The sequence below is a fragment of the Bombus affinis genome, unplaced genomic scaffold (genome assembly GCF_024516045.1).
Source record: "Bombus affinis isolate iyBomAffi1 unplaced genomic scaffold, iyBomAffi1.2 ctg00000083.1, whole genome shotgun sequence".
Classification (NCBI taxonomy): Eukaryota; Metazoa; Arthropoda; class Insecta; order Hymenoptera; family Apidae; genus Bombus; species Bombus affinis.
The window spans coordinates 670,882-815,060 of record NW_026108831.1 but is presented as its reverse complement, the minus strand read 5'-3'; the positions used below and the strand labels follow the sequence as shown (position 1 = coordinate 815,060).

Below are 144,179 nucleotides of genomic sequence, written 5' to 3'. Positions count from 1 at the left end.
CTCGGGCTGGTGCGAATGTTTCAATGTCCGTATGTGCCAAACCGTTGGTTTGTGACACACCTTTACGCGTCTCTCGCTCGCTGCGCTCGCACGAAAGCTATAGCCTAACCTAAAACCAATCCATCTTCCGTTCATTATTCGATATGGTGGCGACATATTTCAAAATTGCGAACGTGTGGGATCGGTTGTGAGGTTGGACTAGATTTTTACGAGCGAGCGGAGCGAGCGAGCAACGGTTACAATTTCCAAGCTGTACATATACCATATATTGTCTTGCATATATTTCGTGTTTGTACCTAATTTTGTCAGCCATTTCGGACATCACGTTGCACTGTACTATGAGGAAACGGTACTAATTATGTGAAACTATTGGTAAACCGTAAACATTTGTCAGAAGGCAATAGGATAAAGACTTCCGGCTCCTCGGGCTGGTGCGAATATATCAATGTCCGTATGTGCCAAACCGATGGTTTGTGACACACCTTTACACGTCTCTCGTTCGCTGCGATCGCACGAAAGCTATAGCCTAACCTAAAACCAATCCATCTTCCGTTCATTATTCGATATGGTGGCGACATAATTCAAATTTGCGAACGTGTGGGATCGGTTGTGAGGTTGGACTAGATTTTTACGAGCGAGCGGAGCGAGCGAGCAACGATCACAATTTCCAACCTATACATACACCTTATATTGCCTTGCATATATGTCGTGTTATTACCTAATTTTGTCAGCCATTTCGGACATCACATTGCATTGTACTATGTGGAAATAGTACTATTTATGTGAAACTATTCATAAACTGTAAACATGTGTCGGTAGGCAATAGGATAAATACTTCCGGCTCCTCGTGCTGGTGCGAATATTTCAATGTCCGTATGTGCCAAACCGTTGGTTTATGACACACCGATACGCGTCTCTGGCTCGCTGCGCTCGCTCGAAAACTATAGCCAAACCTAAAACCAATCCATCTTGCGTTCATTATTCGATATGATGGCGACATATTTCAAATTTGCGAACGTGTCGGATCGGTTGTGGGGTTGGACTAGATTTTTACGAGCGAGCGGAGCGAGCGAGCAACGGTCACAATTTCCAAGCTATACATATACCATATATTGTCTTGCATATATTTCGTGCTTGTACCTAATTTTGTCAGCCATTTCGGACATCACGTTGCACTGTACTATGAGGAAACGGTACTAATTATGTGAAACGATTGGTAAACCGTAAACATTTGTCAGAAGGCAATAGGATAAATACTTCCGGCTCCTCGGGCTGGTGCGAATATTTCAATGTCCGTATGTGCCAAACCGTTGGTTTATGACACACCGATACGCGTCTCTGGCTCGCTGCGCTCGCTCGAAAACTATAGCCAAACCTAAAACCAATCCATCTTGCGTTCATTATTCGATATGATGGCGACATATTTCAAAATTGCGAACGTGTCGGATCGGTTGTGGGGTTGGACTAGATTTTTACGAGCGAGCGGAGCGAGCGAGCAACGGTCACAATTTCCAAGCTATACATATACCTTATATTGCCTTGCTTATATTTCTTATTATCACCTACTTTTGTCAGCCATTTTGGACATCACATTGCACTGTTATATGTGGAAATAGTACTATTTATGTGAAACTATTCATAAACTGTATGCATTTGTCAGTAGGCAATAGGATAAAGACTTCCGGCTCCTCGGGCTGGTGCGAATGTTTCAATGTCCGTATGTGCCAAACCGTTGGTTTGTGACACACCTTTACGCGTCTCTCGCTCGCTGCGCTCGCACGAAAGCTATAGCCTAACCTAAAACCAATCCATCTTGCGTTCATTATTCGATATGATGGCGACAAATTTCAAATTTGCGAACGTGTCGGATCGGTTGTGGGGTTGGACTAGATTTTTACGAGCGAGCGGAGCGAGCGAGCAACGGTCACAATTTCCAAGCTATACATATACCATATATTGTCTTGAATATATTTCGTGCTTGTACCTAATTTTGTCAGCCATTTCGGACATCACGTTGCACTGTACTATGAGGAAACGGTACTAATTATGTGAAACTATTGGCAAACCGTAAACATTTGTCAGAAGGCAATAGGATAAAGACTTCCGGCTCCTCGGGCTGGTGCGAACATATTAATGTCCGTATGTGCCAAACCGATGGTTTGTGACACACCTTTACGCGTCTCTCGCTCGCTGCGCTCGCACGAAAGCTATAGCCTAACCTAAAACCAATCCATGTTCCGTTCATTATTCGATATGGTGGCGACATGTTTCGAATTTGCGAACGTGTGGGATCGGGTGTGAGGTTGGACCAGATTTTTACGAGCGAGCGGAGCGAGCGTGCAACGGTCACAATTTCCAAGCTATACATATACCTTATATTGCCTTGCTTATATTTCGTGCTAGTACCTAATTTTGTCAGCGATTTCGGACATCACATTGCTCTGTACTATGAGGAAACGGTACTAATTATGCGAAACTATTGGTAAACCGTAAACATTTGTCACAAGGCAATAGGATAAAGACTTCCGGCCCCTCGGGCTGGTGCGAATATTTCAATATCCGTATGTGCCAAACCGTTGGTTTGTGACACACATTTACGCGTCTCTCGCTCGCTGCGCTCGCACGAAAGCTATAGCCTAACCTAAAACCAATCCATCTTCCGTTCATTATTCGATATGGTGGCGACATATTTCAAATTTGGGAACGTGTCGGATCGGTTGTGAGGTTGGACGAGATTTTTACGAGCGAGCGGAGCGAGCGAGCAACGGTCACAATTTCCAAGCTATACATATACTTTATATTGCCTTGCTTATATTTCTTATTATTACCTACTTTTGTCAGCCATTTTGGACATCACATTGCACTGTTATATGTGGAAATAGTACTATTTATGTGAAACTATTCATAAACTGTATGCATTTGTCAGTAGGCAATAGGATAAAGACTTCCGGCTCCTCGGGCTGGTGCGAATGTTTCAATGTCCGTATGTGCCAAACCGTTGGTTTGTGACACACCTTTACGCGTCTCTCGCTCGCTGCGCTCGCACGAAAGCTATAGCCTAACCTAAAACCAATCCATCTTCCGTTCATTATTCGATATGGTGGCGACATATTTCAAAATTGCGAACGTGTGGGATCGGTTGTGAGGTTGGACTAGATTTTTACGAGCGAGCGGAGCGAGCGAGCAACGGTCACAATTTCCAAGCTGTACATATACCATATATTGTCTTGCATATATTTCGTGTTTGTACCTAATTTTGTCAGCCATTTCGGACATCACGTTGCACTGTACTATGAGGAAACGGTACTAATTATGTGAAACTATTGGTAAACCGTAAACATTTGTCAGAAGGCAATAGGATAAAGACTTCCGGCTCCTCGGGCTGGTGCGAATATATCAATGTCCGTATGTGCCAAACCGATGGTTTGTGACACACCTTTACACGTCTCTCGTTCGCTGCGATCGCACGAAAGCTATAGCCTAACCTAAAACCAATCCATCTTCCGTTCATTATTCGATATGGTGGCGACATAATTCAAATTTGCGAACGTGTGGGATCGGTTGTGAGGTTGGACTAGATTTTTACGAGCGAGCGGAGCGAGCGAGCAACGATCACAATTTCCAACCTATACATACACCTTATATTGCCTTGCATATATGTCGTGTTATTACCTAATTTTGTCAGCCATTTCGGACATCACATTGCATTGTACTATGTGGAAATAGTACTATTTATGTGAAACTATTCATAAACTGTAAACATGTGTCGGTAGGCAATAGGATAAATACTTCCGGCTCCTCGTGCTGGTGCGAATATTTCAATGTCCGTATGTGCCAAACCGTTGGTTTATGACACACCGATACGCGTCTCTGGCTCGCTGCGCTCGCTCGAAAACTATAGCCAAACCTAAAACCAATCCATCTTGCGTTCATTATTCGATATGATGGCGACATATTTCAAATTTGCGAACGTGTCGGATCGGTTGTGGGGTTGGACTAGATTTTTACGAGCGAGCGGAGCGAGCGAGCAACGGTCACAATTTCCAAGCTATACATATACCATATATTGTCTTGCATATATTTCGTGCTTGTACCTAATTTTGTCAGCCATTTCGGACATCACGTTGCACTGTACTATGAGGAAACGGTACTAATTATGTGAAACGATTGGTAAACCGTAAACATTTGTCAGAAGGCAATAGGATAAATACTTCCGGCTCCTCGGGCTGGTGCGAATATTTCAATGTCCGTATGTGCCAAACCGTTGGTTTATGACACACCGATACGCGTCTCTGGCTCGCTGCGCTCGCTCGAAAACTATAGCCAAACCTAAAACCAATCCATCTTGCGTTCATTATTCGATATGATGGCGACATATTTCAAAATTGCGAACGTGTCGGATCGGTTGTGGGGTTGGACTAGATTTTTACGAGCGAGCGGAGCGAGCGAGCAACGGTCACAATTTCCAAGCTATACATATACCTTATATTGCCTTGCTTATATTTCTTATTATCACCTACTTTTGTCAGCCATTTTGGACATCACATTGCACTGTTATATGTGGAAATAGTACTATTTATGTGAAACTATTCATAAACTGTATGCATTTGTCAGTAGGCAATAGGATAAAGACTTCCGGCTCCTCGGGCTGGTGCGAATGTTTCAATGTCCGTATGTGCCAAACCGTTGGTTTGTGACACACCTTTACGCGTCTCTCGCTCGCTGCGCTCGCACGAAAGCTATAGCCTAACCTAAAACCAATCCATCTTGCGTTCATTATTCGATATGATGGCGACATATTTCAAATTTGCGAACGTGTCGGATCGGTTGTGGGGTTGGACTAGATTTTTACGAGCGAGCGGAGCGAGCGAGCAACGGTCACAATTTCCAAGATATACATATACCATATATTGTCTTGAATATATTTCGTGCTTGTACCTAATTTTGTCAGCCATTTCGGACATCACGTTGCACTGTACTATGAGGAAACGGTACTAATTATGTGAAACTATTGGCAAACCGTAAACATTTGTCAGAAGGCAATAGGATAAAGACTTCCGGCTCCTCGGGCTGGTGCGAACATATTAATGTCCGTATGTGCCAAACCGATGGTTTGTGACACACCTTTACGCGTCTCTCGCTCGCTGCGCTCGCACGAAAGCTATAGCCTAACCTAAAACCAATCCATGTTCCGTTCATTATTCGATATGGTGGCGACATGTTTCGAATTTGCGAACGTGTGGGATCGGGTGTGAGGTTGGACCAGATTTTTACGAGCGAGCGGAGCGAGCGTGCAACGGTCACAATTTCCAAGCTATACATATACCTTATATTGCCTTGCTTATATTTCGTGCTAGTACCTAATTTTGTCAGCGATTTCGGACATCACATTGCTCTGTACTATGAGGAAACGGTACTAATTATGCGAAACTATTGGTAAACCGTAAACATTTGTCACAAGGCAATAGGATAAAGACTTCCGGCCCCTCGGGCTGGTGCGAATATTTCAATATCCGTATGTGCCAAACCGTTGGTTTGTGACACACATTTACGCGTCTCTCGCTCGCTGCGCTCGCACGAAAGCTATAGCCTAACCTAAAACCAATCCATCTTCCGTTCATTATTCGATATGGTGGCGACATAATTCAAATTTGCGAACGTGTGGGATCGGTTGTGAGGTTGGACTAGATTTTTACGAGCGAGCGGAGCGAGCGAGCAACGATCACAATTTCCAACCTATACATACACCTTATATTGCCTTGCATATATGTCGTGTTATTACCTAATTTTGTCAGCCATTTCGGACATCACATTGCATTGTACTATGTGGAAATAGTACTATTTATGTGAAACTATTCATAAACTGTAAACATGTGTCGGTAGGCAATAGGATAAATACTTCCGGCTCCTCGTGCTGGTGCGAATATTTCAATGTCCGTATGTGCCAAACCGTTGGTTTATGACACACCTTTACGCGTCTCTCGCTCGCTGCGCTCGCACGAAAGCTATAGCCTAACCTAAAACCAATCCATCTTCCGTTCATTATTGGATATGGTGGCGACATATTTCAAATTTGCGAACGTGTGGGATCGGTTGTGAGGTTGGACTAGATTTTTACGAGCGAGCGTAGCGAGCGAGCAACGGTCACAATTTCCAAGCTATACATATACCTTATATTGCCTTCCATATATTTCGTGTTATTACCTAATTTTGTCAGCCATTTCGGACATCACATTGCACTGTACTATGAGGAAATAGTACTATTTATGTGAAACTATTCATAAACTGTAAACATGTGTCGGTAGGCAATAGGATAAATACTTCCGGCTCCTCGGGCTGGTGCGAATATTTCAATGTCCGTATGTGCCAAACCGTTGGTTTATGACACACCTATACGCGTCTCTCGCTCGCTGCACTCACTCGAAAACTATAGCCTAACCTAAAACCAATCCATCTTGCGTTCATTATTCGATATGATGGCGACATATTTCAAATTTGCGAACGTGTCGGATCGGTTGTGGGGTTGGACTAGATTTTTACGAGCGAGCGGAGCGAGCGAGCAACGGTCACAATTTCCAAGCTATACATATACCATATATTGTCTTGCATATATTTCGTGCTTGTACCTAATTTTGTCAGCCATTTCGGACATCACGTTGCACTGTACTATGAGGAAACGGTACTAATTATGTGAAACTATTGGTAAACCGTAAACATTTGTCAGAAGGCAATAGGATAAAACTTCCGGCTCCTCGGGCTGGTGCGAATATATCAATGTCCGTATGTGCCAAACCGATGGTTTGTGACACACCTTTACGCGTCTCTCGTTCGCTGCGATCGCACGAAAGCTATAGCCTAACCTAAAACCAATCCATCTTCCGTTCATTGTTCGATATGGTGGCGACATAATTCAAATTTGCGAACGTGTGGGATCGGTTGTGAGGTTGGACTAGATTTTTACGAGCGAGCGGAGCGAGCGAGCAACGGTCACAATTTCCAAGCTATACATATACCTTATATTACCTTCCATATATTTCGTGTTATTACCTAATTTTGTCAGCCATTTCGGACATCACATTGCACTGTACTATGAGGAAATAGTACTGTTTATGTGAAACTATTCATAAACTGTAAACATGTGTCGGTAGGCAATAGGATAAATACTTCCGGCTCCACGGGCTGGTGCGAATATTTCAATGTCCGTATGTGCCAAACCGTTGGTTTATGACACACCTTTACGCGTCTCTCGCTCGCGGCGCTCGCTCGAAGACTATAGCCTAACCTAAAACCAATCCATCTTCCGTTCATTATTCGATATGGTGGCGACATATTTCAAATTTGCGAACGTGTGGGATCGGTTGTGAGGTTGGACTAGATTTTTGCGAGCGAGCGGAGCGAGCGAGAAACGGTCAGAATTTCCAAGCTATACATATACCTTATATTGCCTTGCATATATGTCGTGTTATTACCTAATTTTGTCTGCCATTTCGGACATCACATTGCACTGTACTATGAGGAAACGGTACTAATTATGTGAAACTGTTGGTAAACCGTAAACATTTGTCAGAAGGCAATAGGATAAAGACTTCCGGCCCCTCGGGCTGGTGCGAATATTTCAATATCCGTATGTGCCAAACCGTTGGTTTGTGATACACATTTACGCGTCTCTCGCTCGCGGCGCTCGCTCGAAGACTATAGCCTAACCTAAAACCAATCCATCTTCCGTTCATTATTCGATATGGTGGCGACATATTTCAAATTTGCGAACGTGTTGGATCGGTTGTGAGGTTGGACTAGATTTTTTCGAGCGAGCGGAGCGAGCGAGCAACGATCACAATTTCCAACCTATACATACACCTTATATTGCCTTGCATATATGTCGTGTTATTACCTAATTTTGTCAGCCATTTCGGACATCACATTGCATTGTACTATGTGGAAATAGTACTATTTATGTGAAACTATTCATAAACTGTAAACATGTGTCGGTAGGCAATAGGATAAATACTTCCGGCTCCTAGGGCTGGTGCGAATATTTCAATGTCCGTATGTGCCAAACCGTTGGTTTATGACACACCTTTACGCGTCTCTCGCTCGCGGCGCTCGCTCGAAAACTATAGCCAAACCTAAAACCAATCCATCTTGCGTTCATTATTCGATATGATGGCGACATATTTCAAATTTGCGAACGTGTCGGATCGGTTGTCAGGTTGGACTAGATTTTTACGAGCGAGCGGAGCGAGCGAGCAACGGTCACAATTTCCAAGCTATACATATACCATATATTGTCGTGCATATATTTCGAGCTTGTACCTAATTGTGTCAGCCATTTCGGACATCTCGCTGCACTGTACTATGAGGAAACGGTACTAATTATGTGAAACTATTGGTAAACCGTAAACATTTGTCAGGAGGCAATAGGATCAAGACTTCCGGCTCCTCGGGCTGGTGCGAATATTTCAATGTCCGTATGTGCCAAACCGTTGGTTTATGACACACCTTTACGCGTCTCTCGCTCGCGGCGCTCGCTCGAAAACTATAGCCTAACCTAAAACCAATCCATCTTCCGTTCATTATTCGATATGGTGCGACATATTTCAAATTTGCGAACGTGTCGGATCGGTTGTGAGGTTGGACTAGATTTTTTCGAGCGAGCGGAGCGAGCGAGCAACGATCACAATTTCCAAGCTATACATATACCTTATATTGCCTTGCTTATATTTCTTATTATTACCTACTTTTGTCAGCCATTTTGGACATCACATTGCACTGTTATATGTGGAATTAGTACTATTTATGTGAAACTATTCATAAACTGTAAGCATTTGTCAGTAGGCAATAGGATAAAGACTTCCGGCTCCTCGGGCTGGTGCGAATGTTTCAATGTCCGTATGTGCCAAACCGTTGGTTTGTGACACACCTTTACGCGTCTCTCGCTCGCTGCGCTCGCACGAAAGCTATAGTCTAACCTAAAACCAATCCATCTTCCGTTCATTATTGGACATGGAGGCGACATATTTCAAATTTGCGAACGTGTCGGATCGCTTGTGAGGTTGGACTAGATTTTTGCGAGCGAGCGGAGCGAGCGAGCAATGGTCACAATTTCCAAGCTATACATATACCATATATTGCCTTGCATATATTTCGTGCTAGTACCTAATTGTGTCAGCCATTTCGGACATCACATTGCACTGTACTATGTGGAAATAGTACTATTTATGTGAAACTATTCATAAACTGTAAACATGTGTCGGTAGGCAATAGGATAAATACTTCCGTCTCCTCGGGCTGGTGCGAATATTTCAATGTCCGTATGTGCCAAACCGTTGGTTTATGACACACCTTTACGCGTCTCTCGCTCGCGGCGCTCGTTCGAAAACTATAGCCTAACCTAAAACCAATCCATCTTGCGTTCATTATTCGATATGATGGCGACATATTTCAAATTTGCGAACGTGTCGGATCGGTTGTCAGGTTGGACTAGATTTTTACGAGCGAGCGGAGCGAGCGAGCAACGGTCACAATTTCCAAGCTATACATATACCATTTATTGTCTTGCATATATTTCGAGCTTGTACCTAATTGTGTCAGCCATTTCGGACATCTCGCTGCACTGTACTATGAGGAAACGGTACTAATTATGTGAAACTATTGGTAAACCGTAAACATTTGTCAGGAGGCAATAGGATCAAGACTTCCGGCTCCTCGGGCTGGTGCGAATATTTCAATGTCCGTATGTGCCAAACCGTTGGTTTGTGACACACCTTTACGCGTCTCTCGTTCGCTGCGCTCGCACGAAAGCTATAGCCTAACCTAAAACCAATCCATCTTCCGTTCATTATTCGATATGGTGGCGACATATTTCAAATTTGCGAACGTGTCGGATCGGTTGTGAGGTTGGACTAGATTTTATCGAGCGAGCGGAGCGAGCGAGCAACGATCACAATTTCCAACCTATACATACACCTTATATTGCCTTGCATATATGTCGTGTTATTACCTAATTTTGTCTGCCATTTCGGACATCACATTGCACTGTACTATGAGGAAACGGTACTAATTATGTGAAACTGTTGGTAAACCGTAAACATTTGTCAGAAGGCAATAGGATAAAGACTTCCGGCTCCTCGGGCTGGTGCGAATATATCAATGTCCGTATGTGCCAAACCGATGGTTTGTGACACACCTTTACGCGTCTCTCGCTCGCTGCGCTCGCACGAAAGCTATAGCCTAACCTAAAACCAATCCATCTTCCGTTCATTATTGGACATGGTGGCGACATATTTCAAATTTGCGAACGTGTCGGATCGCTTGTGAGGTTGGACTAGATTTTTGCGAGCGAGCGGAGCGAGCGAGCAATGGTCACAATTTCCAAGCTATACATATACCATATATTGCCTTGCATATATTTCGTGCTAGTACCTAATTGTGTCAGCCATTTCGGACATCACATTGCACTGTACTATGTGGAAATAGTACTATTTATGTGAAACTATTCATAAACTGTAAACATGTGTCGGTAGGCAATAGGATAAATACTTCCGGCTCCTCGGGCTGGTGCGAATATTTCAATGTCCGTATGTGCCAAACCGTTGGCTTATGACACACCTTTACGCGTCTCTCGCTCGCGGCGCTCGCTCGAAAACTATAGCCTAACCTAAAACCAATCCATCTTGCGTTCATTATTCGACATGATGGCGACATATTTCAAATTTGCGAACGTTTCGGATCGGTTGTGAGGTTGGGCTAGATTTTTACGAGCGAGCGGGGCGAGCGAGCAACGGTCACAATTTCCAAGCTATACATATACCATATATTGTCTTGCATATATTTCGTGCTTGTACCTAATTTTGTCAGCCATTTCGGACATCACGTTGCACTGTACTATGAGGAAACGGTACTAATTATGTGAGACTACTGGTAAACCGTAAACATTTGTCAGAAGGCAATAGGATAACGACTTCCGCTCCTCGGGCTGGTGTGAATATATCAATGTCCGTATGTGCCAAACCGATGGTTTGTTTCACACCTTTACGCGTCTCTCGTTCGCTGCGCTCGCACGAAAGCTATAGCCTAACCTAAAACCAATCCATCTTCCGTTCATTATTCGATATGGTGGCGACATATTTCAAATTTGCGAACGTGTGGGATCGGTTGTGAGGTTGGACTAGATTTTTGCGAGCGAGCGGAGCGAGCGAGAAACGGTCACAATTTCCAAGCTATACATATACCTTATATTGCCTTCCATATATTTCGTGTTATTACCTAATTTTGTCAGCCATTTCGGACATCACGTTGCACTGTACTATGAGGAAACGGTACTAATTATGTGAGACTATTGGTAAACCGTAAACATTTGTCAGAAGGCAATAGGATAAAGACTTCCGCCTCCTCGGGCTGGTGTGAATATATCAATGTCCGTATGTGCCAAACCGATGATTTGTGACACACCTTTACGCGTCTCTCGTTCGCTGCGCTCGCACGAAAGCTATAGCCTAACCTAAAACCAATCCATCTTGCGTTCATTATTCGATATGATGGCGACATATTTCAAATTTGCGAACGTGTCGGATCGGTTGTGGTGTTGGACTAGATTTTTACGAGCGAGCGGAGCGAGCGAGCAACGGTCACAATTTCCAAGCTATACATATACCATATATTGTCTTGCATACATTTCGTGCTTGTACCTAATTTTGTCAGCCATTTCGGACATCACGTTGCACTGTACTATGAGGAAACGGTACTAATTATGTGAGACTATTGGTAAACCGTAAACATTTGTCAGAAGGCAATAGGATAAAGACTTCCGGCTCCTCGGGCTGGTGTGAATATATCAATGTCCGTATGTGCCAAACCGATGGTTTGTGACACACCTTTACGCGTCTCTCGTTCGCTGCGCTCGCACGAAAGCTATAGCCTAACCTAAAACCAATCCATCTTCCGTTCATTATTCGATATGGTGGCGACATATTTCAAATATGCGAACGTGTGGGATCGGTTGTGAGGTTGGACTAGATTTTTGCGAGCGAGCGGAGCGAGCGAGAAACGGTCACAATTTCCAAGCTATACATATACCATATATTGCCTTGCATATATTGCGTGCTAGTACCTAATTGTGTCAGCCATTTCGGACATCACATTGCACTGTACTATGTGGAAATAGTACTATTTATGTGAAACTATTCATAAACTGTAAACATGTGTCGGTAGGCAATAGGATAAATACTTCCGGCTCCTCGGGCTGGTGCGAATATTTCAATGTCCGTATGTGCCAAACCGTTGGTTTATGACACACCTTTACGCGTCTCTCGCTCGCTGCGCTAGTTCGAAAACTATAGCCTAACCTAAAACCAATCCATCTTCCGTTCATTATTCGATATGGTGGCGACATATTTCAAATTTGCGAACGTGTGGGATCGGTTGTGAGGTTGGACTAGATTTTTACGAGCGAGCGGAGCGAGCGAGCAACGGTCACAATTTCCAAGCTATACATATACCTTATATTGCCTTGCTTATATTTCTTATTATTACCTACTTTTGTCAGCCATTTTGGACATCACATTGCACTGTTATATGTGGAAATAGTACTATTTATGTGAAACTATTCATAAACTGTAAGCATTTGTCAGTAGGCAATAGGATAAGGACATCCGGCTCCTCGGGCTGCTGCGAATGTTTCAATGTCCGTATGTGCCAAACCGTTGGTTTGTGACACACCTTTACGCGTCTCTCGCTCGCTGCGCTCGCACGAAAGCTATAGCCTAACCTAAAACCAATCCATCTTCCGTTCATTATTGGACATGGTGGCGACATATTTCAAATTTGCGAACGTGTCGGATCGCTTGTGAGGTTGGACTAGATTTTTGCGAGCGAGCGGAGCGAGCGAGCAATGGTCACAATTTCCAAGCTATACATATACCATATATTGCCTTGCATATATTTCGTGCTAGTACCTAATTGTGTCAGCCATTTCGGACATCACATTGCACTGTACTATGTGGAAATAGTACTATTTATGTGAAACTATTCATAAACTGTAAACATGTGTCGGTAGGCAATAGGATAAATACTTCCGGCTCCTCGGGCTGGTGCGAATATTTGAATGTCCGTATGTGCCAAACCGTTGGTTTATGACACACCTTTACGCGTCACTCGCTCGCTGCGCTCGTTCGAAAACTATAGCCTAACCTAAAACCAATCCATCTTCCGTTCATTATTCGATATGGTGGCGACATATTTCAAATTTGCGAACGTGTGGGATCGGTTGTGAGGTTGGACTAGATTTTTACGAGCGAGCGGAGCGAGCGAGCAACGGTCACAATTTCCAAGCTATACATATACCTTATATTGCCTTCCATATATTTCGTGTCATTACCTAATTTTGTCAGCCATTTCGGACATCACATTGCACTGTGCTATGAGGAAATAGTACTGTTTATGTGAAACTATTCATGAACTGTAAACATGTGTCGGTAGGCAATAGGATAAATATTTCCGGCTCCACGGGCTGGTGCGAATATTTCAATGTCCGTATGTGCCAAACCGTTGCTTTATGACACACCTTTACGCGTCTCTCGCTCGCGGCGCTCGCTCGAAGACTATAGCCTAACCTAAAACCAATCCATCTTGCGTTCATTATTCGATATGATGGCGACATATTTCAAATTTGCGAACGTTTCGGATCGGTTGTGAGGTTGGGCTAGATTTTTACGAGCGAGCGGAGCGAGTGAGCAACGGTCACAATTTCCAAGCTATACATATACCATATATTGTCTTGCATATATTTCGTGCTTGTACCTAATTTTGTCAGCCATTTCGGACATCACGTTGCACTGTACTATGAGGAAACGGTACTAATTATGTGAAACTATTGGTAAACCGTAAACATTTGTCAGAAGGCAATAGGATAAAGACTTCCGGCTGCTCGGGCTGGTGCGAATATTTCAATGTCCGTATGTGCCAAACCGTTGGTTTGTGACACACCTTTACGCGTCTCTCGTTCGCTGCGCTCGCACGAAAGCTATAGCCTAACCTAAAACCAATCCATCTTCCGTTCATTATTCGATATGGTGGCGACATATTTCAAATTTGCGAACGTGTCGGATCGGTTGTGAGGTTGGACTAGATTTTTTCGAGCGAGCGGAGCGAGCGAGCAACGATCACAATTTCCAACCTATACATAAACCTTAAATTGCCTTGCATATATGTCGTGTTATTACCTAATTTTGTCAGCCATTTCGGACATCACATTGCATTGTACTATGTGGAAATAGTACTATTTATGTGAAACTATTCATAAACTGTAAACATGTGTCGGTAGGCAATAGGATAAATACTTCCGGCTCCTCGGGCTGGTGCGAATATTTCAATGTCCGTATGTGCCAAACGGTTGGTTTATGACACACCGATACGCGTCTATGGCTCGCTGCGCTCGCTCGAAAACTATAGCCTAACCTAAAACCAATCCATCTTCCGTTCATTATTCGATATGGTGGCGACATATTTCAAATTTGGGAACGTGTCGGATCGGTTGTGAGGTTGGACGAGATTTTTACGAGCGAGCGGAGCGAGCGAGCAACGGTCACAATTTCCAAGCTATACATATACCTTATATTGCCTTGCTTATATTTCTTATTATTACCTACTTTTGTCAGCCATTTTGGACATCACATTGCACTGTTATATGTGGAAATAGTACTATTTATGTGAAACTATTCATAAACTGTAAGCATTTTTCAGTAGGCAATAGGATAAAGATTTCCGGCTCCTCGGGCTGGTGCGAATATTTCAATGTCCGTATGTGCCAAACCGTTGGTTTATGACACACCGATACGCGTCTCTGGCTCGCTGCGCTCGCTCGAAAACTATAGCCAAACCTAAAACCAATCCATCTTGCGTTCATTATTCGATATGATGGCGACATATTTCAAATTTGCGAAAGTGTCGGATCGGTTGTGGGGTTGGACTAGATTTTTACGAGCGAGCGGAGCGAGCGAGCAACGGTCACAATTTCCAAGCTATACATATACCATATATTGTCTTGCATATATTTCGTGCTTGTACCTAATTTTGTCAGACATTTCGGACATCACGTTGCACTGTACTATGAGGAAACGGTACTAATTATGTGAGACTATTGGTAAACCGTAAACATTTGTCAGAAGGCAATAGGATAAAGACTTCCGGCTCCTCGGGCTGGTGCGAATATATCTATGTCCGTATGTGCCAAACCGATGGTGTGTGACACACCTTTACGCGTCTCTCGTTCGCTGCGCTCGCACGAAAGCTATAGCCTAACCTAAAACCAATCCATCTTCCGTTCATTATTCGATATGGTGGCGACATAATTCAAATTTGCGAACGTGTCGGATCGGTTGTCAGCCATTTCGGACATCACGTTGCACTGTACTATGAGGAAACGGTACTAATTATGTGAAACTATTGGTAAACCGTAAACATTTGTCAGAAGGCAATAGGATAAAGACTTCCGGCTCCTCGGGCTGGTGCGAATATATCAATGTCCGTATGTGCCAAACCGATGGTTTGTGACACACCTTTACGCGTCTCTCGTTCGCTGCGATCGCACGAAAGCTATAGCCTAACCTAAAACCAATCCATCTTCCGTTCATTATTCGATATGGTGGCGACATAATTCAAATTTGCGAACGTGTGGGATCGGTTGTGAGGTTGGACTAGATTTTTACGAGCGAGCGGAGCGAGCGAGCAACGGTCACAATTTCCAAGCTATACATATACCATATATTGTCTTGCATATATTTCGTGCTTGTACCTAATTTTGTCAGCCATTTCGGACATCACGTTGCACTGTACTATGTGGAAATAGTACTATTTATGTGAAACTATTCATAAACTGTAAACATGTGTCGGTAGGCAATAGGATAAATACTTCCGGCTCCTCGGGCTGGTGCGAATATTTCAATGTCCGTATGTGCCAAACCGTTGGTTTATGACACACCGATACGCGTCTCTGGCTCTCTGCGCTCGCTCGAAAACTATAGCCAAACCTAAAACCAATGCATCTTGCGTTCATTATTCGATATGATGGCGACATATTTCAAATTTGCGAACGTGTCGGATCGGTTGTGGTGTTGGACTAGATTTTTACGAGCGAGCGGAGCGAGCGAGCAACGGTCACAATTTCCAAGCTATACATATACCATATACTGTCTTGTATATATTTCGTGCTTGTACCTAATTTTGTCAGCCATTTCGGACATCACGTTGCACTGTACTATGAGGAAACGGTACTAATTATGTGAGACTATTGGTAAACCGTAAACATTTCTCAGAAGGCAATAGAATAAAGACTTCCGGCTCCTCGGGCTGGTGTGAATATATCAATGTCCGTATGTGCCAAACCGATGGTTTGTGACACACCTTTACGCGTCTCTCGTTCGCTGCGCTCGCACGAAAGCTATAGCCTAACCTAATACCAATCCATCTTCCGTTCATTATTCGATATGGTGGCGACATATTTCAAATTTGCGAACGTGTGGGATCGGTTGTGAGGTTGGACTAGATTTTTGCGAGCGAGCGGAGCGAACGAGAAACGGTCACAATTTCCAAGCTATACATATACCTTATATTGCCTTGCTTATATTTCTTATTATTACTTACTTTTGTCAGCCATTTTGGACATCACATTGCACTGTTATATGTGGAAATAGTACTATTTATGTGAAACTATTCATAAACTGTAAGCATTTGTCAGTAGGCAATAGGATAAAGACTTCCGGCTCCTCGGGCTGGTGCGAATGTTTCAATGTCCGTATGTGCCAAACCGTTGGTTTGTGACACACCTTTACGCGTCTCTCGCTCGCTGCGCTCGCACGAAAGCTATAGCCTAACCTAAAACCAATCCATCTTCCGTTCATTATTGGACATGGTGGCGACATATTTCAAATTTGCGAACGTGTCGGATCGGTTGTCAGCCATTTCGGACATCACGTTGCACTGTACTATGAGGAAACGGTACTAATTATGTGAAACTATTGGTAAACCGTAAACATTTGTCAGAAGGCAATAGGATAAAGACTTCCGGCTCCTCGGGCTGGTGCGAATATATCAATGTCCGTATGTGCCAAACCGATGGTTTGTGACACACCTTTACGCGTCTCTCGTTCGCTGCGATCGCACGAAAGCTATAGCCTAAGCTAAAACCAATCCATCTTCCGTTCATTATTCGATATGGTGGCGACATAATTCAAATTTGCGAACGTGTGGGATCGGTTGTGAGGTTGGACTAGATTTTTACGAGCGAGCGGAGCGAGCGAGCAACGGTCACAATTTCCAAGCTATACATATACCATATATTGTCTTGCATATATTTCGTGCTTGTACCTAATTTTGTCAGCCATTTCGGACATCACGTTGCACTGTACTATGTGGAAATAGTACTATTTATGTGAAACTATTCATAAACTGTAAACATGTGTCGGTAGGCAATAGGATAAATACTTCCGGCTCCTCGGGCTGGTGCGAATATTTCAATGTCCGTATGTGCCAAACCGTTGGTTTATGACACACCGATACGCGTATCTGGCTCGCTGCGCTCGCTCGAAAACTATAGCCAAACCTAAAACTAATCCATCTTGCGTTCATTATTCGATATGATGGCGACATATTTCAAATTTGCGAACGTGTCGGATCGGTTGTGGTGTTGGACTAGATTTTTACGAGCGAGCGGAGCGAGCGAGCAACGGTCACAATTTCCAAGCTATACATATACCATATACTGTCTTGTATATATTTCGTGCTTGTACCTAATTTTGTCAGCCATTTCGGACATCACGTTGCACTGTACTATGAGGAAACGGTACTAATTATGTGAGACTATTGGTAAACCGTAAACATTTCTCAGAAGGCAATAGAATAAAGACTTCCGGCTCCTCGGGCTGGTGTGAATATATCAATGTCCGTATGTGCCAAACCGATGGTTTGTGACACACCTTTACGCGTCTCTCGTTCGCTGCGCTCGCACGAAAGCTATAGCCTAACCTAATACCAATCCATCTTCCGTTCATTATTCGATATGGTGGCGACATATTTCAAATTTGCGAACGTGTGGGATCGGTTGTGAGGTTGGACTAGATTTTTGCGAGCGAGCGGAGCGAACGAGAAACGGTCACAATTTCCAAGCTATACATATACCTTATATTGCCTTGCTTATATTTCTTATTATTACCTACTTTTGTCAGCCATTTTGGACATCACACTGCACTGTTATATGTGGTAATAGTACTATTTATGTGAAACTATTCATAAACTGTAAGCATTTGTCAGTAGGCAATAGGATAAAGACTTCGGCTCCTCGGGCTGGTGCGAATGTTTCAATGTCCGTATGTGCCAAACCGTTGGTTTGTGACACACCTTTACGCGTCTCTCGCTCGCTGCGCTCGCACGAAAGCTATAGCCTAACCTAAAACCAATCCATCTTCCGTTCATTATTGGACATGGTGGCGACATATTTCAAATTTGCGAACGTGTCGGATCGCTTGTGAGGTTGGACTAGATTTTTGCGAGCGAGCGGAGCGAGCGAGCAATGGTCACAATTTCCAAGCTATACATATACCATATATTGCCTTGCATATATTTCGTGCTAGTACCTAATTGTGTCAGCCATTTCGGACATCACATTGCACTGTACTATGTGGAAATAGTACTATTTATGTGAAACTATTCATAAACTGTAAACATGTGTCGGTAGGCAATAGGATAAATACTTCCGGCTCCTCGGGCTGGTGCGAATATTTCAATGTCCGTATGTGCCAAACCGTTGGTTTATGACACACCTTTACGCGTCTCTCGCTCGCTGCGCTCGTTCGAAAACTATAGCCTAACCTAAAACCAATCCATCTGCCGTTCATTATTCGATATGGTGGCGACATATTTCAAATTTGCGAACGTGTGGGATCGGTTGTGAGGTTGGACTAGATTTTACGAGCGAGCGGAGCGAGCGAGCAACGGTCACAATTTCCAAGCTATACATATACCTTATATTGCCTTCCATATATTTCGTGTTATTACCTAATTTTGTCAGCCATTTCGGACATCACATTGCACTGTACTATGAGGAAATAGTACTATTTATGTGAAACTATTCATAAACTGTAAACATGTGTCGGTAGGCAATAGGATAAATACTTCCGGCTCCTCGGGCTGGTGCGAATATTTCAATGTCCGTATGTGCCAAACCGTTGGTTATGACACACCTATACGCGTCTCTCGCCCGCTGCGCTCGCTCGAAAACTATAGCCTAACCTAAAACCAATCCATCTTGCGTTCATTATTCGATATGATGGCGACATATTTCAAATTTGCGAACGTGTCGGATCGGTTGTGGGGTTGGACTAGATTTTTACGAGCGAGCGGAGCGAGCGAGCAACGGTCACAATTTCCAAGCTATACATATACCATATATTGTCTTGCATATATTTCGTGCTTGTACCTAATTTTGTCAGCCATTTCGGACGTCACGTTGCACTGTACTATGAGGAAACGGTACTAATTATGTGAAACTATTGGTAAACCGTAAACATTTGTCAGAAGGCAATAGGATAAAGACTTCCGGCCCCTCGGGCTGGTGCGAATATTTCAATATCCGTATGTGCCAAACCGTTGGTTTGTGACACACCTTTACGCGTCTCTCGTTCGCTGCGCTCGCACGAAAGCTATAGCCTAACCTAAAACCAATCCATCTTCCGTTCATTATTCGATATGGTGGCGACATATTTCAAATTTGCGAACGTGTCGGATCGGTTGTGAGGTTGGACTAGATTTTTTCGAGCGAGCGGAGCGAGCGAGCAACGGTCACAATTTCCAAGCTATACATACACCTTATATTGCCTTGCATATATGTCGTGTTATTACCTAATTTTGTCAGCCATTTCGGACATCACATTGCATTGTACTATGTGGAAATAGTACTATTTATGTGAAACTATTCATAAACTGTAAACATGTGTCGGTAGGCAATAGGATAAATACTTCCGGCTCCTCGGGCTGGTGCGAATATTTCAATGTCCGTATGTGCCAAACCGTTGGTTTAGGACACACCGATACGCGTCTCTGGCTCGCTGCGCTCGCTCGAAAACTATAGCCAAACCTAAAACCAATCCATCTTGCGTTCATTATTCGATATGATGGCGACATATTTCAAATTTGCGAACGTGTCGGATCGGTTGTGGTGTTGGACTAGATTTTTACGAGCGAGCGGAGCGAGCGAGGAACGGTCACAATTTCCAAGCTATACATATACCATATATTGTCTTGCATATATTTCGTGCTTGTACCTAATTTTGTCAGCCATTTCGGACATCATCACGTTGCACTGTACTATGAGGAAACGGTACTAATTATGTGAGACTATTGGTAAACCGTAAACATTTGTCAGAAGGCAATAGGATAAAGACTTCCGGCTCCTCGGGCTGGTGTGAATATATCAATGTCCGTATGTGCCAAACCGTTGGTTTAGGACACACCGATACGCGTCTCTGGCTCGCTGCGCTCGCTCGAAAACTATAGCCAAACCTAAAACCAATCCATCTTGCGTTCATTATTCGATATGATGGCGACATATTTCAAATTTGCGAACGTGTCGGATCGGTTGTGGTGTTGGACTAGATTTTTACGAGCGAGCGGAGCGAGCGAGCAACGGTCACAATTTCCAAGCTATACATATACCATATATTGTCTTGCATATATTTCGTGCTTGTACCTAATTTTGTCAGCCATTTCGGACATCACGTTGCACTGTACTATGAGGAAACGGTACTAATTATGTGAGACTATTGGTAAACCGTAAACATTTGTCAGAAGGCAATAGGATAAAGACTTCCGGCTCCTCGGGCTGGTGTGAATATATCAATGTCCGTATGTGCCAAACCGATGGTTTGTGACACACCTTTACGCTTCTCTCGTTCGCTGCGCTCGCACGAAAGCTATAGCCTAACCTAAAACCAATCCATCTTCCGTTCATTATTCGATATGGTGGCGACATATTTCAAATTTGCGAACGTGTAGGATCGGTTGTGCGGTTGGACTAGATTTTTGCGAGCGAGCGGAGCGAGCGAGAAACGGTCACGATTTCCAAGCTATACATATACCTTATATTGCCTTCCATATATTTCGTGTTATTACCTAATTTTGTCAGCCATTTCGGACATCACATTGCACTGTACTATGAGGAAATAGTACTATTTATGTGAAACTATTCATAAACTGTAAACATGTGTCGGTAGGCAATAGGATAAATACTTCCGGCTCCTCGGGCTGGTGCGAATATTTCAATGTCCGTATGTGCCAAACCGTTGGTTTATGACACACCTATACGCGTCTCTCGCTCGTGGCGCTCGCTCGAAAACTATAGCCTAACCTAAAACCAATCCATCTTGCGTTCATTATTCGATATGATGGCGACATATTTCAAATTTGCGAACGTGTCGGATCGGTTGTGAGGTTGGACTAGATTTTTACGAGCGAGCGGAGCGAGCGAGCAACGGTCACAATTTCCAAGCTATACATATACCCTATATTGTCTTGCATATATTTCGAGCTTGTACCTAATTTTGTCAGCCATTTCGGACATCACGCTGCACTGTACTATGAGGAAACGGTACTAATTATGTGAAACTGTTGGTAAACCGTAAACATTTGTCAGAAGGCAATAGGATAAAGACTTTCGGCTCCTCGGGCTGGTGCGAATATTTCAATGTCCGTATGTGCCAAACCGTTGGTTTGTGACACACCTTTACGCGTCTCTCGCTCACTGCGCTCGCACGAAAGCTATAGCCTAACCTAAAACCAATCCATCTTCCGTTCATTATTCGATATGGTGGCGACATGTTTCGAATTTGCGAACGTATGGGATCGGTTGTGAGGTTGGACCAGATTTTTACGAGCGAGCGGAGCGAGCGTGCAACGGTCACAATTTCCAAGCTATACATATACCTTATATTGCCTTGCTTATATTTCGTGCTAGTACCTAATTTTGTCAGCGATTTCGGACATCACATTGCTCTGTACTATGTGGAAATAGTACTATTTATGTGAAACTATTCATAAACTGTAAACATGTGTCGGTAGGCAATAGGATAAATACTTCCGGCTCCTCGGGCTGGTGCGAATATTTCAATGTCCGTATGTGCCAAATCGTTGGTTTAGGACACACCGATACGCGTCTCTGGCTCGCTGCGCTCGCTCGAAAACTATAGCCAAACCTAAAACCAATCCATCTTGCGTTCATTATTCGATATGATGGCGACATATTTCAAATTTGCGAACGTGTCGGATCGGTTGTGGTGTTGGACTAGATTTTTACGAGCGAGCGGAGCGAGCGAGCAACGGTCACAATTTCCAAGCTATACATATACCATATACTGTCTTGTATATATTTCGTGCTTGTACCTAATTTTGTCAGCCATTTCGGACATCACGTTGCACTGTACTATGAGGAAACGGTACTAATTATGTGAGACTATTCATAAACTGTAAACATGTGTCGGTAGGCAATAGGATAAATACTTCCGGCTCCTCGGGCTGGTGCGAATATTTCAATGTCCGTATGTGCCAAACCGTTGGTTTAAGACACACCTTTACGCGTCTCTCGCTCGCTGCGCTCGTTCGAAAACTATAGCCTAACCTAAAACCAATCCATCTTCCGTTCATTATTCGATATGGTGGCGACATATTTCAAATTTGCGAACGTGTGGGATCGGTTGTGAGGTTGGACTAGATTTTTACGAGCGAGCGGAGCGAGCGAGCAACGGTCACAATTTCCAAGCTATACATATACCTTATATTGCCTTCCATATATTTCGTGTTATTACCTACTTTTGTCAGCCATTTTGGACATCACATTGCACTGTTATATGTGGAAATAGTACTATTTATGTGAAACTATTCATAAACTGTAAGCATTTGTCAGTAGGCAATAGGATAAATACTTCCGGCTCCTCGGGCTGGTGCGAATGTTTCAATGTCCGTATGTGCCAAACCGTTGGTTTGTGACACACCTTTACGCGTCTCTCGCTCGCTGCGCTCGCACGAAAGCTATAGCCTAACCTAAAACCAATCCATCTTCCGTTCATTATTGGACATGGTGGCGACATATTTCAAATTTGCGAACGTGTCGGATCGCTTGTGAGGTTGGACTAGATTTTTGCGAGCGAGCGGAGCGAGCGAGCAATGGTCACAATTTCCAAGCTATACATATACCATATATTGCCTTGCATATATTTCGTGCTAGTACCTAATTGTGTCAGCCATTTCGGACATCACATTGCACTGTACTATGTGGAAATAGTACTATTTATGTGAAACTATTCATAAACTGTAAAACATGTGTCGGTAGGCAATAGGATAAATACTTCCGGCTCCTCGGGCTGGTGCGAATATTTCAATGTCCGTATGTGCCAAACCGTTGGTTTATGACACACCTTTACGCGTCTCTCGCTCGCTGCGCTCGTTCGAAAACTATAGCCTAACCTAAAACCAATCCATCTGCCGTTCATTATTCGATATGGTGGCGACATATTTCAAATTTGCGAACGTGTGGGATCGGTTGTGAGGTTGGACTAGATTTTTACGAGCGAGCGGAGCGAGCGAGCAACGGTCACAATTTCCAAGCTATACATATACCTTATATTGCCTTCCATATATTTCGTGTTATTACCTAATTTTGTCAGCCATTTCGGACATCACATTGCACTGTACTATGAGGAAATAGTACTATTTATGTGAAACTATTCATAAACTGTAAACATGTGTCGGTAGGCAATAGGATAAATACTTCCGGCTCCTCGGGCTGGTGCGAATATTTCAATGTCCGTATGTGCCAAACCGTTGGTTTGTGACACACCTTTACGCGTCTCTCGCTCGCTGCGCTCGCACGAAAGCTATAGCCTAACCTCAAACCAATCCATCTTCCGTTCATTATTGGACATGGTGGCGACATATTTCAAATTTGCGAACGTGTCGGATCGCTTGTGAGGTTGGACTAGATTTTTGCGAGCGAGCGGAGCGAGCGAGCAATGGTCACAATTTCCAAGCTATACATATACCATATATTGCCTTGCATATATTTCGTGCTAGTACCTAATTGTGTCAGTCATTTCGGACATCACATTGCACTGTACTATGTGGAAATAGTACTATTTATGTGAAACTATTCATAAACTGTAAACATGTTTCGGTAGGCAATAGGATAAATACTTCCGGCTCCTCGGGCTGGTGCGAATATTTCAATGTCTGTATGTGCCAAACCGTTGGTTTATGACACACCTTTACGCGTCTCTCGCTCGCTGCGCTCGTTCGAAAACTATAGCCTAACCTAAAACCAATCCATCTGCCGTTCATTATTCGATATGGTGGCGACATATTTCAAATTTGCGAACGTGTGGGATCGGTTGTGAGGTTGGACTAGATTTTTACGAGCGAGCGGAGCGAGCGAGCAACTGTCACAATTTCCAAGCTATACATATACCTTATATTGCCTTCCACATATTTCGTGTTATTACCTAATTTTGTCAGCCATTTCGGACATCACATTGCACTGTACTATGAGGAAATAGTACTATTTATGTGAAACTATTCATAAACTGTAAACATGTGTCGGTAGGCAATAGGATAAATACTTCCGGCTCCTCGGGCTGGTGCGAATATTTCAATGTCCGTATGTGCCAAACCGTTGGTTTATGACACACCTATACGCGTCTCTCGCCCGCTGCGCTCGCTCGAAAACTATAGCCTAACCTAAAACCAATCCATCTTGCGTTCATTATTCGATATGATGGCGACATATTTCAAATTTGCGAACGTGTCGGATCGGTTGTGGGGTTGGACTAGATTTTTACGAGCGAGCGGAGCGAGCGAGCAACGGTCACAATTTCCAAGCTATACATATACCATATATTGTCTTGCATATATTTCGTGCTTGTACCTAATTTTGTCAGCCATTTCGGACGTCACGTTGCACTGTACTATGAGGAAACGGTACTAATTATGTGAAACTATTGGTAAACCGTAAACATTTGTCAGAAGGCAATAGGATAAAGACTTCCGGCTCCTCGGGCTGGTGCGAATATTTCAATGTCCGTATGTGCCAAACCGTTGGTTTGTGACACACCTTTACGCGTCTCTCGTTCGCTGCGCTCGCACGAAAGCTATAGCCTAACCTAAAACCAATCCATCTTCCGTTCATTATTCGATATGGTGGCGACATATTTCAAATTTGCGAACGTGTCGGATCGGTTGTGAGGTTGGACTAGATTTTTTCGAGCGAGCGGAGCGAGCGAGCAACGATCACAATTTCCAACCTATACATACACCTTATATTGCCTTGCATATATGTCGTGTTATTACCTAATTTTGTCAGCCATTTCGGACATCACATTGCATTGTACTATGTGGAAATAGTACTATTTATGTGAAACTATTCATAAACTGTAAACATGTGTCGGTAGGCAATGGGATAAATACTTCCGGCTCCTCGGGCTGGTGCGAATATTTCAATGTCCGTATGTGCCAAACCGTTGGTTTAGGACACACCGATACGCGTCTCTGGCTCGCTGCGCTCGCTCGAAAACTATAGCCAAACCTAAAACCAATCCATCTTGCGTTCATTATTCGATATGATGGCGACATATTTCAAATTTGCGAACGTGTCGGATCGGTTGTGGTGTTGGACTAGATTTTTACGAGCGAGCGGAGCGAGCGAGCAACGGTCACAATTTCCAAGCTATACATATACCATATATTGTCTTGCATATATTTCGTGCTTGTACCTAATTTTGTCAGCCATTTCGGACATCACGCTGCACTGTACTATGAGGAAACGGTACTAATTATGTGAAACTATTGGTAAACCGTAAACATTTGTCAGGAGGCAATAGGATAAAGACTTCCGGCCCCTCGGGCTGGTGCGAATGTTTCAATATCCGTAAGTGCCAAACCGTTGGTTTGTGACACACATTTACGCGTCTCTCGCTCGCTGCGCTCGTTCGAAAACTATAGCCTAACCTAAAACCAATCCATCTTCCGTTCATTATTCGATATGGTGGCGACATATTTCAAATTTGCGAACGTGTGGGATCGGTTGTGAGGTTGGACTAGATTTTTACGAGCGAGCGGAGCGAGCGAGCAACGGTCACAATTTCCAAGCTATACATATACCTTATATTGCCTTCCATATATTTCGTGTCATTACCTAATTTTGTCAGCCATTTCGGACATCACATTGCACTGTGCTATGAGGAAATAGTACTGTTTATGTGAAACTATTCATGAACTGTAAACATGTGTCGGTAGGCAATAGGATAAATATTTCCGGCTCCACGGGCTGGTGCGAATATTTCAATGTCCGTATGTGCCAAACCGTTGCTTTATGACACACCTTTACGCGTCTCTCGCTCGCGGCGCTCGCTCGAAGACTATAGCCTAACCTAAAACCAATCCATCTTGCGTTCATTATTCGATATGATGGCGACATATTTCAAATTTGCGAACGTGTCGGATCGGTTGTGGTGTTGGACTAGATTTTTACGAGCGAGCGGAGCGAGCGAGCAACGGTCACAATTTCCAAGCTATACATACACCTTATATTGCCTTGCATATATGTCGTGTTATTACCTAATTTTGTCAGCCATTTCGGACATCACATTGCATTGTACTATGTGGAAATAGTACTATTTATGTGAAACTATTCATAAACTGTAAACATGTGTCGGTAGGCAATAGGATAAATACTTCCGGCTCCTCGGGCTGGTGCGAATATTTCAATGTCCGTATGTGCCAAACCGTTGGTTTAGGACACACCGATACGCGTCTCTGGCTCGCTGCGCTCGCTCGAAAACTATAGCCAAACCTAAAACCAATCCATCTTGCGTTCATTATTCGATATGATGGCGACATATTTCAAATTTGCGAACGTGTCGGATCGGTTGTGGTGTTGGACTAGATTTTTACGAGCGAGCGGAGCGAGCGAGCAACGGTCACAATTTCCAAGCTATACATATACCATATATTGTCTTGCATATATTTCGTGCTTGTACCTAATTTTGTCAGCCATTTCGGACATCACGCTGCACTGTACTATGAGGAAACGGTACTAATTATGTGAAACTATTGGTAAACCGTAAACATTTGTCAGGAGGCAATAGGATAAAGACTTCCGGCTCCCCGGGCTGGTGCGAATATTTCAATGTCCGTATGTGCCAAACCGTTGGTTTGTGACACACCTTTACGCGTCTCTCGTTCGCTGCGCTCGCACGAAAGCTATAGCCTAACCTAAAACCAATCCATCTTCCGTTCATTATTCGATATGGTGGCGACATATTTCAAATTTGCGAACGTGTCGGATCGGTTGTGAGGTTGGACTAGATTTTTTCGAGCGAGCGGAGCGAGCGAGCAACGATCACAATTTCCAACCTATACATACACCCTTATATTGCCTTGCATATATGTCGTGTTATTACCTAATTTTGTCTGCCATTTCGGACATCACATTGCACTGTACTATGAGGAAACGGTACTAATTATGTGAAACTGTTGGTAAACCGTAAACATTTGTCAGATGGCAATAGGATAAAGACCTTCGGCTCCTCGGGCTGGTGCGAATATTTCAATGTCCGTATGTGCCAAACCGTTGGTTTGTGACACACCTTTACGCGTCTCTCGCTCACTGCGCTCGCACGAAAGCTATAGCCTAACCTAAAACCAATCCATCTTCCGTTCATTATTCGATATGGTGGCGACATGTTTCGAATTTGCGAACGTGTGGGATCGGTTGTGAGGTTGGACCAGATTTTTACGAGCGAGCGGAGCGAGCGTGCAACGGTCACAATTTCCAAGCTATACATATACCTTATATTGCCTTGCTTATATTTCGTGCTAGTACCTAATTTTGTCAGCGATTTCGGACATCACATTGCTCTGTACTATGAGGAAACGGTACTAATTATGTGAAACTATTGGTAAACCGTAAACATTTGTCAGAAGGCAATAGGATAAAGACTTCCGGCCCCTCGGGCTGGTGCGAATATTTCAATGTCCGTATGTGCCAAACCGTTGGTTTGTGACACACCTTTACGCGTCTCTCGCTCACTGCGCTCGCACGAAGGCTATAGCCTAACCTAAAACCAATCCATCTTCCGTTCATTATTCGATATGGTGGCGACATGTTTCGAATTTGCGAACGTGTGGGATCGGTTGTGAGGTTGGACCAGATTTTTACGAGCGAGCGGAGCGAGCGTGCAACGGTCACAATTTCCAAGCTATACATATACCTTATATTGCCTTGCTTATATGTCGTGTTATTACCTAATTTTGTCAGCCATTTCGGACGTCACATTGCATTGTACTATGTGGAAATAGTACTATTTATGTGAAACTATTCATAAACTGTAAACATGTGTCGGTAGGCAATAGGATAAATACTTCCGGCTCCTCGGGCTGGTGCGAATATTTCAATGTCCGTATGTGCCAAACCGTTGGTTTATGACACACCGATACGCGTCTCTGGCTCGCTGCGCTCGCTCGAAAACTATAGCCAAACCTAAAACCAATCCATCTTGTGTTCATTATTCGATATGATGGCGACATATTTCAAATTTGCGAACGTGTCGGATCGGTTGTGGGGTTGGACTAGATTTTTGCGAGCGAGCGGAGCGAGCGAGCAATGGTCACAATTTCCAAGCTATACATATACCATATATTGTCTTGCATATATTTCGAGCTTGTACCTAACTTTGTCAGCCATTTCGGACATCACATTGCACTGTACTATGTGGAAATAGTACTATTTATGTGAAACTATTCATAAACTGTAAACATGTGTCGGTAGGCAATAGGATAAATACTTCCGGCTCCTCGGGCTGGTGCGAATATTTCAATGTCCGTATGTGCCAAACCGTTGGTTTATGACACACCTTTACGCGTCTCTCGCTCGCTGCGCTCGTTCGAAAACTATAGCCTAACCTAAAACCAATCCATCTTCCGTTCATTATTCGATATGGTGGCGACATATTTCAAATTTGCGAACGTTTCGGATCGGTTGTGAGGTTGGGCTAGATTTTTACGAGCGAGCGGAGCGAGCGAGCAACGGTCACAATTTCCAAGCTATACATATACCATATATTGTCTTGCATATATTTCGTGCTTGTACCTAATTTGTCAGCCATTTCGGACATCACGTTGCACTGTACTATGAGGAAACGGTACTAATTATGTGAAACTATTGGTAAACCGTAAACATTTGTCAGAAGGCAATAGGATAAAGACTTCCTGCTCCTCGGGCTGGTGCGAATATTTCAATGTCCGTATGTGCCAAACCGTTGGTTTGTGACACACCTTTACGCGTCTCTCGTTCGCTGCGCTCGCACGAAAGCTATAGCCTAACCTAAAACCAATCCATCTTCCGTTCATTATTCGATATGGTGGCGACATATTTCAAATTTGCGAACGTGTCGGATCGGTTGTGAGGTTGGACTAGATTTCTTCGAGCGAGCGGAGCGAGCGAGCAACGATCACAATTTCCACCTATACATACACCTTATATTGCCTTGCATATATGTCGTGTTATTACCTAATGTTGTCTGCCATTTCGGACATCACATTGCACTGTACTATGAGGAAACGGTACTAATTATGTGAAACTGTTGGTAAACCGTAAACATTTGTCAGAAGGCAGTAGGATAAAGACTTTCGGCTCCTCGGGCTGGTGCGAATATTTCAATGTCCGTATGTGCCAAACCGTTGGTTTGTGACACACCTTTACGCGTCTCTCGCTCGCTGCGCTCGCACGAAAGCTATAGACTAACCTAAAACCAATCCATCTTCCGTTCATTATTCGATATGGTGGCGACATGTTTCGAATTTGCGAACGTGTGGGATCGGTTGTGAGGTTGGACCAGATTTTTACGAGCGAGCGGAGCGAGCGTGCAACGGTCACAATTTCCAAGCTATACATATACCTTATATTGCCTTGCTTATATTTCGTGCTAGTACCTAATTTTGTCAGCGATTTCGGACATCACATTGCTCTGTACTATGAGGAAACGGTAGTAATTATGTGAAACTATTGGTAAACCGTAAACATTTGTGAGAAGGCAATAGGATAAAGACTTCCGGCCCCTCGGGCTGGTGCGAATATTTCAATATCCGTATGTGCCAAACCGTTGGTTTGTGACACACATTTACGCGTCTCTCGCTCGCTGCGCTCGCACGAAAGCTATAGCCTAACCTAAAACCAATCCATCTTCCGTTCATTATTCGATATGGTGGCGACATATTTCAAATTTGCGATCGTGTCGGATCGGTTATGAGGTTGGACTAGATTTTTTCGAGCGAGCGGAGCGAGCGAGCAACGATCACAATTTCCAACCTATACATACACCTTATATTGCCTTGCATATATGTCGTGTTATTACCTAATTTTGTCAGCCATTTCAGACATCACATTGCATTGTACTATGTGGAAATAGTACTATTTATGTGAAACTATTCATAAACTGTAAACATGTGTCGGTAGGCAATAGGATAAATACTTCCGGCTCCTCGGGCTGGTGCGAATATTTCAATGTCCGTATGTGCCAAACCGTTGGTTTGTGACACACCTTTACGCGTCTCTCGTTCGCTGCGCTCGCACGAAAGCTATAGCCTAACGTAAAACCAATCCATCTTGCGTTCATTATTCGATATGGTGGCGACATATTTCCAATTTGCGAACGTGTGGGATCGGTTGTGAGGTTGGACTAGATTTTTACGCGCGAGCGGAGCGAGCGAGCAACGGTCACAATTTCCAAGCTATACATATACCTTATATTGCCTTCCATATATTTCGTGTTATTACCTAATTTTGTCAGCCATTTCGGACATCACATTGCACTGTACTATGAGGAAATAGTACTATTTATGTGAAACTATTCATAAACTGTAAACATGTGTCGGTAGGCAATAGGATAAATACTTCCGGCTCCTCGGGCTGGTGCGAATATTTCAATGTCCGTATGTGCCAAACCGTTGGTTTATGACACACCTTTACGCGTCTCTCGCTCGCGGCGCTCGCTCGAAAACTATAGCCTAACCTAAAACCAATCCATCTTCCGTTCATTATTCGATATGGTGGCGACATATTTCAAATTTGCGAACGTGTCGGATCGGTTGTGAGGTTGGACCAGATTTTTACGAGCGAGCGGAGCGAGCGTGCAACGGTCACAATTTCCAAGCTATACATATACCTTATATTGCCTTGCTTATATTTCGTGCTAGTACCTAATTTTGTCAGCGATTTCGGACATCACATTGCTCTGTACTATGAGGAAACGGTACTAATTATGTGAAACTATTGGTAAACCGTAAACATTTGTCAGAAGGCAATAGGATAAAGACTTCCGGCCCCTCGGGCTGGTGCGAATATTTCAATATCCGTATGTGCCAAACCGTTGGTTTGTGACACACATTTACGCGTCTCTCGCTCGCTGCGCTCGCACGAAAGCTATAGCCTAACCTAAAACCAATCCATCTTCCGTTCATTATTCGATATGGTGGCGACATATTTCAAATTTGCGAACATGTCGGATCGGTTATGAGGTTGGACTAGATTTTTTCGAGCGAGCGGAGCGAGCGAGCAACGATCACAATTTCCAACCTATACATACACCTTATATTGCCTTGCATATATGTCGTGCATGTACCTAATTTTGTCAGCCATTTCGGACATCACGTTGCACTGTACTATGAGGAAACGGTACTAATTATGTGAAACTGTTGGTAAACCGTAAACATTTGTCAGAAGGCAATAGGATAAATACTTCCGGCTCCTCGGGCTGGTGCGAATATTTCAATGTCCGTATGTGCCAAACCGTTGGTTTATGACACACCGATACGCGTCTCTGGCTCGCTGCGCTCGCTCGAAAACTATAGCCAAACCTAAAACCAATCCATCTTGCGTTCATTATTCGATATGATGGCGACATATTTCAAATTTGCGAACGTGTCGGATCGGTTGTGGGGTTGGACTAGATTTTTGCGAGCGAGCGGAGCGAGCGAGCAATGGTCACAATTTCCAAGCTATACATATACCATATATTGTCTTGCATATATTTCGAGCTTGTACCTAATTTTGTCAGCCATTTCGGACATCACATTGCACTGTACTATGTGGAAATAGTACTATTTATGTGAAACTATTCATAAACTGTAAACATGTGTCGGTAGGCAATAGGATAAATACTTCCGGCTCCTCGGGCTGGTGCGAATATTTCAATGTCCGTATGTGCCAAACCGTTGGTTTATGACACACCTTTACGCGTCTCTCGCTCGCTGCGCTCGTTCGAAAACTATAGCCTAACCTAAAACCAATCCATCTTCCGTTCATTATTCGATATGGTGGCGACATATTTCAAATTTGCGAACGTTTCGGATCGGTTGTGAGGTTGGGCTAGATTTTTACGAGCGAGCGGAGCGAGCGAGCAACGGTCACAATTTCCAAGCTATACATATACCATATATTGTCTTGCATATATTTCGTGCTTGTACCTAATTTTGTCAGCCATTTCGGACATCACGTTGCACTGTACTATGAGGAAACGGTACTAATTATGTGAAACTATTGGTAAACCGTAAACATTTGTCAGAAGGCAATAGGATAAAGACTTCCTGCTCCTCGGGCTGGTGCGAATATTTCAATGTCCGTATGTGCCAAACCGTTGGTTTGTGACACACCTTTACGCGTCTCTCGTTCGCTGCGCTCGCACGAAAGCTATAGCCTAACCTAAAACCAATCCATGTTCCGTTCATTATTCGATATGGTGGCGACATATTTCAAATTTGCGAACGTGTCGGATCGGTTGTGAGGTTGGACTAGATATCTTCGAGCGAGCGGAGCGAGCGAGCAACGATCACAATTTCCAACCTATACATACACCTTATATTGCCTTGCATATATGTCGTGTTATTACCTAATTTTGTCTGCCATTTCGGACATCACATTGCACTGTACTATGAGGAAACGGTACTAATTATGTGAAACTGTTGGTAAACCGTAAACATTTGTCAGAAGGCAATAGGATAAAGACTTTCGGCTCCTCGGGCTGGTGCGAATATTTCAATGTCCGTATGTGCCAAACCGTTGGTTTGTGACACACCTTTACGCGTCTCTCGCTCGCTGCGCTCGCACGAAAGCTATAGACTAACCTAAAACCAATCCATCTTCCGTTCATTATTCGATATGGTGGCGACATGTTTCGAATTTGCGAACGTGTGGGATCGGTTGTGAGGTTGGACCAGATTTTTACGAGCGAGCGGAGCGAGCGTGCAACGGTCACAATTTCCAAGCTATACATATACCTTATATTGCCTTGCTTATATTTCGTGCTAGTACCTAATTTTGTCAGCGATTTCGGACATCACATTGCTCTGTACTATGAGGAAACGGTAGTAATTATGTGAAACTATTGGTAAACCGTAAACATTTGTGAGAAGGCAATAGGATAAAGACTTCCGGCCCCTCGGGCTGGTGCGAATATTTCAATATCCGTATGTGCCAAACCGTTGGTTTGTGACACACATTTACGCGTCTCTCGCTCGCTGCGCTCGCACGAAAGCTATAGCCTAACCTAAAACCAATCCATCTTCCGTTCATTATTCGATATGGTGGCGACATATTTCAAATTTGCGATCGTGTCGGATCGGTTATGAGGTTGGACTAGATTTTTTCGAGCGAGCGGAGCGAGCGAGCAACGATCACAATTTCCAACCTATACATACACCTTATATTGCCTTGCATATATGTCGTGTTATTACCTAATTTTGTCAGCCATTTCAGACATCACATTGCATTGTACTATGTGGAAATAGTACTATTTATGTGAAACTATTCATAAACTGTAAACATGTGTCGGTAGGCAATAGGATAAATACTTCCGGCTCCTCGGGCTGGTGCGAATATTTCAATGTCCGTATGTGCCAAACCGTTGGTTTGTGACACACCTTTACGCGTCTCTCGTTCGCTGCGCTCGCACGAAAGCTATAGCCTAACCTAAAACCAATCCATCTTGCGTTCATTATTCGATATGGTGGCGACATATTTCCAATTTGCGAACGTGTGGGATCGGTTGTGAGGTTGGACTAGATTTTTACGCGCGAGCGGAGCGAGCGAGCAACGGTCACAATTTCCAAGCTATACATATACCTTATATTGCCTTCCATATATTTCGTGTTATTACCTAATTTTGTCAGCCATTTCGGACATCACATTGCACTGTACTATGAGGAAATAGTACTATTTATGTGAAACTATTCATAAACTGTAAACATGTGTCGGTAGGCAATAGGATAAATACTTCCGGCTCCTCGGGCTGGTGCGAATATTTCAATGTCCGTATGTGCCAAACCGTTGGTTTGTGACACACCTTTACGCGTCTCTCGCTCGCTGCGCTCGCACGAAAGCTATAGACTAACCTAAAACCAATCCATCTTCCGTTCATTATTCGATATGGTGGCGACATGTTTCGAATTTGCGAACGTGTGGGATCGGTTGTGAGGTTGGACCAGATTTTTACGAGCGAGCGGAGCGAGCGTGCAACGGTCACAATTTCCAAGCTATACATATACCTTATATTGCCTTGCTTATATTTCGTGCTAGTACCTAATTTTGTCAGCGATTTCGGACATCACATTGCTCTGTACTATGAGGAAACGGTAGTAATTATGTGAAACTATTGGTAAACCGTAAACATTTGTGAGAAGGCAATAGGATAAAGACTTCCGGCCCCTCGGGCTGGTGCGAATATTTCAATATCCGTATGTGCCAAACCGTTGGTTTGTGACACACATTTACGCGTCTCTCGCTCGCTGCGCTCGCACGAAAGCTATAGCCTAACCTAAAACCAATCCATCTTCCGTTCATTATTCGATATGGTGGCGACATATTTCAAATTTGCGATCGTGTCGGATCGGTTATGAGGTTGGACTAGATTTTTTCGAGCGAGCGGAGCGAGCGAGCAACGATCACAATTTCCAACCTATACATACGCCTTATATTGCCTTGCATATATGTCGTGTTATTACCTAATTTTGTCAGCCATTTCAGACATCACATTGCATTGTACTATGTGGAAATAGTACTATTTATGTGAAACTATTCATAAACTGTAAACATGTGTCGGTAGGCAATAGGATAAATACTTCCGGCTCCTCGGGCTGGTGCGAATATTTCAATGTCCGTATGTGCCAAACCGTTGGTTTGTGACACACCTTTACGCGTCTCTCGTTCGCTGCGCTCGCACGAAAGCTATAGCCTAACCTAAAACCAATCCATCTTGCGTTCATTATTCGATATGGTGGCGACATATTTCCAATTTGCGAACGTGTGGGATCGGTTGTGAGGTTGGACTAGATTTTTACGCGCGAGCGGAGCGAGCGAGCAACGGTCACAATTTCCAAGCTATACATATACCTTATATTGCCTTCCATATATTTCGTGTTATTACCTAATTTTGTCAGCCATTTCGGACATCACATTGCACTGTACTATGAGGAAATAGTACTATTTATGTGAAACTATTCATAAACTGTAAACATGTGTCGGTAGGCAATAGGATAAATACTTCCGGCTCCTCGGGCTGGTGCGAATATTTCAATGTCCGTATGTGCCAAACCGTTGGTTTATGACACACCTTTACGCGTCTCTCGCTCGCGGCGCTCGCTCGAAAACTATAGCCTAACCTAAAACCAATCCATCTTGCGTTCATTATTCGATATGATGGCGACATATTTCAAATTTGCGAACGTGTCGGATCGGTTGTGAGGTTGGACTAGATTTTTACGAGCGAGCGGAGCGAGCGAGTAACGGTCACTATTTCCAAGCTATACATATACCATATATTGTCTTGCATATATTTCGAGCTTGTACCTAATTTTGTCAGCCATTTCGGACATCACGCTGCACTGTACTTTGAGGAAACGGTACTAATTATGTGAAACTATTGGTAAACCGTAAACATTTGTCAGAAGGCAATAGGATAAAGACTTCCGGCTCCTCGGGCTGGTGCGAATATTTCAATGTCCGTATGTGCCAAACCGTTGGTTTGTGACACACCTTTACGCGTCTCTCGTTCGCTGCGCTCGCACGAAAGCTATAGCCTAACCTAAAACCAATCCATCTTCCGTTCATTATTCGATATGGTGGCGACATATTTCAAATTTGCGAACGTGTCGGATCGGTTGTGAGGTTGGACTAGATTTTCTCGAGCGAGCGGAGCGAGCGAGCAACGATCACAATTTCCAACCTATACATACACCTTATATTGCCTTGCATATATGTCGTGTTATTACCTAATTTTGTCAGCCATTTCGGACATCACATTGCACTGTACTATGAGGAAATAGTACTATTTATGTGAAACTATTCATAAACTGTAAACATGTGTCGGTAGGCAATAGGATAAATACTTCCGGCTCCTCGGGGCTGGTGCGAATATTTCAATGTCCGTATGTGCCAAACCGTTGGTCTATGACACACCTTTACGCGTCTCTCGCTCGCGGCGCTCGCTCGAAAGCTATAGCCTAACCTAAAACCAATCCATCTTGCGTTCACTATTCGGTATGATGGCGACATATTTCAAATTTGCGAACGTGTCGGATCGGTTGTGAGGTTGGACTAGATTTTTACGAGCGAGCGGAGCGAGCGAGCAACGGTCACAATTTCCAAGCTATACATATACCATATATTGTCTTGCATATATTTCGAGCTTGTACCTAATTTTGTCAGCCATTTCGGACATCACGCTGCACTGTACTATGAGAAAACGGTACTAATTATGTGAAACTATTGGTAAACCGTAAACATTTGTCAGGAGGCAATAGGATAAAGACTTCCGGCTCCTCGGGCTGGTGCGAATATTTCAATGTCCGTATGTGCCAAACCGTTGGTTTGTGACACACCATTACGCGTCTCTCGTTCGCTGCGCTCGCACGAAAGCTATAGCCTAACCTAAAACCAATCCATCTTCCGTTCATTATTCGATATGGTGGCGACATATTTCAAATTTGCGAACGTGTCGGATCGGTTGTGAGGTTGGACTAGATTTTCTCGAGCGAGCGGAGCGAGCGAGCAACGATCACAATTTCCAACCTATACATACACCTTATATTGCCTTGCATATATGTCGTGTTATTACCTAATTTTGTCAGCCATTTCGGACATCACATTGCACTGTACTATGAGGAAATAGTACTATATATGTGAAACTATTCATAAACTGTAAACATGTGTCGGTAGGCAATAGGATAAATACTTCCGGCTCCTCGGGCTGGTGCGAATATTTCAATGTCCGTATGTGCCAAACCGTTGGTTTATGACACACCGTTACGCGTCCTTCGCTCGCTGCGCTCGCTCGAAAACTATAGCCTAACCTAAAACCATTCCCTCTTGCTTTCGTTATACGATATGGTGGCGACATATTTCAAATCTGCGAACGTGTCGGATCGGTTGTGAGGTTGGACTAGATTTTCTCGAGCGAGCGGGGCGACCGAGCAACTATGACAATTTCCAAGCTATACATATACCTCATATTGCCTTGCATATATTTCGTGTTATTACCTAACTTTGTCAGACATTTCTGACATCACATTGCAATTTACTATGTGGAAATAGTACTATTTATGTGAAGCTATTGATAAACTGTATTCTTTTGTCAGTAGGCAATTCGATAAAGACTTCCCGCTCCTCGGGCTGGGGCGAATATTTCAATGTCCCTATGTGCCAAACCGTTGGTTTGTGACACACCTTTACGCGTCCTTCGCTCGCTGCGCTCGCTCGAAAACTATAGCCTAACCTAAAACCATTCCCTCTTGCTTTCGTTATACGATATGGAGGCGACTTATTTCAAATTTTGGAACGTGTCTGATCGGTTGTGAGGTTGGACTAGATTTTTACGAGAGAGCGGAGCGAGCGAGCAGCGATGACAATTTCCAAGCTATACATATACCTCATATTGCCTTGCATATATTTCGTGTTATTACCTAATTTTGTCAGACATTTCTGACATCACGTTGCAATATACTGTGTGGAAATAGTACTATTTATGTGATGCTATTGATAAACTGTATTCTTTTGTCAGTAGGCAATTCGATAAAGACTTCCGGCTCCTCGGGCTGGTTCGAATATTTCAATGTCCCCTATGTGCCAAACCGTTGGTTTGTGACACACCTTTACGCGTCCTTCGCTCGCTGCGCTTGCTCGAAAACTATAGCCTAACCTAAAACCATTCCCTCTTGCTTTCGTTATACGATATGGAGGCGACTTATTTCAAATTTTGGAACGTGTCGGATCGGTTGTGAGGTTGGACTAGATTTTTACGAGCGAGCAGAGCGAGCCAGCAACGATCACCATTTCCAAGATATTCATATACCTTATATTGCCTTGCATATATTTCCTGTTATTACCTAATTTTGTCAGCGATTTCGGACCTCATGTTGCACTGTACTATGTGGAAATTTTACTATTTATGTGAATCTATTCATAAACTGTAAACTATTGTCAGTAGGCAATTCGATAAAGACTTCCGGCTCCTCGGGCTGGGGCGAATATTTCAATGTCCCTATGTGGCAAACCGTTGGTTTGTGACACACCTTTACGCGTCCTTCGCTCGCTGCGCTCGCTCGAAAACTATAGCCTAACCTAAAACCAATCCCCCTTCTGTATGTTATTCGACATGGCGGCGACTTATTTCAAATTTGGGAACGTGTCGGATCGGTTGTGAGGTTGGACTAGATTTTTACGAGAGAGCGGAGCGAGCGAGCAGCGATGACAATTTCCAAGCTATACATATACCTCATATTGCCTTGCATATATTTCGTGTTATTGCCTAATTTTGTCAGACATTTCTGACATCACATTGCAATTTTCTATGTGGAAATAGTACTATTTATGTGAAGCTATTGATAAACTGTATTCTTTTGTCAGTAGGCAATTCGATAAAGGACTTCCGGCTCCTCGGGCTGGTGCGAATATTTCAATGTCCCTATGTGCCAAACCGTTGGTTTATGACACACCTTTACGCGTCTCTCGCTCGCTGCGCTCGTTCGAAAACTATAGCCTAACCTAAAACCAATCCATCTTCCGTTCATTATTCGATATGGTGGCGACATATTTCAAATTTGCGAACGTTTCGGATCGGTTGTGAGGTTGGGCTAGATTTTTACGAGCGAGCGGAGCGAGCGAGCAACGGTCACAATTTCCAAGCTATACATATACCATATATTGTCTTGCATATATTTCGTGCTTGTACCTAATTTTGTCAGCCATTTCGGACATCACGTTGCACTGTACTATGAGGAAAACGGTACTAATTATGTGAAACTATTGGTAAACCGTAAACATTTGTCAGAAGGCAATAGGATAAAGACTTCCTGCTCCTCGGGCTGGTGCGAATATTTCAATGTCCGTATGTGCCAAACCGTTGGTTTGTGACACACCTTTACGCGTCTCTCGTTCGCTGCGCTCGCACGAAAGCTATAGCCTAACCTAAAACCAATCCATGTTCCGTTCATTATTCGATATGGTGGCGACATATTTCAAATTTGCGAACGTGTCGGATCGGTTGTGAGGTTGGACTAGATATCTTCGAGCGAGCGGAGCGAGCGAGCAACGATCACAATTTCCAACCTATACATACACCTTATATTGCCTTGCATATATGTCGTGTTATTACCTAATTTTGTCTGCCATTTCGGACATCACATTGCACTGTACTATGAGGAAACGGTACTAATTATGTGAAACTGTTGGTAAACCGTAAACATTTGTCAGAAGGCAATAGGATAAAGACTTTCGGCTCCTCGGGCTGGTGCGAATATTTCAATGTCCGTATGTGCCAAACCGTTGGTTTGTGACACACCTTTACGCGTCTCTCGCTCGCTGCGCTCGCACGAAAGCTATAGACTAACCTAAAACCAATCCATCTTCCGTTCATTATTCGATATGGTGGCGACATGTTTCGAATTTGCGAACGTGTGGGATCGGTTGTGAGGTTGGACCAGATTTTTACGAGCGAGCGGAGCGAGCGTGCAACGGTCACAATTTCCAAGCTATACATATACCTTATATTGCCTTGCTTATATTTCGTGCTAGTACCTAATTTTGTCAGCGATTTCGGACATCACATTGCTCTGTACTATGAGGAAACGGTAGTAATTATGTGAAACTATTGGTAAACCGTAAACATTTGTGAGAAGGCAATAGGATAAAGACTTCCGGCCCCTCGGGCTGGTGCGAATATTTCAATATCCGTATGTGCCAAACCGTTGGTTTGTGACACACATTTACGCGTCTCTCGCTCGCTGCGCTCGCACGAAAGCTATAGCCTAACCTAAAACCAATCCATCTTCCGTTCATTATTCGATATGGTGGCGACATATTTCAAATTTGCGATCGTGTCGGATCGGTTATGAGGTTGGACTAGATTTTTTCGAGCGAGCGGAGCGAGCGAGCAACGATCACAATTTCCAACCTATACATACACCTTATATTGCCTTGCATATATGTCGTGTTATTACCTAATTTTGTCAGCCATTTCAGACATCACATTGCATTGTACTATGTGGAAATAGTACTATTTATGTGAAACTATTCATAAACTGTAAACATGTGTCGGTAGGCAATAGGATAAATACTTCCGGCTCCTCGGGCTGGTGCGAATATTTCAATGTCCGTATGTGCCAAACCGTTGGTTTGTGACACACCTTTACGCGTCTCTCGTTCGCTGCGCTCGCACGAAAGCTATAGCCTAACCTAAAACCAATCCATCTTGCGTTCATTATTCGATATGGTGGCGACATATTTCCAATTTGCGAACGTGTGGGATCGGTTGTGAGGTTGGACTAGATTTTTACGCGCGAGCGGAGCGAGCGAGCAACGGTCACAATTTCCAAGCTATACATATACCTTATATTGCCTTCCATATATTTCGTGTTATTACCTAATTTTGTCAGCCATTTCGGACATCACATTGCACTGTACTATGAGGAAATAGTACTATTTATGTGAAACTATTCATAAACTGTAAACATGTGTCGGTAGGCAATAGGATAAATACTTCCGGCTCCTCGGGCTGGTGCGAATATGTCAATGTCCGTATGTGCCAAACCGTTGGTTTGTGACACACCTTTACGCGTCTCTCGCTCGCTGCGCTCGCACGAAAGCTATAGACTAACCTCTAAAACCAATCCATCTTCCGTTCATTATTCGATATGGTGGCGACATGTTTCGAATTTGCGAACGTGTGGGATCGGTTGTGAGGTTGGACCAGATTTTTACGAGCGAGCGGAGCGAGCGTGCAACGGTCACAATTTCCAAGCTATACATATACCTTATATTGCCTTGCTTATATTTCGTGCTAGTACCTAATTTTGTCAGCGATTTCGGACATCACATTGCTCTGTACTATGAGGAAACGGTAGTAATTATGTGAAACTATTGGTAAACCGTAAACATTTGTGAGAAGGCAATAGGATAAAGACTTCCGGCCCCTCGGGCTGGTGCGAATATTTCAATATCCGTATGTGCCAAACCGTTGGTTTGTGACACACATTTACGCGTCTCTCGCTCGCTGCGCTCGCACGAAAGCTATAGCCTAACCTAAAACCAATCCATCTTCCGTTCATTATTCGATATGGTGGCGACATATTTCAAATTTGCGATCGTGTCGGATCGGTTATGAGGTTGGACTAGATTTTTTCGAGCGAGCGGAGCGAGCGAGCAACGATCACAATTTCCAACCTATACATACGCCTTATATTGCCTTGCATATATGTCGTGTTATTACCTAATTTTGTCAGCCATTTCAGACATCACATTGCATTGTACTATGTGGAAATAGTACTATTTATGTGAAACTATTCATAAACTGTAAACATGTGTCGGTAGGCAATAGGATAAATACTTCCGGCTCCTCGGGCTGGTGCGAATATTTCAATGTCCGTATGTGCCAAACCGTTGGTTTGTGACACACCTTTACGCGTCTCTCGTTCGCTGCGCTCGCACGAAAGCTATAGCCTAACCTAAAACCAATCCATCTTGCGTTCATTATTCGATATGGTGGCGACATATTTCCAATTTGCGAACGTGTGGGATCGGTTGTGAGGTTGGACTAGATTTTTACGCGCGAGCGGAGCGAGCGAGCAACGGTCACAATTTCCAAGCTATACATATACCTTATATTGCCTTCCATATATTTCGTGTTATTACCTAATTTTGTCAGCCATTTCGGACATCACATTGCACTGTACTATGAGGAAATAGTACTATTTATGTGAAACTATTCATAAACTGTAAACATGTGTCGGTAGGCAATAGGATAAATACTTCCGGCTCCTCGGGCTGGTGCGAATATTTCAATGTCCGTATGTGCCAAACCGTTGGTTTATGACACACCTTTACGCGTCTCTCGCTCGCGGCGCTCGCTCGAAAACTATAGCCTAACCTAAAACCAATCCATCTTGCGTTCATTATTCGATATGATGGCGACATATTTCAAATTTGCGAACGTGTCGGATCGGTTGTGAGGTTGGACTAGATTTTTACGAGCGAGCGGAGCGAGCGAGTAACGGTCACTATTTCCAAGCTATACATATACCATATATTGTCTTGCATATATTTCGAGCTTGTACCTAATTTTGTCAGCCATTTCGGACATCACGCTGCACTGTACTTTGAGGAAACGGTACTAATTATGTGAAACTATTGGTAAACCGTAAACATTTGTCAGAAGGCAATAGGATAAAGACTTCCGGCTCCTCGGGCTGGTGCGAATATTTCAATGTCCGTATGTGCCAAACCGTTGGTTTGTGACACACCTTTACGCGTCTCTCGTTCGCTGCGCTCGCACGAAAGCTATAGCCTAACCTAAAACCAATCCATCTTCCGTTCATTATTCGATATGGTGGCGACATATTTCAAATTTGCGAACGTGTCGGATCGGTTGTGAGGTTGGACTAGATTTTCTCGAGCGAGCGGAGCGAGCGAGCAACGATCACAATTTCCAACCTATACATACACCTTATATTGCCTTGCATATATGTCGTGTTATTACCTAATTTTGTCAGCCATTTCGGACATCACATTGCACTGTACTATGAGGAAATAGTACTATTTATGTGAAACTATTCATAAACTGTAAACATGTGTCGGTAGGCAATAGGATAAATACTTCCGGCTCCTCGGGCTGGTGCGAATATTTCAATGTCCGTATGTGCCAAACCGTTGGTCTATGACACACCTTTACGCGTCTCTCGCTCGCGGCGCTCGCTCGAAAGCTATAGCCTAACCTAAAACCAATCCATCTTGCGTTCACTATTCGGTATGATGGCGACATATTTCAAATTTGCGAACGTGTCGGATCGGTTGTGAGGTTGGACTAGATTTTTACGAGCGAGCGGAGCGAGCGAGCAACGGTCACAATTTCCAAGCTATACATATACCATATATTGTCTTGCATATATTTCGAGCTTGTACCTAATTTTGTCAGCCATTTCGGACATCACGCTGCACTGTACTATGAGAAAACGGTACTAATTATGTGAAACTATTGGTAAACCGTAAACATTTGTCAGGAGGCAATAGGATAAAGACTTCCGGCTCCTCGGGCTGGTGCGAATATTTCAATGTCCGTATGTGCCAAACCGTTGGTTTGTGACACACCATTACGCGTCTCTCGTTCGCTGCGCTCGCACGAAAGCTATAGCCTAACCTAAAACCAATCCATCTTCCGTTCATTATTCGATATGGTGGCGACATATTTCAAATTTGCGAACGTGTCGGATCGGTTGTGAGGTTGGACTAGATTTTCTCGAGCGAGCGGAGCGAGCGAGCAACGATCACAATTTCCAACCTATACATACACCTTATATTGCCTTGCATATATGTCGTGTTATTACCTAATTTTGTCAGCCATTTCGGACATCACATTGCACTGTACTATGAGGAAATAGTACTATATATGTGAAACTATTCATAAACTGTAAACATGTGTCGTTAGGCAATAGGATAAATACTTCCGGCTCCTCGGGCTGGTGCGAATATTTCAATGTCCGTATGTGCCAAACCGTTGGTTTATGACACACCGTTACGCGTCCTTCGCTCGCTGCGCTCGCTCGAAAACTATAGCCTAACCTAAAACCATTCCCTCTTGCTTTCGTTATACGATATGGTGGCGACATATTTCAAATCTGCGAACGTGTCGGATCGGTTGTGAGGTTGGACTAGATTTTCTCGAGCGAGCGGGGCGACCGAGCAACTATGACAATTTCCAAGCTATACATATACCTCATATTGCCTTGCATATATTTCGTGTTATTACCTAACTTTGTCAGACATTTCTGACATCACATTGCAATTTACTATGTGGAAATAGTACTATTTATGTGAAGCTATTGATAAACTGTATTCTTTTGTCAGTAGGCAATTCGATAAAGACTTCCCGCTCCTCGGGCTGGGGCGAATATTTCAATGTCCCTATGTGCCAAACCGTTGGTTTGTGACACACCTTTACGCGTCCTTCGCTCGCTGCGCTCGCTCGAAAACTATAGCCTAACCTAAAACCATTCCCTCTTGCTTTCGTTATACGATATGGAGGCGACTTATTTCAAATTTTGGAACGTGTCTGATCGGTTGTGAGGTTGGACTAGATTTTTACGAGAGAGCGGAGCGAGCGAGCAGCGATGACAATTTCCAAGCTATACATATACCTCATATTGCCTTGCATATATTTCGTGTTATTACCTAATTTTGTCAGACATTTCTGACATCACGTTGCAATATACTGTGTGGAAATAGTACTATTTATGTGATGCTATTGATAAACTGTATTCTTTTGTCAGTAGGCAATTCGATAAAGACTTCCGGCTCCTCGGGCTGGTTCGAATATTTCAATGTCCCTATGTGCCAAACCGTTGGTTTGTGACACACCTTTACGCGTCCTTCGCTCGCTGCGCTCGCTCGAAAACTATAGCCTAACCTAAAACCATTCCCTCTTGCTTTCGTTATACGATATGGAGGCGACTTATTTCAAATTTTGGAACGTGTCGGATCGGTTGTGAGGTTGGACTAGATTTTTACGAGCGAGCAGAGCGAGCCAGCAACGATCACCATTTCCAAGATATTCATATACCTTATATTGCCTTGCATATATTTCCTGTTATTACCTAATTTTGTCAGCGATTTCGGACCTCATGTTGCACTGTACTATGTGGAAATTTTACTATTTATGTGAATCTATTCATAAACTGTAAACTATTGTCAGTAGGCAATTCGATAAAGACTTCCGGCTCCTCGGGCTGGGGCGAATATTTCAATGTCCCTATGTGGCAAACCGTTGGTTTGTGACACACCTTTACGCGTCCTTCGCTCGCTGCGCTCGCTCGAAAACTATAGCCTAACCTAAAACCAATCCCCCTTCTGTATGTTATTCGACATGGCGGCGACTTATTTCAAATTTGGGAACGTGTCGGATCGGTTGTGAGGTTGGACTAGATTTTTACGAGAGAGCGGAGCGAGCGAGCAGCGATGACAATTTCCAAGCTATACATATACCTCATATTGCCTTGCATATATTTCGTGTTATTGCCTAATTTTGTCAGACATTTCTGACATCACATTGCAATTTTCTATGTGGAAATAGTACTATTTATGTGAAGCTATTGATAAACTGTATTCTTTTGTCAGTAGGCAATTCGATAAAGACTTCCGGCTCCTCGGGCTGGTGCGAATATTTCAATGTCCCTATGTGCCAAACCGTTCGGTGGTGACACACCTTTACGCGTCGCTCGCTCACTGCGCTCGCTCGAAAACTATAGCCTAACCTAAAACCAACTCTCTTCTGTATGTTATTCGATATCGCGGCGACTTATTTCAAATTTGGGAACGTGTCGGTTCGGTTATGAGGTTGGACTAGATTTTTACGAGCGAGCAGAGCGAGCCAGCAACGATCACCATTTCCAAGCTATTCATATACCTTATATTGCCTTGCATATATTTCCTGTTATTACCTAATTTTGTCAGCGATTTCGGACCTCATGTTGCACTGTACTATGTGGAAATAGTACTATTTATGTGAAGCTATTGATAAACTGTATTCTTTTGTCAGTAGGCAATTCGATAAAGACTTCCGGCTCCTCGGGCTGGTTCGAATATTTCAATGTCCCTATGTGCCAAACCGTTCGGTTGTGACACATCTTCACGCTTCCCCCGCTCACGTTGCTCGCTAGGAAACTATAGCCTAACCAAAACCAATCCCTCTTGTATATGTTATTCGATATGGCGGCGACTTATTTCAAATTTGGGAACGCGTCGGATCGGTTGTCAGGTTGGACTAGATTTTTACGAGCGAGCGGAGCGAGCGAGCATCCATGACAATTTCCAAGCTATACATATACCTCATATTGCCTTGCATATATTTCGTGTTATTACCTAATTTTGTCAGACATTTCTGACATCACATTGCAATTTACTATGTGGAAATAGTACTATTTATGTGAAGCTATTGATAAACTGTATTCTTTTGTCAGTAGGCAATTCGATAAAGACTTCCGGCTCCTCGGGCTGGTGCGAATATTTCAATGTCCCTATGTGCCAAACCGTTCGGTTGTCACAGACCTTTACGCGTCGCTCGCTCACTGCGCTCGCTCGAAAACTATAGCCTAACCTAAAACCAACCCTCTTCTGTATGTTATTCGATATCGCGGCGACTTATTTCAAATTTGGGAACGTATCGGATCGATTGTGAGGTTGGACTAGATTTTTACGAGAGAGCGGAGCGAGCGGGCAACGATCGCAGTTTCCAAGCTATACATGTACCTTATATTGCCTTGCATATATTTCCTGTTATTACCTAACTTTGTCAGCGAGTTCGGACCTCATGTTGCACTGTACTATGTGGAAATATTACTATTTATGTGAAATTATTCATAAACTGTAAACTTTTGTCAGTAGGCAATTCGATAAAGATTTCCGGCTCCTCGGGCTGCTGCGAATATTTCAATGTCCCTGTGTGCCAAACCGTTGGTTTGTGACACACCTTTACGCGTCGCTCGCACACTGCGCTCGCTCGAAAACTATAGCCTAACCTAAAACCATTCCCTCTGGCGTTCGCTATACGATATGGAGGCGACTTATTTCAAATTTGGGAACGTGTCGGATCGGTTGTGAGGTTGCACTAGATTTTTTCGAGCCAGCGGATCGAGCGAGCAACGATCACCATTTCCAAGCTATACATATACCTAATATTGCCTTGCATATATTTCCTATTATTACCTAATTTTGTCAGCGATTTCGGACCTCATGTTGCACTGTACTATGTGGAAATTTTACTATTTATGTGAAACTATTCATAAACTGTAAACTATTGTCAGTAGGCAATTCGATAAAGACTTCCGGCTCCTCGGGCTGGTGCGAATATTTCAATGTCCCTATGTGCCAAACCGTTCGGTTGTGACACACCTTTACGCGTCGCTCGCTCACTGCGCTCGCTCGAAAACTATAGCCTAACCTAAAACCAACCCTCTTCTCTATGTTATTCGATATGGCGGCGACTTATTTCAAATTTGGGAAAGTGTCGGATCGGTTATGAGGTTGGACTAGATTTTTACGAGCGAGCAGAGCGAGCCAGCATCGATCACCATTTCCAAGCTATTCATATACCTTATATTGCCTTGCATATATTTCCTGTTATTACCTAATTTTGTCAGCGATTTCGGACCTCATGTTGCACTGTACTATGTGGAAATTTTACTATTTATGTGAAACTATTCATAAACTGCAAACTATTGTCAGTAGGCAATTCGATAAAGACTTCCGGCTCCTCGGGCTGGGGCGAATATTTCAATGTCCCTATGTGCCAAACCGTTGGTTTGTGACACACCTTTACGCGTCCTTCGCTCGCTGCGCTCGCTCGAAAACTATAGCCTAACCTAAAACCAATCCCTCTTCTGTATGTTATTCGACATGGCGGCGACTTATTTCAAATTTGGGAACGTGTCGGATCGGTTGTGAGGTTGGACTAGATTTTTACGAGCGAGCGGTGCGACCGAGCAACTATGACAATTTCCAAGCTATACATATACCTCATATTGCCTTGCATATATTTCGTGTTATTACCTAACTTTGTCAGACATTTCTGACATCACATTGCAATTTACTATGTGGAAATAGTACTATTTATGTGAAGCTATTGATAAACTGTATTCTTTTGTCAGTGGGCAATTCGATAAAGACTTCCCGCTCCTCGGGCTGGGGCGAATATTTCAATGTCCCTATGTGCCAATCCGTTGGTTTGTGACACACCTTTACGCGTCCTTCGCTCGCTGCGCTCGCTCGAAAACTATAGCCTAACCTAAAACCATTCCCTCTTGCTTTCGTTATACGATATGGAGGCGACTTATTTCAAATTTTGGAACGTGTCGGATCGGTTGTGAGGTTGGACTAGATTTTTACGAGAGAGCGGAGCGAGCGAGCAGCGATGACAATTTCCAAGCTATACATATACCTCATATTGCCTTGCATATATTTCGTGTTATTACCTAATTTTGTCAGACATTTCTGACATCACGTTGCAATTTACTGTGTGGAAATAGTACTATTTATGTGATGCTATTGATAAACTGTATTCTTTTGTCAGTAGGCAATTCGATAAAGACTTCCGGCTCCTCGGGCTGGTTCGAATATTTCAATGTCCCTATGAGCCAAACCGTCGGTTTGTGACACACCTTTACGCGTCCTTCGCTCGCTGCGCTCGCTCGAAAACTATAGCCTAACCTAAAACCATTCCCTCTTGCTTTCGTTATACGATATGGAGGCGACTTATTTCAAATTTTGGAACGTGTCGGATCGGTTGTGAGGTTGGACTAGATTTTTACGAGCGAGCGGAGCGAGCGAGCAGCGATTACAATTTCCAAGCTATACATATACCTCATATTGCCTTGCATATATTTCGTGTTATTTCCTAATTTTGTCAGACATTTCTGACAACACGTTGCAATTTACTGTGTGGAAATAGTACTATTTATGTGAAGCTATTGATAAACTGTATTCTTTTGTCAGTAGGCAATTCGATAAAGACTTCCGGCTCCTCGGGCTGGTTCGAATATTTCAATGTCCCTATGTGCCAAACCGTTCGGTTGTGACACATCTTCACGCTTCGCACGCTCACGTTGCTCGCTCGAAAACTATAGCCTAACCTAAAACCAACCCTCTTCTGTATGTTATTCGATATGGCGGCGACATATTTCAAATTTGGGAACGTGTCGGATCGGTTATGAGGTTGGACTAGATTTTTACGAGCGAGCAGAGCGAGCCAGCAACGATCACCATTTCCAAGATATTCATATACCTTATATTGCCTTGCATATATTTCCTTTTATTACCTAATTTTGTCAGCGATTTCGGACCTCATGTTGCACTGTACTATGTGGAAATTTTACTATTTATGTGAAACTATTCATAAACTGTAAACTATTGTCAGTAGGCAATTCGATAAAGACTTCCGGCTCCTCGGGCTGGTGCGAATATTTCAATGTCCCTATGTGCCAAACCGTTGGTTTGTGACACACCTTTACGCGTCCTTCGCTCGCTGCGCTCGTTCGAAAACTATAGCCTAACCTAAAACCAATCCCTCTTCTGTATGTTATTCGATATGGCGGCGACTTATTTCAAATTTTGGAACGTGTCGGATCGGTTGTGAGGTTGGACTAGATTTTTACGAGCGAGCGGAGCGAGCGAGCAACGATGACAATTTCCAAGCTATACATATACCTCATATTGCCTTGCATATATTTCGTGTTATTACCTAATTTTGTCAGACATTTCTGACATCACGTTGCAATTTACTGTGTGGAAATAGTACTATTTATGTGATGCTATTGATAAACTGTATTCTTTTGTCAGTAGGCAATTCGATAAAGACTTCCGGCTCCTCGGGCTGGTTCGAATATTTCAATGTCCCTATGTGCCAAACCGTTCGGTTGTGACACACCTTTACGCGTCGCTCGCTCACTGCGCTCGCTCGAAAACTATAGCCTCACCTAAAACCAACCCTCTTCTGTATGTTATTCGATATGGCGGCGACTTATTTCAAATTTGGGAACGTGTCGGATCGGTTATGAGGTTGGACTAGATTTTTACGAGCGAGCAGAGCGAGCCAGCAACGATCACCATTTCCAAGCTATTCATATACCTTATATTGCCTTGCATATATTTCCTGTTATTACCTAATTTTGTCAGCGATTTCGGACCTCATGTTGCACTGTACTATGTGGAAATAGTACTATTTATGTGAAACTATTCATAAACTGTAAACTTTTGTCAGTAGGCTATTCGATAACGACTTCCGGCTCCTCGGGCTGGGGCGAATATTTCAATGTCCCTATGTGCCAAACCGTTGGTTTGTGACACACCTTTACGCGTCCTTCGCTCGCTGCGCTCGCTCGAAAACTATAGCCTAACCTAAAACAATTCCATCTTGCGTTCGTTATACGATATGGAGGCGACTTATTTCAAATTTTGGAACGTGTCGAATCGGTTGTGAGGTTGGACTAGATTTTTACGAGCGAGCGGGGCGAGCGAGCAACTATGACAATTTCCTAGCTATACATATACCTCATATTGCCTTGCATATATTTCGTGTTATTACCTAATTTTGTCAGACATTTCTGACATCACATTGCAATTTACTATGTGGAAATAGTACTATTTATGTGAAGCTATTGATAAACTGTATTCTTTTGTCAGTAGGCAATTCGATAAAGACTTCCGGCTCCTCGGGCTGGTGCGAATATTTCAATGTCCCTATGTGCCAAACCGTTCGGTTGTGACTCACCTTTACGCGTCGCTCGCTCACTGCGCTCGCTGGAAAACTATAGCCTAACATAAAAGCAACCCCCTTCTGTATGTTAGTCGATATGGCGGCGACTTATTTCAAATTTGGGAACGTGTCGGAACGGTTGTGAGGTTGGACTAGATTTTTACGAGAGAGCGGAGCGAGCGGGCAACGATCGCAGTTTCCAAGCTGTACATGTACCTTATATTGCCTTCTATATATTTCGTGTTATTGCCTAATTATGTCAGACATTTCTGATATCACATTGCAATTTACTATGTGGAAATAGTACTATTTATGTGAAGCTATTGATAAACTGTATTCTTTTGTCAGTAGGCAATTCGATAAAGACTTCCCGCTCCTCGGGCTGGGGCGAATATTTCAATATCCCTATGAGCCAAACCGTTGGTTTGTGACACACCTTTATGCGTCCTTCGCTCGCTGCGCTCGCTCGAAAACTATAGCCTAACCTAAAACCATTCCCTCTTGCTTTCGTTATACGATATGGAGGCGACTTATTTTAAATTTTGGAACGTGTCGGATCGGTTGTGAGGTTGGACTAGATTTTTACGATCGAGCGGAGCGAGCGAGCAGCGATGACAATTTCCAAGCTATACATATACCTCATATTGCCTTGCATATATTTCGTGTTATTACCTAATTTTGTCAGACATTTCTGACATCACGTTGCAATTTACTGTGTGGAAATAGTACTATTTATGTGAAGCTATTGATAAACTGTATTCTTTTGTCAGTAGGCAATTCGATAAAGACTTCCGGCTCCTCGGGCTGGTTCGAATATTTCAATGTTCCTATGTGTCAAACCGTTCGGTTGTGACACATCTTCACGCTTCGCCCGCTCACGTTGCTCGCTCGAAAACTATAGCCTAACCTAAAACCAACCCTCTTCTGTATGTTATTCGATATGGCGGCGACTTATTTCAAATTTGGGAACGTGTCGGATCGGTTATGAGGTTGGACTAGATTTTTACGAGCGAGCAGAGCGAGCCAGCAACGATCACCATTTCCAAGATATTCATATACCTTATATTGCCTTGCATATATATCCTGTTATTACCTAATTTTGTCAACGATTTCGGACCTCATGTTGCACTGTACTATTTGGAAATTTTACTATTTATGTGAAACTATTCATAAACTGTAAACTATTGTCAGTAGGCAATTCGATAAAGACTTCCGGCTCCTCGGGCTGGGGCGAATATTTCAATGTCCCTATGTGCCAAACCGTTGGTTTGTGACACACCTTTACGCGTCCTTCGCTCGCTGCGCTCGCTCGAAAACTATAGCCTAACCTAAAACCAATCCCTCTTCTGTATCTTATTCGACATGGCGGCGACTTATTTCAAATTTGGGAACGTGTCGGATCGGTTGTGAGGTTGGACTAGATTTTTACGAGAGAGCGGAGCGAGCGAGCAACGATGACAATTTCCAAGCTATACATATACTTCATATTACCTTGCATATATTTCGTGTTATTACCTAATTTTGTCAGACATTTCTGACAACACATTGCAATTTTCTATGTGGAAATAGTACTATTTATGTGAAACTATTCATAAACTGTAAACGTTTGTCAGTAGGCTATTCGATAACGACTTCCGGCTCCTCGGGCTGGGGCGAATATTTCAATGCCCCTATGTGCCAAACCGTTGGTTTGTGACACACATTTACGCGTCCCTCGCTCGCCGTGCTCGGTCGAAAACTATAGCCTAACCTAAAACCATTCCCTCTGGCGTTCGCTATACGATATGGAGGCGACTTATTTCAAATTTGGGAACGTGTCGGATCGGTTGTGAGGTTGCACTAGATTTTTTCGAGCGAGCGGAGCGAGCGAGCAACGATCACCATTTCCAAGCTATACATATACCTAATATTCCCTTGCATATATTTCCTGTTATTACCTAATTTTGTCAGCGATTTCGGACCTCATGTTGCACTGTACTATGTGGAAATTTTACTATTTATGTGAAACTATTCATAAACTGCAAACTATTGTCAGTAGGCAATTCGATAAAGACTTCCGGCTCCTCGGGCTGGTGCGAATATTTCAATGTCCCTATGTGCCAAACCGTTGGTTTGTGACACAGCTTTACGCGTCCTTCGCTCGCTGCGCTCGTTCGAAAACTATAGCCTAACCTAAAACCAATCCCTCTTCTGTATGTTATTCGATATGGCGGCGACTTATTTCAAATTTTGGAACGTGTCGGATCGGTTGTGAGGTTGGACTAGATTTTTATGAGCGAGCGGAGCGAGCGAGCAACGATGACAATTTCCAAGCTATACATATACCTCATATTGCCTTGCATATATTTCGTGTTATTACCTAATTTTGTCAGACATTTCTGACATCACATTCCAATTTACTATGTGGAAATAGTACTATTTATGTGAAGCTATTGATAAACTGTATTCTTTTGTCAGTAGGCAATTCGATAAAGACTTCCGGCTCCTCGGGCTGGTGCGAATATTTCAATGTCCCTATGTGCCAAACCGTTCGGTTGTGACACACCTTTACGCGTCGCTCGCTCGCTGCGCTCGCTCGAAAACTATAGCCTAACCTAAAACCAACCCCCTTCTGTATGTTATTCGATATGGCAGCGACTTATTTCAAATTTGGGAACGTGTCGGATCGGTTATGAGGATGGACTAGATTTTTACGAGCGAGCAGAGCGAGCCAGCAACGATCACCATTTCCAACCTATTCATATACCTTATATTGCCTTGCATATATTTCCTGTTATTACCTAATTTTGTCAGACATTTCTGACATCACATTGCACATTACTATGTGGAAAAAGTACTATTTACGTGAAACTATTCATAAACTGTAAACTTTTGTCAGTAGGCAATTCGAGAAAGACTTCCGGCTCCTCGGGCTGGGGCGAATATTTCAATGTCCCTATGTGCCAAACCGTTGGTTTGTGACACACCTTTACGCGTCCTTCGCTCGCTGCGCTCGTTCGAAAACTATAGCCTAACCTAAAACCAATCGCTCTTCTCTATGTTATTCGATATGGCGGCGACTTATTTCAAATTTTGGAACGTGTCGGATCGGTTGTGAGGTTGGACTTGATTTTTACGAGCGAGCGGAGCGAGCGAGCAACGATGACAATTTCCAAGCTATACATATACCTCATATTGCCTTGCATATATTTCGTGCTATTACCTAATTTTGTCAGACATTTCTGACATCACGTTGCAATTTACTATGTGGAAATAGTACTATTTATGTGAAGCTATTGATAAACTGTATTCTTTTGTCAGTAGGCAATTCGATAAAGACTTCCGGCTCCTCGGGCTGGTGCGAATATTGCAATGTCCCAATGTGCCAAACCGTTCGGTTGTGACACACCTTCACGCTTCGCCCGCTCGCGTTGCTCGCTAGAAAACAATAGCCTAACCTAAAACCAATCCCTCTTCTGTATGTTATTCGATATGGCGGCGACTTATTTCAAATTTGGGAACGTGTCGGATCGGTTGTGAGGTTGGACGAGATTTTTACGAGCGAGCAGTGCGAGCCAGCAACGATCACGATTTCCAAGCTATACATATACCTAATATTGCCTTGCACATATTTTCTGTTATTACCTAATTTTGTCAGCGAGTTCGGACCTCATGTTGCACTGTACTATGTGGAAATATTACTATTTATGTGAAACTATTCATAAACTGTAATCTTTTGTCAGTAGGCAATTCGATAAAGACTTCCGGCTCCTCGGGCTGGTGCGAATATTTCAATGTCCCTATGTGCCAAACCGTTCGGTTGTGACACACCTTTACGCGTCGCTCGCTCGCTGCGCTCGCTCGAAAACTATAGCCTAACCTAAAACCAACCCTCTTCTGTATGTTATTCGATATGGCGGCGACTTATTTCAAATTTGGGAACGTGTCGGATCGGTTATGAGGTTGGACTAGATTTTTACGAGCGAGCGGAGCGAGCGAGCAACGATGACAATTTCCAAACTATTCATATACCTCATATTGCCTTGCATATATTTCGTGTTATTACCTAATTTTGTAAGATATTTCTGACATCACATTGCAATTTACTATGTGGAAATAGTACTATTTATGTGAAGCTATTGATAAACTGTATTCTTTTGTCAGTAGGCAATTCGATAAAGACTTCCGGCTCCTCGGGCTGGTGCGAATATTGCAATGTCCCAATGTGCCAAACCGTTCGGTTGTGACACACCTTCACGCTTCGCCCGCTCGCGTTGCTCGCTAGAAAATTATAGCCTAACCTAAAACCAATCCCTCTTCTGTATGTTATTCGATATGGCGGCGACTTATTTCAAATTTGGGAACGTGTCGGATCGGTTGTGAGGTTGGACGAGATTTTTACGAGCGAGCAGAGCGAGCCAGCAACGATCGCAGTTTCCAAGCTATACATGTACCTTATATTGCCTTGCATATATTTCGTGTTATTACCTAATTTTGTCAGACATTTCTGACACCACATTGCACATTACTATGTGGAAATATTACTATTTATGTGAAACTATTCATAAACTGTAAACTTTTGTCAGTAGGCAATTCGATAACGACTTCCGGCTCCTCGGGCTGCGGCGAATATTTCAATGTCCCTATGTGCCAAACCGTTGGTTTGTGACACACCTTTACGCGTCCTTCGCTCGCTCCGCTCGTTCGAAAACTATAGCCTAACATAAAACCAACACCCTTCTGTATGTTATTCGATATGGCGGCGACTTATTTCAAATCTGGGAACGTGTCGGATCGGTTGTGAGGTTGGACTAGATTTTTACGAGAGAGCGGAGCGAGCGGGCAACGATCGCAGTTTCCAAGCTATACATGTACCTTATATTGCCTTGCATATATTTCGTGTTATTGCCTAATTTTGTCAGACATTTCTGACATCATATTGCAATTTACTATGTGGAAATAGTACTATTTATGTGAAGCTATTGATAAAATGTATTCTTTTGTCAGTAGGCAATTCGATAAAGACTTCCGGCTCCTCGGGCTGGGGCGAATATTTCAATGTCCCTATGTGCCAAACCGTTGGTTTGTGACACAACTTTACGCGTCCTTCGCTCGCTGCGCTCGCTCGAAAACTATAGCCTAACCTAAAACCATTCCCTCTTGCGTTCGTTATACGATATGGAGGCGACTTATTTCAAAATTTTGGAACGTGTAGGATCGGTTGTGAGGTTGGACTAGATTTTTACGAGCGAGCGGAGCGAGCGAGCAGCGATGACAATTTCCAAGCTATACATATACCTCATATTACCTTGCATATATTTCGTGTTATTACCTAATTTTGTCAGACATTTCTGACATCACGTTGCAATTTACTATGTGGAAATAGTACTATTTATGTGAAGCTATTGATAAACTGTATTCTTTTGTCAGTAGGCAATTCGATAAAGACTTCCGGCTCCTCGGGCTGGTTCGAATATTTCAATGTCCCTATGTGCCAAACCGTTCGGTTGTGACACATCCTCACGCTTCGCCCGCTCACGTTGCTCGCTAGAAAACTATAGCCTAACCAAAACCAATCCCTCTTCTATATGTTATTCGATATGGCGGCGACTTATTTCAAATTTGGGAACGCGTCGGATCGGTTGTGAGGTTGGACTAGATTTTTACGAGCGAGCGGAGCGAGCGAGCAACCATGACAATTTCCAAGCTATACATATACCTCATATTGCCTTGCATATATTTCGTGTTATTACCTAATTTTGTCAGACATTTCTGACATCACATTGCAATTTACTATGTGGAAATAGTACTATTTATGTGAAGCTATTGATAAACTGTATTCTTTTGTTAGTAGGCAATTCGATAAAGACTTCCGGCTCCTCGGGCTGGTGCGAATATTGCAATGTCCCAATGTGCCAAACTGTTCGGTTGTGACACATCATCACGCTTCGCCCGCTCGCGTTGCTCGCTAGAAAACTATAGCCTAACCTAAAACCAATCCCTCTTCTGTATGTTATTCGATATGGCGGCGACTTATTTCAAATTTGGGAACGTGTCGGATCGGTTGTGAGGTTGGACGAGATTTTTACGAGCGAGCGGAGCGAGCCAGCAACGATCACCATTTCCAAGCTATTCATATACCTTATATTGCCTTGCATATATTTCCTGTTATTACCTAATTTTTTCAGCGAGTTCGGACCTCATGTTGCACTGTACTATGTGGAAATATTACTATTTATGTGAAGCTATTGATAAACTGTATTCTTTTGTTAGTAGGCAATTCGATAAAGACTTCCGGCTCCTCGGGCTGGTGCGAATATTTCAATGTCCCTATGTGCCAAACCGTTCGGTTGTGACACATCTTCACGCTTCGCCCGCTCGCGTTGCTCGCTAGAAAACTATAGCCTAACCAAAAACCAATCCCTCTTCTGTATGTTATTCAATATGGCGGCGACTTATTTCTAATTTGGGAACGCGTCGGATCGGTTGTGAGGTTGGACTAGATTTTTACGAGCGAGCGGAGCGAGCGAGCAACGATGACAATTTCCAAGCTATACATATACCTCATATTGCCTTGCATATATTTCGTGTTAGTACCTAATTTCGTCAGACATTTCTGACATCACATTGCAATTTACTATGTGGAAATAGTACTATTTATGTGAAGCTATTGATAAACTGTATTCTTTTGTCAGTAGGCAATTCGATAACGACTTCCGGCTCCTCGGGCTGGGGCGAATATTTCAATATCCCTATGTGCCAAACCGTTGGTTTGTAACACACCTTTACGCGTCCTTCGCTCGCTGCGCTCGCTCGAAAACTATAGCCTAACATATAACCAACCCCCTTCTGTATGTTATTCGATATGGCGGCGACTTATTTCAAATTTGGGAACGTGTCGGATCGGTTGTGAGGTTGGACGAGATTTTTACGAGCGAGCAGAGCGAGCCAGCAACGATCGCAGTTTCCAAGCTATACATGTACCTTATATTGCCTTGCATATATTTCGTGTTATTACCTAATTTTGTCAGACATTTCTGACACCACATTGCACATTACTATGTGGAAATATTACTATTTATGTGAAACTATTCATAAACTGTAAACTTTTGTCAGTAGGCAATTCGATAACGACTTCCGGCTCCTCGAGCTGCGGCGAATATTTCAATGTCCCTATGTGCCAAACCGTTGGTTTGTGACACACCTTTACGCGTCCTTCGCTCGCTCCGCTCGTTCGAAAACTATAGCCTAACATAAAACCAACACCCTTCCGTATGTTATTCGATATGGCGGCGACTTATTTCAAATCTGGGAACGTGTCGGATCGGTTGTGAGGTTGGACTAGATTTTTACGAGAGAGCGGAGCGAGCGGGCAACGATCGCAGTTTCCAAGCTATACATGTACCTTATATTGCCTTGCATATATTTCGTGTTATTGCCTAATTTTGTCAGACATTTCTGACATCACATTGCAATTTACTATGTGGAAATAGTACTATTTATGTGAAGCTATTGATAAAATGTATTCTTTTGTCAGTAGGCAATTCGATAAAGACTTCCGGCTCCTCGGGCTGGGGCGAATATTTCAATGTCCCTATGTGCCAAACCGTTGGTTTGTGACACAACTTTACGCGTCCTTCGCTCGCTGCGCTCGCTCGAAAACTATAGCCTAACCTAAAACCATTCCCTCTTGCGTTCGTTATACGATATGGAGGCGACTTATTTCAAAATTTTGGAACGTGTAGGATCGGTTGTGAGGTTGGACTAGATTTTTACGAGCGAGCGGAGCGAGCGAGCAGCGATGACAATTTCCAAGCTATACATATACCTCATATTACCTTGCATATATTTCGTGTTATTACCTAATTTTGTCAGACATTTCTGACATCACGTTGCAATTTACTATGTGGAAATAGTACTATTTATGTGAAGCTATTGATAAACTGTATTCTTTTGTCAGTAGGCAATTCGATAAAGACTTCCGGCTCCTCGGGCTGGTTCGAATATTTCAATGTCCCTATGTGCCAAACCGTTCGGTTGTGACACATCTTCACGCTTCGCCCGCTCACGTTGCTCGCTAGAAAACTATAGCCTAACCAAAACCAATCCCTCTTCTGTATGTTATTCGATATGGCGGCGACTTATTTCAAATTTGGGAACGTGTCGGATCGGTTGTGAGGTTGGACGAGATTTTTACGAGCGAGCAGAGCGAGCCAGCAACGATCACGATTTCCAAGCTATACATATACCTAATATTGCCTTGCACATATTTTCTGTTATTACCTAATTTTGTCAGCGAGTTCGGACCTCATGTTGCACTGTACTATGTGGAAATATTACTATTTATGTGAAACTATTCATAAACTGTAATCTTTTGTCAGTAGGCAATTCGATAAAGACTTCCGGCACCTCGGGCTGGGGCGAATATTTCAATGTCCCTATGTGCCAAACCGTTGGTTTGTGACACACCTTTACGCGTCCTTCGCTCGCTGCGCTCGTTCGAAAACTATAGCCTAACCTAAAACCAATCCCTCTTCTGTATGTTATTCGATATGGCGGCGACTTATTTCAAATTTTGGAACGTGTCGGATCGGTTGTGAGGTTGGACTAGATTTTTACGAGCGAGCGGAGCGAGCGAGCAACGATGACAATTTCCAAGCTATACATATACCTCATATTGCCTTGCATATATTTCGTGTTATTACCTAATTTTGTCAGACATTTCTGACATCACGTTGCAATTTACTCTGTGGAAATAGTACTATTTATGTGAAGCTATTGATAAACTGTATTCTTTTGTCAGTATGCAATTCGATAAAGACTTCCGGCTCCTCGGGCTGGTGCGAATATTTCAATGTCCCTATGTGCCAAACCGTTCGGTTGTAACACACCTTTACGCGTCGCTCGCTAACTGCGCTCGCTCGAAAACTATAGCCTAACCTAAAACCAACCCCCTTCTATATGTTATTCGATACGGCGGCGACTTATTTCAAATTTGGGAACGTGTCGGATCGGTTGTGAGGTTGGACAAGATTTTTACGAGAGAGCGGAGCGAGCGGGCAACGATCGCAGTTACCAAGCTATACATGTACCTTATATTGCCTTGCATATATTTCGTGTTATTACCTAATTTTGTCAGACATTTCTGACATCACATTGCACATTACTATGTGGAAATAGTACTATTTATGTGAAACTATTCATAAACTGTAAACTTTTGTCAGTAGGCAATTCGATAACGACTTCCGGCTCCTCGGGCTGGGGCGAATATTTGAATGTCCCTATGTGCCAAACCGTTGGTTTGTGACACACCTTTACGCGTCCTTCGCTCGCTGCGCTCGCTCGAAAACTATAGCCTAACCTAAAACCATTCCCTCTTGCGTTCGTTATACGATATGGAGGCGACTTATTTCAAATTTTGGAACGTGCCGCATCGGTTGTGAGGTTGGACGAGATTTTTACGAGCGAGCGGAGCGAGCCAGCAACGATCACCATTTCCAAGCTATTCATATACCTTATATTGCCTTGCATATATTTCCTGTTATTACCTAATTTTGTCAGCGAGTTCGGACCTCATGTTGCACTGTACTATGTGGAAATATTACTATTTATGTGAAGCTATTGATAAACTGTATTCTTTTGTCAGTAGGCAATTCGATAAAGACTTCCGGCTCCTCGGGCTGGTGCGAATATTTCAATGTCCCTATGTGCCAAACCGTTCGGTTGTGACACACCTTTACGCGTCGCTCGCTCACTGCGCTCGCTCGAAAACTATAGCCTAACCTAAAACCAACCCACTTCTGTATGTTATTCGATATGGCGGCGACTTATTTCAAATTTGGGAACGTGTCGGATCGGTTATGAGGTTGGACTAGATTTTTACGAGCGAGCGGAGCGAGCGAGCAACGATGACAATTTCCAAACTATTCATATACCTCATATTGCCTTGCATATATTTCGTGTTATTACCTAATTTTGTAAGATATTTCTGACATCACATTGCAATTTACTATGTGGAAATAGTACTATTTATGTGAAGCTATTGATAAACTGTATTCTTTTGTCAGTAGGCAATTCGATAAAGACTTCCGGCTCCTCGGGCTGGTGCGAATATTGCAATGTCCCAATGTGCCAAACCGTTCGGTTGTGACACACCTTCACGCTTCGCCCGCTCGCGTTGCTCGCTAGAAAATTATAGCCTAACCTAAAACCAATCCCTCTTCTGTATGTTATTCGATATGGCGGCGACTTATTTCAAATTTGGGAACGTGTCGGATCGGTTGTGAGGTTGGACGAGATTTTTACGAGCGAGCAGAGCGAGCCAGCAACGATCGCAGTTTCCAAGCTATACATGTACCTTATATTGCCTTGCATATATTTCGTGTTATTACCTAATTTTGTCAGACATTTCTGTCACCACATTGCACATTACTATGTGGAAATATTACTATTTATGTGAAACTATTCATAAACTGTAAACTTTTGTCAGTAGGCAATTCGATAACGACTTCCGGCTCCTCGGGCTGCGGCGAATATTTCAATGTCCCTATGTGCCAAACCGTTGGTTTGTGACACACCTTTACGCGTCCATCGCTCGCTCCGCTCGTTCGAAAACTATAGCCTAACATAAAACCAACACCCTTCTGTATGTTATTCGATATGGCGGCGACTTATTTCAAATTTGGGAACGTGTCGGATCGGTTGTGAGGTTGGACGAGATTTTTACGAGCGAGCGGAGCGAGCCAGCAACGATCACCATTTCCAAGCTATTCATATACCTTATATTGCCTTGCATATATTTCCTGTTATTACCTAATTTTTTCAGCGAGTTCGGACCTCATGTTGCACTGTACTATGTGGAAATATTACTATTTATGTGAAGCTATTGATAAACTGTATTCTTTTGTCAGTAGGCAATTCGATAAAGACTTCCGGCTCCTCGGGCTGGTGCGAATATTTCAATGTCCCAATGTGCCAAACCGTTCGGTTGTGACACATCTTCACGCTTCGCCCGCTCGCGTTGCTCGCTAGAAAACTATAGCCTAACCAAAAACCAATCCCTCTTCTGTATGTTATTCAATATGGCGGCGACTTATTTCTAATTTGGGAACGCGTCTGATCGGTTGTGAGGTTGGACTAGATTTTTACGAGCGAGCGGAGCGAGCGAGCAACGATGACAATTTCCAAGCTATACATATACCTCATATTGCCTTGCATATATTTCGTGTTAGTACCTAATTTTGTCAGACATTTCTGACATCACATTGCAATTTACTATGTGGAAATAGTACTATTTATGTGAAGCTATTGATAAACTGTATTCTTTTGTCAGTAGGCAATTCGATAACGACTTCCGGCTCCTCGGGCTGGGGCGAATATTTCAATATCCCTATGTGCCAAACCGTTGGTTTGTGACACACCTTTACGCGTCCTTCGCTCGCTGCGCTCGCTCGAAAACTATAGCCTAACATAAAACCAACCCCCTTCTGTATGTTATTCGATATGGCGGCGACTTATTTCAAATTTGGGAACGTGTCGGATCGGTTGTGAGGTTGGACGAGATTTTTACGAGCGAGCAGAGCGAGCCAGCAACGATCGCATTTTCCAAGCTATACATGTACCTTATATTGCCTTGCATATATTTCGTGTTATTACCTAATTTTGTCAGACATTTCTGACACCACATTGCACATTACTATGTGGAAATATTACTATTTATGTGAAACTATTCATAAACTGTAAACTTTTGTCAGTAGGCAATTCGATAACGACTTCCGGCTCCTCGAGCTGCGGCGAATATTTCAATGTCCCTATGTGCCAAACCGTTGGTTTGTGACACACCTTTACGCGTCCTTCGCTCGCTCCGCTCGTTCGAAAACTATAGCCTAACATAAAACCAACACCCTTCTGTATGTTATTCGATATGGCGGCGACTTATTTCAAATCTGGGAACGTGTCGGATCGGTTGTGAGGTTGGACTAGATTTTTACGAGAGAGCGGAGCGAGCGGGCAACGATCGCAGTTTCCAAGCTATACATGTACCTTATATTGCCTTGCATATATTTCGTGTTATTGCCTAATTTTGTCAGACATTTCTGACATCACATTGCAATTTACTATGTGGAAATAGTACTATTTATGTGAAGCTATTGATAAAATGTATTCTTTTGTCAGTAGGCAATTCGATAAAGACTTCCGGCTCCTCGGGCTGGGGCGAATATTTCAATGTCCCTATGTGCCAAACCGTTGGTTTGTGACACAACTTTACGCGTCCTTCGCTCGCTGCGCTCGCTCGAAAACTATAGCCTAACCTAAAACCATTCCCTCTTGCGTTCCTTATACGATATGGAGGCGACTTCTTTCAAAATTTTGGAACGTGTAGGATCGGTTGTGAGGTTGGACTAGATTTTTACGAGAGAGCGGAGCGAGCGAGCAGCGATGACAATTTCCAAGCTATACATATACCTCATATTACCTTGCATATATTTCGTGTTATTACCTAATTTTGTCAGACATTTCTGACATCACGTTGCAATTTACTATGTGGAAATTGTACTATTTATGTGAAGCTATTGATAAACTGTATTCTTTTGTCAGTAGGCAATTCGATAAAGACTTCCGGCTCCTCGGGCTGGTTCGAATATTTCAATGTCCCTATGTGCCAAACCGTTCGGTTGTGACACATCTTCACGCTTCGCCCGCTCACGTTGCTCGCTAGAAAACTATAGCCTAACCAAAACAAATCCCTCTTCTATATGTTATTCGATATGGCGGCGACTTATTTCAAATTTGGGAACGCGTCGGATCGGTTGTGAGGTTGGACTAGATTTTTACGAGCGAGCGGAGCGAGCGAGCAACCATGACAATTTCCAAGCTATACATATACCTCATATTGCCTTGCATATATTTCGTGTTATTACCTAATTTTGTCAGACATTTCTGACATCACATTGCAATTTACTATGTGGAAATAGTACTATTTATGTGAAGCTATTGATAAACTGTATTCTTTTGTTAGTAGGCAATTCGATAAAGACTTCCGGCTCCTCGGGCTGGTGCGAATATTGCAATGTCCCAATGTGCCAAACTGTTCGGTTGTGACACATCTTCACGCTTCGCCCGCTCGCGTTGCTCGCTAGAAAACTATAGCCTAACCTAAAACCAATCCCTCTTCTGTATGTTATTCGATATGGCGGCGACTTATTTCAAATTTGGGAACGTGTCGGATCGGTTGTGAGGTTGGACGAGATTTTTACGAGCGAGCGGAGCGAGCCAGCAACGATCACCATTTCCAAGCTATTCATATACCTTATATTGCCTTGCATATATTTCCTGTTATTACCTAATTTTTTCAGCGAGTTCGGACCTCATGTTGCACTGTACTATGTGGAAATATTACTATTTATGTGAAGCTATTGATAAACTGTATTCTTTTGTTAGTAGGCAATTCGATAAAGACTTCCGGCTCCTCGGGCTGGTGCGAATATTTCAATGTCCCTATGTGCCAAACCGTTCGGTTGTGACACATCTTCACGCTTCGCCCGCTCGCGTTGCTCGCTAGAAAACTATAGCCTAACCAAAAACCAATCCCTCTTCTGTATGTTATTCAATATGGCGGCGACTTATTTCTAATTTGGGAACGCGTCGGATCGGTTGTGAGGTTGGACTAGATTTTTATGAGCGAGCGGAGCGAGCGAGCAACGATGACAATTTCCAAGCTATACATATACCTCATATTGCCTTGCATATATTTCGTGTTAGTACCAAATTTTGTCAGACATTTCTGACATCACATTGCAATTTACTATGTGGAAATAGTACTATTTATGTGAAGCTATTGATAAACTGTATTCTTTTGTCAGTAGGCAATTCGATAACGACTTCCGGCTCCTCGGGCTGGGGCGAATATTTCAATATCCCTATGTGCCAAACCGTTGGTTTGTAACACACCTTTACGCGTCCTTCGCTCGCTGCGCTCGCTCGAAAACTATAGCCTAACATATAACCAACCCCCTTCTGTATGTTATTCGATATGGCGGCGACTTATTTCAAATTTGGGAACGTGTCGGATCGGTTGTGAGGTTGGACGAGATTTTTACGAGCGAGCAGAGCGAGCCAGCAACGATCGCAGTTTCCAAGCTATACATGTACCTTATATTGCCTTGCATATATTTCGTGTTATTACCTAATTTTGTCAGACATTTCTGACACCACATTGCACATTACTATGTGGAAATATTACTATTTATGTGAAACTATTCATAAACTGTAAACTTTTGTCAGTAGGCAATTCGATAACGACTTCCGGCTCCTCGAGCTGCGGCGCATATTTCAATGTCCCTATGTGCCAAACCGTTGGTTTGTGACACACCTTTACGCGTCCTTCGCTCGCTCCGCTCGTTCGAAAACTATAGCCTAACATAAAACCAACACCCTTCCGTATGTTATTCGATATGGCGGCGACTTATTTCAAATCTGGGAACGTGTCGGATCGGTTGTGAGGTTGGACTAGATTTTTACGAGAGAGCGGAGCGAGCGGGCAACGATCGCAGTTTCCAAGCTATACATGTACCTTATATTGCCTTGCATATATTTCGTGTTATTGCCTAATTTTGTCAGACATTTCTGACATCACATTGCAATTTACTATGTGGAAATAGTACTATTTATGTGAAGCTATTGATAAAATGTATTCTTTTGTCAGTAGGCAATTCGATAAAGACTTCCGGCTCCTCGGGCTGGGGCGAATATTTCAATGTCCCTATGTGCCAAACCGTTGGTTTGTGACACAACTTTACGCGTCCTTCGCTCGCTGCGCTCGCTCGAAAACTATAGCCTAACCTAAAACCATTCCCTCTTGCGTTCGTTATACGATATGGAGGCGACTTATTTCAAAATTTTGGAACGTGTAGGATCGGTTGTGAGGTTGGACTAGATTTTTACGAGCGAGCGGAGCGAGCGAGCAGCGATGACAATTTCCAAGCTATACATATACCTCATATTACCTTGCATATATTTCGTGTTATTACCTAATTTTGTCAGACATTTCTGACATCACGTTGCAATTTACTATGTGGAAATAGTACTATTTATGTGAAGCTATTGATAAACTGTATTCTTTTGTCAGTAGGCAATTCGATAAAGACTTCCGGCTCCTCGGGCTGGTTCGAATATTTCAATGTCCCTATGTGCCAAACCGTTCGGTTGTGACACATCTTCACGCTTCGCCCGCTCACGTTGCTCGCTAGAAAACTATAGCCTAACCAAAACCAATCCCTCTTCTGTATGTTATTCGATATGGCGGCGACTTATTTCAAATTTGGGAACGTGTCGGATCGGTTGTGAGGTTGGACGAGATTTTTACGAGCGAGCAGAGCGAGCCAGCAACGATCACGATTTCCAAGCTATACATATACCTAATATTGCCTTGCACATATTTTCTGTTATTACCTAATTTTGTCAGCGAGTTCGGACCTCATGTTGCACTGTACTATGTGGAAATATTACTATTTATGTGAAACTATTCATAAACTGTAATCTTTTGTCAGTAGGCAATTCGATAAAGACTTCCGGCACCTCGGGCTGGGGCGAATATTTCAATGTCCCTATGTGCCAAACCGTTGGTTTGTGACACACCTTTACGCGTCCTTCGCTCGCTGCGCTCGTTCGAAAACTATAGCCTAACCTAAAACCAATCCCTCTTCTGTATGTTATTCGATATGGCGGCGACTTATTTCAAATTTTGGAACGTGTCGGATCGGTTGTGAGGTTGGACTAGATTTTTACGAGCGAGCGGAGCGAGCGAGCAACGATGACAATTTCCAAGCTATACATATACCTCATATTGCCTTGCATATATTTCGTGTTATTACCTAATTTTGTCAGACATTTCTGACATCACGTTGCAATTTACTCTGTGGAAATAGTACTATTTATGTGAAGCTATTGATAAACTGTATTCTTTTGTCAGTATGCAATTCGATAAAGACTTCCGGCTCCTCGGGCTGGTGCGAATATTTCAATGTCCCTATGTGCCAAACCGTTCGGTTGTAACACACCTTTACGCGTCGCTCGCTAACTGCGCTCGCTCGAAAACTATAGCCTAACCTAAAACCAACCCCCTTCTATATGTTATTCGATACGGCGGCGACTTATTTCAAATTTGGGAACGTGTCGGATCGGTTGTGAGGTTGGACAAGATTTTTACGAGAGAGCGGAGCGAGCGGGCAACGATCGCAGTTACCAAGCTATACATGTACCTTATATTGCCTTGCATATATTTCGTGTTATTACCTAATTTTGTCAGACATTTCTGACATCACATTGCACATTACTATGTGGAAATAGTACTATTTATGTGAAACTATTCATAAACTGTAAACTTTTGTCAGTAGGCAATTCGATAACGACTTCCGGCTCCTCGGGCTGGGGCGAATATTTGAATGTCCCTATGTGCCAAACCGTTGGTTTGTGACACACCTTTACGCGTCCTTCGCTCGCTGCGCTCGCTCGAAAACTATAGCCTAACCTAAAACCATTCCCTCTTGCGTTCGTTATACGATATGGAGGCGACTTATTTCAAATTTTGGAACGTGCCGCATCGGTTGTGAGGTTGGACGAGATTTTTACGAGCGAGCGGAGCGAGCCAGCAACGATCACCATTTCCAAGCTATTCATATACCTTATATTGCCTTGCATATATTTCCTGTTATTACCTAATTTTGTCAGCGAGTTCGGACCTCATGTTGCACTGTACTATGTGGAAATATTACTATTTATGTGAAGCTATTGATAAACTGTATTCTTTTGTCAGTAGGCAATTCGATAAAGACTTCCGGCTCCTCGGGCTGGTGCGAATATTTCAATGTCCCTATGTGCCAAACCGTTCGGTTGTGACACACCTTTACGCGTCGCTCGCTCACTGCGCTCGCTCGAAAACTATAGCCTAACCTAAAACCAACCCACTTCTGTATGTTATTCGATATGGCGGCGACTTATTTCAAATTTGGGAACGTGTCGGATCGGTTATGAGGTTGGACTAGATTTTTACGAGCGAGCGGAGCGAGCGAGCAACGATGACAATTTCCAAACTATTCATATACCTCATATTGCCTTGCATATATTTCGTGTTATTACCTAATTTTGTAAGATATTTCTGACATCACATTGCAATTTACTATGTGGAAATAGTACTATTTATGTGAAGCTATTGATAAACTGTATTCTTTTGTCAGTAGGCAATTCGATAAAGACTTCCGGCTCCTCGGGCTGGTGCGAATATTGCAATGTCCCAATGTGCCAAACCGTTCGGTTGTGACACACCTTCACGCTTCGCCCGCTCGCGTTGCTCGCTAGAAAATTATAGCCTAACCTAAAACCAATCCCTCTTCTGTATGTTATTCGATATGGCGGCGACTTATTTCAAATTTGGGAACGTGTCGGATCGGTTGTGAGGTTGGACGAGATTTTTACGAGCGAGCAGAGCGAGCCAGCAACGATCGCAGTTTCCAAGCTATACATGTACCTTATATTGCCTTGCATATATTTCGTGTTATTACCTAATTTTGTCAGACATTTCTGTCACCACATTGCACATTACTATGTGGAAATATTACTATTTATGTGAAACTATTCATAAACTGTAAACTTTTGTCAGTAGGCAATTCGATAACGACTTCCGGCTCCTCGGGCTGCGGCGAATATTTCAATGTCCCTATGTGCCAAACCGTTGGTTTGTGACACACCTTTACGCGTCCATCGCTCGCTCCGCTCGTTCGAAAACTATAGCCTAACATAAAACCAACACCCTTCTGTATGTTATTCGATATGGCGGCGACTTATTTCAAATTTGGGAACGTGTCGGATCGGTTGTGAGGTTGGACGAGATTTTTACGAGCGAGCGGAGCGAGCCAGCAACGATCACCATTTCCAAGCTATTCATATACCTTATATTGCCTTGCATATATTTCCTGTTATTACCTAATTTTTTCAGCGAGTTCGGACCTCATGTTGCACTGTACTATGTGGAAATATTACTATTTATGTGAAGCTATTGATAAACTGTATTCTTTTGTCAGTAGGCAATTCGATAAAGACTTCCGGCTCCTCGGGCTGGTGCGAATATTTCAATGTCCCAATGTGCCAAACCGTTCGGTTGTGACACATCTTCACGCTTCGCCCGCTCGCGTTGCTCGCTAGAAAACTATAGCCTAACCAAAAACCAATCCCTCTTCTGTATGTTATTCAATATGGCGGCGACTTATTTCTAATTTGGGAACGCGTCTGATCGGTTGTGAGGTTGGACTAGATTTTTACGAGCGAGCGGAGCGAGCGAGCAACGATGACAATTTCCAAGCTATACATATACCTCATATTGCCTTGCATATATTTCGTGTTAGTACCTAATTTTGTCAGACATTTCTGACATCACATTGCAATTTACTATGTGGAAATAGTACTATTTATGTGAAGCTATTGATAAACTGTATTCTTTTGTCAGTAGGCAATTCGATAACGACTTCCGGCTCCTCGGGCTGGGGCGAATATTTCAATATCCCTATGTGCCAAACCGTTGGTTTGTGACACACCTTTACGCGTCCTTCGCTCGCTGCGCTCGCTCGAAAACTATAGCCTAACATAAAACCAACCCCCTTCTGTATGTTATTCGATATGGCGGCGACTTATTTCAAATTTGGGAACGTGTCGGATCGGTTGTGAGGTTGGACGAGATTTTTACGAGCGAGCAGAGCGAGCCAGCAACGATCGCATTTTCCAAGCTATACATGTACCTTATATTGCCTTGCATATATTTCGTGTTATTACCTAATTTTGTCAGACATTTCTGACACCACATTGCACATTACTATGTGGAAATATTACTATTTATGTGAAACTATTCATAAACTGTAAACTTTTGTCAGTAGGCAATTCGATAACGACTTCCGGCTCCTCGAGCTGCGGCGAATATTTCAATGTCCCTATGTGCCAAACCGTTGGTTTGTGACACACCTTTACGCGTCCTTCGCTCGCTCCGCTCGTTCGAAAACTATAGCCTAACATAAAACCAACACCCTTCTGTATGTTATTCGATATGGCGGCGACTTATTTCAAATCTGGGAACGTGTCGGATCGGTTGTGAGGTTGGACTAGATTTTTACGAGAGAGCGGAGCGAGCGGGCAACGATCGCAGTTTCCAAGCTATACATGTACCTTATATTGCCTTGCATATATTTCGTGTTATTGCCTAATTTTGTCAGACATTTCTGACATCACATTGCAATTTACTATGTGGAAATAGTACTATTTATGTGAAGCTATTGATAAAATGTATTCTTTTGTCAGTAGGCAATTCGATAAAGACTTCCGGCTCCTCGGGCTGGGGCGAATATTTCAATGTCCCTATGTGCCAAACCGTTGGTTTGTGACACAACTTTACGCGTCCTTCGCTCGCTGCGCTCGCTCGAAAACTATAGCCTAACCTAAAACCATTCCCTCTTGCGTTCGTTATACGATATGGAGGCGACTTCTTTCAAAATTTTGGAACGTGTAGGATCGGTTGTGAGGTTGGACTAGATTTTTACGAGCGAGCGGAGCGAGCGAGCAGCGATGACAATTTCCAAGCTATACATATACCTCATATTACCTTGCATATATTTCGTGTTATTACCTAATTTTGTCAGACATTTCTGACATCACGTTGCAATTTACTATGTGGAAATTGTACTATTTATGTGAAGCTATTGATAAACTGTATTCTTTTGTCAGTAGGCAATTCGATAAAGACTTCCGGCTCCTCGGGCTGGTTCGAATATTTCAATGTCCCTATGTGCCAAACCGTTCGGTTGTGACACATCTTCACGCTTCGCCCGCTCACGTTGCTCGCTAGAAAACTATAGCCTAACCAAAACAAATCCCTCTTCTATATGTTATTCGATATGGCGGCGACTTATTTCAAATTTGGGAACGCGTCGGATCGGTTGTGAGGTTGGACGAGATTTTTACGAGCGAGCAGAGCGAGCCAGCAACGAGCGCAGTTTCCAAGCTATACATGTACCTTATATTGCCTTGCATATATTTCGTGTTATTACCTAATTTTGTCAGACATTTCTGACACCACATTGCACATTACTATGTGGAAATATTACTATTTATGTGAAACTATTCATAAACTGTAAACTTTTGTCAGTAGGCAATTCGATAACGACTTCCGGCTCCTCGAGCTGCGGCGAATATTTCAATGTCCCTATGTGCCAAACCGTTGGTTTGTGACACACCTTTACGCGTCCTTCGCTCGCTCCGCTCGTTCGAAAACTATAGCCTAACATAAAACCAACACCCTTCTGTATGTTATTCGATATGGCGGCGACTTATTTCAAATCTGGGAACGTGTCGGATCGGTTGTGAGGTTGGACTAGATTTTTACGAGAGAGCGGAGCGAGCGGGCAACGATCGCAGTTTCCAAGCTATACATGTACCTTATATTGCCTTGCATATATTTCGTGTTATTGCCTAATTTTGTCAGACATTTCTGACATCACATTGCAATTTACTATGTGGAAATAGTACTATTTATGTGAAGCTATTGATAAAATGTGTTCTTTTGTCAGTAGGCAATTCGATAAAGACTTCCGGCTCCTCGGGCTGGGGCGAATATTTCAATGTCCCTATGTGCCAAACCGTTGGTTTGTGACACACGTTTACGCGTCCTTCGCTCGCTGCGCTCGCTCGAAAACTATAGCCTAACCTAAAACCATTCCCTCTTGCGTTCGTTATACGATATGGAGGCGACTTATTTCAAATTTTGGAACGTGCCGCATCGGTTGTGAGGTTGGACGAGATTTTTACGAGCGAGCGGAGCGAGCCAGCAACGATCACCATTTCCAAGCTATTCATATACCTTATATTGCCTTGCATATATTTCCTGTTATTACCTAATTTTGTCAGCGAGTTCGGACCTCATGTTGCACTGTACTATGTGGAAATATTACTATTTATGTGAAACTATTCATAAACTGTAAACTTTTGTCAGTAGGCAATTCGATAACGACTTCCGGCTCCTCGAGCTGCGGCGAATATTTCAATGTCCCTATGTGCCAAACCGTTGGTTTGTGACACACCTTTACGCGTCCTTCGCTCGCTCCGCTCGTTCGAAAACTATAGCCTAACATAAAACCAACACCCTTCTGTATGTTATTCGATATGGCGGCGACTTATTTCAAATCTGGGAACGTGTCGGATCGGTTGTGAGGTTGGACTAGATTTTTACGAGAGAGCGGAGCGAGCGGGCAACGATCGCAGTTTCCACGCTATACATGTACCTTATATTGCCTTGCATATATTTCGTGTTATTGCCTAATTTTGTCAGACATTTCTGACATCACATTGCAATTTACTATGTGGAAATAGTACTATTTATGTGAAGCTATTGATAAAATGTATTCTTTTGTCAGTAGGCAATTCGATAAAGACTTCCGGCTCCTCGGGCTGGGGCGAATATTTCAATGTCCCTATGTGCCAAACCGTTGGTTTGTGACACAACTTTACGCGTCCTTCGCTCGCTGCGCTCGCTCGAAAACTATAGCCTAACCTAAAACCATTCCCTCTTGCGTTCGTTATACGATATGGAGGCGACTTATTTCAAAATTTTGGAACGTGTAGGATCGGTTGTGAGGTTGGACTAGATTTTTACGAGCGAGCGGAGCGAGCGAGCAGCGATGACAATTTCCAAGCTATACATATACCTCATATTACCTTGCATATATTTCGTGTTATTACCTAATTTTGTCAGACATTTCTGACATCACGTTGCAATTTACTATGTGGAAATAGTACTATTTATGTGAAGTTATTGATAAACTGTATTCTTTTGTCAGTAGGCAATTCGATAAAGACTTCCGGCTCCTCGGGCTGGTTCGAATATTTCAATGTCCCTGGTGTGCCAAACCGTTCGGTTGTGACACATCTTCACGCTTCGCCCGCTCACGTTGCTCGCTAGAAAACTATAGCCTAACCAAAACAAATCCCTCTTCTATATGTTATTCGATATGGCGGCGACTTATTTCAAATTTGGGAACGCGTCGGATCGGTTGTGAGGTTGGACTAGATTTTTACGAGCGAGCGGAGCGAGCGAGCAACCATGACAATTTCCAAGCTATACATATACCTCATATTGCCTTGCATATATTTCGTGTTATTACCTAATTTTGTCAGACATTTCTGACATCACATTGCAATTTACTATGTGGAAATAGTACTATTTATGTGAAGCTATTGATAAACTGTATTCTTTTGTTAGTAGGCATTCGATAAAGACTTCCGGCTCCTCGGGCTGGTGCGAATATTGCAATGTCCCAATGTGCCAAACTGTTCGGTTGTGACACATCTTCACGCTTCGCCCGCTCGCGTTGCTCGCTAGAAAACTATAGCCTAACCTAAAACCAATCCCTCTTCTGTATGTTATTCGATATGGCGGCGACTTATTTCAAATTTGGGAACGTGTCGGATCGGTTGTGAGGTTGGACGAGATTTTTACGAGCGAGCCGAGCGAGCCAGCAACGATCACCATTTCCAAGCTATTCATATACCTTATATTGCCTTGCATATATTTCCTGTTATTACCTAATTTTTTCAGCGAGTTCGGACCTCATGTTGCACTGTACTATGTGGAAATATTACTATTTATGTGAAGCTATTGATAAGCTGTATTCTTTTGTCAGTAGGCAATTCGATAAAGACTTCCGGCTCCTCGGGCTGGTGCGAATATTTCAATGTCCCTATGTGCCAAACCGTTCGGTTGTGACACATCTTCACGCTTCGCCCGCTCGCGTTGCTCGCTAGAAAACTATAGCCTAACCTAAAACCAATCCCTCTTCTGTATGTTATTCAATATGGCGGCGACTTATTTCTAATTTGGGAACGCGTCGGATCGGTTGTGAGGTTGGACTAGATTTTTACGAGCGAGCGGAGCGAGCGAGCAACGATGACAATTTCCAAGCTATACATATACCTCATATTGCCTTGCATATATTTCGTGTTAGTACCTAATTTTGTCAGACATTTCTGACATCACATTGCAATTTACTATGTGGAAATAGTACTATTTATGTGAAGCTATTGATAAACTGTATTCTTTTGTCAGTAGGCAATTCGATAACGACTTCCGGCTCCTCGGGCTGGGGCGAATATTTCAATATCCCTATGTGCCAAACCGTTGGTTTGTGACACACCTTTACGCGTCCTTCGCTCGCTGCGCTCGCTCGAAAACTATAGTCTAACCTAAAACCATTCCCTCTGGCGTTCGCTATACGATATGGAGGCGACTTATTTCAAATTTGGGAACGTGTCGGATCGGTTGTGAGGTTGGACTAGATTTTTACGAGCGAGCGGAGCGAGCGAGCAACCATGACAATTTCCAAGCTATACATATACCTCATATTGCCTTGCATATATGTCGTGTTATTACCTAATTTTGTCAGACATTTCTGGCATCACATTGCAATTTACTATGTGGAAATAGTACTATTTATGTGAAGCTATTGATAAACTGTATCCTTTGTCAGTAGGTAATTCGATAAAGACTTCCGGCTCCTCGGGCTGGTGCGAATATTTCAATGTCCCTATGTGCCAAACCGTTCGGTTGTGACTCACCTTTACGTGTCGCTCGCTCACTGCGCTCGCTCGAAAACTATAGCCTAACATAAAACCAACCCCCTTCTGTATGTTATTCGATATGGCGGCGACTTATTTCAAATTTGGGAACGTGTCGGATCGGTTGTGAGGTTGGACGAGATTTTTACGAGCGAGCAGAGCGAGCCAGCAACGAGCGCAGTTTCCAAGCTATACATGTACCTTATATTGCCTTGCATATATTTCGTGTTATTACCTAATTTTGTCAGACATTTCTGACACCACATTGCACATTACTATGTGGAAATATTACTATTTATGTGAAACTATTCATAAACTGTAAACTTTTGTCAGTAGGCAATTCGATAACGACTTCCGGCTCCTCGAGCTGCGGCGAATATTTCAATGTCCCTATGTGCCAAACCGTTGGTTTGTGACACACCTTTACGCGTCCTTCGCTCGCTGCGCTCGCTCGAAAACTATAGCCTAACCTAAAACCATTCCCTCTTGCGTTCGTTATACGATATGGAGGCGACTTATTTCAAAATTTTGGAACGTGTAGGATCGGTTGTGAGGTTGGACTAGATTTTTACGAGCGGGCGGAGCGAGCGAGCAGCGATGACAATTTCCAAGCTATACATATACCTCATATTACCTTGCATATATTTCGTGTTATTACCTAATTTTGTCAGACATTTCTGACATCACGTTGCAATTTACTATGTGGAAATAGTACTATTTATGTGAAGCTATTGATAAACTGTATTCTTTTGTCAGTAGGCAATTCGATAAAGACTTCCGGCTCCTCGGGCTGGTTCGAATATTTCAATGTCCCTATGTGCCAAACCGTTGGTTTGTGACACACCTTTACGCGTCCTTCGCTCGCTCCGCTCGTTCGAAAACTATAGCCTAACATAAAACCAACACCCTTCTGTATGTTATTCGATATGGCGGCGACTTATTTCAAATCTGGGAACGTGTCGGATCGGTTATGAGGTTGGACTAGGTTTTTACGAGCGAGCGGAGCGAGCGAGCAATGATGACAATTTCCAAGCTATACATATACCTCATATTGCCTTGCATATATTTCGTGTTAGTACCTAATTTTGTCAGACATTTCTGACATCACAATGCAATTTACTATGTGGAAATAGTACTATTTATGTGAAGCTATTGATAAACTGTATTCTTTTGTTAGTAGGCAATTCGATAAAGACTTCCGGCTCCTCGGGCTGGTGCGAATATTGCAATGTCCCAATGTGCCAAACTGTTCGGTTGTGACACATCCTCACGCTTCGCCCGCTCGCGTTGCTCGCTAGAAAACTATAGCCTAACCTAAAACCAATCCCTCTTCTGTATGTTATTCGATATGGCGGCGACTTATTTCAAATTTGGGAACGTGTCGGATCGGTTGTGAGGTTGGACGAGATTTTTACGAGCGAGCGGAGCGAGCCAGCAACGATCACCATTTCCAAGCTATTCATATACCTTATATTGCCTTGCATATATTTCCTGTTATTACCTAATTTTTTCAGCGAGTTCGGACCTCATGTTGCACTGTACTATGTGGAAATATTACTATTTATGTGAAGCTATTGATAAACTGTATTCTTTTGTCAGTAGGCAATTCGATAAAGACTTCCGGCTCCTCGGGCTGGTGCGAATATTTCAATGTCCCTATGTGCCAAACCGTTCGGTTGTGACACATCTTCACGCTTCGCCCGCTCGCGTTGCTCGCTAGAAAACTATAGCCTAACATAAAACCAATCCCTCTTCTGTATGTTATTCAATATGGCGGCGACTTATTTCTAATTTGGGAACGCGTCGGATCGGTTGTGAGGTTGGACTAGATTTTTACGAGCGAGCGGAGCGAGCGAGCAACGATGACAATTTCCAAGCTATACATATACCTCATATTGCCTTGCATATATTTCGTGTTAGTACCTAATTTTGTCAGACATTTCTGACATCACATTGCAATTTACTATGTGGAAATAGTACTATTTATGTGAAGCTATTGATAAACTGTATTCTTTTGTCAGTAGGCAATTCGATAACGACTTCCGGCTCCTCGGGCTGGGGCGAATATTTCAATATCCCTATGTGCCAAACCGTTGGTTTGTGACACACCTTTACGCGTCCTTCGCTCGCTGCGCTCGCTCGAAAACTATAGCCTAATATAAAACCAACCCCCTTCTGTATGTTATTCGATATGGCGGCGACTTATTTCAAATTTGGGAACGTGTCGGATCGGTTGTGAGGTTGGACGAGATTTTTACGAGCGAGCAGAGCGAGCCAGCAACGATCGCAGTTTCCAAGCTATACATGTACCTTATATTGCCTTGCATATATTTCGTGTTATTACCTAATTTTGTCAGACATTTCTGACACCACATTGCACATTACTATGTGGAAATATTACTATTTATGTGAAACTATTCATAAACTGTAAACTTTTGTCAGTAGGCAATTCGATAACGACTTCCGGCTCCTCGAGCTGCGGCGAATATTTCAATGTCCCTATGTGCCAAACCGTTGGTTTGTGACACACCTTTACGCGTCCTTCGCTCGCTCCGCTCGTTCGAAAACTATAGCCTAACATAAAACCAACACCCTTCTGTATGTTATTCGATATGGCGGCGACTTATTTCAAATCTGGGAACGTGTCGGATCGGTTGTGAGGTTGGACTAGATTTTTACGAGAGAGCGGAGCGAGCGGGCAACGATCGCAGTTTCCAAGCTATACATGTACCTTATATTGCCTTGCATATATTTCGTGTTATTGCCTAATTTTGTCAGACATTTCTGACATCACATTGCAATTTACTATGTGGAAATAGTACTATTTATGTGAAGCTATTGATAAAATGTATTCTTTTGTCAGTAGGCAATTCGATAAAGACTTCCGGCTCCTCGGGCTGGTTCGAATATTTCAATGTCCCTATGTGCCAAACCGTTCGGTTGTGACACATCTTCACGCTTCGCCCGCTCACGTTGCTCGCTAGAAAACTATAGCCTAACCAAAACAAATCCCTCTTCTATATGTTATTCGATATGGCGGCGACTTATCTCAAATTTGGGAACGCGTCGGATCGGTTGTGAGGTTGGACTAGATTTTTACGAGCGAGCGGAGCGAGCGAGCAACCATGACAATTTCCAAGCTATACATATACCTCATATTGCCTTGCATATATTTCGTGTTATTACCTAATTTTGTCAGACATTTCTGACATCACATTGCAATTTACTATGTGGAAATAGTACTATTTATGTGAAGCTATTGATAAACTGTATTCTTTTGTTAGTAGGCAATTCGATAAAGACTTCCGGCTCCTCGGGCTGGTGCGAATATTGCAATGTCACAATGTGCCAAACTGTTCGGTTGTGACACATCCTCACGCTTCGCCCGCTCGCGTTGCTCGCTAGAAAACTATAGCCTAACCTAAAACCAATCCCTCTTCTATATGTTATTCGATATGGCGGCGACTTATTTCAAATTTGGGAACGCGTCGGATCGGTTGTGAGGTTGGACTAGATTTTTACGAGCGAGCGGAGCGAGCGAGCAACCATGACAATTTCCAAGCTATACATATACCTCATATTGCCTTGCATATATTTCGTGTTATTACCTAATTTTGTCAGACATTTCTGACATCACATTGCAATTTACTATGTGGAAATAGTACTATTTATGTGAAGCTATTGATAAACTGTATTCTTTTGTTAGTAGGCAATTCGATAAAGACTTCCGGCTCCTCGGGCTGGTGCGAATATTGCAATGTCCCAATGTGCCAAACTGTTCGGTTGTGACACATCCTCACGCATCGCCCGCTCGCGTTGCTCGCTAGAAAACTATAGCCTAACCTAAAACCAATCCCTCTTCTGTATGTTATTCGATATGGCGGCGACTTATTTCAAATTTGGGAACGTGTCGGATCGGTTGTGAGGTTGGACGAGATTTTTACGAGCGAGCGGAGCGAGCCAGCAACGACCACCATTTCCAAGCTATTCATATACCTTATATTGTCTTGCATATATTTCCTGTTATTACCTAATTTTTTCAGCGAGTTCGGACCTCATGTTGCACTGTACTATGTGGAAATATTACTATTTATGTGAAGCTATTGATAAACTGTATTCTTTTGTCAGTAGGCAATTCGATAAAGACTTCCGGCTCCTCGGGCTGGTGCGAATATTTCAATGTCCCTATGTGCCAAACCGTTCGGTTGTGACACATCTTCACGCTTCGCCCGCTCGCGTTGCTCGCTAGAAAACTATAGCCTAACCTAAAACCAATCCCTCTTCTGTATGTTATTCAATATGGCGGCGACTTATTTCTAATTTGGGAACGCGTCGGATCGGTTGTGAGGTTGGACTAGATTTTTACGAGCGAGCGGAGCGAGCGAGCAACGATGACAATTTCCAAGCTATACATATACCTCATATTGCCTTGCATATATTTCGTGTTAGTACCTAATTTTGTCAGACATTTCTGACATCACATTGCAATTTACTATGTGGAAATAGTACTATTTATGTGAAGCTATTGATAAACTGTATTCTTTTGTCAGTAGGCAATTCGATAACGACTTCCGGCTCCTCGGGCTGGGGCGAATATTTCAATATCCCTATGTGCCAAACCGTTGGTTTGTGACACACCTTTACGCGTCCTTCGCTCGCTGCGCTCGCTCGAAAACTATAGCCTAACCTAAAACCATTCCCTCTGGCGTTCGCTATACGATATGGAGGCGACTTATTTCAAATTTGGGAACGTGTCGGATCGGTTGTGAGGTTGGACTAGATTTTTACGAGCGAGCGGAGCGTGCGAGCAACCATGACAATTTCCAAGCTATACATATACTTCATATTGCCTTGCATATATTTCGTGTTATTACCTAATTTTGTCAGACATTTCTGGCATCACATTGCAATTTACTATGTGGAAATAGTACTATTTATGTGAAGCTATTGATAAACTGTATCCTTTGTCAGTAGGTAATTCGATAAAGACTTCCGGCTCCTCGGGCTGGTGCGAATATTTCAATGTCCCTATGTGCCAAACCGTTCGGTTGTGACTCACCTTTACGTGTCGCTCACTCACTGCGCTCGCTCGAAAACTATAGCCTAACATAAAACCAACACCCTTCTGTATGTTATTCGATATGGCGGCGACTTATTTCAAATTTGGGAACGTGTCGGATCTGTTGTGAGGTTGGACTAGATTTTTACGTGAGAGCGGAGCGAGCGTGCAACGATCGCAGTTTCCAAGCTATACATGTACCTTATATTGCCTTGCATATATTTCGTGTTATTGCCTAATTTTGTCAGACATTTCTGACATCACATTGCAATTTAGTATGTGGAAATAGTACTATTTATGTGAAGCTATTGATAAACTGTATTCTTTTGTCAGTAGGCAATTCGATAAAGACTTCCGGCTCCTCGGGCTGGTCCGAATATTTCAATGTCCCTATGAGCCAAACCGTTGGTTTGTGACACACCTTTACGCGTCCTTCGCTCGCTGCGCTCGCTCGAAAACTATAGCCTAACCTAAAACCATTCCCTCTTGCTTTCGTTATACGATATGGAGGCGACTTATTTCAAATTTTGGAACGTTTCGGATCGGTTGTGAGGTTGGACTAGATTTTTACGAGCGAGCGGAGCGTGCGAGCAACCATGACAATTTCCAAGCTATACATATACCTCATATTGCCTTGCATATATTTCGTGTTATTACCTAATTTTGTCAGACATTTCTGGCATCACATTGCAATTTACTATGTGGAAATAGTACTATTTATGTGAAGCTATTGATAAACTGTATCCTTTGTCAGTAGGTAATTCGATAAAGACTTCCGGCTCCTCGGGCTGGTGCGAATATTTCAATGTCCCTATGTGCCAAACCGTTCGGTTGTGACTCACCTTTACGTGTCGCTCACTCACTGCGCTCGCTCGAAAACTATAGCCTAACATAAAACCAACACCCTTCTGTATGTTATTCGATATGGCGGCGACTTATTTCAAATTTGGGAACGTGTCGGATCGGTTGTGAGGTTGGACTAGATTTTTACGAGCGAGCGGAGCGAGCGTGCAACGATCGCAGTTTCCAAGCTATACATGTACCTTATATTGCCTTGCATATATTTCGTGTTATTGCCTAATTTTGTCAGACATTTCTGACATCACATTACAATTTAGTATGTGGAAATAGTACTATTTATGTGAAGCTATTGATAAACTGTATTCTTTTGTCAGTAGGCAATTCGATAAAGACTTCCGGCTCCTCGGGCTGGTCCGAATATTTCAATGTCCCTATGAGCCAAACCGTTGGTTTGTGACACACCTTTACGCGTCCTTCGCTCGCTGCGCTCGCTCGAAAACTATAGCCTAACCTAAAACCATTCCCTCTTGCTTTCGTTATACGATATGGAGGCGACTTATTTCAAATTTTGGAACGTTTCGGATCGGTTGTGAGGTTGGACTAGATTTTTACGAGCGAGCGGAGCGAGCGTGCAACGATCGCAGTTTCCAAGCTATACATGTACCTTATATTGCCTTGCATATATTTCGTGTTATTGCCTAATTTTGTCAGACATTTCTGACATCACATTACAATTTAGTATGTGGAAATAGTACTATTTATGTGAAGCTATTGATAAACTGTATTCTTTTGTCAGTAGGCAATTCGATAAAGACTTCCGGCTCCTCGGGCTGGTGCGAATATTTCAATGTCCCTATGTTCCAAACCGTTCGGTTGTGACACACCTTTTCGCGTCGCTCGCTCACTGCGCTCGCTCGAAAACTATAGCCTAACCTAAAACCAACCCTCTTCTGTATGTTATTCGATATGGCGGCGACTTATTTCAAATTTGGGAACGTGTCGGATCGGTTATGAGGTTGGGCTAGATTTTTATGAGCGAGCAGAGCGAGCCAGCAACGATCACCATTTCCAAGCTATTCATATACCTTATATTGCCTTGCATATATTTCCTGTTATTACCTAATTTTGTCAGCGATTTCGGACCTCATGTTGCACTGTACTATGTGGAAATTTTACTATTTATGTGAAACTATTCATAAACTGTAAACTATTGTAAGTAGGCAATTCGATAAAGACTTCCGGCTCCTCGGGCTGGGGCGAATATTTCAATGTCCCTATGTGCCAAACCGTTGGTTTGTGACACACCTTTACGCGTCCTTCGCTCGCTGCGCTCGCTCGAAAACTATAGCCTAACATAAAAGCAATCCCTCTTCTGTATGTTATTCGACATGGCGGCGACTTATTTCAAATTTGGGAACGTTTCGGATCGGTTGTGAGGTTGGACTAGATTTTTACGAGAGAGCGGAGCGAGCGGGCAACGATCGCAGTTTCCAAGCTATACATGTACCTTATATTGCCTTGCATATATTTCCTGTTATTACCTAATTGTGTCAGCGAGTTCGGACCTCATGTTGCACTGTACTATGTGGAAATATTACTATTTATGTGAAACTATTGATAAACTGTATTCTTTTGTCAGTAGGCAATTCGATAAAGACTTCCGGCTCCTCGGGCTGGTGCGAATATTGTAATGTCCCAATGTGCCAACCCGTTCGGTTGTGACACATCTTCACGCTTCGCCCGCTCGCGTTGCTCGCTAGAAAACTATAGCGTACCTAAAACCTAAACCCTCTTCTGTATGTTATTCGATATGGCGGCGACTTATTTGAAATTTGGGAACTTGTCGGATCGGTTGTGAGGTTGGACGAGATTTTTACGAGCGAGCGGAGCGAGCCAGCAACGATCACCATTTCCAAGCTATTCATATACCTTATATTGCCTTGCATATATTTCCTGTTATTACCTAATTTTGTCAGCGAGTTCGGACCTCATGTTGCACTGTACTATGTGGAAATATTACTATTTATGTGAAACTATTGATAAACTGTATTCTTTTGTCTGTAGGCAATTCGATAAAGACTTCTGGCTCCTCGGGCTGGGGCGAATATTTCAATGTCCCTATGTGCCAAACCGTTGGTTTGTGACACACCTTTACGCGCCCTTCGCTCGCTGCGCTCGTTCGAAAACTATAGCCTAACATAAAAGCAACCCCCTTCTGTATGTTATTCGATATGGCGGCGACTTATTTCAAATTTGGGAACGTGTCGGATCGGTTGTGAGGTTGGACTAGATTTTTACGTGAGAGCGGAGCGAGCGGGCAACGATCGCAGTTTCCAAGCTATACATGTACCTTATATTGCCTTGCATATATTTTGTGTTATTACCTAATTTTGTCAGACATTTCTGACATCACATTGCACATTACTATGTGGAAATAGTACTATTTATGTGAAACTATTCATAAACTGTAAACTTTTGTCAGTAGGCAATTCGATAACGACTTCCGGCTCCTCGGGCTGGGGCGAATATTTGAATGTCCCTATGTGCCAAACCGTTGGTTTGTGACACACCTTTACGCGTCCTTCGCTCGCTGCGCTCGCTCGAAAACTATAGCCTAACTTAAAACCATTCCCTCTTGCGTTCGTTATACGATATGGAGGCGACTTATTTCAAATTTTGGAACGTGCCGCATCGGTTGTGAGGTTGGACTAGATTTTTACGAGCGAGCGGAGCGAGCGAGCAGCGATGACAATTTCCAAGCTATACATATACCTCATATTGCCTTGCATATATTTCGTGTTATTACATAATTTTGTCAGACATTTCTGACATCACGTTGCAATTTACTATGTGGAAATAGTACTATTTATGTGAAGCTATTGATAAACTGTATTCTTTTGTCAGTAGGCAATTCGATAAAGACTTCCGGCTCCTCGGGCTGGTGCGAATATTTCAATGTCCCTATGTGCCAAACCGTTCGGTTGTGACACATCTTCACGCTTCGCCCGCTCACGTTGCACGCTAGAAAACTATAGCCTAACCTAAAACCAATCACTCTTCTGTATGTTATTCGATATGGCGGCGACGTATTTCAAATTTGGGAACGCGTCGGATCGGTTGTGAGGTTGGACTAGATTTTTACGAGCGAGCGGAGCGAGCGAGCAACGATGACAATTTCCAAGCTATACATATACCTAATATTGCCTTGCATATATTTTCTGTTATTACCTAATTTTGTCAGCGAGTTCGGACCTCATGTTGCACTGTACTATGTGGAAATATTACTATTTATGTGAAACTATTCATAAACTGTAAACTTTTGTCAGTAGGCAATTCGATAAAGACTTCCGGCACCTCGGGCTGGGGCGAATATTTCAATGTCCCTATGTGCCAAACCGTTGGTTTGTGACACACCTTTACGCGTCCTTCGCTCGCTCCGCTCGTTCGAAAACTATAGCCTAACATAAAACCAACACCCTTCTGTATGTTATTCGATATGGCGGCGACTTATTTCAAATCTGGGAACGTGTCGGATCGGTTATGAGGTTGGACTAGGTTTTTACGAGCGAGCGGAGCGAGCGAGCAATGATGACAATTTCCAAGCTATACATATACCTCATATTGCCTTGCATATATTTCGTGTTAGTACCTAATTTTGTCAGACATTTCTGACATCACAATGCAATTTACTATGTGGAAATAGTACTATTTATGTGAAGCTATTGATAAACTGTATTCTTTTGTCAGTAGGCAATTCGATAAAGACTTCCGGCTCCTCGGGCTGGTGCGAATATTTCAATGTCCCTATGTGCCAAACCGTTCGGTTGTGACACATCTTCACGCTTCGCCCGCTCGCGTTGCTCGCTAGAAAACTATAGCCTAACCTAAAACCAATCCCTCTTCTGTATGTTATTCAATATGGCGGCGACTTATTTCTAATTTGGGAACGCGTCGGATCGGTTGTGAGGTTGGACTAGATTTTTACGAGCGAGCGGAGCGAGCGAGCAACGATGACAATTTCCAAGCTATACATATACCTCATATTGCCTTGCATATATTTCGTGTTAGTACCGAATTTTGTCAGACATTTCTGACATCACAATGCAATTTACTATGTGGAAATAGTACTATTTATGTGAAGCTATTGATAAACTGTATTCTTTTGTCAGTAGGCAATTCGATAAAGACTTCCGGCTCCTCGGGCTGGTGCGAATATTGCAATGTCACAATGTGCCAAACTGTTCGGTTGTGACACATCCTCACGCTTCGCCCGCTCGCGTTGCTCGCTAGAAAACTATAGCCTAACCTAAAACCAATCCCTCTTCTATATGTTATTCGATATGGCGGCGACTTATTTCAAATTTGGGAACGCGTCGGATCGGTTGTGAGGTTGGACTAGATTTTTACGAGCGAGCGGAGCGAGCGAGCAACCATGACAATTTCCAAGCTATACATATACCTCATATTGCCTTGCATATATTTCGTGTTATTACCTAATTTTGTCAGACATTTCTGACATCACATTGCAATTTACTATGTGGAAATAGTACTATTTATGTGAAGCTATTGATAAACTGTATTCTTTTGTTAGTAGGCAATTCGATAAAGACTTCCGGCTCCTCGGGCTGGTGCGAATATTGCAATGTCCCAATGTGCCAAACTGTTCGGTTGTGACACATCCTCACGCTTCGCCCGCTCGCGTTGCTCGCTAGAAAACTATAGCCTAACCTAAAACCAATCCCTCTTCTGTATGTTATTCGATATGGCGGCGACTTATTTCAAATTTGGGAACGTGTCGGATCGGTTGTGATGTTGGACGAGATTTTTACGAGCGAGCGGAGCGAGCCAGCAACGACCACCATTTCCAAGCTATTCATATACCTTATATTGTCTTGCATATATTTCCTGTTATTACCTAATTTTTTCAGCGAGTTCGGACCTCATGTTGCACTGTACTATGTGGAAATATTACTATTTATGTGAAGCTATTGATAAACTGTATTCTTTTGTCAGTAGGCAATTCGATAAAGACTTCCGGCTCCTCGGGCTGGTGCGAATATTTCAATGTCCCTATGTGCCAAACCGTTCGGTTGTGACACATCTTCACGCTTCGCCCGCTCGCGTTGCTCGCTAGAAAACTATAGCCTAACCTAAAACCAATCCCTCTTCTGTATGTTATTCAATATGGCGGCGACTTATTTCTAATTTGGGAACGCGTCGGATCGGTTGTGAGGTTGGACTAGATTTTTACGAGCGAGCGGAGCGAGCGAGCAACGATGACAATTTCCAAGCTATACATATACCTCATATTGCCTTGCATATATTTCGTGTTAGTACCTAATTTTGTCAGACATTTCTGACATCACATTGCAATTTACTATGTGGAAATAGTACTATTTATGTGAAGCTATTGATAAACTGTATTCTTTTGTCAGTAGGCAATTCGATAACGACTTCCGGCTCCTCGGGCTGGGGCGAATATTTCAATATCCCTATGTGCCAAACCGTTGCTTGTGACACACCTTTACGCGTCCTTCGCTCGCTGCGCTCGCTCGAAAACTATAGCCTAACCTAAAACCATTCCCTCTGGCGTTCGCTATACGATATGGAGGCGACTTATTTCAAATTTGGGAACGTGTCGGATCGGTTGTGAGGTTGGACTAGATTTTTACGAGCGAGCGGAGCGTGCGAGCAACCATGACAATTTCCAAGCTATACATATACTTCATATTGCCTTGCATATATTTCGTGTTATTACCTAATTTTGTCAGACATTTCTGGCATCACATTGCAATTTACTATGTGGAAATAGTACTATTTATGTGAAGCTATTGATAAACTGTATCCTTTGTCAGTAGGTAATTCGATAAAGACTTCCGGCTCCTCGGGCTGGTGCGAATATTTCAATGTCCCTATGTGCCAAACCGTTCGGTTGTGACTCACCTTTACGTGTCGCTCACTCACTGCGCTCGCTCGAAAACTATAGCCTAACATAAAACCAACACCCTTCTGTATGTTATTCGATATGGCGGCGACTTATTTCAAATTTGGGAACGTGTCGGATCTGTTGTGAGGTTGGACTAGATTTTTACGTGAGAGCGGAGCGAGCGTGCAACGATCGCAGTTTCCAAGCTATACATGTACCTTATATTGCCTTGCATATATTTCGTGTTATTGCCTAATTTTGTCAGACATTTCTGACATCACATTGCAATTTAGTATGTGGAAATAGTACTATTTATGTGAAGCTATTGATAAACTGTATTCTTTTGTCAGTAGGCAATTCGATAAAGACTTCCGGCTCCTCGGGCTGGTCCGAATATTTCAATGTCCCTATGAGCCAAACCGTTGGTTTGTGACACACCTTTACGCGTCCTTCGCTCGCTGCGCTCGCTCGAAAACTATAGCCTAACCTAAAACCATTCCCTCTTGCTTTCGTTATACGATATGGAGGCGACTTATTTCAAATTTTGGAACGTTTCGGATCGGTTGTGAGGTTGGACTAGATTTTTACGAGCGAGCGGAGCGAGCGTGCAACGATCGCAGTTTCCAAGCTATACATGTACCTTATATTGCCTTGCATATATTTCGTGTTATTGCCTAATTTTGTCAGACATTTCTGACATCACATTACAATTTAGTATGTGGAAATAGTACTATTTATGTGAAGCTATTGATAAACTGTATTCTTTTGTCAGTAGGCAATTCGATAAAGACTTCCGGCTCCTCGGGCTGGTCCGAATATTTCAATGTCCCTATGAGCCAAACCGTTGGTTTGTGACACACCTTTACGCGTCCTTCGCTCGCTGCGCTCGCTCGAAAACTATAGCCTAACCTAAAACCATTCCCTCTTGCTTTCGTTATACGATATGGAGGCGACTTATTTCAAATTTTGGAACGTTTCGGATCGGTTGTGAGGTTGGACTAGATTTTTACGAGCGAGCGGAGCGAGCGTGCAACGATCGCAGTTTCCAAGCTATACATGTACCTTATATTGCCTTGCATATATTTCGTGTTATTGCCTAATTTTGTCAGACATTTCTGACATCACATTACAATTTAGTATGTGGAAATAGTACTATTTATGTGAAGCTATTGATAAACTGTATTCTTTTGTCAGTAGGCAATTCGATAAAGACTTCCGGCTCCTCGGGCTGGTGCGAATATTTCAATGTCCCTATGTTCCAAACCGTTCGGTTGTGACACACCTTTTCGCGTCGCTCGCTCACTGCGCTCGCTCGAAAACTATAGCCTAACCTAAAACCAACCCTCTTCTGTATGTTATTCGATATGGCGGCGACTTATTTCAAATTTGGGAACGTGTCGGATCGGTTATGAGGTTGGGCTAGATTTTTATGAGTGAGCAGAGCGAGCCAGCAACGATCACCATTTCCAAGCTATTCATATACCTTATATTGCCTTGCATATATTTCCTGTTATTACCTAATTTTGTCAGCGATTTCGGACCTCATGTTGCACTGTACTATGTGGAAATTTTACTATTTATGTGAAACTATTCATAAACTGTAAACTATTGTAAGTAGGCAATTCGATAAAGACTTCCGGCTCCTCGGGCTGGGGCGAATATTTCAATGTCCCTATGTGCCAAACCGTTGGTTTGTGACACACCTTTACGCGTCCTTCGCTCGCTGCGCTCGCTCGAAAACTATAGCCTAACATAAAAGCAATCCCTCTTCTGTATGTTATTCGACATGGCGGCGACTTATTTCAAATTTGGGAACGTTTCGGATCGGTTGTGAGGTTGGACTAGATTTTTACGAGAGAGCGGAGCGAGCGGGCAACGATCGCAGTTTCCAAGCTATACATGTACCTTATATTGCCTTGCATATATTTCCTGTTATTACCTAATTGTGTCAGCGAGTTCGGACCTCATGTTGCACTGTACTATGTGGAAATATTACTATTTATGTGAAACTATTGATAAACTGTATTCTTTTGTCAGTAGGCAATTCGATAAAGACTTCCGGCTCCTCGGGCTGGTGCGAATATTGTAATGTCCCAATGTGCCAACCCGTTCGGTTGTGACACATCTTCACGCTTCGCCCGCTCGCGTTGCTCGCTAGAAAACTATAGCCTAACCTAAAACCAATCCCTCTTCTGTATGTTATTCGATATGGCGGCGACTTATTTGAAATTTGGGAACTTGTCGGATCGGTTGTGAGGTTGGACGAGATTTTTACGAGCGAGCGGAGCGAGCCAGCAACGATCACCATTTCCAAGCTATTCATATACCTTATATTGCCTTGCATATATTTCCTGTTATTACCTAATTTTGTCAGCGAGTTCGGACCTCATGTTGCACTGTACTATGTGGAAATATTACTATTTATGTGAAACTATTGATAAACTGTATTCTTTTGTCTGTAGGCAATTCGATAAAGACTTCTGGCTCCTCGGGCTGGGGCGAATATTTCAATGTCCCTATGTGCCAAACCGTTGGTTTGTGACACACCTTTACGCGCCCTTCGCTCGCTGCGCTCGTTCGAAAACTATAGCCTAACATAAAAGCAACCCCCTTCTGTATGTTATTCGATATGGCGGCGACTTATTTCAAATTTGGGAACGTGTCGGATCGGTTGTGAGGTTGGACTAGATTTTTACGTGAGAGCGGAGCGAGCGGGCAACGATCGCAGTTTCCAAGCTATACATGTACCTTATATTGCCTTGCATATATTTCGTGTTATTACCTAATTTTGTCAGACATTTCTGACATCACATTGCACATTACTATGTGGAAATAGTACTATTTATGTGAAACTATTCATAAACTGTAAACTTTTGTCAGTAGGCAATTCGATAACGACTTCCGGCTCCTCGGGCTGGGGCGAATATTTGAATGTCCCTATGTGCCAAACCGTTGGTTTGTGACACACCTTTACGCGTCCTTCGCTCGCTGCGCTCGCTCGAAAACTATAGCCTAACTTAAAACCATTCCCTCTTGCGTTCGTTATACGATATGGAGGCGACTTATTTCAAATTTTGGAACGTGCCGCATCGGTTGTGAGGTTGGACTAGATTTTTACGAGCGAGCGGAGCGAGCGAGCAGCGATGACAATTTCCAAGCTATACATATACCTCATATTGCCTTGCATATATTTCGTGTTATTACATAATTTTGTCAGACATTTCTGACATCACGTTGCAATTTACTATGTGGAAATAGTACTATTTATGTGAAGCTATTGATAAACTGTATTCTTTTGTCAGTAGGCAATTCGATAAAGACTTCCGGCTCCTCGGGCTGGTGCGAATATTTCAATGTCCCTATGTGCCAAACCGTTCGGTTGTGACACATCTTCACGCTTCGCCCGCTCACGTTGCACGCTAGAAAACTATAGCCTAACCTAAAACCAATCACTCTTCTGTATGTTATTCGATATGGCGGCGACGTATTTCAAATTTGGGAACGCGTCGGATCGGTTGTGAGGTTGGACTAGATTTTTACGAGCGAGCGGAGCGAGCGAGCAACGATGACAATTTCCAAGCTATACATATACCTAATATTGCCTTGCATATATTTTCTGTTATTACCTAATTTTGTCAGCGAGTTCGGACCTCATGTTGCACTGTACTATGTGGAAATATTACTATTTATGTGAAACTATTCATAAACTGTAAACTTTTGTCAGTAGGCAATTCGATAAAGACTTCCGGCACCTCGGGCTGGGGCGAATATTTCAATGTCCCTATGTGCCAAACCGTTGGTTTGTGACACACCTTTACGCGTCCTTCGCTCGCTCCGCTCGTTCGAAAACTATAGCCTAACATAAAACCAACACCCTTCTGTATGTTATTCGATATGGCGGCGACTTATTTCAAATCTGGGAACGTGTCGGATCGGTTATGAGGTTGGACTAGATTTTTACGAGCGAGCGGAGCGAGCGAGCAATGATGACAATTTCCAAGCTATACATATACCTCATATTGCCTTGCATATATTTCGTGTTAGTACCTAATTTTGTCAGACATTTCTGACATCACAATGCAATTTACTATGTGGAAATAGTACTATTTATGTGAAGCTATTGATAAACTGTATTCTTTTGTCAGTAGGCAATTCGATAAAGACTTCCGGCTCCTCGGGCTGGTGCGAATATTTCAATGTCCCTATGTGCCAAACCGTTCGGTTGTGACACATCTTCACGCTTCGCCCGCTCGCGTTGCTCGCTAGAAAACTATAGCCTAACCTAAAACCAATCCCTCTTCTGTATGTTATTCAATATGGCGGCGACTTATTTCTAATTTGGGAACGCGTCGGATCGGTTGTGAGGTTGGACTAGATTTTTACGAGCGAGCGGAGCGAGCGAGCAACGATGACAATTTCCAAGCTATACATATACCTCATATTGCCTTGCATATATTTCGTGTTAGTACCGAATTTTGTCAGACATTTCTGACATCACAATGCAATTTACTATGTGGAAATAGTACTATTTATGTGAAGCTATTGATAAACTGTATTCTTTTGTCAGTAGGCAATTCGATAAAGACTTCCGGCTCCTCGGGCTGGTGCGAATATTTCAATGTCCCTATGTGCCAAACCGTTCGGTTGTGACACACCTTTACGCGTCGCTCGCTCACTGCGCTCGCTCGAAAACTATAGCCTAACCTAAAACCAACCCACTTCTGTATGTTATTCGATATGGCGCCGACTTATTTCAAATTTGGGAACGTGTCGGATCGGTTATGAGGTTGGACTAGATTTTTACGAGCGAGCGGAGCGAGCGAGCAACGATGACAATTTCCAAACTATTCATATACCTCATATTGCCTTGCATATATTTCGTGTTATTACCTAATTTTGTCAGATATTTCTGACATCACATTGCAATTTACTCTGTGGAAATAGTACTATTTATGTGAAGCTATTGATAAACTGTATTCTTTTGTCAGTAGGCAAATCGATAAAGACTTCCGGCTCCTCGGGCTGGTGCGAATATTGCAATGTCCCAATGTGCCAAACCGTTCGGTTGTGACACACCTTCACGCTTCGCCCGCTCGCGTTGCTCGCTAGAAAACTATAGCCTAACCTAAAACCAATCCCTCTACTGTATGTTATTCGATATGGCGGCGACTTATTTCAAATTTGGGAACGTGTCGGATCGGTTGTGAGGTTGGACGAGATTTTTACGAGCGAGCAGAGCGAGCCAGCAACGATCGCAGTTTCCAAGCTATACATGTACCTTATATTGCCTTGCATATATTTCGTGTTATTACCTAATTTTGTCAGACATTTCTGACACCACATTGCACATTACTATGTGGAAATATTACTATTTATGTGAAACTATTCATAAACTGTAAACTTTTGTCAGTAGGCAATTCGATAACGACTTCCGGCTCCTCGGGCTGCGGCGAATATTTCAATGTCCCTATGTGCCAAACCGTTGGTTTGTGACACACCTTTACGCGTCCTTCGCTCGCTGCGCTCGCTCGAAAACTATAGCCTAACCTAAAACCAAACCCCTTCTATATGTTATTCGATATGGCGGCGACTTATTACAAATTTGGGAACGTGTCGGATCGGTTGTGAGGTTGGACTAGATTTTTACGAGAGAGCGGAGCGAGCGGGCAACGATCGCAGTTACCAAGCTATACATGTACCTTATATTGCCTTGCATATATTTCGTGTTATTACCTAATTTTGTCAGACATTTCTGACATCACATTGCAATTTACTATGTGGAAATAGTACTATTTATGTGAAGCTATTGATAAACTGTACCCTTTTGTCAGTAGGCAATTCGATAAAGACTTCCGGCTCCTCGGGCTGGTGCGAATATTTCAATGTCCCTATGTGCCAAACCGTTCGGTTGTGACACATCTTCACGCTTCGCCCGCTCGTGTTGCTCGCTAGAAAACTATAGCCTAACCTAAAACCAATCCCTCTTCTGTATGTTATTCAATATGGCGGCGACTTATTTCAAATTTGGGAACGCGTCGGATCGGTTGTGAGGTTGGACTAGATTTTTACGAGCGAGCGGAGCGAGCGAGCAACCATGACAATTTCCAAGCTATACATATACCTCATATTGCCTTGCATATATTTCGTGTTATTACCTAATTTTGTCAGACATTTCTGACATCACGTTGCAATTTACTATCTGGAAATAGTACTATTTATGTGAAGCTATTGATAAACTGTATTCTTTTGTCAGTAGGCAATTCGATAAAGACTTCCGGCTCCTCGGGCTGGTTCGAATATTTCAATGTCCCTATGTGCCAAACCGTTCGGTTGTGACACATCTTCACGCTTCGCCCGCTCACGTTGCTCGCTAGAAAACTATAGCCTAACCAAAACCAATCCCTCTTCTATATGTTATTCGATATGGCGGCGACTTATTTCAAATTTGGGAACGCGTCGGATCGGTTGTGAGGTTGGACTAGATTTTTACGAGCGAGCGGAGCGAGCGAGCAACCATGACAATTTCCAAGCTATACATATACCTCATATTGCCTTGCATATATTTCGTGTTATTACCTAATTTTGTCAGACATTTCTGACATCACATTGCAATTTACTATGTGGAAATAGTACTATTTATGTGAAGCTATTGATAAACTGTATTCTTTTGTCAGTAGGCAATTCGATAAAGACTTCCGGCTCCTCGGGCTGGTGCGGATATTTCAATGTCCCTATGTGCCAAACCGTTCGGTTATGACACACCCTTACGCGTCGCTCGCTCACTGCGCTCGCTCGAAAACTATAGCCTAACCTAAAACCAACCCTCTTCTATATGTTATTCGATATGGCGGCGACTTATTACAAATTTGGGAACGTGTCGGATCGGTTGTGAGGTTGGACTAGATTTTTACGAGCGAGCGGAGCGAGCGAGCAGCGATGACAATTTCCAAGCTATACATATACCTCATATTGCCTTGCATATATTTCGTGTTATTACCTAATTTTGTCAGACATTTCTGACATCACGTTGCAATTTACTATGTGGAAATAGTACTATTTATGTGAAGCTATTGATAGACTGTATCCTTTTGTCAGTAGGCAATTCGATAAAGACTTCGATAAAGATTCTTATATTGCCTTGCATATATTTCGTGTTATTACCTAATTTTGTCAGACATTTCTGACACCACATTGCACATTACTATGTGGAAATATTACTATTTATGTGAAACTATTCATAAACTGTAAACTTTTGTCAGTAGGCAATTCGATAACGACTTCCGGCTCCTCGGGCTGCGGCGAATATTTCAATGTCCCTATGTGCCAAACCGTTGGTTTGTGACACACCTTTACGCGTCCTTCGCTCGCTCCTCTCGTTCGAAAACTATAGCCTAACATAAAACCAACACCCTTCTGTATGTTATTCGATATGGCGGCGACTTATTTCAAATCTGGGAACGTGTCGGATCGGTTATGAGGTTGGACTAGATTTTTACGAGCGAGCAGAGCGAGCCAGCAACGATCGCAGTTTCCAAGCTATACATGTACCTTATATTGCCTTGCATATATTTCGTGTTATTACCTAATTTTGTCAGACATTTCTGACATCACATTGCAATCTACTATGTGGAAATAGTACTATTTATGTGAAGCTATTGATAAACTGTATTCTTTTGTCAGTAGGCAATTCGATAAAGACTTCCGGCTCCTCGGGCTGGTGCGAATATTTCAATGTCCCTATGTGCCAAACCGTTCGGTTGTGACACACCTTTACGCGTCGCTCGCTCACTGCGCTCGCTCGAAAACTATAGCCTAACCTAAAACCAACCCTCTTCTGTATGTTATTCGATATGGCGGCGACTTATTTCAAATTTGGGAACGGGTCGGATCGGTTATGAGGTTGGACTAGATTTTTACGAGCGAGCGGAGCGAGCGAGCAACGATGACAATTTCCAAGCTATACATATACCTCATATTGCCTTGCATATATTTCGTGTTAGTACCTAATTTTGTCAGACATTTCTGACATCACAATGCAATTTACTATGTGGAAATAGTACTATTTATGTGAAGCTATTGATAAACTGTATTCTTTTGTCAGTAGGCAATTCGATAAAGACTTCCGGCTCCTCGGGCTGGTGCGAATATTTCAATGTCCCTATGTGCCAAACCGTTCGGTTGTGACACACCTTTACGCGTCGCTCGCACACTGCGCTCGCTCGAAAACTATAGCCTAACCTAAAACCAACCCACTTCTGTATGTTATTCGATATGGCGGCGACTTATTTCAAATTTGGGAACGCGTCGGATCGGTTGTGAGGTTGGACTAGATTTTTACGAGCGAGCAGAGCGAGCCAGCAACGATCGCAGTTTCCAAGCTATACATGTACCTTATATTGCCTTGCATATATTTCGTGTTATTACCTAATTTTGTCAGACATTTCTGACATCACATTGCACATTAATATGTGGAAATAGTACTATTTATGTGAAGCTATTGATAAACTGTATTCTTTTGTCAGTAGGCAATTCGATAAAGACTTCCGGCTCCTCGGGCTGGTGCGAATATTTCAATGTCCCTATGTGCCAAACCGTTGGTTTGTGACACACCTTTACGCGTCCTTCGCTCGCTGCGCTCGCTCGAAAACTATAGCCTAACCTAAAACCATTCCCTCTTGCGTTCGTTATACGATATGGAGGCGACTTATTTCAAAATTTTGGAACGTATAGGATCGGTTGTGAGGTTGGACTAGATTTTTACGAGCGAGCGGAGCGAGCGAGCAGCGATGACAATTTCCAAGCTATACATATACCTCATATTGCCTTGCATATATTTCGTGTTATTACCTAATTTTGTCAGACATTTCTGACATCACGTTGCAATTTGCTATGTGGAAATAGTACTATTTATGTGAAGCTATTGATAAACTGTATTCTTTTGTCAGTAGGCAATTCGATAAAGACTTCCGGCTCCTCGGGCTGGTTCGAATATTTCAATGTCCCTATGTGCCAAACCGTTCGTTTGTGACACATCTTCACGCTTCGCCCGCTCACGTTGCTCGCTAGAAAACTATAGCCTCACCAAAACCAATCCCTCTTCTATATGTTATTCGATATGGCGGCGACTTATTTCAAATTTGGGAACGCGTCGGATCGGTTGTGAGGTTGGACTAGATTTTTACGAGCGAGCGGAGCGAGCGAGCAACCATGACAATTTCCAAGCTATACATATACCTCATATTGCCTTGCATATATTTCGTGTTATTACCTAATTTTGTCAGACATTTCTGACATCACATTGCAATTTACTATGTGGAAATAGTACTATTTATGTGAAGCTATTGATAAACTGTATTCTTTTGTCAGTAGGCAATTCGATAAAGACTTCCGGCTCCTCGGGCTGGTGCGGATATTTCAATGTCCCTATGTGCCAAACCGTTCGGTTATGACACACCCTTACGCGTCGCTCGCTCACTGCGCTCGCTCGAAAACTATAGCCTAACCTAAAACCAACCCTCTTCTATATGTTATTCGATATGGCGGCGACTTACTACAAATTTGGGAACGCGTCGGATCGGTTGTGAGGTTGGACTAGATTTTTACGAGCGAGCGGAGCGAGCGAGCAACCATGACAATTTCCAAGCTATACATATACCTCATATTGCCTTGCATATATTTCGTTTTATTACCTAATTTTGTCACACATTTCTGACATCACATTGCAATTTACTATGTGGAAATAGTACTATTTATGTGAAGCTATTGATAAACTGTATTCTTTTGTCAGAAGGCAATTCGATAAAGACTTCCGGCTCCTCGGGCTGGTGCGGATATTTCAATGTCCCTATGTGCCAAACCGTTCGGTTGTGACACACCTTTACGCGTCGCTCGCTCACTGCGCTCGCTCGAAAACTATAGCCTAACCTAAAACCAACCCTCTTCTGTATGTTATTCGATATGGCGGCGACATATTTCAAATTTGGGAACGTGTCGGATCGGTTATGAGGTTGGACTAGATTTTTACGAGCGAGCAGAGCGAGCCAGCAACGATCGCAGTTTCCAAGCTATACATGTACCTTATATTGCCTTGCATATATTTCGTGTTATTACCTAATTTTGTCAGACATTTCTGACATCACATTGCACATTACTATGTGGAAATAGTACTATTTATGTGAAACTATTCATAAACTGTAAACTTTTGTCAGTAGGCAATTCGATAACGACTTGCGGCTCCTCGGGCTGGGGCGAATATTTCAATATCCCTATGTGCCAAACCGTTGGTTTGTGACACACCTTTACGCGTCCATCGCTCGCTGCGCTCGCTCGAAAACTATAGCCTAACCTAAAACCATTCCCTCTGGCGTTCGCTATACTATATGGAGGCGACTTATTTCAAATTTGGGAACGTGTCGGATCGGTTGTGTGGTTGGACGAGATTTTTACGAGAGAGCGGAGCGAGCGGGCAACGATCGCAGTTTCCAAGCTATACATGTACCTTATATTGCCTTGCATATATTTCGTGTTATTGCCTAATTTTGTCAGACATTTCTGACATCACATTGCAATTTACTATGTGGAAATAGTACTATTTATGTGAAGCTATTGATAAACTGTATTCTTTTGTCAGTAGGCAATTCGATAAAGACTTCCGGCTCCTCGGGCTGGTGCGAATATTTCAATGTCCCTATGTGCCAAACCGTTGGTTTGTGACACACCTTTGCGCGTCCTTCGCTCGCTGCGCTCGCTCGAAAACTATAGCCTAACCTAAAACCATTCCCTCTTGCGTTCGTTATACGATATGGAGGCGACTTATTTCAAAATTTTGGAACGTATAGGATCGGTTGTGAGGTTGGACTAGATTTTTACGAGCGAGCGGAGCGAGCGAGCAGCGATGACAATTTCCAAGCTATACATATACCTCATATTGCCTTGCATATATTTCGTGTTATTACCTAATTTTGTCAGACATTTCTGACATCACGTTGCAATTTACTATGTGGAAATAGTACTATTTATGTGAAGCTATTGATAAACTGTATTCTTTTGTCAGTAGGCAATTCGATAAAGACTTCCGGCTCCTCGGGCTGGTGCGAATATTTCAATGTCCCTATGTGCCAAACCGTTCGGTTGTGACACATCTTCACGCTTCGCCCGCTCGCGTTGCTCGCTAGAAAACTATAGCCTAACCTAAAACCAATCCCTCTTCTGTATGTTATTCAATATGGCGGCGACTTATTTCTAATTTGGGAACGCGTCGGATCGGTTGTGAGGTTGGACTAGATCTTTTCGAGCGAGCGGAGCGATCGGGCATCGATAACCATTTCCAAGCAATACGTATTACTTATATTGCCTTTCATATATTTCCGGTTATTACCTAATTCTGTCAGCGATTTCGGACCTCATGTAGCACTGTACTACGTGGAAATATTACTATTTATGTGAAACTATTGTTAAACTGTAAACTTTTGTCACTAGGAAATTCGATAAAGACTTCCATCTCCTCGGACTGGTGCGAATATTTCAATGTCCCTATGTGCCAAACCGTTGGTTTGAGACACATCTTCACGCGTCGCCCGCTCGCCCTGCTCGCTAGAAAACTATAGCCTAACCTAAAACCAACCCCTGTTGCGTTCCTTATTCGATATGGAGGCGACTTATTTCAAATGCGGGAACGTGTCTGATGGGTAGTGAGGTTGGGCTAGATTTTTATGGGCGAGCGGAGTGAGCGAGAAACGTTTACAATTTCCAAGATGTACATATACCTCACATTGCCTTGCATTTATTTCCTATTGTTACCTCATTTTGTCAGCGATTTCGGACCTCACGTTGCACTGTACTATTTGAAATATTACCATTTATGTAAAACTATTGATAAACTGTAAACATTTGTCAGTAGGAAATTCGATAAAGGCTACCGGCTCCTCGGGCTGGTGCGAATATTTCAATGTCCCTATGTGCCAAACCGTTGGTTTGTGACGCACCTTTACACGTCGCCCGCTCGCCCTGATCGCTAGAAAACTATAGCCTAACCTAAGACCAACCCCTGTTGCGTTCCATATTCGATAAGGAGGCGACTTATTTCAAATTTGGGAACGTGTCGGTTCGGTAGTGAGGTCGGGCTAGATTTTTACGAGCGAGCGGAGTGAGCGAGAAACGTTTACAATTTCCAAGATGTACATATACCTCATATTGCCTTTCATATATTTCCGGTTATTACCTAATTTTGTCAGCGATATCGGACCTCATGTTGCACTGTACTATGTGGAAATATTACTATTTATGTGAAACTATTGTAAAACTGTAAACTTTTATCAGAAGGCAATTCGACAAAGACATCCGGCTCCTCGGGCTGGTCCGAATATTTCAATGTCCCTATGTGCCAATCCGTTGGTTTGTGACACATCATCACGCGTCGCCCGCTCGCCCTGCTCGCTAGAAAGCTATAGCATAACCTAAAACCAATCACTCTTGCGTTCCTTATTCGATAAGAAGGCGACTTATTTCAAATTTGCGAACGTGTCGGATCGGTTGAGAGGTTTGACTACATTTTTACAAGCGAGCGGAGCGAGCGAGCATCGATTACAATTTCCAATCTATACGTGTACCTTATATTGCCGTTCATATATTTCCGGTTATTACCTATTTTTATGAGCGATTTCGGACCTCACGTTGCACTGTACCATGTGGAAATATTACCATTTATGTAAAACTATTGAAAAACTGTAAACATTTGTCAGTAGGCAATGCAATAAAGACTTCCGGCTCCTTGGGCTGGTGCGAATATTTCAATGTCCCTATGTGTTGAAGTGGTCACCACTTCTAGGAAAACTCCACATCTGGTCTTTTTAGCTTTCTCAAGCGCTGAAGCCATCGACAGCACATAGACAAAAGAATAGCAGGGAGGCAGACCATAAACTGTAGACAGGCGACGTTGGCTTCGGGGTTTTCAGTCATAAAGTAACACTGCTAGCGTGCGGATCTGGACCAGATCAAATTGTATTCCTGTATTTCATTATTAAGTCAAATATATACTTTGTATCTTACACTTCATCCACGCGTTTTTCTCTCTTTATATACTGAATAACCTCAACAGGTTATGGGCCCAGGGCTGTAAAGTGTAAGATAGCAACGCGAAGTGAATAAATTGTCAAAGTATTGTGCTTAGTAAAGTAAGTGATAGTGCCAAAATGGAATCTGCAAGTGCGAAGATCGAGATGTTACGTGGCGAAGAAAACTGGCTCCAGTGGCGTTTTGTCATGCGTACACTTTTGGAGGAAGATGACGACCTGATCAACGTGTGTGAAGGGAATCTGTGTCATCCAGGTAACAGTGCGGAGAAAGAAATCGCCCGTAAAAGATTTTTGAAGGCAGATCGGCTAGCGAGAAAATTAATTGTGACCTCAGTAGGAAAGAAACCGTTGGATCTTCTTTTATGTTGCACAACAGCACATGAAATGTGGAAAAAGTTGAATACAGTATATGACATGAAGTCGGATGAGAATCTAAGTATGGTCCAGAAGCAGTTCTTCAATTTTAAATGGGAAGAATCTGAAAATGTATCTTACAACTTATCAAAGTTGGAATTGATAGCGGCGAAGATGAAAACTCTTGGGAGTGAAATTGGCGAGAAAATGCTGATAACACGCATTTTATCGGTGTTACCGAACAAATTTGACCATTTTCACAGTGCGTGGGATTCGGTGGAAGAAGAAAAGAAGACCTTAGACAGGCTTAGTACCAGGCTGATGGCGGAAGAAATCAGATGGAAGAAAGACGACCAGGAAACGTCGGTGGCGCTGGTAACAAAAGGTAACAATTATAAAAGGGAACAGCAGAAGCAGTCAAGCAAACGTGAATACGAGAAACAAGGACCAAGCTGTTTCAACTGTGGAAAAGTTGGCCATCTAAAGAAAGATTGCTTTAGATGCTTTACATGCAAAAGGAAAGGCCACACCAGCAAAAATTGCTTGAAAAATAAGAAAGGAAACAACAGCAGAGACAACCAGGAACCCAGAAATGAAAATCGAGATCACAGCGGAATTGGTGTATTAGGAAGCACCTCAACGATACAAGTGGCAAACCATGATGCTTGGATAATCGACTCAGGAGCTACGGATCACATGACAGGACGACAAGAATGGTTCAGCGTCTTCGAAAAATTCGATAACACGGTAAAGATAGAAATCGGCAATGGTACGTTCATGGATGCGTACGGCAAAGGAAAAATCAAGGTAGAGACTTTTGTGGACGGCAAATGGGTAGCATGTACAATGAACGATGTCTTGTATGTACCAGGTATGAAAAGAAATCTATTTTCCATTAGATCTGTTGCAAGAAGAGGTATAGATTTCTGTATTCTAAGGGAAGGGAAGAACTGCATGTTTCTACAAAATCAGAAAATAATAGCAAGGGGTTCTGTTATTGGAAATTTATATAAGGTCGACATGCGAGTTATCATACCGTCAGTTTGTAATCTTAGCAATAGAGCGGAGTCAAACGCGGACACACTGCAGTTATGGCACGAACGGCTATGTCATCAAAACATCAGACACGTTAAGGAATTTTTAAAGAATTCGAATATAAAAGTTGTAGAGGATAGTAACTTTTTCTGTGAAGGTTGCGCGTACGGGAAACACCATAGATCGAGTTTTCACCAGAAAACCAAGCGTGCGACTAAACCTCGCGAAATTATTTATACGGATGTATGTGGACCCATGGAAGTCGAGTCATTAGGCAAAAAATTGTATTTTCTTGCGTTTAAAGATGATTTTTCCAAATCAGTTCCGCCTGGGCAGGCGACCTAAACGGACGTGCGAAACAGTGCTCCAGTGAAAGTGCGGCAAGAGAGAAGAGATAGGGACAAAGTTAAAGCCAAAAATAGACAAAAAGTGGAATCATGCAGATTCCACCAATAAAAATAATTAACTCCGGTGAAACATTTTTCATAAATAAAGCTACAGACTCTACATATGTAGAGAAAAATGATGATATTATGGAAACAACACAATCCGACGAAGAGCAAAACATACCAATACACCAGGAAGAAAGCTGGACGGTGGCAACCTCCAGCAAAAAACGGAAGGTAACCCCGCTCGCAAGCGCGAGGAAAATTGATACACATGAAAAAAAACAATGGCTACAAGATATCAAACTGCACAATCCATTCAGCGCACTGCCAGAAGAGGCAGCAACGGACCCAACGGAAAGTCCGACAAACCGTACACCCAAACCACCACCAATATACGTAGACGCAAAAATAATTGACCCCCTCATCGAACTGCTAAACAACATCGCAGGAAAAGACAACTACATCATCAAACAGATAAAAATAGACCAGGTTAAAGTACAAACCAACACCTCAGAAACATTCAGAAAAATTACAAGATCACTAAAGGAAAAAAATGCAGCATATCACACTTTTCAGCTCAAAACAGACAAAAGCTACAAAGCAGTAATCAGGGGACTACACCCAAAAACAAACACTGGAAAAATAAGTGAAGAACTGGCAAAAATCGGACACCAAGTAAGGTCAATAAATAACATAAACAAATACGATACCAAACAACCACTACCGCTATTCCTAGTTGAACTAGAACCTAAAAACAACAATAAGGAAATATACGATATAGAAAAATTACTAAACACAATAGTAAAAGTGGAGCCACCCAGGCATAAAAAAGAAATCCCACAATGCATAAGATGCCAACAATACGGACACACCAAAAATTATTGTAATAGAACCCCGGCATGCGTTAAATGCGCAAAAAATCATCTCACGACACACTGCCCATCCACGGGAAAAATTGAGGAGGTTAAATGCTACAACTGTAACGGAAACCACCCAGCCAGCTATAAAGGATGTGAAGTAAGAAAACAATTACAACGTAAACTGTTCCCGCCCCTACGAAGCAGAACAATCACTAACACACAAGCCCAACAGGACAGCACAAATCCTGAAATAATTCCAAGTACAGAGCAAGCAACAAACACCAAACCTATCAGCACCAACACCATTGGTGGTCTAAGCTATGCTCAAATAACCAGCCAATCAACACATACACAAAACCAATACCACAGCAATAGTAACAATGACACTGCAGAAATCAAAGAACTACTCAAACAATCCATAAAGAACACCGAAATGCTAACCAGAATGATAAGCGAACAAAATGCAGTATTAAAACAGCAAACTCAACAAATCACAGTCATGCTACAACTAATTACAAACGTGCTAAGCAAAAAATAAAAACGGACACTCTAAAAATAGCAGCCTGGAACTCAAATGGCCTGCAACAACGAGCCCTCGAAATTAAAACATTCATATACAATAACGATATAGACATACTACTTGTCTCAGAAACACACTTCACTACAAAAAGCTACTTGAAAATACCATACTACACCATATATGATACCAAACACCCCTCAGGAAAAGCTCACGGAGGGACAGCAGTGATAGTCAGAAACGATATCAAACATTATCTACACAGCCAAGTTAACAAAGAATATTTACAAGCAACCACTGTTACAGTCCAAACTAGCAGCAACTACTTCCAGTTGTCAGCAGTATATGTGCCTCCGCGACACAAAATAACAACACAAATGTGGGAAGAATACTTCCAGGACCTAGGGGACAAGTACATCGCAGCGGGAGACTACAACTCAAAGCACACGCTTTGGGGGTCAAGAAACATTACACCTCGAGGTAGAACACTGGAAAAATACATAAGAAATAATAACCTCAATATATTATCCACAGGAACACCGACACATTGGCCGACTGACCTGAACAAAAAACCAGATCTTCTGGACTTTGCAGTTACAAGGGGACTAAACACAAATAAACTAAAAATAACACCCAACCTCGAGCTCAGCTCCGATCATACACCCATAATAATTGAATACAGAAACAAACCAATTCACTATAGCAAACCAGAAACACTATGCAACAAAACCACCAAATGGCAAACTTTCAAAGAAATAATAGAAAGCAAAATAAACTGCAACATCCCGTTAAAAACTCCTGAACACATAGAACAGGCAGTAGCAACATTGACAGCAACTATTCAGGAAGCAGCAAGGACAACCACTACTCCCGAACCAACCAGCAGACAAACAATAACAATCCCGCAAGAAATACTCGACAAAATCAAAGAAAAAAGAAAAGCAAAAGCAAAATGGCAAAAATACAGAACCCGAGAAAACAAAAAACACTTAAACAAACTTGCAAAGGAAATAAAAAACAAAATAAAGGAGCACAACGATAACGAATTCGCAAAGTTCATAGGGACACTCTCCACACACGAGAACACCAACTACTCACTATGGAAAGCCACGAAAAAAATAAGGAAGCCAATAATACCCGTCCCGGCAATCAGAAAAGCAGATAACACATGGGCAAGAAGCAACGAAGAACAAGCCGAAGAATTCTCCAACCACCTCTGCAACACATTCACACCACACATTATCAACAACAGCAACCTCAAAAGTCATACGGAGGAGGATCCACAAACCACTACTACCACAGCCGACAAGGAATACACCATACCTAAAACATCGGCACAAGAAATTAGAAACATAATTGATAAAACAAAAAACAACAAAGCGCCAGGAATCGACCTAATCAATGGTAAAATCTTGAAAAACCTTCCGCCAAAAGCAATAAGACTAATTACAATAATATTCAATGCAATTCTAAGAATTCAATACTTCCCCAAACCATGGAAATTAGCACAAATCAAAATGTTACATAAACCAGGCAAAGACCCGCACCAAACTGCATCCTACAGACCAATATCACTGCTCCCAGTATTTTCCAAAATACTGGAAAAGATAATATACGACCGCATAAAACCAATAATAGAGACAAAAAAACTAATACCGGATCACCAATTTGGTTTCAGAAACAAACACTCCACGATAGAGCAAATGCACAGGCTTATAAACGAAATAATAGTAGCACTAGAAAACAAGGAATACTGCACAGCCCTCTTTATAGACATAGAGAAAGCATTCGATAAAATTAACCATGAAAGTCTACTACAAACAATTAGGAAACAATTCCCGGAGCAAATACACCACTTAATAAAATCCTACCTAAGCAGCAGAACCTTCGTAATAAAAATCAAGGACACACATTCTCAAGTTAAAGACATCAAGGCCGGGGTACCACAAGGAAGCGTCCTAGGCCCAATACTATACACATTATACACGGCGAACATACCAACAACTACCAACAGCACAGTATTGACATTCGCGGACGACACAGCTATACTAGTCAGACATACTAACCCAGAAACGGCAGTCAAAATACTACAAGAACATATCGTAAAAATAGAAAATTGGCTACAAGAAAAACAATTAAAAGCAAACCCCAATAAATGCAACCATATTACATTCACGCTACGGAAAAAGATACCACCAAACATCCTATTGAACGGTACGCATATAACGCAAACAAAGCATGTCAAATACCTAGGACTCCACTTAGATCAAAAACTCACCTGGAAACTACACATCAAATCAATAGTAGAAAAAATACAGAAAACAAGGAGACAAATGTATTGGCTAACAAACCGAAAATCCAAACTAAGCACAGAAAATAAAGTAAAAATATATAAAACGATCATAAAACCAATCTGGACGTACGGAATACCACTATGGGGGACGGCAGCAATGAGCCATATAAACAAAATAGAGGTAATACAGGCTAAAATCCTCAGGACAATAGTAAACGGACCTTGGTACGTCAGAAACGAAGATATACGAAGGGACCTGGGAATGCCAACGGTCAAGGAAGAAATCAGCAGATACTCCGAGAAATACAAATCAAGAATAGCAACACACATAAACCGGCTAGCTGCGGAAACATACAAAATCACAAATATGGACAGAAGACTAAAAAGGAAGCACCCAGCAGACCTTATAAAGGACATAACCTAACAAACACGATGATGGTACCCCGCTGGGGGTAGCCACCAACATGCTAATTTAACCGCTAAAAAATTCCACCAAATGTCCAAATTGGACAAATAGTGAATTTAAATAAATAAATAAAAAAAAAAAAAAAAAAATTTTTCCAAATTCACAAAGATTTACTTCTTACGACATAAGTCAGAAGTAATCGAAAAGTTAAAAACTTTTTGCCTAGAAGTCGAAAATCAATTCAATGATAAGATTAAAGAAATTCATAGCGATGGAGGGAAAGAATTCAAAAATAAAGAAGTTAAAGAATTTTTAAGAAGTCAGGGAATTAAGCATACGATTAACGTCCCATACACTCCTGAACAGAATGGCGTCGCAGAAAGAGAAAATAGAACAATAGTAGAAGCAGGAAGGTCGATGTTATATTCGAAATCTAATCTACCGCTGTTTTTATGGGCCGAAGCCATGAACACCGCAGTGCATGTCATAAATAAGACCGGGCCGACAAGACAAGACAAGAAAACACCATATGAACTGTGGTACGGGAAATCGCCAGATGTAGAAAAGTTTAGAGTTTTCGGTACTGAATGCGTTGCACACATACCTGCGGAAAAGAGAAGGAAATTGGACAGAAAGGCTAACAAAGGATATTTGGTAGGCTATCTAGATGACGGACGAGGGTATCGAGTGTACGTGCCGACCGTAAGAAATGTAATATTAAGCCGTGACGTAATATTTAAGCCCGAATTAGAAACTGAAAAATTCGTTAATTTAAGTTTACCGAAAATTGTCGAGCGCGAAGATGTGCGTGCACAGAGCGATAGAGTATGTACGCATGAAAGTGCAGAGAGTGAAACTGAAAAACAACCTTTTATAACTAGCGAGAATGTGAGACAATTGAGAGATAGAGATAAGATCAAGCGAACCGATTTTTATGGTAACCCAGTAACGTACGTAGCGGAAAAAATTACGAGTGGATTTTAACGAAGCGATGAGATCCGAAAAGAAAGAAATTATGTGGCTAAAGAAAATATTTCTCGAATGCAAAATAGAGATATTTAAGTATACGCTATGTGTAGATAATACTAGTGCCGTAAAATTAATTAAGAATCCTGAATTCCATCAAAGAAGTAAGCATATTGATGTAAGATACCACTTTTTGCGAGATTTATACAATAGAGGCGAAATTGATGTAACATATGTAACAAGCGAAGAGCAACTGGCAGATATATGTACAAAGGCGTTGCCAAAACCAAGATTTGAATATTTAAGACAAAAGCTAGGTTTGAAAAATAAAAAGGATGTTAAGAGGTAATTGCCTATAGAGATGTAGAGTTTTTAGGGAGGGTGTCGAAGTGACTATCACTTCTAATATATAAAAAAAAAAAACTCTACATGATCTGCTTAGTCTTCTCGTAGTTTTTTTTAGTAATAAATTAATTTGAATGGAAAAGAGAAAGGCAGCTGGCAAATGTATTTGTGAAGACATTGACAAAATCAAGGTTCAGATATTTACGACGAGAGTTAGAAAAAATACAGATATAATTGTTTGTTGGGATGTAGAGTTTTAGGGAGGGTGTTGAAGTGGTCACCACTTCTAGGAAAACTCCACATCTGGTCTTTTTAGCTTTCTCAAGCGCTGAAGCCATCGACAGCACATAGACAAAAGAATAGCAGGGAGGCAGACCATAAACTGTTGACAGGCGACGTTGGCTTCGGGGTTTTCAGTCATAAAGTAACACTGCTAGCGTGCGGATCTGGACCAGATCAAATTGTATTCCTGTATTTCATTATTAAGTCAAATATATACTTTGTATCTTACACTTCATCCACGCGTTTTTCTCTCTTTATATACTGAATAACCTCAACACTATGTGCCAAACCGTTGGTTTGTGACGCATCTTTACGCGTCGCCCGCTCGCCCTGATCGCTCGAAAACTATAGCCTAACCTAAAACCAACCCCAGTTGCGTTCCTTATTCGATAAGGAGGCGACTTATATCAAATTTGGGAACGTTTCGGATCGGTAGGGAGGTTGGGCTAGATTTTTACGAGCGAGCGGAGCGAGCGAGCATCGATAACCATTTCCAAGCTATACGTATACTTTATAGTACCTTTCATATTTTTCCTGCTGTTACCTATTTTTATGAGCGATTTCGGATCTCATGTTGCACTGTACTATGTGGAAATATTTCTATTTATGTGAAACTTTTGTTAAACTGTAAACTTTTGTCAGTAGGAAATTACATAAAGACTTCCTGCTCCTCGGGCTGGTGCGAATATTTCAATGTCCCTATGTGCCAAACCGTTGGTTTGTGACACATCTTCACGCGTCGCCCGCTCGCCCTGCTCGCTAGAAAACTGTAGCCTAACCTAAAACCAACCCCTGTTGCGTTCCTTATTCGACAAGGAGGCGACTTATTTCAAATTTGGGAACGTGTCGGATCGGTAGTGAGGTTGGGCTAGATTTTTACGAGCGAGCGTAGCGAGCGAGCATCGATAACCATTTCCAAGCTATACGTATACCTTATATTGCCTTTCATATATTTCCGATTATTACCTAATATTGTGAGCGACTTCGGTCCTCATGTTACACTGTACTATGTGGAAGTAGTACTATTTATGTGAAAATATTGATAAACTGTAAACTTTTGTCAGTGGGCAATTCGATAAAGACTTCCGGCTCCTCGGTCTGGTGCGAATATATCAATGTCCCTATGTGCCAAACCGTTGGTTTGTGACACATCTTCACGCGTCGCCCGCTCGCCCTGCTCGCTCTAAAACTATAGCCTAACCTAAAACCAATCCCTCTTGCGTTCCTTATTCGATAAGGGGGCGACTTATTTCAAATTTGGGAACGTGTCGGATCGGTAGTGAGGTTGGGCTATATTTTTACGAGTGAGCGGAGTGAGCGAGAAACGTTTACAGTTTCAAAGATGTACATATACCTCATATTGTCTTTCATATATTTCCGGTTATTACCTAATTTTGTCAGCGATTTCGGACCTCCTGTTGCACTGTACTATATGGAAATATTACTATTTATGTGAAACTATTGATAAACTGTAAACTTTTATCAGAAGGCAATTCGACAAAGACTTCCGGATCCTCGGGCTGGTCCTAATATTTCAATGTCCCTGTGTGCCAAACCGTTGGTTTGTGACACATCATCACGCGTCGCCCGCTCGCCCTGCTCGCTAGAAAACTATAGCATAACCTAAAACCAATCACTCTTGCGTTCCTTATTCGATAAGAAGGCGACTTATTTCAAATTTGCTAACGTGTCGGATCGGTTGAGAGGTTGGACTACATTTTTACGAGCGAGCGGAGCGAGCGAGCATCGATTACAATTTCCAATCTATACGTATACCTTATATTGCCTTTCATATATTTCCGGTTATTACCTATTTTTATGAGCGACTTCGGACCTCACGTTGCGCTGTACTATGTGGAAATATTTCTATTTATGTGAAACTATTGTTAAACTGTAAACTTTTGTCAGTAGGAAATTCGAATAAAGTCTTCCGGCTCCTCGGGCTGGTGCGAATATTCCAATGTCCCTATGTGCCAAACCATTGGTTTGTGACATACCTTTACGCGTTGCCCGCTCGCCCTGATCGCTCGAAAACTATAGCCTAACCTAAAACCAACCACTGTTGCGTTCCTTATTCGATAAGGCGGCGACTTATTTCAAATTTGGGAACGTGTCGGATCGGTAGTGAGGTTGGGCTAGATTTGTACGAGCGAGCTGAGCGAGCGAGCATCGATAACCATTTCCAAGCTATACGTACACCTTATAGTACCATTCATATTTTCCTGCTGTTACCTATTTTTATGAGCGATTTCGGACCTCATGTTGCACTGTACTATGTGGAAATATTACTATTCATGTGAAACTATTGTTAAACTGTAAACTTTTGGCAGTAGGAAATTCGATAAATACTTCCGGCTCCTCGGGCTGGTGCGAATATTTCAATGTCCCTATGTGCCAAACCGTTGGTTTGTGACACATCTTCACGCGTCGCCCGCTCGCCCTGATCGCTCGAAAACTATAGCCTAACCTAAAACCAACCCCAGTTGCGTTCCTTATTCGATAAGGAGGCGACTTATTTCAAATTTGGGAACGTTTCGGATCGGTAGGGAGGTTGGGCTAGATTTTTACGAGCGAGCGGAGCGAGCGAGCATCGATAACCATTTCCAAGCTATACGTATACTTTATAGTACCTTTCATATTTTTCCTGCTGTTACCTATTTTTATGAGCGATTTCGGACCTCATGTTGCACTGTACTATGTGGAAATATTACTATTCATGTGAAACTATTGTTAAACTGTAAACTTTTGGCAGTAGGAAATTCGATAAATACTTCCGGCTCCTCGGGCTGGTGCGAATATTTCAATGTCCCTATGTGCCAAACCGTTGGTTTGTGACACATCTTCACGCGTCTCCCGCTCGCCCTGCTCGCTAGAAAACTATAGCCTAACCTAAAACCAACCCCTGTTGCGTTCCTTATTCGACAAGGAGGCGACTTATTTCAAATTTGGGAACGTGTCGGATCGGTAGTGAGGTTGGGCTAGATTTCTACGAGCGAGCGCAGCGAGCGAGCATCCATAACCATTTCCAAGCTATACGTATACCTTATATTGCCTTTCATATATTTCCGGTTATTACCTAATATTGTGAGCGACTTCGGTCCTCATGTTGCGCTGTACTATGTGGAAGTAGTACTATTTATGTGAAAATATTGATAAACTGTAAACTTTTGTCAGTGGGCAATTCGATAAAGACTTCAGGCTCCTCGGTCTGGTGCGAATATTTCAATGTCCCTATGTGCCAAACCGTTGGTTTGTGACACATCTTCACGCGTCGCCCGCTCGCCCTGCTCGTTAGAAAGCTGTAGCCTAACCTAAAACCAACCCCTGTTGCGTTCCTTATTCGACAAGGAGGCGACTTATTTCAAATTTGGGAACGTGTCGGATCGGTAGTGAGGTTGGGCTAGATTTTTACGAGTGAGCGGAGTGAGCGAGAAACGTTTACAGTTTCAAAGATGTACATATACCTCATATTGTCTTTCATATATTTCCGGTTATTACCTAATTTTGTCAGCGATTTCGGACCTCACGTTGCACTGTACTATGTGGAACTATTACCATTTATGTAAAACTATTGATAAACTGTAAACATTTGTCAGTAGGCAATTCAATAAAGACTTCCGGCTCCTTGGGCTGGTGCGATTATTTCAATGTCCCTATGTGCCAAAGCGTTGGTTTGTGACGCATCTTTACGCGTCGCCCGCTCGCCCTGATCGCTCGAAAACTATAGCCTAACCTAAAACCAACCCCTGTTGCTTTCCTTATTCGATAAGGAGGCGACTTATTTCAAATTTGGGAACGTGTCGGATCGGTAGTGAGGTTGGGCCAGATTTTTACGAGCGAGCGGAGTGAGCGAGAAACGTTTACAATTTCCAAGATGTACATATACCTCATACTGTCTTGCATATATTTCCTATTGTTACCTCATTTTGTCAGCGATTTCGGACCACACGTTGCACTGTACTATGTGGAAATATTACCATTTATGTAAAACTATTGATAAAATGTAAACATTTGTAAGTAGGCAATTCAATAAAGACTTCCGGCTACTTGGGCTGGTGCGAATATTTCAATGTCCCTATGTGCCAAACCGTTGGTTTGTGACGCATCTTTACGCGTCGCCCGCTCGCCCTGATCGCTCGAAAACTATAGCCTAACCTAAAACCAACCCCAGTTGCGTTCCTTATTCGATAAGGAGGCGACTTATTTCAAATTTGGGAACGTTTCGGATCGGTAGGGAGGTTGGGCTAGATTTTTACGAGCGAGCGGAGCGAGCGAGTATCGATAACCATTTCCAAGCTATACGTATACTTTATAGTACCTTTCATATTTTTCCTGCTGTTACCTATTTTTATGAGCGATTTCGGATCTCATGTTGCACTGTACTATGTGGAAATATTTCTATTTATGTGAAACTTTTGTTAAACTGTAAACTTTTGTCAGTAGGAAATTACATAGAGACTTCCTGCTCCTCGGGCTGGTGCGAATATTTCAATGTCCCTATGTGCCAAACCGTTGGTTTGTGACACATCTTCACGCGTCGCCCGCTCGCCCTGCTCGCTAGAAAACTGTAGCCTAACCTAAAACCAACCCCTGTTGCGTTCCTTATTCGACAAGGAGGCGACTTATTTCAAATTTGGGAACGCGTCGGATCGGTAGTGAGGTTGGGCTAGATTTTTACGAGCGAGCGTAGCGAGCGAGCATCGATAACCATTTCCAAGCTATACGTATACCTTATATTGCCTTTCATATATTTCCGGTTATTACCTAATATTGTGAGCGACTTCGGTCCTCATGTTGCACTGTACTATGTGGAAATATTACTATTTATGTGAAACTATTGTAAAACTGTAAACTTTTATCAGAAGGCAATTCGACAAAGACATCCGGCTCCTAGAGCTGGTCCGAATATTTCAATGTTCCTATGTGCCAAACCGTTGGTTTGTGACACATCTTCACGCGTCGCCCGCTCGCCCTGCTCGCTAGAAAACTGTAGCCTAACCTAAAACCAACCCCTGTTGCGTTCGTTATTCGATAAGTAGGCGACTTGCTTCAAATTTGGGAACTTCTCGGATCGGTAGTGAGGTTGGGCTAGATCTTTACGAGCGAGCGGAGTGAGCGAGAAACGTTAACAGTTTCCAAGATGTACATATACCTCATATTGCCTTGCATATATTTACTATTGTTATCACATTTTGTCAGCGATTTCGGACCTCACGTTGCACTGTACTATGTGGAAATATTACCATATATGTAAAACTATTGATAAACTGTAAACTCTTGTCAGTAGGCAATTCAATAAAGACTTAGAGCTCCTTGGGCTGGTGCGAGTATTTCAATGACCCTATGTGCCAAACCGTTGGTGCCAAACCTTTGGTAAGATCAACAAAATGCATTTTTGTTGGATACGCCGACGAAGCAAAAGCATTGAGATTATGGAATCCAAATAAAAGGAAGACTGTAATAGGTAGAGATGTTTCCTTCCTAAAAAATATTGAATGCCACAATGATGAAACTGAAAATGAACATGAAAAATTCAAATATGAATTGATAAACCAAAAACTTGACGAGGAAACCGCAGAAGAGATTCAAGAGCAAGAACACGATGATGATGAAAACATGGATCAAAATGAAAATAGTGGCCAAAATAGATCTGTGGTTAAGAGGGGCGAGGAAGACCAACCATAATACGTACAGGAAACGTAGGCAGGCCAAGAAAAATTTACCAAACAGTCCCAATAGATCAGGAAATGGTGCAATTAGTCAATGATAATTTGACCGATTCAGTGGAGGAATTGTTATCTGGACCCCATGCCGAAAAATGGAAGGAAGCCATGAAAACAGAATATGACGGCTTGATTAAGAATGATGTTTGGGCATTGGCAAAATGCCCAGCGAATAGATCTCCAATTGGATCAAAATGGGTCTTAAAGACCAAATACAAGGAAAATGGAGAGGTTGAGCGCAGAAAGGCTAGATTAGTAGCGAGAGGTTTTGCTCAAAAACCGGGCATAGAATACAACGAAACCTTCGCTCACGTGGCTCGATTGACTTCCATTAGAGTCATTATGGCTTTAGCTGCCAAATTGAAATTGGACTTATATCAATTGGATATAACCGTGGCGTGCACTTACGGCGACTTAAAGGAAGACATTTATATGCAACAAGCCAAGTATTTCGAGGTACCGGGCAAGGAAGATCATGTATATCACTTGAAGAAGTCATTATATGGATTGAAGCAATCGGGTAAACAATGGTTTGATAAATTGAATGGCTTCTTGAAAGAACTCAACCTTAGACAAATGGAAGAAGATCCTTGTGTTTACTCAAAAAGAGATGGAGATAAAATCCTCATACTGGCAGTTTATGTGGATGACTTGATAGTAGCAACTAACAACCATAAGTTGTTTAATCATTTAAAAGAGAACTTAATAAAAAGGTTCGAAATGAGATACCTTGGAAAGTTGAATTTTTGTTTGGGTCTGCAATTCTACCAAAATAACGAAACCAAAGAGGTTAGGGTAAGTCAAGAGAAATACATTAAAGATATGGTGAAGAAATTCGGTCTAGGAGATGCTAAAATTGCACTTACTCCGTTAGAAGCGAAAATAAACCTTAGTAAAGACGACGACTCACCTGAATTTGACCCGAGCACCTATCGGTCATTGATCGGATCGCTAATGTATGCTGCCATAGCTACCAGACCTGACATAATGTATGCTGTGAGCGCGCTAAGTTGTTTTAATGACAACCCGAAGAGAAGTCATTGGTTATCCGCCAAAAGGGTTTTACGTTACCTTAAGGGAACGTCTAACATTGGTCTATGTTTCAGAGACACTGGTGACGATCTAACAGGATATACCGACTCCGACTGGCGAGGTGATATTGTCGATAGGAAATCTAGAACTGGCTTCATATTCAAATTATCAAATAGTGCTATATCATGGGAATCTAGAAAACAAAAAGGTGTGGCGATTTCCAGCACCGAGGCCGAATACATGGCGCTAACAGAAGCCACTAGAGAAGCCGTACACTTACGACGATTCCTAAACAAGTTCGATACAGTAGCTGAAGATAGAGCAACCAAAATATACTGCGACAACCAGAGTGCAGCTAAGCTGGTACAAAACCCAATGTTCCACGGTCGTACGAAACACATAGACGTCCGACATCACTATGTTCGTGAGATTTTCCAACAGGGGATCATTGGAATTTGCTACATGCCCTCGAATGAGATGCCAGTTGACTTGTTAACGAAAAGTTTGGGAAGGCCAAGTCATAATGCTCACCTAGAGACTATTGGTTTGACGAGCGCTCGAATTCCGTTGAGAGGGGGTGTTGAAAATAACAACGTGAGTTCTCGCTCGCCATCTATATGCTGACGGCTAGTTACAAAAGAAGTAACTAGAAGTTGTAACTAGACACGGTCGATAGACCTGATCGATAGTTTTAAGACCCCTCTTGCCTTTTTTTCTTTCATTCGTTTGTGACCCTTCTAAGTGTGTGCAATAAAGGTTTTTCTGCTTCGAGAAGTGTGGATTTATTATCTATATAACATAATAATAACTAACGCGATCCTACCTCTAAAACATAAAATAACAACATATATCTTGTAAAACATATATTAGCAAAATAAAACAATTTTTTTTATATTATTATCTCTAAATATATAGAAAGTATTCCTTGTGTACCGTTTCGAAGCTCTTTAACGCGTTAGCTACGATGCGACACTATCATTCTTTAGTGTACTATGCTTTCGCGGATGTCTCCTACGCGTCTGTGTAGTAATACAATCTACCGACACATTCGCTTACCGTTTGAAGTAAATTATACGTATCAATTGTTTCGGATCAGACTTTTCTTATCCTCGAAATATTTTACAACAATGTTAACAATATTCATGCAGAATATATAGAATTAACATAGTAACACCTAGATGTATATATATATACCCACACACACGTAAGTATATTAAATTTAAATAAATTAAATTTTTATTGTCCAATATAATAAAATGACATTTCAATAAATATATACTATTGTAATTTGAATTTTACTTTTTTAAGAATTAATTATTAAAAATGATTATTAATATTAAATTAAATTTTTATAATCAGTGTAGATTTAAATTTTCAAAATTAATTTGAAAAATAGTAATAGCATATATGTTACACTACAATCTAATAATTGACCTATCAATTAAGTATGTACCGTAATGTCGTAAATATATTATTTCTTTTATAAAAAATTTAAAAATGTAGTTTAATCGAAAAATTTAAAATTTGTATAAAAATTTTTTCTAATTAGTATTTATGAATTTAGTATTATTTAATTCAAATAGTTTAAAAGTAGGGTGCATTAAATCTAGTTGGGAGTTAATAGATTTGACATTTTATTATTTTTAAAATTTAATAAGAGTAGAAACAGCATAGAATTAAATTATTATTGGTTTCAGTATGTGTATCGTTTTTACCGGTAAGGACAGTGTTCCTGGTGTGTCGTTACGAAGCTCTTTAACACGATAGCTACGATGCGACACTATCTTTCTTTAGTGTACTATGCTTTCACGGATGTCTACTACGCGTCACTGTAGTAGTTCATTTTACCGACACATTCGCTTACCGTTTAAGTTAAATTATACGTACCATTTGTCTCGCAACAGATTATTCTTATCCTCGAAATGTTTTATAACAATGTTAACAATTTTCAAGCAGAATATATAGAATTAAAATAGTAACACCTAGATCTATATATATATACCCACACACACGTAAGTATATTAAATTTAAATAAATTAAATTTTGATTGTCCAATATAATAAAATGACATTTCAATAAATATATACTATTGTAATTTGAATTTTACTTTTTTAAGAATTAATTAATAAAAATGTTTATTAATATTAAATTAAATTTTTATAATCAGTGTAGATTTAAATTTTTTAAATTAATTTGAAAAATAATAATAGCAAATATTTTACAATACAATCTAATAGTTGACCCATCAATTAAGTATATACAGTAATGTCTTAAATATATTATTTCTTTTATAAAACACTTAAAAATGTAGTTTAATCGAAAAATTTAAAATTTGTATAAAAATTTATTCTAAATAGTATTTATGAATTTAGTATAATTTAATTCAAATAGTTTAAAAGTAGGGTGCATTAAATCTAGTTGGGAGTTAATAGATTTGACATTTTATTACGTTTAAAATTTATTAAGAGTAGAAACAGCATAGAATTAAATTATTATTGGTTTCAGTATGTGTATCGTTTCTACCGGTAAGGATAATGTTCCTGGTGTACCATCATGAAGATCTTTAATGCGTTAGCTACGATGCGACACTACCTTTCTTTAGTGTACTATGCTTTCACGGATGTCTACTACGCGTCTCTGTAGTAGTTCATTTTACCGACACATACGCTTACCGTTTGAGGTAAATTATACGTACCATTTGTCTCGCAACAGACTATTCTTATCCTCGAAATGTTTTGTAACAATGTTAACAATTTTCAAGCGGAATATATAGAATTAAAATAGTAACACCTAGATCTATATATATATATACCCACACACACGTAAGTATATTAAATTTAAATAAATTAAATTTTTATTGTCCAATATAATAAAATGACATTTCAATAAATATATACTATTGTAATTTGAATTTTACTTTTTTAAGAATTAATTACTAAAAATGATTATTAATATTAAATTAAATTTTTATAATCAGTGTAGATTTAAATTTTTAAAATTAATTTGAAAAATAATAATAGCAAATATTTTACAATACAATCTAATAGTTGACCCATCAATTAAGTATATACAGTAATGTCGTAAATATATTATTTCTTTTATAAAAAATTTAAAAATGTAGTTTAATCGAAAAATTTAAAATTTGTATAAAAATTTATTCTAAATAGTATTTATGAATTTAGTATAATTTAATTCAAATAGTTTAAAAGTAGGGTGCATTAAATCTAATTGGGAGTTAATAGATTTGACATTTTATTATTTTTAAAATTTATTAAGAGTAGAAACAGCATAGAATTAAATTATTATTGGTTTCAGTATGTGTATCGTTTTTACCGGTAAGGACAGTGTTCCTGGTGTGTCGTTACGAAGCTCTTTAACGCGTTCGCTACGATGCGACACTATTTTTCTTTAGTGTACTATGCTTTCGCGGATGTCTCCTACGCGTCTGTGTACTAGTTCAACCTACCGACACATTCGCTTACCGTTTGAGTTAAATTATACGTACCATTTGTCTCGCAACAGACTATTCTTATCCTCGAAATGTTTTATAACAATGTTAACAATATTCATGCAGAATATATAGAATTAATATAGTAATGCCTAGATCTATATATATACACACACACACTGACGTACATGCGTTAAATTTAAATAAATTAAATCTTTATTTTTCAATTTAATAAAATTACATTTCAATAAATATATATTATTGTAATTTCCATTTTTACTTTTTTGAGAAATAATTAATACAAATGATAATAATAATTAATATTAATTTAAATTTTTAAAATTAATTTGCAAAATACTAATATTAAATATTTTATAATAGAATTTAATAGTTGCTCTATCAATTAAATATTTATATTAGTGTCGTATATATATTATTTCTCATACAAAAAATTTAAAAAATTAATTCAATCGAGGAGTTTAAAATTTGTATAAAAATTTATTCTAAATAGTATTTATGACTTTAGAATAATTTAATTTAAATATTTTAAGAGTAGGGAGCATTAAATCTAGTTTGGGGTTAATAGATTTGATATTTTGCTATTTTTTAAATTTATTAAAAGTGGAATCAGTATAGAATTCAGTTATTACTGGTTTCAGTATGTGTAAACGTACATTATACGAGTAAACCGAAATTAGAATTTTTACAGATTGATAGATTAATGAGCAATAATATAGTTAGAATCTTTTTGAAAGATTTTATACTAGACTATAATATATATTATATATATATTTATATATATATACATATAAAACAGATGAAATATATATGTACAATAGATTATCAGATGCTTCTTTTAACATGTCGATCCGTACCCTTGAATTTCTTTAGAATCATTAACCTCAAAATGTAGTTCGGAAATAGAAAACGAAGAGCAATTTGAAAAACACTATGGCGAAATGAGTTTGAAATTTGCGTCGTCTATGTGTCGTACTCTGCTTTAAAATATATCACACTCAATTGGATTATTCATTATTAAATTCAATTATTAAAGTTAAAGTATATGCATCATATCCTTAAGAAAAATAATAATTTAATTATCAAAAACTTCGTTCCAATGTGCTTGAGTGGAGAACAGTATTATCCATCACACATTGCAGTGTTGTATCTTTTACGCGTAATTCGCGTCAAACTCTGCCGTACAGACAAACAGCCGCGCACAAAATTCAACCGTACATAAGAGGTTAATGTAGTAAACAACAAGTCCTCTTGCGTTTGTAGTACATCGACTCGTCGCTGCGCGGCCTATAATATATTAGTTATCTCACTAATGTTCGCAAATGTAGAATGTATATACGGGACACAAATCACACCTTACCCGGGTCCATCAGCAGTGCATAAGCCAAAGGCGTGTGTAATATTATGCGTTACAACTCTGTTTTGGCCGCGCACACATACACGCATATAGCTGTGTGTGTGTTAGTTTGCGACTATTTGCATCACAGGATCCGTCAACAAACGAAGATGGAATGCAATTTGGCAAGAAGAGGAGGAAGAAGCAGCACTAACAGAGTAGCCAAACAAGTGTAATTGTTGTAATTGTTATAATTGTTATAATGTCATAATGCTATAATTGTTATATTGTTATATATATATATCTTGTAAAACACATATTAGCAAGATAAAACAATTTTTGTTATATTATCATCTCTAAATATAATGAAAGCATTCCTTGTGTACCGTTACGATGCTCTTTAACGCGTTAGCTACGATGAGACACTATCATTCTTTAGTGTACTATGCTTTCGCGGATGTCTCCTACGCGTCTGTGTACTAGTTCATTCTACCGACACATTCGCTTACGGTTTGATGTAAATTATACGTATCATTTGTCACGCATCAGACTATTCTTATCCTCGAAATGTTTTATAACAATTTTAACAATTTTCAAGCAGAATATATAGAATTAAAATAGTAACACCTAGATCTATATATATATACCCACACACACGTAAGTATATTAAATTTAAATAAATTAAATTTTTATTGTCCAATATAATAAAATGACATTTCAATAAATATATACTATTGTAATTTGAATTTTACTTTTTTAAGAATTAATTAATAAAAATGATTATTAATATTAAATAAAATTTTTATAATCAGTGTAGATTTAAATTTTTAAAATTAATTTAAAAAATATTAATAGCAAATATTTTACAATACAATCTAATAGTTGACCTATCAATCATGTATATACAGTAATGTCGTAAATATATTATTTCCTTTATTAAAAATTTAAAAATGTAGTTTACCCGAAAAAATTAAAATTTATATAAAAATTAATTCTAAATAGTATTTATGAATTTAGTTCAATTTAATTCATATAGTTTAAAAGTAGGGTGCATTAAATCAAGTTGGGAGTTAATAGATTTGATATTTTATTATTTTTAAAATTTATCAAGAGTAGAAACAGCATAGAATTAAATTATTATTGGTTTCAGTATGTGTATCGTTTCTACCGGTAAGGAGAGTGTTCCTGGTGTGTCGTTACGAAGCTCTTTAACGCGTTCGCTACGAAGCGACACTATCTTTCTTTAGTGTACTATGCTTTCACGGATGTCTACTACGCGTCTCTGTAGTAGTTCATTTTACCGACACATTCGCTTACCGTTTGAGGTAAATTATACGTACCATTTTTCTCGCAACAGACTATTCTTATCCTCGAAATGCTTTATAACAATGTTAACAATATTCATGCAGAATATATAGAATTAAAATAGTAACACCTAGATCTATATATATATATATATACACACACACGTATATATATTAAATTTAAATAAATTCAATTTTTATTGTTCAATTTAATAAAATTACATTTCAATAAATATATACTATTGTAATTTCAATTTTTCTTTTTTTAGAATTAAATAATGAAAATGATTATTAATAATAAAGTAAAATTTTATAATCAGTGTTGATTTAAATTTTTAAAATTAATTTGAAAAATAATAATAGCAAATATTTTACAATACAATCTAATAGTTGACCTATCAATCATGTATATACAGTAATGTCGTAAATATATTATTTCCTTTATTAAAAATTTAAAAATGTAGTTTACCCGAAAAATTTAAAATTTATATAAAAATTAATTCTAAATAGTATTTATGAATTTAGTTCAATTTAATTCATATAGTTTAAAAGTAGGGTGCATTAAATCAAGTTGGGAGTTAATAGATTTGATATTTTATTATTTTTAAAATTTATCAACAGTAGAAACAGCATAGAATTAAATTATTATTGGTTTCAGTATGTGTATCGTTTCTACCGGTAAGGAGAGTGTTCCTGGTGTGTCGTTACGAAGCTCTTTAACGCGTTCGCTACGAAGCGACACTATCTTTCTTTAGTGTACTATGCTTTCACGGGTGTCTACTACGCGTCTCTGTAGTAGTTCATTTTACCGACACATTCGCTTACCGTTTGAGGTAAATTATACGTACCATTTTTCTCGCAACAGACTATTCTTATCCTCGAAATGCTTTATAACAATGTTAACAATATTCATGCAGAATATATAGAATTAAAATAGTAACACCTAGATCTATATATATATATATATACACACACACGTATATATATTAAATTTAAATAAATTCAATTTTTATTGTTCAATTTAATAAAATTACATTTCAATAAATATATACTATTGTAATTTCAATTTTTCTTTTTTTAGAATTAAATAATGAAAATGATTATTAATAATAAAGTAAAATTTTATAATCAGTGTTGATTTAAATTTTTAAAATTAATTTGAAAAATAATAATAGCAAATATTTTACAATACAATCTAATAGTTGACCCATCAATTAAGTATATACAGTAATGTCTTAAATATATTATTTCTTTATAAAAAATTTAATAATGTAGTTTACCCGAAAAATTTAATATTTATATAAAAATTAATTCTAAATAGTATTTATGAATTTAGTTTAATTCAATTCATATAGTTTAAAAGTAGGGTGCATTAAATCAAGTTGGGAGTTAATAGATTTGATATTTTATTATATTTAAAATTTATTAATGGTAGAAACAGCATAGAATTAAATTATTATTGGTTTCAGTATGTGTATCGTTTCTACCGGTAAGGAGAGTGTTCCTGGTGTGTCGTTACGAAGCTCTTTAACGCGTTCGCTACGATGCGACACTATCCTTCTTTAGTGTACTATGCTTTCACGGATTTCTACTACGCGTCTCTGTAGTAGTTCATCTTACCGACACATTCGCTTACCGTTTGAGGTAAATTATACGTACCATTTGTTTGGCAACAGACTATTCTTATCCTCGAAATGCTTTATAACAATGTTAACAATATTCATGCAGAATATATAGAATTAAAATAGTAACACCTAGATCTATATATAGATATATTTATACACACACACGTATATATATTCAATTTAAATAAATAAAATTTGTATTGTTCAATTTAATAAAATTACATTTCAATAAATATATACTATTGTAATTTCAATTTTTCTTTTTTGAGAATTAATTAATAAAAATGATTATTAATATTAAAATAAATTTTTATATTCAGTGTTGATTTAAATTTTTCAAATTAATTTGAAAAATAGTGATATCAAATATTTTACACTACAATCTAATAGTTGACCTAGAACAGGAAAAAGCTGAAACGTGCACAACGAACGGCCCTGTGCATAACAACGACGGCAAACCGCACCGTCTCCCACGCGGCACTTTGCGTGTTGACCGGAAATCTCCCGATTTACATAAAGATAAAGATGCTCGGAGAGACCTACGAGAGGAACAAGATCCATGGGCCCAGGAGTGGCACGGATGACGACTGCAAGCTGAAGGAGGAACTGGATGCGATTCGCAAGAAGGCCCAAGAGGACTGGCTGAAGGAGTGGAACAACTACAAAAAAGAAAATATCACAAAGAAGCTAATACCGAGTGCGCTGTTATTTACCAAAAAGAAGATGGACATCGATCACCACACCATGCAGCTGCTAACCGGGCATGGGAGCTTCGGTGTCTATAGGAAAAGGATTGGCAGGGACAGCGACAGCAACTGTCTCGACTGTGGAGACCCGAACGACGATGCAGAGCACGCCCTCTTCGCGTGCCCGAAGTGGACGGACAGAAGGATCGAGCTGGAGAACGCTCTGGGCGGGAAGATAGACGTGGGCAATCTGATCGCCACGGTGACCGCCAAGGACGAGAGCTGGAATAAATTTAGGCAATTCTGCAAGACCGTCATGTGTCACAGGAGGGTGACAGCGAGGGCCTGGGAAGAAGCAAGGAGGAGAACGAGCGAAACAACAATTACGCGGAGCAATGAGGGCAAGAACATGAAACAACGAAAAACCGCAGAAGGAGACCAGACCAGTATTCTGAACTGGCTGAGAGAACGACATGAGCAGTAACTGCCCGAAGAAGTAGATACAACGGGGCACGAAAGGACAACCCTGATGACTGCCGACAGGTTTTACCGGGGTTGTCAGCCCTCTAAGCGGAGGAAGAAGGAGGAGGGGTTTTTAGTGGGTATGGTAACGACATCCGACCGACTCCCACATAACCCAGCGATGCGGGTCACTGGGCATGCGTAATAGCATTTTACCCTCCCCACGCAAAAAAAAAAAATTCAAATAGTTTAAAAGTAGGGTGCATTAAATCAAGGTGGGAGTTAATAGATTTGATATTTTATTATTTTTAAAATTTATCAAGAGTAGAAACAGCATAGAATTAAATTATTATTGGTTTCAGTATGTGTATCGTTTCTACCGGTAAGGAGAGTGTTCCTGGTGTGTCGTTACGAAGCTCTTTAACACGTTCGCTACGAAGCGACACTATCTTTCTTTAGTGTACTATGCTTTAACGGATGTCTACTACGCGTCTCTGTAGTAGTTCATTTTACCGACACATTCTCTTACCGTTTGAGGTAAATTATACGTACCATTTTTCTCGCAACAGACTATTCTTATCCTCGACATGTTTAATAACAATGTTAACAATATTCATGCAGAATATATAGAATTAAAATAGTAACACCTAGATCTATATATATATATATATACACACACACGTATATATATTAAATTTAAATAAACTCAATTTTTATTGTTCAATTTAGTAAAATTACATTTCAATAAATATATACTATTGTAATTTCAATTTTTCTTTTTTTACAATTAAATAATGAAAATGATTATTAATAATAAAGTAAAATTTTATAATCAGTGTTGATTTAAATTTTTAAAATTAATTTGAAAAATAGTAATAGCATATATTTTACACTACAATCTAATAGTTGACCTATCAATTATGTATATACAGTAATGTCGTAAATATATTATTTCCTTTATAAAAAATTTAAAAATGTAGTTTACCCGAAAAATTTAAAATTTATATAAAAATTAATTCTAAATAGTATTTATGAATTTAGTTTAATTTAATTCAAATAGTTTAAAAGTAGGGTGCATTAAATCTAGTTGGGAGTTAATAGATTTGATATTTTATTATTTTTAAAATTTATCAAGAGTAGAAACAGCATAGAATTAAATTATTATTGGTTTCAGTATGTGTATCGTTTCTACCGGTAAGGACAGTGTTCCTGGTGTACCGTTACGAAGCTGTTTAACGCATTAGCTACGATGCGACACTATTTTTCCTTAGTGTACTATGCTTTCGCGGATGTCTCCTACGCGTCTGTGTACTAGTTCAACCTACCGACACATTCGCTTACCGTTTGAGTTAAATTATACGTACCATTTGTCTCGCAACAGACTATTCTTATCCTCGAAATGTTTTATAACAATGTTAACAATACTCATGCAGAATATATAGAATTAATATAGTAATGCCTAGATCTATATATATACACACACACACTGACGTACATGCGTTAAATTTAAATAAATTAAATCTTTATTTTTCAATTTAATAAAATTACATTTCAATAAATATATACTATTGTAATTTCAATTTTTCTTTTTTTAGAATTAAATAATGAAAATGATTATTAATAATAAAGTAAATTTTTATAATCAGTGTAGATTTAAATTTTTAAAATTAATTTGAAAAGTAATAATAGCAAATATTTTACAATACAATCTAATAGTTGACCTATCAATTAAGTATATACAGTAATGTCGTAAATATATTATTTCTTTTATAAAAAATTTAAAAATGTAGTTTAATCGAAAAATTTAAAATTTATATAAAAATTAATTCTAAATAGTATTTATGAATTTAGTTCAATTTAATTCATATAGTTTAAAAGTAGGGTGCATTAAATCAAGTTGGGAGTTAATAGATTTGATATTTTATTATTTTTAAAATTTATCAAGAGTAGAAACAGCATAGAATTAAATTATTATTGGTTTCAGTATGTGTATCGTTTCTACCGGTAAGGAGAGTGTTCCTGGTGTGTCGTTACGAAGCTCTTTAACGCGTTCGCTACGAAGCGACACTATCTTTCTTTAGTGTACTATGCTTTCACGGATGTCTACTACGCGTCTCTGTAGTAGTTCATTTTACCGACACATTCGCTTACCGTTTGAGGTAAATTATACGTACCATTTTTCTCGCAACAGACTATTCTTATCCTCGAAATGTTTTATAACAATGTTAACAATGTTCATGCAGAATATATAGAATTAATATAGTAATGCCTAGATCTATATATATACACACACACACTCACGTACATGCGTTAAATTTAAATAAATTAAATCTTTATTTTTCAATTTAATAAAATTACATTTCAATAAATATATACTATTGTAATTTCCATTTTTACTTTTTTGAGAAATAATTAATACAAATGATAATAATAATTAATATTAATTTAAATTTTTAAAATTAATTTGCAAAATGCTAATATTAAATATTTTATAATAGAATTTAATAGTTGCTCTGTCAATTAAATATTTATATTAATGTCCTATATATATTATTTCTCTTACAAAAAATTTAAAAAATTAATTCATTCGAGAAGTTTAAAATTTGTATAAAAATTTATTCTAAATAGTATTTATGACTTTAGAATAATTTAATTTAAATACTTTAAAAGTAGGGAGCATTAAATCTAGTTTGGGGTTAATAGATTTGATCTTCTGCTATTTTTTAAATTTATTAAAAGTGGAATCAGTATAGAATTCAGTTATTCCTGGTTTCAGTATGTGTAAACGTACATTATACGAGTAAACCGAAATTAGAATTTTTACAGATTGATAGATTAATGAACAATAATATAGTTAGAATCTTTTTGAAAGATTTTATACTAGACTATAATATATATTATATATATATTTCTATATGTATACATATAAAACAGATGAAATATATATATACAATAGATTATCAGATGCTCCTTTTAACATGTCGATCCGTACCCTTGAATTTCTTTAGAATCTTTAACCTCAAAATGTAGTTCGGAAATAGAAAAAGGAAGAGCAATTTGAAAAACACTATCGCGCAATGAGTTTGAAATTTGCGTCGTCTATGTGTCGTACTCTGCTTTAAAATATATCACACTCAATTGGATTATTCATTATTAAATTCAATTATTAAAGTTAAAGTATATGCATCATATCCTTAAGAAAAATAATAATTTAATTATCAAAAACTTCGTTCCAATGTGCTTGAGTGGAGAACAGTATCATCCATCACACATTGCAGTGTTGTATCTTTTACGCGTAATTCGCGTCAAACTCTGCCGTACAGACAAACAGCCGCGCACAAAATTCAACCGTACCTAAGAGGTTAATGTAGTAAACAACAAGTCCTCTTGCGTTTGTAGTACATCGACTCGTCGCTGGGCGGCCTATAAGAGATTAGTTTTCTCACTAATGTTCGCAAATGTAGAATGTATATACGGGAAACAAATCACACCTTATCCGGGTCTTTCAGCAGTGCATATGCCAAAGGCGTGTGTAATATTATGCGTTACAACTCTGTTTTGGCCGCGCACAGTGACACGCATATTGCTGTGTGTGTGTTAGTTTGCGACTATTTGCATCACAGGATCCGCCAACAAACGAAGATGGAATGCAATTTGGCAAGAAGAGGAGAGAGAAGCAGCACTAACAGAGTAGCCAAACAAGTGTAATTGTTGTAATTGTTATAATTGTTATAATGTCATAATGTTATAATTGTTATATTGTTATATATATATCTTGTAAAACACATATTAGCAAAATAAAACAATTTTTTTTATATAATCATCTCTAAATATAATGAAAGTATTCCTTGTGTACCGTTACGAAGCTCTTTAACGCGTTAGCTACGATGCGACACTATCTTTCCTTAGTGTACTATGCTTTCGGGGATGTATACTACGCGTCTCTGTAGTAGTTCAATCTACCGACACATTCGCTTACCGTCTGAGGTAAATTATACGTACCGTTTGTCTCGCAACAGACTATTCTTATCCTCGAAATGTTTTATAACAATGTTAACAATATTCATGCAGAATATATAGAATTAAAATAGTAACACCTAGATCTATATATATATAGATATATATATAATAGTTGACCCATCAATTAAGTATATACAGTAATGTCTTAAAAATATTATTTCTTTTATAAAACACTTAAAAATGTAGTTTAATCGAAAAATTTAAAATTTGTATAAAAATTTATTCTAAATAGTATTTATGAATTTAGTATAATTTAATTCAAATAGTTTAAAAGTAGGGTGCATTAAATCTAGTTGGGAGTTAATAGATTTAACATTTTATTATTTTTAAAATTTAATAAGAGTAGAAACAGCATAGAATTAAATTATTATTGGTTTCAGTATGTGTATCGTTTCTTCCGGTAAGGATAGTGTTCCTGGTGTACCATCATGAAGATCTTTAATGCGTTAGCTACGATGCGACACTACCTTTCTTTAGTGTACTATGCTTTCACGGATGTCTACTACGCGTCTCTGTAGTAGTTCATTTTACCGACACATACGCTTACCGTTTGAGGTAAATTATACGTACCATTTGTCTCGCAACAGACTATTCTTATCCTCGAAATGTTTTGTAACAATGTTAACAATTTTCAAGCGGAATATATAGAATTAAAATAGTAACACCTAGATCTATATATATATACCCACACACACGTAAGTATATTAAATTTAAATAAATTAAATTTTGATTGTCCAATATAATAAAATGACATTTCAATAAATATATACTATTGTAATTTGAATTTTACTTTTTTAAGAATTAATTAATAAAAATGTTTATTAATATTAAATTAAATTTTTATAATCAGTGTAGATTTAAATTTTTTAAATTAATTTGAAAAATAATAATAGCAAATATTTTACAATACAATCTAATAGTTGACCCATCAATTAAGTATATACAGTAATGTCTTAAATATATTATTTCTTTTATAAAACACTTAAAAATGTAGTTTAATCGAAAAATTTAAAATTTGTATAAAAATTTATTCTAAATAGTATTTATGAATTTAGTATAATTTAATTCAAATAGTTTAAAAGTAGGGTGCATTAAATCTAGTTGGGAGTTAATAGATTTGACATTTTATTATTTTTAAAATTTAATAAGAGTAGAAATAACATAGAATTAAATTATTATTGGTTTCAGTATGTATATCGTTTTTACCGGTAAGGATAGTGTTCCTGGTGTACCGTTACGAAGCTCTTTAACGCGTTAGCTACGATGCGACACTATCTTTCCTTAGTGTACTATGCTTTCGCGGATGTATACTACGCGTCTCTGTAGTAGTTCAATCTACCGACACATTCGCTTACCGTTTGAGGTAAATTATACGTACCATTTGTCTCGCAACAGACTATTCTTATCCTCGAAATGTTTTGTAACAATGTTAACAATTTTCAAGCGGAATATATAGAATTAAAATAGTAACACCTAGATCTATATATATATACCCACACACACGTAAGTATATTAAATTTAAATAAATTAAATTTTTATTGTCCAATATAATAAAACGACATTTCAATAAATATATACTATTGTAATTTGCATTTTACTTTTTTAAGAATTAATTATTAAAAATGATTATTAATATTAAATTAAATTTTTATAATCAGTGTAGATTTAAATTTTCAAAATTAATTTGAAAAATAGTAATAGCATATATGTTACACTACAATCTAATAATTGACCTATCAATTAAGTATGTACCGTAATGTTGTAAATATATTATTTCTTTTATAAAAAATTTAAAAATGTAGTTTAATCGAAAAATTTAAAATTTGTATAAAAATTTATTCTAATTAGTATTTATGAATTTAGTATTATTTAATTCAAATAGTTTAAAAGTAGGGTACATTAAATCTAGTTGGGAGTTAATAGATTTGACATTTTATTATTTTTAAAATTTAATAAGAGTAGAAACAGCATAGAATTAAATTATTATTGGTTTCAGTATGTGTATCGTTTTTACCGGTAAGGACAGTGTTCCTGGTGTGTCGTTACGAAGCTCTTTAACACGATAGCTACGATGCGACACTATCTTTCTTTAGTGTACTATGCTTTCACGGATGTCTACTACGCGTCACTGTAGTAGTTCATTTTACCGACACATTCGCTTACCGTTTAAGTTAAATTATACGTACCATTTGTCTCGCAACAGATTATTCTTATCCTCGAAATGTTTTATAACAATGTTAACAGCTTTCAAGCAGAATATATAGAATTAAAATAGTAACACCTAGATCTATATATATATACCCACACACACGTAAGTATATTAAATTTAAATAAATTAAATTTTGATTGTCCAATATAATAAAATGACATTTCAATAAATATATACTATTGTAATTTGAATTTTACTTTCTTAAGAATTAATTAATAAAAATGTTTATTAATATTAAATTAAATTTTTATAATCAGTGTAGATTTAAATTTTCAAAATTAATTTGAAAAATAGTAATAGCATATATGTTACACTACAATCTAATAATTGACCTATCAATTAAGTATGTACCGTAATGTTGTAAATATGTAATTTCTTTTATAAAAAATTTAAAAATGTAGTTTAATCGAAAAATTTAAAATTTGTATAAAAATTTATTCTAATTAGTATTTATGAATTTAGTATAATTTAATTCAAATTGTTTAAAAGTAGGGTGCATTAAATCTAGTTGGGAGTTAATAGATTTGACATTTTATTATTTTTAAAATTTAATAAGAGTAGAAATAACATAGAATTAAATTATTATTGGTTTCAGTATGTATATCGTTTTACCGGTAAGGATAGTGTTCCTGGTGTACCGTTACGAAGCTCTTTAACGCGTTAGCTACGATGCGACACTATCTTTCCTTAGTGTACTATGCTTTCGCGGATGTATACTACGCGTCTCTGTAGTAGTTCAATCTACCGACACATTCGCTTACCGTTTGAGGTAAATTATACGTACCATTTGTCTCGCAACAGACTATTCTTATCCTCGAAATGTTTTATAACAATGTTAACAATATTCATGCAGAATATATAGAATTAAAATAGTAACACCTAGATCTATATATATATAGATATATATATAATAGTTGACCCCTCAATTAAGTATATACAGTAATGTCTTAAATATATTATTTCTTTTATAAAACACTTAAAAATGTAGTTTAATCGAAAAATTTAAAATTTGTATAAAAATTTATTCTAAATAGTATTTATGAATTTAGTATAATTTAATTCAAATTGTTTAAAAGTAGGGTGCATTAAATCTAGTTGGGAGTTAATAGATTTGACATTTTATTATTTTTAAAATTTAATAAGAGTAGAAATAACATAGAATTAAATTATTATTGGTTTCAGTATGTATATCGTTTTTACCGGTAAGGATAGTGTTCCTGGTGTACCGGATGTCTACTACGCATCTCTGTGGTAGTTCATTTTACCGACACATTCGCTTACCGTTTGAGGTAAATTATGCGTACCATTTGTCTCGCAACAGACTATTCTTATCCTCGAAATGTTTTATAACAATGTTAACAATATTCATGCAGAATATATAGAATTAAAATAGTAACACCTAGATCTATATATATATATATATACACACACACGTATATATATTCAATTTAAATAAATAAAATTTTTATTGTTCAATTTAATAAAATTACATTTCAATAAATATATACTATTGTAATTTCAATTTTTCTTTTTTTAGAATTAAATAATGAAAATGATTATTAATAATAAAGTAAATTTTTATAATCAGTGTAGATTTAAATTTTTAAAATTAATTTGAAAAGTAATAATAGCAAATATTTTACAATACAATCTAATAGTTGACCTATCAATTAAGTATATACAGTAATGTCGTAAATATATTATTTCTTTTATAAAAAATTTAAAAATGTAGTTTAATCGAAAAATTTAATATTTGTATAAAAATTTATTCTAAATAGTATTTATGAATTTAGTATGATTTAATTTAAATAGTTTAAAAGTAGGGTGCATTAAATCTAGTTGGGAGTTAATAGATTTGATATTTTATTACGATTAGAATTTATTAAGAGTAGAAACAGCATAGAATTAAATTATTATTGGTTTCACTATGTGTATCGTTTCTACCGGTAAAGATAGTGTTCCTGGTGTACCGTTACGAAGCTGTTTAACGCATTTGCTACGATGCGACACTATCTTTGCTTAGTGTACTATGCTTTCGCGGATGTCTACTACGCGTCTCTGTAGTACTTCAATCTACCGACACATTCGCTTACCGTTTGCGTTACATTATACGTACCATTTGTCTCGCAACAGACTATTCTTATCCTCGAAATGTTTTATAACAATGTTAACAATGTTCATGCAGAATATATAGAATTAATATAGTAATGCCTAGATCTATATATATACACACACACACTCACGTACATGCGTTAAATTTAAATAAATTAAATCTTTATTTTTCAATTTAATAAAATTACATTTCAATAAATATATACTATTGTAATTTCCATTTTTACTTTTTTGAGAAATAATTAATACAAATGATAATAATAATTAATATTAATTTAAATTTTTAAAATTAATTTGCAAAATGCTAATATTAAATATTTTATAATAGAATTTAATAGTTGCTCTGTCAATTAAATATTTATATTAATGTCCTATATATATTATTTCTCTTACAAAAAATTTAAAAAATTAATTCATTCGAGAAGTTTAAAATTTGTATAAAAATTTATTCTAAATAGTATTTATGACTTTAGAATAATTTAATTTAAATACTTTAAAAGTAGGGAGCATTAAATCTAGTTTGGGGTTAATAGATTTGATCTTCTGCTATTTTTTAAATTTATTAAAAGTGGAATCAGTATAGAATTCAGTTATTCCTGGTTTCAGTATGTGTAAACGTACATTATACGAGTAAACCGAAATTAGAATTTTTACAGATTGATAGATTAATGAACAATAATATAGTTAGAATCTTTTTGAAAGATTTTATACTAGACTATAATATATATTATATATATATTTCTATATGTATACATATAAAACAGATGAAATATATATATACAATAGATTATCAGATGCTCCTTTTAACATGTCGATCCGTACCCTTGAATTTCTTTAGAATCTTTAACCTCAAAATGTAGTTCGGAAATAGAAAAAGGAAGAGCAATTTGAAAAACACTATCGCGCAATGAGTTTGAAATTTGCGTCGTCTATGTGTCGTACTCTGCTTTAAAATATATCACACTCAATTGGATTATTCATTATTAAATTCAATTATTAAAGTTAAAGTATATGCATCATATCCTTAAGAAAAATAATAATTTAATTATCAAAAACTTCGTTCCAATGTGCTTGAGTGGAGAACAGTATCATCCATCACACATTGCAGTGTTGTATCTTTTACGCGTAATTCGCGTCAAACTCTGCCGTACAGACAAACAGCCGCGCACAAAATTCAACCGTACCTAAGAGGTTAATGTAGTAAACAACAAGTCCTCTTGCGTTTGTAGTACATCGACTCGTCGCTGGGCGGCCTATAAGAGATTAGTTTTCTCACTAATGTTCGCAAATGTAGAATGTATATACGGGAAACAAATCACACCTTACCCGGGTCTTTCAGCAGTGCATATGCCAAAGGCGTGTGTAATATTATGCGTTACAACTCTGTTTTGGCCGCGCACAGTGACACGCATATTGCTGTGTGTGTGTTAGTTTGCGACTATTTGCATCACAGGATCCGCCAACAAACGAAGATGGAATGCAATTTGGTAAGAAGAGGAGAGAGAAGCAGCACTAACAGAGTAGCCAAACAAGTGTAATTGTTGTAATTGTTATAATTGTTATAATGTCATAATGTTATAATTGTTATATTGTTATATATATATCTTGTAAAACACATATTAGCAAAATAAAACAATTTTTTTTATATAATCATCTCTAAATATAATGAAAGTATTCCTTGTGTACCGTTACGAAGCTCTTTAACGCGTTAGCTACCATGCGACACTATCTTTCTTTAGTGTACTATGCTTTCACGGATGTCTACTACGCGTCTCTGTAGTAGTTCATTTTACCGACACATTCGCTTACCGTTTGAGGTAAATTATACGTATCATTTGTCTCGCAACAGACTATTCTTATCCTCGAAATGTTTCATAACAATGTTAACAATATTCATGCAGAATATATAGAATTAAAATAGTAACACCTAGATCTATATATATATACCCACACACACGTAAGTATATTAAATTTAAATAAATAAATTTTTTATTGTCTAATATAATAAAATGACATTTCAATAAATACATACTATTGTAATTTCAATTTTTCTTTTTTTGGAATTAATTAATAAATATGATTATTAATATTAAATTAAATTTTTATAATCAGTGTTAATTTAAATTTTTAAAATTAATTTGAAAAATAATAATAGCAAATATTTTACAATACAATCTAATAGTTGACCCATCAATTAAGTATATACAGTAATGTCTTAAATATATTATTTCTTTTATAAAACACTTAAAAATGTAGTTTAATCGAAAAATTTAAAATTTGTATAAAAATTTATTCTAAATAGTATTTATGAATTTAGTATAATTTAATTCAAATAGTTTAAAAGTAGGGTGCATTAAATCTAGTTGGGAGTTAATAGATTTGACATTTTATTATTTTTAAAATTTAATAAGAGTAGAAATAACATAGAATTAAATTATTATTGGTTTCAGTATGTATATCGTTTTTACCGGTAAGGATAGTGTTCCTGGTGTACCGTTACGAAGCTCTTTAACGCGTTAGCTACGATGCGACACTATCTTTCCTTAGTGTACTATGCTTTCGCGGATGTATACTACGCGTCTCTGTAGTAGTTCAATCTACCGACACATTCGCTTACCGTTTGAGGTAAATTATACGTACCATTTGTCTCGCAACAGACTATTCTTATCCTCGAAATGTTTTATAACAATGTTAACAATATTCATGCAGAATATATAGAATTAAAATAGTATCACCTAGATCTATATATATATAGATATATATATAATAGTTGACCCATCAATTAAGTATATACAGTAATGTCTTAAATATATTATTTCTTTTATAAAACACTTAAAAATGTAGTTTAATCGAAAAATTTAAAATTTGTATAAAAATTTATTCTAAATAGTATTTATGGATTTAGTATAATTTAATACAAATAGTTTAAAAGTAGGGTGCATTAAATCTAGTTGGGAGTTAATAGATTTGACATTTTATTATTTTTAAAATTTAATAAGAGTAGAAATAACATAGAATTAAATTATTATTGGTTTCAGTATGTGTATTGTTTCTACCGGTAAAGATAGTGTTCCTGGTGTACCGTTACGAAGCTCTTTAACGCGTTAGCTACGATGCGACACTATCTTTCCTTAGTGTACTATGCTTTCGCGGATGTATACTACGCGTCTCTGTAGTAGTTCAATCTACCGACACATTCGCTTACCGTTTGAGGTAAATTATACGTACCATTTGTCTCGCAACAGACTATTCTTATCCTCGAAATGTTTTATAACAATGTTAACAATATTCATGCAGAATATATAGAATTAAAATAGTAACACCTAGATCTATATATATATACCCTCAAACATGTAAGTATATTATCTTTAAATAAATAAAATTTTTATTGTCCAATATAATAAAATGACATTTCAATAAATACATACTATTGTAATTTCAATTTTTCTTTTTTTAGAATTAATTAATAAATATGATTATTAATATTAAATTAAATTTTTATAATCATTGTTAATTTAAATTTTTAAAATTAATTTGAAAAATAATAATAGCAAATATTTTACAATACAATCTAATAGTTGACCCATCAATTAAGTATATACAGTAATGTCTTAAATATATTATTTCTTTTATAAAACACTTAAAAATGTAGTTTAATCGAAAAATTTAAAATTTGTATAAAAATTTATTCTAAATAGTATTTATGAATTTAGTATAATTTAATTCAAATTGTTTAAAAGTAGGGTGCATTAAATCTAGTTGGGAGTTAATAGATTTGACATTTTATTATTTTTAAAATTTAATAAGAGTAGAAATAACATAGAATTAAATTATTATTGGTTTCAGTATGTATATCGTTTTTACCGGTAAGGATAGTGTTCCTGGTGTACCGGATGTCTACTACGCATCTCTGTGGTAGTTCATTTTACCGACACATTCGCTTACCGTTTGAGGTAAATTATGCGTACCATTTGTCTCGCAACAGACTATTCTTATCCTCGAAATGTTTTATAACAATGTTAACAATATTCATGCAGAATATATAGAATTAAAATAGTAACACCTAGATCTATATATATATATATATACACACACACGTATATATATTCAATTTAAATAAATAAAATTTTTATTGTTCAATTTAATAAAATTACATTTCAATAAATATATACTATTGTAATTTCAATTTTTCTTTTTTTAGAATTAAATAATGAAAATGATTATTAATAATAAAGTAAATTTTTATAATCAGTGTAGATTTAAATTTTTAAAATTAATTTGAAAAGTAATAATAGCAAATATTTTACAATACAATCTAATAGTTGACCTATCAATTAAGTATATACAGTAATGTCGTAAATATATTATTTCTTTTATAAAAAATTTAAAAATGTAGTTTAATCGAAAAATTTAATATTTGTATAAAAATTTATTCTAAATAGTATTTATGAATTTAGTATGATTTAATTTAAATAGTTTAAAAGTAGGGTGCATTAAATCTAGTTGGGAGTTAATAGATTTGATATTTTATTACGATTAGAATTTATTAAGAGTAGAAACAGCATAGAATTAAATTATTATTGGTTTCACTATGTGTATCGTTTCTACCGGTAAAGATAGTGTTCCTGGTGTACCGTTACGAAGCTGTTTAACGCATTTGCTACGATGCGACACTATCTTTGCTTAGTGTACTATGCTTTCGCGGATGTCTACTACGCGTCTCTGTAGTACTTCAATCTACCGACACATTCGCTTACCGTTTGCGTTACATTATACGTACCATTTGTCTCGCAACAGACTATTCTTATCCTCGAAATGTTTTATAACAATGTTAACAATGTTCATGCAGAATATATAGAATTAATATAGTAATGCCTAGATCTATATATATACACACACACACTCACGTACATGCGTTAAATTTAAATAAATTAAATCTTTATTTTTCAATTTAATAAAATTACATTTCAATAAATATATACTATTGTAATTTCCATTTTTACTTTTTTGAGAAATAATTAATACAAATGATAATAATAATTAATATTAATTTAAATTTTTAAAATTAATTTGCAAAATGCTAATATTAAATATTTTATAATAGAATTTAATAGTTGCTCTGTCAATTAAATATTTATATTAATGTCTTATATATATTATTTCTCTTACAAAAAATTTAAAAAATTAATTCATTCGAGAAGTTTAAAATTTGTATAAAAATTTATTCTAAATAGTATTTATGACTTTAGAATAATTTAATTTAAATACTTTAAAAGTAGGGAGCATTAAATCTAGTTTGGGGTTAATAGATTTGATCTTCTGCTATTTTTTAAATTTATTAAAAGTGGAATCAGTATAGAATTCAGTTATTCCTGGTTTCAGTATGTGTAAACGTACATTATACGAGTAAACCGAAATTAGAATTTTTACAGATTGATAGATTAATGAACAATAATATAGTTAGAATCTTTTTGAAAGATTTTATACTAGACTATAATAAATATTATATATATATTTCTATATGTATACATATAAAACAGATGAAATATATATATACAATAGATTATCAGATGCTCCTTTTAACATGTCGATCCGTACCCTTGAATTTCTTTAGAATCTTTAACCTCAAAATGTAGTTCAGAAATAGAAAAAGGAAGAGCAATTTGAAAAACACTATCGCGCAATGAGATTGAAATTTGCGTCGTCTATGTGTCGTACTCTGCTTTAAAATATATCACACTCAATTGGATTATTCATTATTAAATTCAATTATTAAAGTTAAAGTATATGCATCATATCCTTAAGAAAAATAATAATTTAATTATCAAAAACTTCGTTCCAATGTGCTTGAGTGGAGAACAGTATCATCCATCACACATTGCAGTGTTGTATCTTTTACGCGTAATTCGCGTCAAACTCTGCCGTACAGACAAACAGCCGCGCACAAAATTCAACCGTACCTAAGAGGTTAATGTAGTAAACAACAAGTCCTCTTGCGTTTGTAGTACATCGACTCGTCGCTGGGCGGCCTATAAGAGATTAGTCTTCTCACTAATGTTCGCAAATGTAGAATGTATATACGGGAAACAAATCACACCTTATCCGGGTCTTTCAGCAGTGCATATGCCAAAGGCGTGTGTAATATTATGCGTTACAACTCTGTTTTGGCCGCGCACAGTGACACGCATATTGCTGTGTGTGTGTTAGTTTGCGACTATTTGCATCACAGGATCCGCCAACAAACGAAGATGGAATGCAATTTGGCAAGAAGAGGAGAGAGAAGCAGCACTAACAGAGTAGCCAAACAAGTGTAATTGTTGTAATTGTTATAATTGTTATAATGTCATAATGTTATAATTGTTATATTGTTATATATATATCTTGTAAAACACATATTAGCAAAATAAAACAATTTTTTTTATATAATCATCTCTAAATATAATGAAAGTATTCCTTGTGTACCGTTACGAAGCTCTTTAACGCGTTAGCTACCATGCGACACTATCTTTCTTTAGTGTACTATGCTTTCACGGATGTCTACTACGCGTCTCTGTAGTAGTTCATTTTACCGACACATTCGCTTACCGTTTGAGGTAAATTATACGTATCATTTGTCTCGCAACAGACTATTCTTATCCTCGAAATGTTTCATAACAATGTTAACAATATTCATGCAGAATATATAGAATTAAAATAGTAACACCTAGATCTATATATATATACCCACACACACGTAAGTATATTAAATTTAAATAAATAAAATTTTTATTGTCTAATATAATAAAATGACATTTCAATAAATACATACTATTGTAATTTCAATTTTTCTTTTTTTAGAATTAATTAATAAATATGATTATTAATATTAAATTAAATTTTTATAATCAGTGTTAATTTATATTTTTAAAATTAATTTGAAAAATAATAATAGCAAATATTTTACAATACAATCTAATAGTTGACCCATCAATTAAGTATATACAGTAATGTCTTAAATATATTATTTCTTTTATAAAACACTTAAAAATGTAGTTTAATCGAAAAATTTAAAATTTGTATAAAAATTTATTCTAAATAGTATTTATGAATTTAGTATAATTTAATTCAAATAGTTTAAAAGTAGGGTGCATTAAATCGAGTTGGGAGTTAATAGATTTGACATTTTATTATTTTTAAAATTTAATAAGAGTAGAAATAACATAGAATTAAATTATTATTGGATTCAGTATGTATATCGTTTTACCGGTAAGGATAGTGTTCCTGGTGTACCGTTACGAAGCTCTTTAACGCGTTAGCTACGATGCGACACTATCTTTCCTTAGTGTACTATGCTTTCGGGGATGTATACTACGCGTCTCTGTAGTAGTTCAATCTACCGACACATTCGCTTACCGTTTGAGGTAAATTATACGTACCGTTTGTCTCGCAACAGACTATTCTTATCCTCGAAATGTTTTATAACAATGTTAACAATATTCATGCAGAATATATAGAATTAAAATAGTAACACCTAGATCTATATATATATACCCACACACACGTAAGTATATTAAATTTAAATAAATTAAATTTTGATTGTCTAATATAATAAAATGACATTTCAATAAATACATACTATTGTAATTTCAATTTTTCTTTTTTTCGAATTAATTAATAAGTTTGATTATTAATATTAAATTAAGTTTTTATAATCAGTGTTAATTTAAATTTTTAAAATTAATTTGAAAAATAATAATAGCAAATATTTTACAATACAATCTAATAGTTGACGCATCAATTAAGTATATACAGTAATGTCTTAAATATATTATTTCTTTTATAAAAAATTTAAAAATGTAGTTTAATCGAAAAATTTAAAATTTGTATAAAAATTTATTCTAAATAGTATTTATGAATTTAGTATAATTTAATTCAAATTGTTTAAAAGTAGGGTGCATTAAATCGAGTTGGGAGTTAATAGATTTGACATTTTATTATTTTTAAAATTTAATAAGAGTAGAAATAACATAGAATTAAATTATTATTGGTTTCAGTATGTATATCGTTTTACCGGTAAGGATAGTGTTCCTGGTGTACCGTTACGAAGCTCTTTAACGCGTTAGCTACGATGCGACACTATCTTTCCTTAGTGTACTATGCTTTCGGGGATGTATACTACGCGTCTCTGTAGTAGTTCAATCTACCGACACATTCGCTTACCGTCTGAGGTAAATTATACGTACCGTTTGTCTCGCAACAGACTATTCTTATCCTCGAAATGTTTTATAACAATGTTAACAATATTCATGCAGAATATATAGAATTAAAATAGTAACACCTAGATCTATATATATATAGATATATATATAATAGTTGACCCATCAATTAAGTATATACAGTAATGTCTTAAAAATATTATTTCTTTTATAAAACACTTAAAAATGTAGTTTAATCGAAAAATTTAAAATTTGTATAAAAATTTATTCTAATTAGTATTTATGAATTTAGTATTATTTAATTCAAATAGTTTAAAAGTAGGGTGCATTAAATCTAGTTGGGAGTTAATAGATTTGACATTTTATTATTTTTAAAATTTAATAAGAGTAGAAACAGCATAGAATTAAATTATTATTGGTTTCAGTATGTGTATCGTTTTTACCGGTAAGGACAGTGTTCCTGGTGTGTCGTTACGAAGCTCTTTAACACGATAGCTACGATGCGACACTATCTTTCTTTAGTGTACTATGCTTTCACGGATGTCTACTACGCGTCACTGTAGTAGTTCATTTTACCGACACATTCGCTTACCGTTTAAGTTAAATTATACGTACCATTTGTCTCGCAACAGATTATTCTTATCCTCGAAATGTTTTATAACAATGTTAACAATATTCATGCAGAATATATAGAATTAAAATAGTAACACCTAGATCTATATATATATACCCTCACACATGTAAGTATATTATCTTTAAATAAATAAAATTTTTATTGTCCAATATAATAAAATGACATTTCAATAAATACATACTATTGTAATTTCAATTTTTCTTTTTTTAGAATTAATTAATAAATATGATTATTAATATTAAATTAAATTTTTATAATCAGTGTTAATTTAAATTTTTAAAATTAATTTGAAAAATAATAATAGCAAATATTTTACAATACAATCTAATAGTTGACCCATCAATTAAGTATATACAGTAATGTCTTAAATATATTATTTCTTTTATAAAACACTTAAAAATGTAGTTTAATCGAAAAATTTAAAATTTGTATAAAAATTTATTCTAAATAGTATTTATGAATTTAGTATAATTTAATTCAAATTGTTTAAAAGTAGGGTGCATTAAATCTAGTTGGGAGTTAATAGATTTGACATTTTATTATTTTTAAAATTTAATAAGAGTAGAAATAACATAGAATTAAATTATTATTGGTTTCAGTATGTATATCGTTTTTACCGGTAAGGATAGTGTTCCTGGTGTACCGTTACGAAGCTCTTTAACGCGTTAGCTACGATGCGACACTATCTTTCTTTAGTGTACTATGCTTTCACGGATGTCTACTACGCGTCTCTGTAGTAGTTCATTTTACCGACACATTCGCTTACCGTTTGAGGTAAATTATACGTACCATTTGTCTCGCAACAGGCTATTCTTATCCTCGAAATGTTTCATAACAATGTTAACAATATTCATGCAGAATATATAGAATTAAAATAGTAACACCTAGATCTATATATATATACCCACACACACGTAAGTATATTAAATTTAAATAAATAAAATTTTTATTGTCTAATATAATAAAATGACATTTCAATAAATACATACTATTGTAATTTCAATTTTTCTTTTTTTAGAATTAATTAATAAATATGATTATTAATATTAAATTAAATTTTTATAATCAGTGTTAATTTATATTTTTAAAATTAATTTGAAAAATAATAATAGCAAATATTTTACAATACAATCTAATAGTTGACCCATCAATTAAGTATATACAGTAATGTCTTAAATATATTATTTCTTTTATAAAACACTTAAAAATGTAGTTTAATCGAAAAATTTAAAATTTGTATAAAAATTTATTCTAAATAGTATTTATGAATTTAGTATAATTTAATTCAAATAGTTTAAAAGTAGGGTGCATTAAATCGAGTTGGGAGTTAATAGATTTGACATTTTATTATTTTTAAAATTTAATAAGAGTAGAAATAACATAGAATTAAATTATTATTGGATTCAGTATGTATATCGTTTTACCGGTAAGGATAGTGTTCCTGGTGTACCGTTACGAAGCTCTTTAACGCGTTAGCTACGATGCGACACTATCTTTCCTTAGTGTACTATGCTTTCGGGGATGTATACTACGCGTCTCTGTAGTAGTTCAATCTACCGACACATTCGCTTACCGTTTGAGGTAAATTATACGTACCGTTTGTCTCGCAACAGACTATTCTTATCCTCGAAATGTTTTATAACAATGTTAACAATATTCATGCAGAATATATAGAATTAAAATAGTAACACCTAGATCTATATATATATACCCACACACACGTAAGTATATTAAATTTAAATAAATTAAATTTTGATTGTCTAATATAATAAAATGACATTTCAATAAATACATACTATTGTAATTTCAATTTTTCTTTTTTTCGAATTAATTAATAAGTTTGATTATTAATATTAAATTAAGTTTTTATAATCAGTGTTAATTTAAATTTTTAAAATTAATTTGAAAAATAATAATAGCAAATATTTTACAATACAATCTAATAGTTGACGCATCAATTAAGTATATACAGTAATGTCTTAAATATATTATTTCTTTTATAAAAAATTTAAAAATGTAGTTTAATCGAAAAATTTAAAATTTGTATAAAAATTTATTCTAAATAGTATTTATGAATTTAGTATAATTTAATTCAAATTGTTTAAAAGTAGGGTGCATTAAATCGAGTTGGGAGTTAATAGATTTGACATTTTATTATTTTTAAAATTTAATAAGAGTAGAAATAACATAGAATTAAATTATTATTGGTTTCAGTATGTATATCGTTTTACCGGTAAGGATAGTGTTCCTGGTGTACCGTTACGAAGCTCTTTAACGCGTTAGCTACGATGCGACACTATCTTTCCTTAGTGTACTATGCTTTCGGGGATGTATACTACGCGTCTCTGTAGTAGTTCAATCTACCGACACATTCGCTTACCGTCTGAGGTAAATTATACGTACCGTTTGTCTCGCAACAGACTATTCTTATCCTCGAAATGTTTTATAACAATGTTAACAATATTCATGCAGAATATATAGAATTAAAATAGTAACACCTAGATCTATATATATATAGATATATATATAATAGTTGACCCATCAATTAAGTATATACAGTAATGTCTTAAAAATATTATTTCTTTTATAAAACACTTAAAAATGTAGTTTAATCGAAAAATTTAAAATTTGTATAAAAATTTATTCTAATTAGTATTTATGAATTTAGTATTATTTAATTCAAATAGTTTAAAAGTAGGGTGCATTAAATCTAGTTGGGAGTTAATAGATTTGACATTTTATTATTTTTAAAATTTAATAAGAGTAGAAACAGCATAGAATTAAATTATTATTGGTTTCAGTATGTGTATCGTTTTTACCGGTAAGGACAGTGTTCCTGGTGTGTCGTTACGAAGCTCTTTAACACGATAGCTACGATGCGACACTATCTTTCTTTAGTGTACTATGCTTTCACGGATGTCTACTACGCGTCACTGTAGTAGTTCATTTTACCGACACATTCGCTTACCGTTTAAGTTAAATTATACGTACCATTTGTCTCGCAACAGATTATTCTTATCCTCGAAATGTTTTATAACAATGTTAACAATATTCATGCAGAATATATAGAATTAAAATAGTAACACCTAGATCTATATATATATACCCTCACACATGTAAGTATATTATCTTTAAATAAATAAAATTTTTATTGTCCAATATAATAAAATGACATTTCAATAAATACATACTATTGTAATTTCAATTTTTCTTTTTTTAGAATTAATTAATAAATATGATTATTAATATTAAATTAAATTTTTATAATCAGTGTTAATTTAAATTTTTAAAATTAATTTGAAAAATAATAATAGCAAATATTTTACAATACAATCTAATAGTTGACCCATCAATTAAGTATATACAGTAATGTCTTAAATATATTATTTCTTTTATAAAACACTTAAAAATGTAGTTTAATCGAAAAATTTAAAATTTGTATAAAAATTTATTCTAAATAGTATTTATGAATTTAGTATAATTTAATTCAAATTGTTTAAAAGTAGGGTGCATTAAATCTAGTTGGGAGTTAATAGATTTGACATTTTATTATTTTTAAAATTTAATAAGAGTAGAAATAACATAGAATTAAATTATTATTGGTTTCAGTATGTATATCGTTTTTACCGGTAAGGATAGTGTTCCTGGTGTACCGTTACGAAGCTCTTTAACGCGTTAGCTACGATGCGACACTATCTTTCTTTAGTGTACTATGCTTTCACGGATGTCTACTACGCGTCTCTGTAGTAGTTCATTTTACCGACACATTCGCTTACCGTTTGAGGTAAATTATACGTACCATTTGTCTCGCAACAGGCTATTCTTATCCTCGAAATGTTTCATAACAATGTTAACAATATTCATGCAGAATATATAGAATTAAAATAGTAACACCTAGATCTATATATATATACCCACACACACGTAAGTATATTAAATTTAAATAAATAAAATTTTTATTGTCTAATATAATAAAATGACATTTCAATAAATACATACTATTGTAATTTCAATTTTTCTTTTTTTAGAATTAATTAATAAATATGATTATTAATATTAAATTAAATTTTTATAATCAGTGTTAATTTAAATTTTTAAAATTAATTTGAAAAATAATAATAGCAAATATTTTACAATACAATCTAATAGTTGACCCATCAATTAAGTATATACAGTAATGTCTTAAATATATTATTTCCTTTATAAAACACTTAAAAATGTAGTTTAATCGAAAAATTTAAAATTTGTATAAAAATTTATTCTAAATAGTATTTATGAATTTAGTATAATTTAATTCAAATTGTTTAAAAGTAGGGTGCATTAAATCGAGTTGGGAGTTAATAGATTTGACATTTTATTATTTTTAAAATTTAATAAGAGTAGAAATAACATAGAATTAAATTATTATTGGTTTCAGTATGTATATCGTTTTTACCGGTAAGGATAGTGTTCCTGGTGTACCGTTACGAAGCTCTTTAACGCGTTAGCTACGATGCGACACTATCTTCCTTTAGTGTACTATGTTTTCACGGATGTCTACTACGCGTCTCTGTAGTAGTTCATTTTACCGACAC

General features: G+C 39.3%; 1 long non-coding RNA gene across 1 annotated transcript; it reads right to left on the bottom strand.

Moving 5' to 3' along the window:
* Positions 1–46,870: 46,870 nt before the first annotated feature.
* LOC126927364 (uncharacterized) lies at positions 46,871–99,041 on the bottom strand. The gene is made up of 3 exons (XR_007715417.1): positions 98,948–99,041; positions 98,502–98,525; positions 46,871–46,904 (listed from the first exon to the last, which is right to left on the bottom strand). It is a non-coding gene; the product is annotated as an uncharacterized LOC126927364 (long non-coding RNA).
* Between the last annotated feature and the right edge of the window lie 45,138 nt (positions 99,042–144,179).